At 43.4% G+C, this 144,179-nt stretch overlaps 2 protein-coding genes across 4 annotated transcripts; both read left to right on the top strand.

The window, feature by feature from the left end:
• Positions 1-46,156: 46,156 nt before the first annotated feature.
• On the top strand, positions 46,157-110,185 carry LOC147641547 (Thioredoxin superfamily protein). Of its 3 annotated transcripts, none has more exons than XM_086787996.1 (9): positions 46,157-46,396; positions 106,488-106,626; positions 106,711-106,756; positions 106,859-106,918; positions 107,472-107,508; positions 107,642-107,721; positions 108,012-108,103; positions 109,695-109,755; positions 109,882-110,185. In XM_086787996.1, the coding sequence occupies exons 1-9, from the start codon at positions 46,201-46,203 to the stop codon at positions 109,942-109,944; spliced, it is 774 nt and encodes a 257-aa protein (XP_086644122.1). In that variant the 5' UTR covers positions 46,157-46,200; the 3' UTR covers positions 109,945-110,185. The 3 variants fall into 3 exon arrangements, with proteins under 3 accessions (XP_086644122.1, XP_086644187.1, XP_086644275.1); XM_086788149.1 differs by having other exon boundaries at positions 46,263-46,396; positions 106,451-106,626; XM_086788061.1 differs by lacking the exon at positions 109,695-109,755 and having other exon boundaries at positions 109,882-110,172.
• Positions 73,040-74,983, top strand: LOC147641548 (uncharacterized). Its single transcript, XM_086782663.1, has one exon. It carries the CDS (start codon positions 73,040-73,042, stop codon positions 74,981-74,983), a length of 1,944 nt encoding a protein of 647 aa, XP_086638789.1.
• Positions 110,186-144,179: the final 33,994 nt, after the last annotated feature.

Consider the following 144,179-nt stretch of genomic DNA (forward strand, 5'->3'; position numbering starts at 1 on the left):
AAGAGCACAAACTATTTGCGAAGAAGAGTAATTGAAACAGAAATTCACTATCTTGGCCATATTATATCCGCCGATGGTACACAGATGGAGCTAGAAAAAGTAGAGGCTATTCTTAAATGGCCAGTACCGAAGAATCTCGAGGATCTGCAGTATCTATCATTGCGATATAATGAGTATTGATTAGCTTAATCATTTATTGATTTATTACTTAGTGTTGCTACAAGCTATCACTGCATCTATTAGTGATTAGCTTGCCAACTAAGTGAATACAACATGCTCCATGTTATAAGATCTATTATGTTTTTTCCATTCTATAACAACAAAAAGCTAACATATAAAAGAAAAATAAATTATTATACACATTATTACTTGCTCACAATATTATTGTAGTACAAATGTATCATGACTATTTGTCTATAGCTTTGTTAAGTTGATAGCAAAGAATCTACTTTTATCTCTTTTGACTATTTCATTATTTGAGCCATTATAGACCATTTTGAGCCATTGAACATTAAGAACGAATATGTCGAATTGCCTAAAATTTACATTTATGATATTTTATATAATTCCATAATAATCAAGATTGGAGGTGAGAAGATTTGTATCATTTTCTTGACTCTCTTAGAGAAAGTAAGCCAATACTCCAAAATCAAAGATTGTTCTTCTCTTATCGATATGCTCCATGTGAAAGTGGGACTACCATGGGAGCATGTTGCTCAAAATTTATGATACTACAATAAACATTAAAGAAAAATAACATCAATAATATGAGAAATATAATTAAGAGTATTTATGGGCTTCAACTTACTTACACGACGCCAATTACATCCTCTTACAAACCCCATCTCTCGCTTAGTGATCCTTTCATTGTTATATATGGGCTTCAACTTACTTGTCAATCACATCCTCTTACAAAACCCATCTCTTGCTTAGTGATGCTTTCATCATTATCCCTTGCTTGCATAAGAGTATTATGTAGCCATCTTAGCGATATTTCTACGGGGAGAACTGTAAGCTCAAGTGGGTATGTAAGAAATATATGTATTCTCCAAAAAATTCTTCTAGCATTTGGTCTTTCCACGTGTACCTCTTTATACGCGTCAATCCACTTTTACATTTTAGATAATTCAAGAAATAAAATTTATTAATTTTATGTCGTAAGTATTCATCCATGTTACAGGTGATCCCATTTCCTTGTGGTACCTCTCCAACTATACGGTCATCATCTTTGTTGTGCCAAAGTCGAGGCGGATGCTGATCTATTTAACTAAGAAACTATGAGATATATATAAGAGATTCTTGAACTAGCCAACCTTTTGACATAGTCCCTTTAGCCCATCTTGCCCTTTGTCTTACAAAACCCCTTAGGGTCTTCATAAATCTTCCCATAAAGAGCATCCAATGACTTTGGATAGTACCTACTATTACAACCTCATCTACTACATGTACCAACAAGTGCATTTGGTAGTGAGAATATATTATGGAAAATGTTTCTTAATTAAGCACATTGCTTTTATGGAGTTGATTTTTACTTGCTCAGTAGATTATGATTTGATCTCCTGTAATGTTGTCTTGATGTGTAAACATCAACTCTTGTCAGTTTAGTTTTCCCACGATATCCCTATGAAGTGGAAGGACCAGCCCGACGAAGCCAAACAAAGATGTGGAGTTTTGTAAAAAGTGGATTCTAAAGACACAGGATGATGGGGCCACTATGAGCCATCAAATGTGAGGGGTACGAGATGTTATTATAGAGGGAAAAAATAAGCCCATGTATCTCTATGGATATGCTTAGAGGAAAGTCATGGCTGAGATACTTGACACCCTTGACAAGTATAAGAAACAACAAGAGGCACGTAGAGCGTATCTCAAAGGTTTAAGGGGTTCTCATCTTAGCAATGGCATCAAACGCTTCTATGCATACTTCGTACAGGAATCCCCTCACATTTACTCCATGGATGTGTTAATCCATAGCATGCACCATATGTGTGCTCAATTCTCTTTGATGAATGTGTGTAGAAAAAGGCAATTGGTTATGCCTATATGCAAGACAAGTACGGCTATACATGGAGGCATGGAATATCTACATTTCTCGAGAAGCTAGATGAGAAGGGCATTAGGTAGCCTTTAGACATCTTTTGGGCCTTGTAAGGATTCTTAATTTTTAAGGATTAAGCTAATTTTGAGCATTCTTAAGAGGCCTACTTGGAGCCTATAGTTTGCTCTTTCTATAGAGCCTATAATTTTAGGGTCTAAAGTGGTCATTTTCTCTCTTGTAGCAAGCACTTTCCACATCATCAAGCTTGTAACTAAGGAGGGGCCCAAAATAGTGATGTTTTTTTTTTCATTTTGCTAGGTTTTTGGCTTTGAAACTTATCCCAAACCCTTTCAACCTCCATTTCCCCCCAAAACCTCCTCTATCCCCTTAAATGTGACATCTTTTTCTCCCTCATTTATTGCCTCCACTTCCCCCACCAAATCACCCTCATTAAATGCCTCCAAGTTATCCCATCACTTTCCACATCATCATTCTCGCAACTAGGTGGAGGCCAAAAATAGTGATTTTTTTCATCTTTTTTGAATTCTCATGCTTTGAAACCTAACCCAAACATGGATATATATAAAATTCATTTTTTAAACTCAATTTTCACCTAAAACCATCTCTACCCTACCTTTTTCCCTCCAAATTAGCCTTCCCTCTCTCCCTTCCCCCTTTCCCTCCCTCCCTCCTATTGAGATTCAAGCTCGATGTCAGCGTGTGCCAGCTGTGCTATGTGCTGGCATGTTAGGTAGCAGCATGTGTGAGACATAAATGACCGCGTCCAGCTGGTCATAGAGTGTGGACATTAGCTAGGGTTAGCTGTGTGTGGACACAACACATAGTGTGTGTTGTGTATTATGGATTATGGCTTTATGCATTGTATGAGAAGAGAGATGGCTTCCCTCTATGGTTAGGGTTTGCAATATACATTAGGGTTTGCTCTTGTGTGTGTGTCTCCTCTCCCTCTACCTGTTTTTCATCATGGTATCACAGCTTGGTGCTCTCTATTAGGGTTTATGAGTGAGTGTGAGAGAAGAGGGAGAAGAAGAGGGAAGGAGGGGTCAAATACAAGTTATTTGATTGGTTAACTTCAAAATTGGCTTAGCAAAATTGTGGTTCACACAAGTGACAAGGTTGCTATATGATTGGTTGGAGCAATTATGAATTATGGAGCTAGAAATGAGCTGATGAAACAGGCTGTCTATTGTGATTAGTAAAATAGAGTGCGATTAATCGACTAATTACTCTCTCATCTTAAACAAATGGCCTAATTCCTTTTACATGGACTTAGTGGACATCATTGCTAAGCTAATGAATGCCTGGTCTCCCAATTTGGATAAACATTGAAGAAATTAGAGCAATTCTACTACTGGTTTTTACTGGTTTTTCTGGTTTTTCTCAAAACAGAGAAGGGGGTTTGACAAAATTGGTATGTACGCACCTTGGTTGGTGTTGATATGCAACATTGAGCTTGTTTAAGTGTCAATGCAAGTTATCCACACTTGATTGAACCACTACATTGCAATTTGAAGCCTTAGAAAGTGTGCCAAAATAGGGTACCTTGGACTGCGTATGCCAGTTCATTTTGGATGCAATCAGTTTGATTTTCTACATCAAAAGTGAAGTTTGTTGACTACTTTGGAGTATCTGGAACACTTATTAGAGTGTGTTTGAGCTGAGGAAGGCTCGTTTACAGATTTGGACATGTGTAGAAGGTGCATTTGCATTGAGCAAATATGTCTGACAATCCAGTACAAATTGTGGGTGAAAAATTGGATAGGAAGAACTTCCAGGCATGGAAGTTCAGGATCAAAAGCTTTCTAAAGGGAAAAGGTTTTTGGAATCTTATTATAGGTGCGGAGCCAGAGTTGGAACTACCCCGACAACCTACACAGTATAGCAGGTTATAGCTCATAATAAGTAATGGTCAGAAAGAGCATACAAAGTTTTGCAGTATCTGTCTATATGTATCTCGGATGCTATACTCATACATATACATGATGCTGAGAATCCCAAGGATGCATGGGATACATTGGTATTGATACTACAGACACTAGTGCTTGCAAGTCTCAGTTGCGACAACAGATTCATAATGTGAAACGGAAAGGAAGGAGCATCCATGATTATGTACAAGAGATAAAGAAGTATGCAGATGCATTGGCAACAACAATCAATGCCCCCATGCCTGATGATGATTTGGTAGACATTACCTTGCGTGGTCTTGGCAAGGAGTATAAGTCTTTTGATACATCCATCTCGGTTTGGAGTACAGGTTTACCAGATTTTGATGAGTTGGTTTCACTCTTGCTTGTTGAGGAAATCAAACTCAGTGACTCTTTTCATGATGCATCTACTAGCCATGATGATAATGGCATAAATCAAGCTTTCTATTCACAAAGGGGATTTAGAGGCAGGGGGAGATTTGCATCACGTGGCCATGGTAATGGTCGTGGATGGCAGGATAGGTCACCACAATAGAATTTTCAGCCTACATATGATGCTAGAGGTGGTCATGGATATACACCTCAGAGAGGTAGAGGTAATCCTCCTGGTAGAGGACGTTGGCAAGGCCAACAAACATCTATGCAAAATGTGGAATGCCATTACTCTGGGAAATTTGGTCATATGGCACGTGATTGTTTCCGCAAACAAAATGATTTGAGAGGGGGTAAAGCACAACATGGTGGACATTATGCACAACATGGTAGAAATTATGCATCAAGCAGCAATGATGGCAGTGCAAATCACTTGTTTGTCATGAAACATGTTGTGGGATCTATGATGACAAATGCTGAAAGTGATGACACTTGGTATATGGACTCTGGAGCATCACACCATATGACTTGTCATGGCGAATGGTTTGAGCATATGAAGCCTATGGATGTGAAAGGCTATGTGGAGACAGGAGATGATACCCAACATGCTATCACACATGTTGGAAGTGTACCATTGGTTATGCACAATGGTGAAACAAAGTCTATGGGGCAGATGTCTTGTATGTGCCTTCTATTACAAAAAGTTTGGCCTCAGTTGGTCAAATGGTGGAACAGGGTTTACAGGTTTGTTTCAACGAGCATGGTTGCTTCATTGAGGATTTCAAAAATGGATGTAGAGTCATGCCAAAGGCAAGAAAGAAGGCAGGGTATTTAAGTTGGATGCTGGGATTCCTGAGTTGAAATCAGCAATGTTCTCTAAAAGCTGAAATGTGGTACAGGACATTGACATGTGGCATAAGAGGATTGGGCATGTGAATATACAAAGGTTAAAGAACATGCAGGCAAGAGGCATTGTTAGTGGGCTGCCTAGATTCAAGTATGATGGGAATATGCATGTTTGTGATGCCTGCCAATTTGGAAAGCAGGTGAGGTTGCCATTTCCTAGAGAAGGCAACATGAGTAGCAGACCACTTGAGATAGTTCATAGCAATGTATGGGGTCCTGCACAAAACCCATCCATTAAAGGTAGCTTGTATTATGTGACATTCATTGATGATTTCAGAGCAGAATGACTTGGATTTACTTTCTCAGAGAGAAAAGTGAAGTGTTGGGAAAGTTCATGGAATTCAAAGCTTTTACAGAGAAGCAATATGGCTCTTGGATAAAATGTTAAATGGAGGTGGTGAATACACTTCACATGCTTTTGAGCATTTCTTGAGAAAGCATGGCATAAGAAGGCAGTTAACTTGCAGGTATACACCTCAGCAAAATGGTGTTGCTGAGAGGAAGAATAGAGTCATTTGTGATGTGGCCAGGGCAATGCTTCAATGAAAAGAGCATGCCAGACTATTATTGGGCAGAAGCATGTGCCACCGCAGTAGTGTATATACTTAATAAGACACCCACAATAGCCATACATGGAAGTATGCCAGAGATGCGGCTTACAGGTTTTAGGCCAGACATTGGACACCTCAAAATGTTTGGTTGCATAGCTTATGTACATGTGCTGTTACCATATTATAGTAGTGATGTGTGTGAACACACTTAGGACCGCCGGGGCACTTTTTCCCTCACTAGGAGGTTTTTTCCCCCGTGCATTGTATATACGCCCATTATCTTCTAGGGCTTGTTATCTTTCATTTTTGGCACTCATAATACACTGCTGTGTTGTGCTCAAGCTTCCTCATCTTCTTGAAGTTGTGTGTGCATTCCTGCAACCCTAATTCCAACAATTGGTATCAGAGCAGGCTTCCTCCTCCCGGGCAGCATCACCGGCACCTGCCGCTTCATCTCCTCCGATTGTGACGAGGTTTCACGAGCGTCTGCAGGTTAGTATATGCCGTGGGCGAGCCCATAGGGCTCGTTCGTTTCAGAATTTTGATCTGAAGTCATTTCGCCCTCCGTTTTTGCATTCCAAGTACTGCGCAGGCAAAATCGTCCTACTGTGCAGATTTTCTGTCAAGATTAAAATCTGCAGGACAGGTGCCCATTCGTCTGTTTTGGGCTGTGCTATATAGCACAGGTCGATTTTATACAGGTTTACCTCTTACAGACAGCATTTACATCTAGTAGTACAGTCATTGGCCATGGCTGACAACAATGATGTATTCCGCATGTTGGCTGCTGAGGATAAGTTGGATGGCACCAACTATCCATTGTGGGCATATATGATGCGACATGTATTGGTAGCAAAGGGGTTATGGAACATTGTGCAGGGTATTGATGCACGTCCTATTGTGGCTGGGAATGCTGCAAACACATCAGAAACAGGTACTGTTGATGATGGTGCAGGCACAAGTGCTGTAGCAGCTGTTCGAGAACCACCACTTTCAGCAGAGCAGATTCGTTGGGATGGTAGAGATGCGCAGGCTCATGCCTTGATTGCGCTGTCTGTCAAACGTACCATTATCCCACATATTCGCTCCTGCAGGACTTCTAAGGATGCTTGGGATGTACTTGCCACATTGTATCAGGCAAGAAATGAGGCTCGTGTTGCTTACCTCCGAAAACAGTTGGAGAGTGAGCATATGAACGAAGGTGATTCTATGGATAGCTTTTTGACAAAGATCAAGGATTTCAAAGAGCAGCTCATTTCTGCAGATGAAATCCTGTCAGACAGTTCACTTGTGCAGACTGTTTTGAATGGTCTACCAGATTCTTATCAGGGTTTTGCTTCCACTCTTCGCTTGATGATGAAAGGCAATCCCAATGCCTTATCATTTGAGGAGTTAGTTTCTGTTTTGCTGCAAGAAGACCAGCCAAGGCAAAACAGGAATATTATGCGTGTCGCAGATCAAGCTTTCGTTGCTAGTCAGAGAAGCGGGAAAGGTAAAGCTGGCTTTTCTTCTAGTAAGCAGAAATCTGCAAATGCTGCGCAACCAAAGAAGGAAGACAAAGATGAGAAGAAGGGTGACAAACAGAAGACATTTTGCAAGTACTGTAAGGGAAATGATCATGTCATCAAAGCGTGTCCTAAGCTGGCTGCGAAAGAGGCTAAGAAGAAAGAGGCTGGTATGGCTGTTGCAGATGCCTCTCCTTCTAACAATGAATCTGCTAATGTTGTTCAAGATACAGAATGGGCATTCAATGCGCAGTGCAGTTATGACCCATCTTTGCATGACACATGTATGTCTGCAGTAGATTCAGATGTATGGTACTTTGACAGTGGTGCCACTAAGCATATCACCTCGCAGCGCAGTTTATTCACTTTCCTTGAGTCTGCTCCCACAGGGAATACTGTCACTTGTGCCAATAACTCCTCTTATCCCGTTAAAGGAGTTGGACAGATTGTGCTGAATGTTGCAAATTGCAACACCTTTACACTTTTTGATGCATTGTATGTGCCAGGGATCAAAAAGAATCTGCTGTCAGTCTCCGCATTTGCCAAAACAGGTTTGGTTGTAAAATTTGTGGATGACAGATGTACTGTTCATGATCTCTCTTGTGGTGACATCATTGTAGCATCTGGTTCACTATGTCGAGGGCTGTATAAGCTCAATATGGATGGCAAATGTGTAGAGGATTCAGCATGTGCTATTATGGATACGCAGGCTATTTCAAATGCAAAACTGTGGCATGCACGTTTTGGTCATCTGAATTTTGCAAGTTTGCTGCGCCTGCAGAAATCTGAAATGGTGTCTTCTTTGCCTAAGCTTGAGGCACCTGTCAAGCATGTTTGTGAGGGCTGCATATTGGGTAAAATGCAGCGTGCTTCCTTTCCCAAAGATGGATCAGTGAGAGCTGAACGCAGATTGCAGCTTGTTCACAGTGATGTTTGTGGTCCCATGCAAACTCCATCATTTGGAAACTACCTTTACTTCGTGACTTTCATTGATGATTTTACCAGGCATGCATGGGTATATCCTTTGAAGGCAAAGTCCGAAGTGTTTTTGTGCTTCAAACAGTTTTTGGTTATGGCTGAAAATGTGTCAGAAAGTAAGATGGGCACCCTCCGTTCAGATCGAGGGGGGGAGTATATGTCTTCAGAATTTAATGCATTTCTGGCTGAGCGTGGGATAAAACACCAATGTACAGTGCCGTATACACCACAGCAAAATGGTGTGGCTGAGAGAAAAAACAGGTCTCTCATGGAAATGGCAAGATGTATGGTTAAGAGTCAAAGTCTACCACATGGTTTTTGGCTTGAGGCTGTCATGTGTGCCACTTATGTACTAAACAGGTGTCCCACCAAAGCATTACAGGTTGTCACTCCATATGAGGCTTGGCATAGCCGCAAGCCATCTGTTGGCCATTTACGTGTTTTTGGTTGCCTGGCATATGCATTAGTGCCTGTGCAACATCGCAGAAAATTGGATGACAAAGCTGTCAAATGTATTTTTGTTGGATATAGTGCTGAGAGCAAAGGCTATCGTTTGTATCATCCACAGACAAAGCGCATTTTGGTTAGCCGTGATGTTGTATTTGTGGAAGATGCAGTTCAGCCCTTGGTTTCATGTACTAAGGAGACAGATATCAGCTCACGTGATGTCTATGATACATTGTTGCCTCTTTTCAGTGGTGCACAGTCAAGTGCAATACCTCATGAGGCAGTTTTTCAGCCTATGCAGGTTTTAAATGATGGCACAGATCAACCTATATCTGATGCAGATGTGCATGATGCACTTGAGGATGAGAGACAAGAGATTGAGGGCTCTAGGAACATGCCTAGATGGCTGGTGCAGACTTTGCGTGACAGCAAGTTGGATGCCCCTTTGTCTAGTCGCACTCGTTCTGGCTCTCATGGTGCCTCTTATGCGTCAGATTGTTATGCATTGGCTGTTTCTAGTATGTGCGATGAAAGTGAGCCTGTTTCATTTGATGAGGCACAAAGTTCAGAAAATTGGATGGCTGCTATGCAAGCAGAATACGATGCTATTATGAAGAATAGTACATGGTCTTTATGTGACTTGCCCCCTGGCAAGAAGGCCATTGGCACTAAATGGGTATACAAATTGAAGCGTAAGCCTGATGGCACAGTGGATCGCCATAAGGCTAGGCTTGTTGCAAAAGGTTATGCTCAAGAGAAGGGCATTGATTTTGATGAGACTTTTGCTCCCACATGTCGTATGACCACTGTTCGTAGCATCTGTGCATTAGCAGCTCATAATGGTTGGAATGTACATCAGCTGGACATAAAGACTGCGTTCTTAAATGGAGATTTGCATGAGGAGGTGTATGTATCGCAGCCTCGTGGTTTTGTTCAAAGAGGGCAGGAAAACAAAGTGTGCAGGTTAAAAAAGGCTTTATATGGTTTAAAGCAAGCTCCACGAGCTTGGTATGAAAAAATACATGCATATTTAACTGCACATGGGTTTCAGAATAGTCCAACAGAAAGCACTTTGTATGTTAAACGTGTGGATGGTGTACATCTAATCATTGCTCTCTATGTCGATGACATGCTGCTCACAGGACCAAATGAGAGTCATATTGCTGATTTTAAGGCTGATTTGAATGCCTCTTTTGAGATGTCAGATTTGGGGCATTTGCATCATTATTTGGGGATACAATTTAAGCAGTGTGATGGAGGTATTGCTTTGTGTCAGACAAAGTATATTGAAACATTGTTGCGGAGATTTGGCCTTGAAGACTGCAAGCCTATTGCTACTCCAATGGAGACAGGTTTAAAGTTGAGTCTTCATGATGCTGGAGATCACTTTGATGTCACACTCTATCAAACAGCTGTTGGTTGCCTCATTTATGTATGCATTACGAGGCCAGACATTCAGTTTGCAGTCTCACAGGTGAGCAGATTTATGCATAGCCCAGGCATTAAGCATTGGCAGGCAGTGAAGCGTATCTTTCGCTATTTGAGTGGTACTCGGCATCTTGGGTTGTTTTATCCCAAGGGGGGATCATTGCCGCCAGATTTACATGTTTTTTCAGATTCTGACTGGGCTGGTTGTTATGACACACGCGTGTCCACGAGTGGTTTTTGCTTCATGCTTGGAAGCTCATGCATATCATGGTTGAGCAAGAAGCAGCCTACTGTGGCCACTTCTAGTTGTGAAGCTGAGTACAGGGCAGCTTTCACAGCTACGGTTGAGTGTGTGTGGCTCAGACGCCTTATGGCTGATTTGGGTGTTGGGCAGCCATCTGCCACCACCATCTTCACTGACAGTCAGAGCGCATTGGCAGTTGCGCGGAACCCAGTGTTCCATGCTCGTACGAAGCACATTGAGGTGCACTACCATTATGTCAGGGAGAGACTCTCTGCAGGAGAGATCAGTTTGGCTTATGTGCCAACACAGGATAACCTTGCAGACCTTTTCACAAAGACTCTGCCTCGTGAGAAGTTCGAAGCTTTTCGCAAAGCTTTGGGCTTACTCCCTTTTGTGGATTCGTCCACATAGCTAGACACTTCCCTATACATGAGTGCTAGCTCTTGTTCACCGCATCACTCCAGGGGGGATTTGTTACCATATTATAGTAGTGATGTGTGTGAACACACTTAGGACCACCGGGGCACTTTTTCCCTCACTAGGAGGTTTTTTCCCCCGTGCATTGTATATACGCCCATTATCTTCTAGGGCTTGTTATCTTTCATTTTTGGCACTCATAATACACTGCTGTGTTGTGCTCAAGCTTCCTCATCTTCTTGAAGTTGTGTGTGCATTCCTGCAACCCTAATTCCAACATGTGCCTGACGAGAGAAGGAGGAATTTGGATCCTAAGGCAGAAAAGTGTGTGTTTGTTGGATATGCACAGGATCGCAAGGCATATAAATGTTACATCCACAAACTAGGCAAGTGGTTATCTCACGAGATGTGGTGTTTTTGATGAGCTTGCTAGATGGTACAAAGCAAAGGATGAGGGTGTCATTGATTCTCTTGATACTGATGTTCATGTGAACTTGCCACAAGCAAGTTTTATCTCTATGTCTGGGCCAGCAGAGTCTGAGAGAGTAGCACTATACGTCAATGGTCAGGACGCTTGAGGCATGAGAGTGTGAGCACTGGGAGTAGTGCTGTGGATAAAGGAAAAAGGAAAGTTGAAGGAATTGGCATTACAGGTTATGAGTTGTCAAGTCCAGAGAGTTTGGATGAGGAACTTGGCATACCAGTTTTACGCACACTTGGTGCAAGGCAAGATAGATATGTGCCTCCACATGCTAGAGTGACAGGTGTTCAGAGTGATCCGCATGCATTGAGGAGATCCCAAAGGGTCAGGTGTCCAGTTGACAGGTTGACATATCGTGATTTTGCTATGCATTACACATATATGATCTCTTTGGTGAAGCATGTGGAACCTACATGCTATACAAAAGCTATTGGAAAGCATGTATGGGAGAAGGGAAGAAAACAGATCATGGGATTGTCTTACTTGTCATCTATGTGGATGACTTGATTGTCACAAGAGATCATGCTACAGATGTTATGCATGTGAAGAAGGCATTGAGTGGGCAGTTTGACATGAAAGACGGGTGAATTAAGATATTTTCTTGGAATTGAAGTGATCAAAGACCATGCAGGTACATGGTTAGTGCAATGCCAATATGCATTGGATATGTTGGCAAAATATGGGATGACAAGGTGTAAGCCAATGAGTACACCTTTGGAGCAGAATGTAAAGCTGCGGGTTTGATTTTGGTGAAGAGTTGGATGATCCATCTATGTATAGGAAGATGGTTGGCAGTCTTATATACATGACTATCACATGCTCGGATCTCAGTTATGCTGTGGGGCTTGTAAGCCAATTTATGCAGGGCCCCAAAAAACCTCATTTGGATGCAGTGAGACGCATTATGCGATATGTAAAGACCACTCCACATTATGGTCTTCTTTATGAGCATGGTAAAGGCTTGGATATACATGGCTACACAGATGCAGATTGGGCAGGTAGCTCGTATGACACGAGGTCTACTAGTGGTTATGCCTTTACATTTGGAAGTGCAGTGGTGAGTTAGAGTAGCAGAAGTAACCTACTGTTGCTTTATCTAGTATAGAGGCTGAATACAGGGGTGTAGCCATTGCTACATGTGAAGGAGTATGGTTAAAGAGTCTCTTGGCTGATTTGGGTAAGCCTATTGTGTTGAGATATCGAGCTCGTCTAGTGAGGCGGTGGACACTGATGATGACCCGCCTGGGAGATAGGCCCCACACTTACACCACTGGCATGGTTGGTGAGATCTTGGGTGATATGCGGCCAGTGGGATGACAGGCTGTGTGACAACCATTCTAGACACTGGCATAGTTATAGCGCCAGCTCATTTAGTTAGGTTCACACTATAGAGAACCCTTGTATGTATTTGGTTGAGTACCTTTCATATTGTGTGTACTCTGATCTTTGTATATGGTGTGTTGAGTGTTGAGTGAAGAAGAAGAAGATTTTCAGCCTCTCACCTTGTGTGTTCTCTATTAGGGTTTTGTGAGTGTGTGTGTGCTTGCAAGAGCTCAAGCTCTCTTCCCCCCTGCATCTTTTCATGGTATCAGAGCTTGGTTTGTGCTAAGGGCTGAGTTGCAAGCAAGAGAACCACAGGAAGCAGTACGAGGGTAAGAGCTTCAACTACTCTTCCTTATTTGTGTTGGTGACTACACCCTTGTCGGGAGCTCTACGGGAGGCATCGGCAAACAATCTCTGATTGAGGAGCTTTCTTCGTGGGAGTAAAGATATAGGGCAACTATTGTCCTATATCGGACAAAATTGTTTGGGCCGAAAACGCGTTTCGAGCGCGTCTGGACCTCCGTTTTTCAGAAAGCAGGCGATTTCGGGCACTATGGGTAAGTCATCGATTCTCTATAGAATTCTGTTTTAAGAACTGCAGGAAGACAGATTGGCTGTGCAGACACTGTGGGTGCTACAAAGAGGTCAACAGTTGCCATTGGGTGTATGTATGCATATTGAAGTCACTGGTTATGACATTTGAGAGTACTACAGTACCGCTGCTGCAAGAAATACAGCAGTTTGTGCAAGACAAACCAGAGTGCTGTTTCTGGTAAATTTGTGTGTCTGGCAAGATGTCAAATGATGGCATAACCCAGATTGTGGCAGAGAAGCTTGATAAGAACAACTTCCATGCTTGGAGGTTCAGGTTGACAAATTTCCTGATGGGAAAGTGCTATTGGGACTACATAGAAGGTGAGCATGAAGAGGCACCGGAGATACTGGACATAAATCCGACTGCTGCAGATGTGAAAGAGTTTAAAGACTGGAACCAAGGAGCCAGGAAAGTTATGTATTGGCTCTCTATTAGTATACACAGGACACCATGATTGGGCACATTCAAGATGCCAAGTCCCCCAAGGAGGCATGGGACACCTTGGTAAAACTCTATGAAACAAATACCAAGGCACGTAAGATACAGTTGAAGAATGAACTTCATACTGTTGGAGAAAAAGAGCATGTCTGTGAATGACTATGCATTGTATGAAGATAAAGGGTATTGTGGAATCCCTTGCATTTATTGGTGTGTCAGTAGATGATGATGATAAGGTGGAAGTCTGTCTACGTGGTCTCGGGCCACAATACAAGGCGTTCAAGACGTCTATTCTTCAGACTCGGGAAAACATTCCCAACTTTACAGATTTGGTGTTTATGCTAATTGTAGAAGAGAAGAGCTTGGGTGAAGAGAAGAGAAGAGCTTGGGTGAAGACCAACAGTCTTCACAAAACAAAAACAGTTCAGAGCAACAGGCCTTCTACACAAGTTCAGGTAGAGGACGAGGTAGAGGAGGCCGTGGACGCGATCAAGGAGGTGGCCGAACAGGTAATCAGAATTATGGCCAGTAGCAACAACAACAACAGTCCCAGAATACACAACAACAACAGTCCCAGAATACACAACAACAACATCAACACACAGGTGAAAGAGGCAAATTCAGAGGCAGGGGGAGTCAAAGAGGACGTGGAAATTGGCAAAGGCAATATAATGATGCACGTGAATGCTTTTATTGTGGTAAGCCTGGACATGTGCAGGCAAAATGTTATAAGAAGCAGGCTGACATGCAAAATGGGAAAGTGCAGCAGAACAACTATGCATCCTCAAGCAGAAACAATGAGGATAATGAAAGGTTGTTTATTATGCAGCATGTCATGAATGCCATGTTTGAAAATGTTGAAGTAGCACATAAAGATGATGTATGGTATGTGGATTCAGGAGCTTCAAACCACATGACAATTCATGGGAAAGTGGTTAAGGAGATGAAAAACCTTGAAAGACTAGGTTTTGTGGAAACAAGGGATGACACTGCTCATTCAATTGCCCATGTTGGAGATGTGCCATTGTCTATGCAGGATGGCAAAGTGAAGTACCTTGTAGATGTACTTCACGTTCCGAACATAACAAAGAATCTGGTTTTAGTTGGCCAGATGATTGAGCAAGGTTTGCAGGTTCGGTTTAACCTTGATGGTTGTTATGTTGAAGACTTTAAAGACTTTAAAGACAAGTGCAGGTTGGTTGCAAAAGGAAACATAGTGGGCAGAATGTTTACGTTGAATGTAGACATGCCTCAATGTAGACTTTAAAGACAAGTGCAGGTTGGTTGCAAAAGGAAACAGAGTGGGCAGAATGTTTACGTTGAATGTAGACATGCCTGAAATGAGTGCTGCGATGTTTGCAAATGGTTCAGGAATTGTTGCAGACACAGACATTTGGCATAAAAGAATTAGACATGTGAATGTGCAGAGAATGAAGTCTATGCAGACTAAAAGAATTGTGACAGGGCTGCCAAAGTTTAACGAGGAAGGTATGCAAAGAATATATGAAGCATGCCAATTTGGAAAGCAAACAAAGCATGTATTTCCACGTAACAAATATGTGAGCAGAAATGCACTAGATGTTGTGCATTCAGATGTATGGGGTCCTACAAAGACCATGTCTATGGGAGGCTGCAGGTATTATGTGACATTCATTGATGACCACACAAGGAAAGTGTGGGTATACTTCATGAAGGAGAAGAGTGAGGTGTTCACTCACTTTCAGAATTTCAGAGTTTTGGTTGAAAAGCAAACAGGGAAATATGTAAAGTGCCTAAGGTCAGATGGAGGGGGAGAGTACTTCTCCAATGAGTTCTCTGAATTTTTGAAGAAGAATGGTATTCGGAGACAGTTTACATGCAGATACACTCCGCAGCAAAATGGAGTTGCTGAGCGAAAAAACAGGCATATTGCTAAGATTGCGCGAGCATTGATGAAGAGAAGAATATGCCGTATAGCTATTGGGCTGAGGCTGTTTCTACAGCAGTATACATCATGAACAGGACTCCAACTGCAGCCATACATGATGTAACTCCAGAGGAGAGGTTTACTGGTAGAAAACTTGATTTGTCTCATCTGAAAGTCTTTGGATGCATTGCATATGTGCATGTGCCAGATGAGCTGAGAACTAAGCTGGATTCGAAAGCTGAAAAATGTGTGTTTATTGGATATTCCCTTGAGCAAAAGGGATACATGTGTTATAACCCTGCTACACGTGAGTTGAGGGTAAGCAGGGATGTTGTCTTTGATGAGATGAGCAGCTGGTATGCTGTTGAAAAAGAAGCTATAGGGACTGATGTGAGTGGAAGTGTGGTTGCACAGAATACAGGTCAGCAATCACAATCTTTGAATGGACCAGGAGAGTCCTCATCTAGTGGGTCTGTTGATAGACCATGGAGTGGCAGGCTGCGCCATAATACCAGTCCTGCAAATGTGATTAGTACATCACGTAAAGGAAAAGAGAAAGTGGTTGAGCCCCTTGGTATGCCTGACATCTCTGTAGGGCATTCTCATGTTGATGGAGAGTCTAGTGGCTCAGATATGAGCCTTGATGAGGAGCTTGGGATCCCAGCTATGAGAACACCTGGTGTAAAGAAGGCTATGGAAGCCATGAATGAAAAGCTGCGAAGATCAGGAAGAGTGAAAAGCCTTGTGCAGAGGTTTACGTATGATGGTTATGTGGCACATCACTATGAATATATGGCAAAGGTTGTGCAGGTTGTAGAGCCCACATGCATTGATGAGGCTGTTGGAAATGTGTGTTGGGAGGAGAAAGCTATGGATGAGGAGATGGATGCACTATATGGAAATGAAACTTGGGATTTAGTGCAATTTCCTGAAGGTAAGAAAGTCATTGGATGCAAGTGGGTGTACAAAGTAAAACATAACAGTGATGGAAGCATAAACAGGTACAAGGCTAGATTGGTAGCCAAAGGGTATGCGCAGACATATGGCATTGATTATGAGGAAACTTTTAGCCCAGTTGCCAAGATGGCAATAGTGAGAGTTGTGATAGCAGTGGCTGCGTCAAAGCAATGGTCTTTACATTAGATGGATGTAAAGAATGCATTCTTGCATGGGGATTTGCAAGAAGAGGTGTATATGTTGCAGCCACCTAGTTATGAGGATGTGAGTCACCCCGAGCATGTTTACAGGTTGAAGAAAGCCTTGTATGGCTTAAAACAAGCACCAAGAGCATGATCTAACAAGATTTTTGAATATCTTGTCACTATTGGCTTTCATGTAGCCAATGCAAATTTCTCGCTGTATGTGAGACATGGTGATAGAGGGGTTGTGCTTGTTGTCATCTATGTAGATGACTTGATCATTACGGGGGACCATGATGCAGAGATCTTTGATGTAAAGATCTTGCTTAGACAGAAGTTCAAGATGAAGGATCTGGGGGAGCGCAGATATTTCTTGGGCATTGAGGTGATTAGGTCACCACATGGTATTGGATTACTGCAGAGACAGTATGGCTTGGACATGTTGTGTGTCCAAGTATGGTATGACAGGCTCTAAGCCTATTTCCGTGCCATTGGAACAGAATGGCAAGTTGAGTGCAGATTCAGGAGAGATCTTGGAGGATCCTACTATGTATAGGTGCATAGTAGGAAATTTGATCTACATGACGATCACCATACCAGATTTGAGCTATGCTGTTGGGTTGGTGAGTCAGTTTATGCAGGTTCCACGAAAACCGCATTTGGATGCATTGAGACGCATACTGAGGTATGTGAGGTCTACTTTGCATTGTGGACTATTTTATGAGACTGGGACAGAGATATGTGTACATGGGTACACAGATGCTGATTGGGCTGGTAGTATCTCAGATAGAAGATCCACTAGTGGCTTCATGTTTTCCTTGGGGAGTGCTGCTATGACTTGGAGCAGCAAGAAGTAGCCTACGGTTGCTCTATCCAGTACAGAGGCCGAGTACAGATGAGCTGCTATGGCAGCATGTGAGGTAGCTTGGTTGAGAAAGCTACTTTGCAGATTTGGGTCTATCAGTGTGGATAGACAAGTTATCATTTTTTGTGACAACATTAGCAGTACACAGTTGGCCAGGAACCCAGTTTTTCATGCTCGCACGAAGCATATAGAGGTCCACTACCATTTTGTCAGAGAGAAGGTCTTGGCAGGAGACCTTGACCTTGTTTATGTCAGCACACAGGATCAGGTAGCTCACATCTTTACCAAAGCATTGGATACAGAGAAGCTCCGCAGATTCAAAGCTTCACTTGTTGGTGTACATGAGATGGAGTTGAGCTCGGGGGGGAGTGTTGAGATATCGAGCTCGTCTAGTGAGGCGGTGGACACTGATGACCTGCCTCGGAGATAGGCCCCACACTTACACCACTGGCATGATTGGTGAGATCTTGGGTGATATGCGGCCAGTGGGATGACAGGCTGTGTGACAACCATTCTAGAGACTGGCATAGTTATAGCACCAGCTCATTTACTTGGGTTCACACTATAGAGAACCCTTGTATGTATTTGGTTGAGTACCTTTCATATTGTGTGTACTCTGATCTTTGTATATGGTGTGAAGAAGAAGAAGATTTTCAGCCTCTCACCTTGTGTGTTCTCTATTAGGGTTTTGTGAGTGTGTGTGTTTGCAAGAGCTCAAGCTCTCTTTCCCCCTGCATCTTTTCATGGACTCAACAATCAATTCTATTCACTTGCATATCACAATGAACTATACAATGATATAGGCTTTCTAGCCTTATCCCACTTTACACATCATCATCCATGTGGCAACTCCTTTTCCACTCTTTTGGTCAACTCTCACACACCATGCAATATTACATGTGGCATTCTTATCTTGCCGCAATATCTTGCACCTCTAGGGTGCTTTCACAACACCACGATTACATCTCTCAACACCCCCTCTTAATCGAGGTGTTCCACAACTCACCCATCATCCATCACCCATATCAATGTAGCATTGCACAACCGCAATCGCTACCTTATGGCAAGGTTGTCATTCATTGTGACAACATGAGCAGCATACAGTTGGCCAAGAATCCAGTTTTTCATGCGCGGGCCAAACACATAGAGGTCCACTATCATTTTGTCCGAGAGAAAGTGTTGGATGGTACAGTGGATCTGCAATATGTGAAGACTAAAGAGCAGGTGGTTGACATCTTTACAAAGCCACTTAGCAGGGAGAAGTTTGAGTACTTCCGTACTATGTCGGGAGTATGTGGGATGAGCTTGAGGGGGAGTGTTGAGAGCTTTGATAGCCCAAGCTCATCTACATCTTCATCTATGGTAGTACATCATGAGCTTGAGAGGGGCTGTTGAGATTCAAGCTCGATGTCAGCGTGTGCCAGCTGTGCTATGTGCTGGCATGTGCTCATCTACATCTTCATCTATGGCAATACATCATGAGTTTGAGAGGGGCTATTGAGATTCAAGCTCGATGTCAGGTGCCAGAGCTGTGCTATGTGTTGGCATGTTAGGTAGCAGCATGTGTGAGACATAAATGACCACATCCACCTAGTCATAGAGTGTAGACATTAGCCACTCGATCTGTGGTCTCAGTTGGGTATGCCTAATCCATCTTTTTTCTAAGATGTTCAGTTAATTTACTTTCTCACAAACACTGCAAGAAAGTACTAGGTGATGACATGGTTGCCTTGCTTGGAGAGCACTGGAACATTGTAGAGGGGTAGCATAAGGATGATACATTCAAGTGAAAAATAATAGAGTCCAGTGTTACATCTCGGTATCTTAAAGCTTGTGCTACCTTATGCATTCGCTTTTATTACAAACAGTGGATGAAGAAAAACAATAGTTGGGTCCCATTGCAAGCGGATGAACAAGTTGTTTTGTCTCTTGACATATGCGTTAGGCTACCCAATGGTGTGGTGGAATTTGTAAGTGTTGCAAGCAAGCATTGGAGCCTCCTAAATATTACGAAGCACCTCAATACCATGGGAAGTGAGGATATAAGTGGGGCACAATTCAAGGTGAAGAATGGAAAGATTCGAATGCGAATGGAGTCGAAGGCCTTGGTAGATGCTGATTGGGAATATGATTGTATAAGCATGACTTAATAAGAAAGCTTTGGAGTTTTTTATGAAGTCTGTTTAGAATTATAATATTTGCCTTCGACTCTTGGACTCCACTCATACCAAATTTATAAATTTACATATGTAATTCATCAATGAAAAGTTTTGTCTTGTGATTGTTGTGCCTTTGTAAATTTTTACGTTGTTCTTTTAGAATTATAATATTTGGAGCTCTTTTTATGAAGCCCTTTAAGAGTTCTAGTATTTGGAGCTCTTTTTATGAAGCCCTTTAAGAGTTCTAGTATTTTCCTTTTAGAGATGTACTCGAGTCTCACGAGATGACATTTGAAGGTAATTATGGCACAATATCTCTAAACCCTAGCCAGCCCATTACAAACTCATGTTCCTACCTTGAAAAATTTAAGTACAAATGTGTTTTGAGTAAAAAAACGTCATAAAATGAGAAGAGAATTTCTCAATCTTTACAAAAAAGATTATAAAATTTACAAATATTTACAATGATAAATAGGGAGGAGAATGAAGCTTTCTATTTTATCTCCATCTCCTCTAGTTTTGTCTCCATGTCACCCTTTGTCTCCTCTGGTTTTGTGGCCTCCTTTGTCTCCATGTCCATTTCCTTTGACTGTTTCTGGTTATTCTTACTAGCAAGCTTGAGTTCCTTATTAGCTTTCTTGCCAACACCCTTCTTGGCACCCACTTGAGGACCACTTTTCTTTGAGGTACTTCCTGGTTTAGTACCATTGGTTTCTTTATGTGCGCCTTGTTGAGGAGCACCCTTGGTTTGTTGCTTCAATGGTGAATGTGTAGGCATTTTCTTCTTCTTCTTAGATGGAGAGGCTTGCCTTGGGGGTGGTGGAGAATCTGGATCATTAGGAGTAATTGAATTATTCAAAATAATATTGATTGCTCTTGCTACATGAACACTCTACATCCAAGACTCGTGAGATCCAAGAGTCTGTTAAATTAAGAAAATTTCTCAGATTTAAGAACCTGGAACTATAGAAAATAACTTAAAAAATTAGGTAAAGATTTAATGCAAAAATAGTGGGTTTTTAACTTTACCTACACTGCTATCAATCTCGGTATATTTAGATAAAAGATATTTCCACACATTGGCAATAACATGCCATCCACATGAGGTAGAATATTTTTGTAAAGCCACTGTGGCTAATTCTAAAACTTATACTCTGCCTCCTTTTTCAAATTTGAATATTCGTCTTCAATAGCTGCAATAGCTCTCTTACATGCCCTATTAAAATTTAAATTTAAATATAAGAAAAAATAAAGTATGAATCTTAGAAGAAGGAAGATCAATATTCAACTTATTATGGAGTACTTCTTACAATTTAATCTTCCCATGCATGCTAGTCAGGCTATTCATGAAAATAACACTTCTTCTCAGAAGATTGATAACACAAGCCCTCCAGTGTCTACTGGAAAAAAGAAAAAGAAATATTTAAGAAAGTGAATATCCTTAAAAGAATTCTACACATATGTCATATGGTAAACACATAGGAATCATCAGTCAGAGAGACGAACCTCTCTACATATGGCAAAACAACAAAACAAATGTTCTTATTTTTCATTGGCTTGAAATAGAATGCCAGCTCGGAAGTCTTCTTCTTCATATCAATCAATGTAGGTGACACTAAGGGATCACAAATGAATACTTCATTGACTTGATTTTTGGAAGAAATTCCTTCATAAGTGCCCTGAAAGAGTTTATAAAGGAAAAATAAACAAAATAGAAAATATTCTTACATTATTAACATATGAGAAAAATAAACATATGTGAAAAATGTAGTCTTACCTTAAACACATGAGAACAACACTGTCAATGATCTCCCTATCCTTCTCTACAAGCATGTAAATGCCCCCAAGTGCAATATAGAGGTAGTCTTCCTCCACTGTGCCAACATTGCAGATTAGTTTCCCTAGTACTTGGGCAAGGCTCTGAGAATTGGCCTTCTCCAACTGCACAAGGGTCTCTAAGCTATCATGCACATGTGAGACCTTTTCCTTCACCTCCTCCTCCTCCCCAGAACTCTTATCGTCTAGCTTAGATTTCCTAACCAACTTTCTTTTCTTCTTGGGAGGGGAAGTGACTTCTTCAACTTTTATATTATCTGCCTTTGATTTCCTTTTCAATGTTGGGGGAATTGCAAATGATTTCAAAGGCTTTCTTATCCCTCATTGGCAAGTGATGAAGAAATTTTTCAAACCTGTATCTCACCCTGCTTACAAGTGTCATGTCTCTGTCCATCAACGTGACTCTTCCTGCATGGGCAGCACATATGAACCTATCATTCATAAAGTCTATAAGAAAGTCTTCATCACAAGCTTCTTGTAGACATGCCACTGCACTTCTTTGCCATCTATAATGTCCTTTCCCTTTGATACTGTCACTTACTCTTCTTACAATTCTCAGGAATGGTGCCCTAGGGATGAGAAGATGCGTGGACTCTTGTGCTTGCCTTATCTCAGCAAATAATTTCTTTTGTCTCTGAAGGAAAGTTCTTGCCTTAGATATATTGGTTCTAACCTTTACTAGTTTCTTCTCTAAAATGGTTGCTTAGATGTTGTTGCCTCAACTTCAGTTTGAGGCTCTGGCTCTGAATCTTGCTATTTTGGAAGGGAGGGATCTGGGTAAACCATCCTCACAGTTTGCTTCGTACGAGCCATACTTCCACAAAGCGATAGTGACAAATAAATCAAGGATGATGACATCAATCGCACCGTCCCTCGACGGCCGAAAAGAATCAGTCCACAGAGCGATGAAGCAAATCCAACCCTTCAAGAAGAGCGCCATTCGCGCCATTCGAAGGAATCAGGCGACGAGCCGAAGCACTGTCCATGGAGCGATAAGGTAAATTTACGAATAATGGAAGAGTAAATTCGCGCCGTCGAAGGAATCGGGCGACAAGGCGGGCGATGAGACGGAGCGTTGTCCACAGAGCAATAAGGAAAATCCAAGCCTGCCGGAAGAGTATACTCGCACCATTGACAGAATTGGGAGAGGAAGAAAAAGAATTCACCCTACATAACAACGTCGCGTTCCGCTCACACGAAGTGGTGGAGATCATCTGGTGATCGACAATCCTTAGAATCATGCCGTAGAGGTGTTGAGATGTCAAGATCAACATAATTTATATCACTGGCGAGTTTGGTAGCTAGCACCAACATATCTTTTCTAGAGATTCTACAGCTAGACTACACCGACTAGTCCACATCTACCCACTCCTCTTAGCATGCTCACAGTATGGACCACTTGTATATACTCTATTATGTGTATTAGTCACTTTATCTTCTTTGTAGACCTCTTTTGTTGTGTGAAGAAGAAGAAGAATTTTCAGCCTCTCACCTTGTGTGTTCTCTTCTAGGGTTTGTGTAAGTGTGTGTGTGCTTGCAAGAGCTCAAGCTCTCTTCTCCCCTGCATCTTTTCATGGTATCAGAGCATGGTTCATGCTAAGGGCTGAGCAGCAAGAGAAGCATAGGAAGCAGTACGAGGGTAAGAGCTTCATCTACTCTTCCCCCTTTGTGTTGTTGGCTACTACACCCTTGTCGGGAGCTCTTTACCGACGACAAACAAACTTCGATAATTGAGGAGCTTTCTTCACAGGAGGAAAGCTATAGGGAAACTACATAGTTTTCGGACCAAAAACGCGTTTCGGGTGCGTCTGGATGTTAACCCATGGCGGACATTGCGACATACTATATTTTACGTCATTAATTTAAATATTCTGAGTCATGGGCCGGGCTTGTCGGCACCATATGTTAAGGATGAAGGGATTGGGTGATCGCCGATGAGAGGCGCACCTTGGATATCAGTAGGATAAGGGTTAGGGTCGGCCGGCCATGTATGGGCGCCCAAGTGTGAACGGCCAAGTCACCTATATGAGTCAAATGTAACCCTAAAATCCTCATTCTCATGTGTTGTGAATAGAAGAGTGCTCTTGCCTTATCTCCTTGTTTTCCTTCTCCTGCGTGTGTGTGAGAGAGAGAGAGAGAGTGAGAGAGCGATCGAGCGCACTGTGTAGCGGCACGGCGAGGCGGCGGAGAGGCGGTAGAGCGGCGACGGCGGCTCCTCCTTCACGGCTGCGACACGGGAATCCTTCAAGGCAGCAGTTAAGCGGTGAGTGACACACCCTTTGGCATTCTGTTTGAGCTTCCTTCCCTGGTTGTATGCTTGTAGCCATTCGTGGCTCGCATACGGTGTCTGGCAAGTCCCCAGCTACGACCTGTGCGGCAAAAGCGCACATTTTTGGCGCCGCTGCCGGGGAGTTGCCCTGCACCAAGCTCCAGTTTGCAGCTCGGCTGCTGCTGCGTGAAGTTTAATTTACACTACTGTAGGAAAGGCGTTTGTGTTGCTGTTGTGGTGTTTCTGTGGTTTTCAATCTCTGTTTCTGCAAGTTTTCTTCTGCATTCCTGTTTCTTTTGTTATATTTTCGCTCCGCGTGTGGGCGTACGTTCTGTTAGCGTGTGAGAGGGATTTCTGAATCCCCAGATCTGTGCTGTGTGTGCGAACTGCACCGCGGCCAAGGCTGAACCTTGAGGAAACCCTAGGAAACTTATCTCACAAAAAAAAAACAGAAAATAAAAAATAAAAAAATTATAAAAAATAAAAAAAATTAAATTTTATTTTCAAAGAAAGAACCAAACATGTGGAGAGGAAAGATTTTCTAATTGGAGAAAAAAATTTTGAAAAGAAAGAACCCCAATTGACCCACGACCCACGACCCACGACCCACGACCCCGGCCCCGGCCTCGGTCTCGGTCTTTTGATATATATATATAGGAGAGTGAGCCTCCATAGCTTTCTCTCAAGTGAGAGCTTATGGGAAGTCGTGCCCTATATGTAGCCCACTCCCCAAGGAGTAAAGTGAGCATGTGGGATAAAGCCCTCACCCTTTCCTCCACAAACAAATAAGCTTTTGCCCTTTCCCCCCAAAGGAAACGGACTATTTTGAGGATTACAGGAGCTCTAGATAGGCGAACACGGTGCTGTAAAGCACACTAGGACCCTTTAAACGATACGCTCGTTTCGAGCTATCACACGCCCTAGTCCAAGTTCGACCGTAAGTAAGGGGGTCAAAAACGGGTTAAAAACAACACAAAAACAAGTAAAAACGGGGTGCGAAACACCTAAGAAACCACTTGTGTGAGTTTCAAGGGTAGTTACCAACGCACGTAGGGTACCCACGTCACATGCATCTACGTTCTGGTCGGGTACTAGAGCCGGAACCACTAGAAAGCGTATCAGTCTACGCAGGCTCACACCATCCCTCCACGTTGGCATCTTGGCCTTCGGCTGGAACCCAAGGGAGTGCAACCCAAGATCCACGAATAGTGGATAGTGACTCGTCCTCTGACTCAGAAGCCATGGAAGGGCACCCTACCAAGAACCCTGAGGAGACAAGCCAAAACATGCCAGTGTGGGCCCCACAGCCCGGATCTAGCATGTTTAGTCGTTTAATAGAGACCTTGAGTAGAGCTACACGCTCTGAGCATGCGACAAGCGAAGTAAATGAGGAAGGAGGGGTAGTAGATTCGCCATTCACATCTTATGTGGACCCTACCCTCCCAAAGAGTGTCCATGTGGATATTCTACCCACTTCGTTTAATGAGGGCCCTACTGAGCTACCACATTCCGATGCTCTTCCTAAAGTAGAGGTCCCTAGAAGCCAATCCATAAGAAGTGACATTGCGTCCACTTCAAGAGAACCGTTTGGCACACCAAGTCTAGATGGGATATTTCTCAATGAAAATTGGGAATATGATCTACACACAGAGACTCTAACGGACCTATACACGGGTTACACATACCATGTAGGCTGGTTAGAAGTCCTACGATCTACATCTAGCGCCACTAATCTAGAGGAGCAACAACACATGATATGTGAGGTGATTCATAGAATTATCCAAATTGAGAGGCAAAATAGGGGAGTGGACCTAGTTTCCACTGGCCCTATGAGGTTTTTGGATACGGGCAAGGCCAAACAACCAACCCTATCACAATTGGAGACTCCCTCGGTGAGTCCCATAGACCCTTCATATGTTGTTTCGCCTGGAGTCTCAATGCAGGTTGAGCCCACGAGTAGTAACTTTAGTTTTCCAACCTTGGCTCAACTTTCCATTAAGGAATCCGCAATGCCTACCCCAATGATGAGCATAGCTGAAAGTGCACCTGTTACTGCTGTAGTTAGTACGACACCGCTACCTAGTGGAACAGTACCTACAACAGTGCGCGCCAGTGCCTATCGACCTTATGTACCTATCGCTACTCATGCTCAGGTAGCTCCTACGCCTCTTAGTATGCCAATGGCGTATGCTCCACGACCGCCTTATCATAACCATTATCCAAGGGGAGCTAGGCCTAGTCACATATCATATCCTACGTCATTTGCCAACTTACTCAGACCAACGCCAACTCCTATCAGCCAGGCTATCCCAGAAGTGCCTCCACCAACTATGCCTGCTCACTTAGGTGATCTCGCAGCATTTGCTCAGACGATCGGACGATCCATTGCAGAAAACATGCGGGGTATGCCTGAGAGAGAACCTAGAAGCAAGGCAGTACAAGTGGCTAAGCTCACTCAAAACTTCAGTGGTAACGAGGATGTTAGGAAGCACATTGAAGTCTTTGAACACGTGTGTGATTCCTTGGAAGAGCATAATGAGCTGCACAAGTGTAAAGCCTTAGGCTTAACCTTGAGTGGGAAGGCCGGAGATTGGTATCGAACCTTAAGGATTGAAGAGCGCACTCACTACCCCACTCTCAAGAGATTGTTCTTGAAAGAATACATACGCGAGGGTGTGCTTTGGGGGGTAGCATCTCAACTCCAAAAAGCTGAACGCGAGGAAGGGGAGTCAGTGAGAGACTTTATAAGTCGATTGAAACATCTAAATTCTCGCTGCACTCCCGATGAACGCTTCAATAACAACCAACTCCTCGATAGATTCATCCGAGGGTTGCGCCACGAGGACATTTACAATGGCCTAGTCATTAGAGGTCTTACAACGTGGGAAGCAGTCACTGCCAATGCAATCCAGTTAGAAGACAACTTGATGATTGCAGGTAAAAAGGTGTCTTCAGAAACAAAATCCGTTAGTTCGCAAGTATCTGGGCACGAGCCAATGACGGTAAAACCAATTGCCAAGGAGCCCAAGATATCTGAAATGTCTGTGACCGACCTTACTAAGGCTCTCCAAGAATACTTTAGGGGTAATCGAGCTCCTCAGAATAGCCATATGTACCCAAGAAGAGAGCAACAATGGTGTTCGGTGTGCTTAGGACCACATAGCACGAGTGAATGTCCCACATTTAGAGTCAAATTCAATGGGAATTGCAATGCATGTGGTAAGTATGGCCATCAATCTAAAGATTGCCTAACACTTAAGCGAATGTTGGCAAACCAGGCACCACTAGCTTGGTCAAACACACCTCAAGTACCCGCGCTAATGCCTGCACAACCTATCGAGCAACCGTCACAGCACATAGTTCCAAGGAATCCGAATGTAGTCCAGTCTGTGCCGTTACCACCGCCAGTGCTAGGACCACAACCTCCACATCCAAGGATTACCCCTGTAAACCAGATGGGTTGTGAGTCACATAGTGCATGTGGGGATTATGAAGAGGAGATAGACCCCACTGCTCCATACGGGATTGATACGTTTGAAATGATTCCCCAGTACTACATGGAGGATCATTTCGGGCAAGTCAAGCCTGTATATCAAGCGGCTGCTCTTGCCACAAGAGGGCAAAACCTTAATACCATGGCGAGGAGACCACCTCTTCAATGTTATGAGTGTGGTGGACCGCATCGTGTAGCGGAGTGCCCTAATAGGTTACAAAAGATCGCTACTCAGATGCAACCAAATCAAGGGAGCACATCGGGAATGCCGGTACTTACATGTAATCGTTGTGGCATAGATCATTTGATCGCTCAATGTCCACATAATCCTAATGCACCCAAGATTACGCCATTGAATTTGGTTGAGGTCACCAACCAAGCACGAAGAACCACACCCGTTGTACCCGCGAATGTAGTTACACGGTCAATGCTTCAAAATCAAAACTACATTCTTGAAGAGAGGGATACTGCATCAATCGCTCAGGCAAAGAAAAAGAAAACACGGCGAAAGAGATCGCTTAATGCCACAAGCTCCAAGCCCAGTTCAAAGACTAACATAGGGACAGGAGACGACCCCGTGTATATGAATGATCCTGAAGACGATTCTGATTCAATAGAAACCATGGGGACCAAAGCCACTACCTTAAGGGAGGAACCCACACGGGAGCTCAATGAAGGAGAATCAAGCGAGTACATAAATAAGGGAAAACAGAAGGAAACTTCCTCGGCCCCACAACCAAGTCAGTTAATGCCCTCTCGACCACCCAAACTGACTGAGACTCCCCAAGACAAGCCACGTGGGCCAAAAACCCTCAAGAAAAAGATTGGAACTTACCCAAACCCAGTTGAGGAGATTGAACAAGTACAACACTTAAGGGGTTTGGTGGAAGAAACACAAAGAGAACTGGAGCCAAACCCGAGAAAAATCAAAATTCCAGACACAGTGTTTCCTACGCAAGTTCAGCCTCACCGGAACCATAAACCGTTAGCTATACCTAGTATCATTCGGGAAGAAAGTGAGGATAGGACATCTGGAAGTGGGCAAACACCCTTTTTGCTTGAACGAATGTTTAGTGAGGGAATGCCTGACCCCATCGAGGAGGAAGTGATTCCATCTTCACCAGTCCCTAGTCAAGGGGCGATGTCTCGAAAAGTACCGCTGAATGTGTCCAAGCTAATGGATTTCATGTCCTCCGAGATCAGAACCACGATCATATCCAAATTATACGGAGATCCTGAGCTATTCTTAGCTCTTCGGGCATTTCTCAATGGAGAACTAAAGGCGGGGCTACCACAATTTGCAAATATGGATAGACCCGACACGCTTCAAGATGAAGGGGAGCATTGGGATCTACAACCCAACTTTGATGAAGATTCGGTCGTGGAAATACCTGTGAACAAGTTGGGACAGTACTTTGAAGGTGACGAATCTAATGCCACCCTCCCCATTACTACCAAGGGATTAACTCTAAAGGGAATCCTTGATGGTGGTGCTGGAGTGAGCATTGTGACTAAAAACTGTTGGGAATCTATGGGAAGGCCTCACCTCGAAGTCACAAACATAGTGGTTAAGATGGCAAACGGAACCATAGCTAAACCTATTGGAATGTTAAGGGACCTCAAGATCAAGGTCCTGGGATACAAGGTAAAACATACCTTCATTGTAATGGATTTCTCCAAGCATCCTATGTCATATCAAATGATCTTAGGACGTCCTTTCATGAGGGAAGCACAAATGGTGCATGACTGGTCGAAAAACCATGTCTACCTACAATTCCAGGACTCTGTCATTCGAGTTGATCTTGAGAATGGTCGTGCACATCCTTTAGGAAGCAAGGTTATCATTGATAATCGATCGGATACCACTATTCACTCCGCCCCATTAAGGTATTGCTATACATGCAAAAAAGAGACTGATGATGGGAAAGATTCTCCTTATATGGATGTCCTACCGGGTATGACTGAGTCGGATAACGTGGATTGGGTACACCTAGCGGCCACCATAGACACATGGGGAAATAGAGGCACAAGTTGGGTAACACCTGAGGGGCAAGATATGTCACCGTTAGTGCCAATAAACATGATAGGTGTTATGCACATGACTCCTGATGGCGAGAACGTGGCAAACTCCACCGACACTGAAAGTAGCGAAGACTCTGACCAATGCAACTCTGAGTATGAATCTCAAGAAGAAACTGACCCTGAGCCTGATGGAGAAAATGAATCAAATATTCACCCAAATGTGGAAGCAAGGTGCTCAAGGCCTAGGACAGTGGCCTCCTGCAGTTCATCCGAAAGTGAAGATCGACCAAGTGAGTCCGAATCGGATAGAAACAAAAATCAAAAACTTGGTAAGAAGAAAACGAGACAGAAGCGCCAACGCTATCGAGCTAATGTACGAACTGCAATAAACAAGGAAAGATCCACTGCAGAATGGCTTAGTTATGTAGGAGCCATTGATGCTCATCGGAAGATAGCGGATAATTGGGGACAATACCTCCAAAGTGTCATGTGGTGTATTCCGCAACCTCATGACGTCGCCCAATTAGAAATCAAAGAGAAGCCGAAACTAAGTCGTACTGCAAGAAGGCGGCAAAACCAAGAGTTGGCTCAACAACAAAAGGAAGCGGAATTGAAAGAAAAAAGTCTGACACAACAAGAACCAGTAGACTTACACCCCGCACCCGAGCATTTCAAATCATTCACCACAGGGGAACGTAAAGTAGTCTACACAAAAGCCCAACGAACGCCTACCAATGGGAGTAGCGGTGTCTACGATGGCCCTGCGGTAGTTAAGGAGATAGACTTAGCAGATCCAGGTGAGGAGTCTAAACCAGTTTATATTGCTCAAGACCTCACCAAGGCGGAAGAAGCTGCACTTACGAAGCTTCTTAAAGAATTCAAGGACATATTTGCTTGGACATATCATGATATGAAGGGTGTTCCACCCTCGGTGGTGCAACACACGATTCCAATGATTAGCACTGCTAAACCAGTCCAGCAACGTCCCTACCCAATGAATCCTAAGTACGCAAAGATTGTACAAGAGGAAATTGAAAAGCTGGTAAAATGTGGATTCATATACCCAATTGAGCACTCAGAATGGGTTTCTCCGATAGTCATCGTGCCAAAGAAGAATGGGAAACTCAGAGTGTGCGTTGATCTCAAAAAGGTTAATGCAGCCACCAGAAGGGATCATTACCCCTTGCCATATTCTGAACATGTGCTTGAAAGAGTGGCAGGCAAGGAGGCATATAGCTTTTTAGATGGGTACTCGGGTTACAATCAGATCACAATTGCAGTCGAGGACCAAGCTAAAACAGCATTTATCACGGAGTTTGGAGTGTTTGCCTTTCGCGTCATGGCTTTTGGCTTGACCAATGCACCTGCAACATTCCAACGATTGATAAACACGGCCTTTAAGGAATATCTAAGGGACTTCTGTGAAGCTTTCTTAGATGATCTTTGTGTTCATTCCTCTTGGGACGAGCACTTGATGTGTTTACGAAAAATATTTGAAAGGTGTAGATTATATCGCATCTCCTTGAATCCTTTCAAATGCCAATTTTGGGTTAAACACGGAGTTATCTTAGGGCATATAGTGTCCAAAAATGGGATTTCCACTGATGAGAGTAAAATCAAGGTCATTCTGGAATTACCCCCACCCACCAACTACAAGGGAGTCCAACGCTTTATGGGCCACGTTGGTTATTATCGAAGGTTTATTCTCTTCTTCGCCGAGATAGCTCGACCATTGTATAAGCTTCTCATCGAGTTTATTTGGACCGAAGAATGTGACCGTGCCTATGAGCTATTAAAGAAGGCCTTGGCGAGTGCTCCAATCTTGAGAATGCCTAACTGGGATTTACTCTTCCATGTGCATATTGATGCATCAAACTTTGCTATTGGGTGTGTGTTAACTCAACCTGGAGAACACAAGCTAGACTACCCCATTAGCTTTGCCAGTCGCCAGTTGAACGATGCTGAGATGAACTACACCACTACGGAGCGAGAAGGGTTGGCAATGATATATGCAGTAAGGAAATTTCGTTATTACCTCCTTGCCACCAAGTTTGTTTTCTATGTGGATCATCAAGCATTGTTGTATCTGGTAAACAAACCATGCTCCACAGGAAGAATCACACGATGGCTATTGATTCTTCTTGAGTTTGATTTCACGGTTGTTGTGAGACCTGGCAAGAAACATGTTATGGCTGATCATTTGTCTCGCATACCCAATGGTGAGGCTCCTACAGGGGTTGATGATGACTTACCTGACACTTCCCTGTTCATGGTGGAGACAATGCCTGAATGGAGTGAGAAAATTGTTAACTTTTTGGTTAATGGCTTTCCACCCAAGGAGCTTCGTAAAGATCTAGCTCGGAAGCTGATCAAAGAATGCGAACCCTATTGCCTGATAGCCGGGACTCTTTATAAAAGAGGAAAGGATGACGTTCTTAGGCGTTGTGCCCGAGAGGATGAGTATCTATACATTTTACAAGAGGCACATATGGGCGTAGCCGGTGGTCACTTCTCAGGAGACTTAACTGCGCGAAAGATCTTACAATCAGGGTATTGGTGGCCCACTATGTTCCAAGATGCATCACTCTTTGTGAAGGGTTGCGATGAATGCCAACGATACAAGAAACCGCAGAGGAAAGATCAGATGCCCCTACATCCGATCAAAGTAAACCAACCATTTGAAAAGTGGGGTTTAGACTTTGTAGGTCCAATTAGTCCAGCGGCCCGAAACACACAATCTCGCTATATTATTGTGGCCACTGACTATATGACCAAATGGGCTGAAGCGAAAGCGACACGTAAGGCAGATGCAAGGACAACAGCCAAGTTCCTCTTTGAAAATATAATCACACGATTCGGTTGTCCTTTTGAACTTGTGAGCGACAATGGTACGCATTTTATAAATGAAGTGATTAAGGAGCTCACAACAAATTTCATGATATCCCATCATAAATCTACTCCTTACTATCCGCAAGCGAATGGCCAAGCCGAGAGTACCAACAAGACTTTAATCTCTGTTTTGACAAAGACAGTTGAAGCTCATCGCACGGATTGGGATCTAAAGCTTACGACAGCTTTATGGGCCTATCGTACTGCGTACAAAGTGGCTATTAATTGTACACCATTCAAAATGGTATATGGCCAAGAAGCAGTCATGCCGTGGGAATTTGTCATTCCAAGTCTTCGTGTTGCTACTCAAGAGGGTTGGGATGGTAATCCCTTAGCAGAACGTCTGTATATCCTTGAGCGGCTAAATGAAGAAAGACAATTGGCTGTATACAATGCCCTTGTGGAGAAGGATAGGAGGAAAAAATGGTTTGATCGCCATCTAAAGGACAAGGACATCAAGGTTGGGGATAAAGTCCTGATGTATGGAGTGCGAAACGAAAAGAAGAAGCTCAAATATGCTGGTAAGGGACCATATAGAGTATGTGAAATTACCCCGCAAGGTACCATCAGAGTGGAGACTCTCGACGGAGTTGAAACCATTGGATTCCTTAATGGGAGTAAATTCAAAAGATACTATGACCCCCTAAGCCAGGAGGAGTTACATGCAATCCATCAAAAGAAGGCAGCTAAAGAACAAGCTGAGCTTAAAAAGATACAAGCGAGAGTCGAAGCCAAAGAACGTCAACAGCGTGCTAGGCGACAACGAGAAGCCAACTTGGGAATTACGCAAGTATTTTTCGAGGAAGCAGAGGAGGATGCACTGGAATCTGACCCACCTCTAAGATACCCAATTGAGTTACAGAGTCCTTACGGGGAGGTGCTGTATAATGCATTATTGGATACAGGAGCTCAACATAATTTGCTATCATATGGCGTGTGGTGTCAACTGGGAAAACCACCTTTAACCAAGAGTTCTATCCAAGTTCAAGGAATCAACAAGAAGAAAACCCCTGTATCAGGAATTCTGCACACTCCGGTTGCCTATGACAAGGGAACCATAATTCAAAGCTTTTTGGTTATGCCTACTGGTACCATGGGAGGGACTGTAATCTTAGGGCGCAAATGGATGATGGCCACCAAGTGCAATATCGATTGGGCAACCAGACAAGTCACAACGCAAGAACCAACACTAGGTCTGACCGCTCAAAATCCCGCACCTAAGTCATCCACTCAAATATTAGATAACGAAAAATCACAAAGTCCAGTGGCAAAACCATCTTTGATTGTTGGCCACCCCTCTAACGCTTCAATGCCAAGAGTGGAAACAGGCAAGGTGGTCCCTAAAGCTTCACTTACTATGCCAAAGAGTACATACAAATGGGTCCCCAAAGCTTCATTAACAGCTACTTCCCCTGCTCAATCTCGTTCAGCCACCAAGAAGCCTCGTAAAAGGAAAGCAGCTACCCACCCGAGAAAGGGCAATGTAACATCGCGATGGATCCCTAAAAAATTATTAGTAGCCCAAGGGTACTACGAGGGGAATGACCGGATTTGGGTCCCTAAACATAAGGTGAATCCCTCTACATCACCTGTAAAACCTTGCAAACCAATTGTTGCCACCCCAATGACAATTCAAGACCGTGGTAAGGGAAAGGTAACAGAGTGCTCCGCACCACTTCCAGAGTTAGTTTGGATTCCCAAACGATATCGATCATTACCACCTAGCTCAGGAAGGGGGGAGCCACATGAAGCTTCTAGCTCCTCATGCCAGGCACACACTCATATAGAAGTTTCTACATGCTCTACACCTACTCTTGCCAACACCCAACAAAAAACCGATGAGCCTACATCTCCCCTTGTAATAGTATCGATGGAAACCATTTCCTCCATTCGTCAATGGGAGCGTACACTACCATCTTTGCAATTGGATGTGGCCACAAGGGTCATAAAAAGCTATCTGCCCACATCACAACCTATGACCCGCTGGACAAATTGGTTCCAAGAGGCTGCAACATCATTGCAAATAATATGATCTACCCAAGGAAAGGGGGAGCATGTACTCACGTCGACATTCTAATGCTTCCTCCTTAACCTTCTCCCCTGACCATGTAATTGCCAAATTCAAGGGGATGTATATATATAGCTTCATACATTATAAAAAACAAAAAAAAAACAAAACAAAGAAAAGAAAAACAAAAAATAGTAAAAAGAGCAAGAGCACAAAAAGAGGATAAATATCCGTATACAATCAAGAACTAGATTGACCTGTCTCACAAACCTACTGATGCTATATCTGTGTTTGCAGATATGGCAGATGCACGATCATCATACACTTCATCCACTCCCGCCTTTGATGAGAGGTATCATCTGTACCTTTCTCAGATATTTCACATGTGCTATCCTGTAATTGAAACTGAATGGGATCATATAGATGTATTAGCCAGAGAGGAAAATGTTGAGGAATTAGAATGGCTAATTCGCCTATTAACCATGACTGACCCCTACTCCGTAGAGGACATATCCCCGATAGCCCAATGCTTTCCTTTTCCACAAGATGACTATCCTCGCATGGTTACATTCTTGATGAGTCTATGTGGATGGGAAAATGAAAAGGGAATATCTGACAATGATGAATGGACGGATGAAACTCATGGCACTACTGAGGTTGATTTTATTTATTTGGATGATGCGGATAGAGGCTTAGCCTTAGGGCTAGAGCCAGGACTCTACAACATCCTCTTACCGTATCCTCAGTAGTAGTGTGGTGACTGGTAGGTAGGTTAGTGTTTTCAAGTTTTTTCTAGTTTAGATTCTTTAAACGAGTCTTGAAATTTTCACACTCATGTGCCTCTCGAGGTATAGTGCTTGTTAGTTGATTGTACAGGTTAAAAAGTTTGAGGTGGGTTCGCTTCCAAGTCCAGAGACTGCCGCAACGTTCATCAAAATATATCTACATCAAATTGCAAGCTGTCTCGTCAAATCAAGGAGATCTCCAATTACAGGTGTAATTCTTCCATACCCACTCTCTTTCGTTTTTACTGTTCAATCAATTGCATAAACTATAATGCATGACCACATGGAAATTATCAATGTACTACTTAGTTTTTGAAGTTGCTTGCATGCTAGTGTAAATCATTAATGAGCTTAACTTTATTGGAAATATTCCTAGGCAGCATGACGTCTTTAGTTAACCTTGGAATACGATTGTCTTAGGTCTAGGGTCAAACCATCTTAATGTTTGAACACCTGGCTGTGTGTGTGTTGACCTCTAGGACATAGATTTTACCCCTTGTCGAAAAGATGTAAGAACACATTTTAGTTCAGGAGCGAAGATCAAAACAAACTTTAAAAAAAAAAAAAAAAGCCTACAATAAATGGCAATACAAGTCTATGATGTGCTTTAATGTTGGCCTATCGCCTTATTGATACTTGGTAGGCGAGGAGTATTCTACTCCAGACCGATGCCTTGGTTGGTAGGGGGTAGCCTTGCCTAAAGTGAGCTAATAGATTCCTGGATAATGCCTTGTGTTAAACATGGTACCAGGATCGATGTTAGTTTTGCCTTAGGAAGGTCGCCATTGTGTATAAAAATTGTCATGTGCAAAAAAACAAAAAAAAAAGGCAAAAGGCTCCTGTAACTCTGATGTTTCTTGTGTCCCTAGGCTCGTGGTAACTACTTGTTCTTAGAGTAGACATAGTATGGTCATTTGTTTATTTATTAAGCTTGGTTATTTTCCTTGACTTAGGCCAGTTTTATAAACCTTGATTAACCTTTGACACCTTGCTAACTCTTGAATTCCTTTCAATAATTTTAAACTCCTATTAATTTGCTACACTAGCTCACTCATGTACCCTTAAACTAAGTTCTAATAGCTAATCCATTGTGGTCTCACACGCTTGAATTTATACACTTTATATCTTTTGAATTCCAGCATACCTTCACTCTACTTCCCTGTTTTGCAGACGGTCTACCACAACAACCCTCTCGAGCTTACCATACCATAGCTTCCGAGGACGGAATCTACATCAGGAAGGGGGGCATGTTAACCCATGGCGGACATTGCGACATACTATATTTTACGTCATTAATTTAAATATTCTGAGTCATGGGCCGGGCTTGTCGGCACCATATGTTAAGGATGAAGGGATTGGGTGATCGCCGATGAGAGGCGCACCTTGGATATCAGTAGGATAAGGGTTAGGGTCGGCCGGCCATGTATGGGCGCCCAAGTGTGAACGGCCAAGTCACCTATATGAGTCAAATGTAACCCTAAAATCCTCATTCTCATGTGTTGTGAATAGAAGAGTGCTCTTGCCTTATCTCCTTGTTTTCCTTCTCCTGCGTGTGTGTGAGAGAGAGAGAGAGAGTGAGAGAGCGATCGAGCGCACTGTGTAGCGGCACGGCGAGGCGGCGGAGAGGCGGTAGAGCGGCGACGGCGGCTCCTCCTTCACGGCTGCGACACGGGAATCCTTCAAGGCAGCAGTTAAGCGGTGAGTGACACACCCTTTGGCATTCTGTTTGAGCTTCCTTCCCTGGTTGTATGCTTGTAGCCATTCGTGGCTCGCATACGGTGTCTGGCAAGTCCCCAGCTACGACCTGTGCGGCAAAAGCGCACACTGGATCTCCGTTTTTTAGTTTTCATGGCAATGCGGGCAAGTTTCGATTCTCTACTACAGAACTCTATTTTTGGAGCTACAGGAAGGGCGATTGGTTGTGCAAACACTGTGTGTGCTACAAAAAGGTCTCAAAGTTACCATTGGGTGTATGTATGCAAAGTAAGGTCACTGGTTGTGACAATTTGGGTGCCGTATTGTATCGCTACAGAGAATACGGTAGTGTGTGCAGGTCAAGCAAGAGTGCTGTTGCTAGTAAATTTATGTTGCTAAAAAATATGTCAAATGATGGAATAAACCAAATTGTTGCAGAGAAGCTTGACAAGAACAACCTCCATGCTTGGAGGTCTAGATTGACAAATTTCCTGATGGGAAAAAGTTACTGGGACTACATTGAAGGTGAACATGAGGAGGCAATGGAGATACCGGGGATTAATCCAATGACTGTGCAGATATAAAAGAGTTCAAGGATTGGAATCAAGGCGTAAGGAAAGTCATGTATTGGCTTTCTATTAGAATACAGGACACTATGATTGGACATGTATAGGATGCTGTAAGATTCCTCCTCAGCCTGAATAATGAATAAGCCTTTACTTCAATCCCCTGTAATCATACCCTATTTCTAAATACAAGAAAATATTATGGCTGTGCAGATATAAAAGAGTTCAAGGATTGGAATCAAGGCGTAAGGAAAGTCATGTATTGGCTTTCTATTAGAATACAGGACACTATGATTGGGCATATATAGGATGCTGTAAGATTCCTCCTCAGCCTGAATAATGAATAAGCCTTTACTTCAATCCCATGTAATCATATCCTATTTCTAAATACAAGAAAATATTATTTTTCCTTGTTTTTGCCTAGAGAGATAAAAAATTCTAGAGACTGGCAATTCAATATTGAGATATTTTTGGATAAAAAATTCTCCTAATATCAAAAATATGTTTCCCTGAAACAGAAAATCAAAATAAATTTTCCAAGGTGCATTAGGAATCAATTAAAAATGATTTAAAAGACCTTAGCCTAAGGGTCAAGATTTTCTGAAATTTTTGGATTATGGTCTAATTAAGGTTCCTATGGGCCAATAAGATTAATCCAAGTGCTGGGATGAGATAAATCCAATGAATAAAAGAAAATACCCAAAAATGAGTAAATGCCCACATAAGATGAAGAGTTGATTGAGTACAAGATTTATTAGTTAAAACTATGAGATATTACTAAAAAAATGTGATATTTTGGAGTAATCATACAATTTTAACACCTTAGTAAGGAGGGGGGAGACTTCAAGGAGGTGCCTATTTCACACATGTGAATGAGTTTTAAATTAAAAAATATTAAGATATTTTTATCTCTCCTGGATTAAACTGGATCAAGAAGGGAGCTAAACTGGTTCAAATCTTGTCCAAATTTAGCCAAACTGAAGTTAAAAAATTCTAGAACTTAGTTGGCCAGTAGCAACAACAACAACAGTCCCAGAATTCACAACAACAACAACACGTAGGTGGAAGAGGCCAATTCAGAGGCAAGGGGGAGTCAAAGAGGTCGTGGAAATTGGCAAAGGCAGTATAATGATACATGTGGATGCTTTTATTGTTGTAAGCCTGGACATGTGTAGGTAGATTGTTATAAGAAGCAAGCTGACATGCAAAATGGAAAATTGCAGAAAAACAACTACGCATCCTCGAGCAAAAACAATGAGGATAATAAAAGGGTTGTTTGTTATGCAGCATGTTGTTAATGCCATGTCTGAAAATGTTGAAGCAGCACATAAAGATGATATATGGTACGTTGATTCAAGTGCTTCAAACCACATGACAAGTCATGGGGAGTGGTTCAAGGAGATGAAAAACATTGAAAGACCAGGTTTTGTGAAAACAGGGAATGACACTGCTCATCCAATTGCCCATGTTGGAGATGTGCCATTGTCTATGCAGGATGGCAAAGTGAAGTACCTTGCAGATGTACTTCATGTTCCAAACATAACAAAGAATCTAGTTTTAGTTGGCCAGATGATTGAGTAGGGTTTGCAGGTTCGGTTTAGCCCTGATGGTTGTTATGTTAAAGATTTTAAAGACAAGTGCAGGTTGGTTACAAAAGGCAACAGAGTGGGTAGAATCTTTACATTGAATGTAAACATGCCTGAAGTGAGTGCTGCGATGTTTGCAAATGGTTCAGGAATTATTGCAGACACAGACATTTGGCATAAAAGAATTGGACATGTGAATGTGTAGAGAATGAAGTCTATGCAGACTAAAAGAATTGTGACAGGGCTGCCAAAGTTTAAAGTTGAAGGTATGCAAAAAATATGTGAAGCATGCCAATTTGGAAAGCAAACAAAGCATGTATTTTCACGTGACAAAAATGTGAACAGAAATGCACTAGATGTTGTGCATTCAGATGTATGGGGTCCTACGAAGACCATGTCTATGGGAGACTGCAGGTATTATGTGACATTTATTGATGAGACCACACAAGGAAAGTGTGGGTATACTTCATGAAGGAGAAGGGTGAGGTGTTCACTCATTTTCAGAATTTCAGAGTTATGGTGGTTGAAAAGCAAACAAGGAAATATGTAAAGTGCCTAAGGTCAGATGGAGGGGGAGAGTACTTCTCCAATGAGTTCTCTGAATTTTTGAAGAAGAATGGTATTTAGAGACAGTTTACATGCAGATACACTCCGCAGCAAAATGGAGTTGCTGAGCAGAAAAACAGGCACATTGCTGAGATTGAGTGAGCATTGATGGGAGAGAAGAATATGCCGCATAGCTATTGGGATGAGGCTGTTTCTACAAACAGCAGTTTACATCATGAACAGGACTCCAATTGTAGCCATACATGATGTAACTCCAGAGGAGAGGTTTACTGGCAGAAAACCTGATTTGTCTCATCTGAAAGTCTTTGGATGCATTGCATATGTGCATGTGCCAGATGAGCTGAGAACTAAGCTGGATCCAAAAGCTGAAAAATGTGCGTTTATTGGGTATTCCCTTGAGCAAAAGGGATACATGTGTTATAACCCTGCTACATGTGAGTTGAGAGTAAGCAGGGATGTTGTTTTTGATAAGATGAGCAGCTGGTATGCTGCTGAAAAAGAAGCTGTTGGGGCTGATGTGAGTGGAAATGTGGTTGCACAGAATGCAAGTCAGCAATCACAATCTTTGAGTGGACCAGGAGAGTCCTTATCTAGTGGTTCAGTTGTTGATAGACTATGGAGTGGCAGGCTGCGTCATAATACCAGTCCTGCAAATGTGATTAGTACATCACATAAAAGCAAAGAGAAAGTGGTTGAGCCCCTTAGTATGCCTGACATTTCTGCAGGATGTTGATGGAGAGTCTAGTGGCTCAGAGATGAGTCTTGATGAGGATCTTGGGATATCAGCTATAAGAAGACCTGGTGTAAAGAAGGCTATGGAAGCCATGAATGCAAAGCTGCGAAGATCTAGGAGAGTGAAGAATCCTATGCAGAGGTTTACCTATGATGGTTATGTGGCACATCACTATGCATACATGGCAAAAGTTGTGCAGGTTGTAGAGCCCACATGCATTGGTGAGGCTATTTGGAAATGTGTGTTGGGAGAAAGCTATGGATGAGGAGATGGATGCACTATATGGAAATGAGACTTGGGATTTAGTGCAATTGCCTGAAGGCAAGAAAGCCATTGGATGCAAGTGGGTGTACAAAGTAAAACATAACAGTGATGGAAGCATAAGCAGGTACAAGGCTAGATTGGTAGCCAAAGGATATGCGCAGACATATGGCATTGATTATGAGGAAACTTTCAGCCCAGTTGCTAAGATGGCAACAATGAGAGTTGTGATAGTAGTGGTGGCTACGTCAAAGTAATGGTCTTTACATCAAGAATGCATTCTTGCATGGGGATTTGCAGGAAGAGGTGTATATGTTGCAGCCACCTGGTTATGAGGATGTGAGTCACCCCGAGCATGTTTGCAGATTGAAGAAAGCCTTGTATGGCTTAAAACAAGCACCAAGAGCATGGTCTGATAAGAATTCTGAATATCTTCACTATTGGCTTTCATGTAGCCAATGCAAATTTCTCGCTGTATGTGAGACACAGTGATAGAGGGGTTATGCTTGTTCTCATATATGTAGATAACCTGATCATTACGGGGGACCATGATGCAGAGATCTTTGATGTAAAGATCTTGCTTAGACAGAAGTTTGAGATGAAGGATCTGGGGGAGTCAGATATTTCTTGGGCATTGAGGTGATTACGTCACCACATGGTATTGGATTACTGCAGAGACAGTATGGCTTGGACATGTTGTCCAAGTATGGTATGACAGGCTGTAAGCCTATCTCAGTGCCATTGGATCAAAATAGCAAGTTGAGTGCATATTCAGGAGAGATTTTGGAGGATCCTACTATGTATAGGCACATAGTAGGAAGCTTGATCTACATGACGATCACCAAGCCAGATTTGAGCTATGTTGTTGGGTTGGTGAGTCAGTTTATGCAGGTTCCTCGGAAGCCGCATTTGGATGCATTGAGACGCATACTGAGGTATGTGAGGTCTACTTTGCATTATGGACTATTTTATGAAACTAGGACAGAGATATGTGTACATGGGTACACAGATGCTGATTGGGCTGGTAGTATCTCAGATAGAAGATCTACTAGTGGCTTCATGTTTTCTTTGGGGAGTGCTGCTGCTGTGACTTGGAGCAGTAAGAAGCAGCCTACAGTTGCTCTATCCAATATAGAGGCCGAGTACAAAGGTGCTGCTATGGCAGCATGTGAGGTAGCTTGGTTGAGAAAGCTACTTGCAGATTTGGGTCAATCAAAGGAAAGACAAGTTGTCATTTTCTGTGACAACATCAGCAGTATACAGTTGGCCAGGAACCCAATTTTTCATGCTCGCACAAAGCATATAGAGATCCACTACCATTTTGACAGAGAGAAGGTTTTGGCAGGAGACGTTGACCTTGTTTATGTCAGCACACAGGATCAGGTCGCTGACATCTTCACCAAAGCATTGGGTCTAGAGAAGCTCCGCAGATTCAGGGCTTCGCTTGGTGTACATGAGATGGAGTTGAGCTCGAAGGGGAGTGTTAAGATATCGAGCTCATCTAGTGAGGCGGTGGACACTGATGACCCGCCTGGGGGATAGGCCCCACACTTACACCACTGGCATGGTTGGTGAGATCATGGGTGATATGCGGCCAGTGGGATGACAGGCTGTGTGACAGCTATTCTAGAGACTGGCATAGTTATAGCGCCAGCTCATTTAGTTGGGTTCACACTATAGAGAACCCTAGTATGTATTTGGTTGAGTACCTTTTCATATAGTTTGTACTCTTATCTTTGTATATGGCATGTTGAGTGTTGTGTGAAGAAGAAGAAGATTTTCAGCCTCTCACCTTGTGTGTTCTCTTTTAGGGTTTTGTGAGTGTGTGTGTGCTTGCAAGAGAGCTCAAGCTCTCTTCTCCCCTGCATCTTTTCCAGGGGCTATAATGGGCATCACAGGACACTGGGCACATCACTAGCTAGTGGAAGGAGTTTTTCCAAGATCGAGGCCATGCACGTAAGCTGCTAATCTTTAATGGGATGTCCCATTGGTCATGCCCTCACTTGCTTCCCCCACTTGCTTCCCCCAGAGGGGAAGCTCTACACTGTGGACTACTTGATGGGTCTCCTACTTTTATGCAATATATTCAATACTTCACCATCCCACTCCTACTCATTAGGATGGATCACACTTGCCTAACCTTTACCGTATCTTGCCCCCCTCCCCTTTCCTCAGTCTTCCCACATCCAACTTTGCCTAGATTCACTTTCATTTATGACTTAACTCGGTCTACTAGAATCACTTACGCCACCACCACACAGCCAACCTCCATATTGAGAAAGCACACTTTATTCATGTGTTGAGGAGAAGTGGTGCTAGTTTGAGTCGTGTATGACAAAGACAAGGTATTCCTTGAGGAGTGGGAACTATGGGTGCGAGAAGAAACATAGTTGGATTTAAGAGATAATTATGCTTGAATGTTTTCATGGACAAAGGTTGAATTCACTTTGTTGGTGGACATTAGTAATGACAAAATTAGACTTGAGAAAAGTCACCTCTACACAAAAAGCAAGGAAGTGAGTGAAAATCCAAGCCAAGTAGTTGGGACAAAATCAGATGGTGTAGAATGCATGGTATGGGATACATAGATACTTAAATGAAGCAAACAGTGTTTCATATTATCAAGCTTATGCAGTGCCTTGTGATGAAGCAAAGATGCAGCATCATATAGTGTTTCGTGGATTATTATGCTTAAATGAAGCAAAGATGCAACATGTTATCAAACTTATGCAGTAATGATAATTTAGTTGTTGATGGATTTAGTGTGGGTGTGACATCGCTTCTGAGTTGGGCGCCCGTGGCATTTTAATTGGTATAAAAGTTTGGGAGGCTAGCAAAACTTCATGGTGACTGCACTTCTTCTTTTGAGGCCTCATCCTATTTGGAGTTAGGGTTAGGGCTCCAAGAGAGAGCTTAGTCCTCTTACATCTCTTCCCTTCTCTATATATATCTAGATATTCCATCTATTAACTGAAGGTTCCAAGTGGTTGAGAAGCTAACACATGGTCAGAGAAGGAGCTAGAATTTTGAAATTTCCAGAAGCTAACACGCTTGGGTTCACTCACACTCGCGCCCTTGAACACACATACCATTGCAATTACTTTATGTGTGTAAAAACATATAAATTGAACGTGATATATATGCCAGTCCAAACAATGCCGCATCATCGCGCAGGTCCCATAGTGGTATTATATAAAGGAAGAGTTTCACGAAGTTGCCATGTGGCAAGAATTTGGAGGTATTTGGAAGTTCGAGGAGAGGTAGGCTCCTATTACTCTAGGAATCCAAGAGAGAGCTTAGTGCTCTTACATCTCTTCCCTTCTCTATATATATCTAGATATTCCATCTATTAACTGAAGGTTCCAAGTGGTTGAGAAGCTAACACATGGTCAGAGAAGGAGCTAGAATTTTGAAATTTCCAGAAGCTAACACGCTTGGGTTCACTCACACTCGTGCCCTTGAACACACATACCATTGCAATTACTTTATATGTGTAAAAACATATAAATTGAACGTGATATATATGCCATTCCAAACAATGCCGCATCATCGTGCAGGTCCCGTAGTGGTATTATATAAAGGAAGAGTTTCACGAAGTTGCCATGTGGCAAGAATTTGGAGGTATTTGGAAGTTCGAGGAGAGGTAGGCTCCTATTACTCTAGGAATCAAGTTGGGAATTATATACATACAGAGCACGAGTCAGCTCACTAGTCTATTGAGAAGTAACACATTCCAACAACCTTACCAAGTACAGAGTTAAAAGGAAAAAATAGCCAAGGTTGCTCTCATCAATTGTTCTACGTCTCTTGTTTCTCTTAAGTGTGACACTTGCATCAAGTCCTTTGTAACGAGATAGCCAAAATAAATAATGATGAGCATAATTATTTATTGACTTTTGAATATAGGCATTAGTAAGGGCACATCATAAGTTGTCTAGGTAAATGTTAGGACCATCATAAGTCGTCCACTTAAAGAAAGAACATCTTTCATAAAGAGGGACCTTATTGATTCATTTGTGCACGTCATGGATACCGATTGCATATACGTAGTACCTATAGGTATTACTACCCACATCATGGATCGTACAATGTATAAAACCTTTCTTCAATAAAGTTGCTTATGAGCAACATTAAGGGACCCATGAGCTTCTTAAGTGTCAGATACACATGGAATAAAATGATGTATTTAGGCCTAATGTTGGTTTTGAAAAAGCTAAGTTGAATTGTTAATTATTCACTTCACTCACTCCAAAATCATTGGAAACTAAAAGGCTTGCAAAAACCACTAAAAGCTACCAAAGGTACACCAAGCTTGTGAAAGAACGCACCATGCATTTGTGGCTTGATCCCATGCCGTTGGATTCTTTTCTTTCATAACAAGTCATTTCAAAATACAAAGGTTTGACCATGACTTCTTAAAGTGGGCCAAAATTTTTATAAGTTCATTTCTTTCTTCACCATCTTGCATAGTGTGGAGACCATGGATGGTATAAATCCATTCAAAACCATGAATTGTATTATTTTATTTTATAGAAAAAAACAATACATTTGCCAATTGTATCTTTTGGGCAACCTCACAACCTATCCATATAATTTTTCATCATATGTATAATTTGAGATGGTACTCAATAATCCATGAGACATACTAATGTTAATAATATTTTGAGTGAGCATTAGTGGGGTTTAAACAAACTAGTACATGGGTGATGATTAATGCACCAAGAGAAGAGAATAATGCATTCAGATCATGTTTAAAATTTAACAAAGAAACTTTGGACTCGTTCAATAACAATGAAGTGCAATCCCATTTATTGTAACTTATTAGTAATTTTTGAGCCCTTTGTCATCCCAAGTTACAATGTTGATGGTTGGGGGTAGTATAAGATTGATCCAATGGCAAGCTAGGAAGCTTATACATCTACTAGCAATAGAGGTGGACTTCCGATGCTAAATTTATGTCCACCAAATGTTCTTTCATGCAACACAATTTTGTATGGACCCGCAATTCTACTCATTCGTAGCCAAGTTACATTATCTTTTTAAGTAACCTTGTAATGCATGCTATTCATCCCAATCATGGTCAATTGCAATCAATAATAAACATAGTTGAGAAATATGTTGATTATCATGGTTTGAATCCGTGTGTCAATTAGTTATAATTTGATTTAGATTCCATTATTTTTGCAACTCACATTATCAAATCCACCTTTTTATCTCTATTTTGGATTATAATGTACATTTCAAAGCTTGAATATTAAATTGTTTTCATTGAGATACATGATAGTCTTTAAAATTTTAGGAGTTCCATGGGTGTACACTATAGGCCATCGGTATTCCAATCGAGCAAATCCAATCTCTCTGTCTCATACACGCACACGTCTTCCCAATTGTGTGCCCTCCACACGTGAAATTATTTTAAAAGGCAAGATCTTCTCTCTCTCTCTCTCTCTCTCTCTCTCACACACACACACACACACACACACACACACACTCACTCTCTCTCACACACACTCACTCTCTCTCTCTCTCTCTCACGCACACACGATTGTGTGACTTGGACCGTGTGAAAAATCTGCAAAGGATTACTGCTACTTTTATATTTATAATTCATTTGAACATTAGTTAAATAAATTATTTTAAATCTGGAAAGGATTACTGCTACTTTTATTATTTATAATTATTAAGAGTTGATGGTGTATACACGTCATGAAATAGAAGACACTTGTATCGTGGAAAGGTCCGGAGTCCGGATATGGAGGTAGGTGCAGCAACAAGCTGTGGTTATGGGCCAATCCCAACACGCTTTTGCAACCCCACTCGCATAGCACCGCTAACTTGGAAGACTTCTACTGCGCTATCGAGGACGCGTCCTCGCGTGCCTCAAACTGTGCAGCACCGCCTACCTCAACTCTGGGTCCAAGCTAGTCGGTCGCTTCCTGTAACTGAAGGTGAGATTCTTAATGCTTGTTTTACAGGTCTATGTATATAAAATTAACATTTTCAGCTCTCACATGTTTTGGAACACCTCGTGCAGTAAGAGCGTCAAACATTATCTGTATACTCGCCCCTACGGATCTTGGGCCTAAGGCCAGTCGGGGAAAAAAAAAAAAAACTGGCCTGTGAATGTACAACGTGTATACAATCTGTAACAGAATATTGCGTAGAGCATCTCCAAGAGCTACAATAACAAAGAAATAGGAGGTGAACTGGCTAGGTCAATGTAATACAGCATATACTAGACAAGTCCCAGTTGGGCTCCAGCCATGTGTACCTCTGGTATGGCTGCAAGCTTGCTCTCCATCAATGCAATGGGTTACGAAGGTGGCTGAGAACTTTATCTTTCAAGGGATGAGATTGCGAGCCCTCCATGCGCCCATGCAAGCCCCTTCGACATGTTACCCCTCTACATTGCATGGTTTGTTTTTGTTGATTGAGCCGTGGTCTTATACGGCTAGTTCCTCGAATCCTTTGTCTATGGGATGCTAAGATGTCCTAAGACACATCCATGGGCGTCTACATGCATTTAATTGTTTCAAGGTCGTGATGAGGACTGCATGGGGTGGAGGTCCCTTGAGGCATGCTCTAGTTGGGTGTGCTTCTCATTATTTGACTCTTTAGCTCGGGGTTGCCTTTCATTATGGAAAAAAGGTGTGGGAAGTATTTGGCATGCTTCCAGTGTCTTCTTTACCACCTCATGCGTTTGTTCATTTCATGCAAGAAAAGTGCCACATCTTTGATTCACAAATTACATGATGTATCACACGGAAGCTTTGGGAGTCTTCTCTCTCTTGGAAAACCATCTGATGCAAAAACGCTGATATAGAGAGAGAGTGGAGAGAGAGAGAAGTGCTGGAAATTCAGTATATTCAAAAGGTACTTGTCTGCAGCCCTAGGCTGCCTTCTTGAAAAGGTGGAATACACCAAAAACAGTCCTACCTAGATGACCCCTAATGACTCAAACCCCTAGAGGGAGTGAATGCCTAGAACAATGAGCAAGTGGGCTTATTTATAGCCCTTGGAATCCACGGGAAACTGGCCGACTGCTGGTCGGCCAGCAGTCGTGGAGAAAAAGCCATACAACCTTGTGTTATACTGATCTGGACCAGCCGCCTCTGATCTGGTCCAGCCACCTTGAACTGGTCCGGTCGCCCTTGATAATGCGCTTCAGTCCCTTCTCCCACTGGAGTCAGCCCGACAGCCTTCTGGAACCAGCCGACTGCATCACCCCTCCATGATCCCAATTGTCCTGCTCCAAGTCCACCACAGATGCTACACCTGAGGTTCGTAAATTCTGGTTCTTCCTATCTTTTACTGGCTGCCTTTTCTGGACTAGCTGAGGAACTTGTCCATGGGCATCTGTGCACATGACATCCCCCTCTGCGAAACTTGATGACGGGCTTCCAACCTGCTCTTGGATGACTGTCATCATCCTAGTCTTGTCGCGAAGTCCCTCTGTCATCATCCATCGCTGGCAACCCTTTTTCTCTGAATATCCGGCCTGTTCTCCAAACCACTCTGTCTCAGACGAAGATCTATGCATCTGGTTTCCTCTAGTCCACAATCCATTCCTGCCCTGACTCTGAACACTGTCTTGGTCTTCATTCTTGAGAGATGAGTCTGGCACTCTCACATCACCCTTGGAGGATAACCCTCCCTTGGGACCGTTGCCCGAGAACCTATCTGGCTCACAGGACTGCCATCTCCTTTGGCACTGTGGAACACCACCAACAAACCTCCTGGGAGTTCTTCCCGCTTCTGTGCTCCTTGCCTTGGGCTTTGAATCCGTGTACTTTCCTGTACCTTGGACCTGTACACCATCATCTGGGACTGAATCAGTGTTTGGCTTTGCTGAGCCTAATGCTCTGATACCAATGTCACACGCGGCTCTGATACCAATGTAACACGCGGAAGCTCTGGGAGTCTTCTTTCAGCCCTAAACACTCTTGGAAAACCATCTGATGCAAAAATGCCGATATAGAGAGAGAGTGGAGAGAGGGAGAAGTGCTGGAAATTCAATATATTCATATGGTACAAAAAGGTACTTGTCTGCAGCCCTAGGCTGCCTTCTTGAAAAGGTGGAATACACCAAAAACAATCCTACCTAGATGACCCCTAATGACTCAAGAGGGAGTGAATGCCTAGAACAATGAGCAAGTGGGCTTATTTATAGCCCTTGGAATCCATGGGGAACTGGCCGACTGCTGGCCAACCAGCAGTCGTGGATAAAAAGCCATACAACCTTGCGTTATACTGATCTGGACCAGCCGCCTCTGATCTGGTCCAGCCGCCTTGAACTGGTCCAGTCGCCCTTGATAATGCGCTTCAGTCCCTTCTCCCACTGGAGTCAGCCGACAGCCTTCTGGAACCAGCCGACTGCATCACCCCTCCATGATCCCAATTGTCCTGCTCCAAGTCCACCACAGATGCTACACCTGAGGTTCCTAAATTCTGGTTCTTCCTATCTTTTACTGGCTGCCTTTTCTGGACTAGCTGAGGAACTTGTCCATGGGCATCTGTGCACATGACATCCCCCTCTGCTAAACTTGATGACGGGCTTCCAACCTGCTCTTGGATGACTGTCATCGTCCTAGTCCTGTGCCGAAGTCCCTCTGTCATCATCCATCGCTGGCAACCCTTTTTCTCTGAATATCCGGCCTGTTCTCCAAACCACTCTGTCTCAGACGAAGATCTATGCATCTGGTTTCCTCTAGTCCACAATCCATTCCTGCCCCGACTCTGAACACTGTCTTGGTCTTCATTCTTGAGAGATGAGTCTGGCACTCTCACATCACCCTTGGAGGATAACCCTCCCTTGGGACCGTTGCCCGAGAACCTATCTGGCTCACAGGACTGCCATCTCCTTTGGCACTGTGGAACACCACCAACAAACCTCCTGGGAGTTCTTCCCGCTTTTGTGCTCCTTGCCTTGGGCTTTGAATCCGTGTACTTTCCTGTACCTTGGACCTGTACACCATCATCTGGGACTGAATCAGTGTTTGGCTTTGCTGAGCCTAATGCTCTGATACCAATGTAACACGCGGCTCTGATACCAATGTAACACGCGGAAGCTCTGGGAGTCTTCTTTCAGCCCTAAACACTCTTGGAAAACCATCTGATGCAAAAATGCCGATATAGAGAGAGAGTGGAGAGAGGGAGAAGTGCTGGAAATTCAATATATTCATATGGTACAAAAAGGTACTTGTCTGCAGCCCTAGGCTGCCTTCTTGAAAAGGTGGAATACACCAAAAACAGTCCTACCTAGATGACCCCTAATGACTCAAGAGGGAGTGAATGCCTAGAACAATGAGCAAGTGGGCTTATTTATAGCCCTTGGAATCCATGGGGAACTGGCCGACTGCTGGCCAACCAGCAGTCGTGGATAAAAAGCCATACAACCTTGCGTTATACTGATCTGGACCAGTCGCCTCTGATTTGGTCCAGCCGCCTTGAACTGGTCCAGTCGCCCTTGATAATGCGCTTCAGTCCCTTCTCCCACTGGAGTCAGCCGACAGCCTTCTGGAACCAACCGACTGCATCACCCCTCCATGATCCCAATTGTCCTGCTCCAAGTCCACCACAGATGCTACACCTGAGGTTCCTAAATTCTGGTTCTTCCTATCTTTTACTGGCTGCCTTTTCTGGACTAGCTGAGGAACTTGTCCATGGGCATCTGTGCACATGACACATGACTTCGCAAAGAGGAACAAACCTTTCTCTGAAATAACAATGGAAGCGGCTTTATGCTAGACATCAAAGGATAGTATGCTCCTCAGTCATAGTCTCATACATATGCTCTCGCATGGGCATTGCCTCTCTCCCAGCCTCAATCTGAAGTCTTTGGGATGACACTTGGCCCATGGCAATTCAGAATGCATGTGACATATAAATCTTACAAGTGATTATATCTGTCAAGTGCACACTTGCTGTATTTGGATGCCTTGTGCACATTTTGGCTAATTAGTACACTTAGGACTCATTTTGGGATGGGTAACATGTATAGTGTGAGCAAGGCCTTGTCTAGGGACATGTCGCCAGGCACTATCTAGGTCTAGGGTCTAGTTAGTGTCTCTGAATCTATGTGTAAGCCCCGCACAAGTTAGATGTAACTCACTTGCAAGCCGTAATGATGTACGTATCCCATACACTTCTTCTCGTTAGCACACCTTTCTAATGAGGAAGGCGATGATTGTTGGAAAGTGCGCGCGTATACAATACCATGCCAAAGTATAAAAAACGATCAAGATAACTGTTAGGCATTCCGTACTAGCATCAAGATCAAGATTTGTGTAATCACTTCGGATTAATGTCAAATCTAGTATGGCTTGTCTCCAATCTCTCCAGATTAGCTTCAAACCTACTCTTCTTTTGCAGGGCATAGCACCCACTACATGGGTCCAATTCAAACAGGTTTTCTCTTCCGTATGGCTCACATCTACATTTGAGGTGGATGTTATGACCGCATGGCACAAATTGGATGCTTCAAAGTGTGATAGTTTGGAGGATTATAACAAAAAGTTTTGGGAAGCTTTACTCCCAGTGACTTCTTACCGTGCAGTGCCTTTATCAGAGCAGGTAGAGAAGTATTGTTGTGGGCTGCCCAAAGAGGTACGAGATTATTGTATCAAGACGAGTAACGAACATGTCACAGATGATTGAAAATCCTATGACAGCTAATGCGTTACTCACAAGTGGTTCATCTGGGTTTAAAGGCAGTAAGAAATTGAGCAAGAAAGCTGAAAAATTTGGGCATGCTTCTCGTGATGCTAAAGGGTCTTCAGAGACGAAGGATAAGAAGTTGCCAATGCCCAAGAGGACTTCTGAGAAAAGACAGGTTTTGAGAGATGCTCATAAGTGTTTTTACTGTACTGAAGAGGGGCATATGTCATTCAATTGTCCCAAGAGGAAGTCCCAAAAGGACTCTGACAATAAAGGAGAGCCCAAGCCAAAGAAACAAAAGCATTCTACAGGCTTAGTTCCTGATCTTGTGGGGGAACAGCCAGGTGGTGAAGCTACAGAGTTGTGCAGGGCATGGGGCAAAGTGAGAGATCAGAATGCTTTGATCTTCTTTGACACAGGTGCTAGAGTCAACTTCATTTCACCAGATTTAGCTGGCCGATTGGGGATTCGCGCAGAGGAGATGGGGCCGTTACATGAGGCTAATATGGCTTGTCCAGGGTATGCAGAACCCGTTACTCCTATCATTGGGAAGCTTTGGCTTCATTTGCAGGGTTATGTGGACAGCGAAGAGTTCTTCATCATGCCTTTGGATGGCTGTGATGTTTTGTTGGGGATGCCATGGTGCCACAGGGTACATGCGGTGGTGGATACTTACAATAGGAAAATCACTCAGACTCATAGAGGGAAAGAACATGTATTGGATGTAAAACTCAAAGGGGAATCTGTTCCTATTGTATCCGCTTCGGCAATTTCATCAGTAATGAAAAAGCATCTTTCCGCGTACTTGATTTATGTAAAGGATGCACAAGATGATGAGTCTAAGTCTAATTTGTCTATGTTAGATAAGGACATGACTGATTTCTTATGTGGGTTTCAAGACTGTTTTTCCGAGTCATTGCCAGGAGAACTTCCTCCTGAGAGGCCAGAAGATTGGTCAGTCAGAAGAGGCTAACTCTACAGTGTTGGATCTTCTCAAGTGTTATGTGTCAGAAGCAACAATGGGAAAAGTATCTTCCTTTGGTGGAGTTTACATATAACAACACTGTACATACCTCGACAGGCAAGGCGCCTTTTGAGATTGTGGAAGGAGGGAAGAAGGTACCACCCATTTTGCATACAAAGGATAAGATCTTTGAGGCTGATCAGTATGTGGAAAGTTTGGATGAAGCTTATCGGAGAGTTAAGTTGGCACTCCAGAAAACTCAGCAGAAGCAAAAGAAAGCCGCAGACCGTCTCACAGACGTGATTTATAGTTTGCATTGGGTGATTGGGTTCTTTTGTGCTTTGAAAAGGCTAGACTCAAGAAGATAAAGGGTAAAGAGCGCTTATTCCCTAAATTGAGCATGCGTTATTATGGGCCTTTTCAGGTTTTGGAAAAGATTGGTGAGGTAACCTATCGTTTGAAGTTACCAGATCACTGGAGGATTCACAATGCTTTTCACGTGAGTCTTCTTATTTCCGTGGGGATGTGCCTGAGGATGTATCAGATGAGGCTCAGCCGGAAGTTGAGGAACTTGATGAGGTTTTGATTCCAGAGCAGATACTGGCACATAAAGAAAGGAAGGTACGAGGTAAAGTTTCCCATCGCTATCTTGTGAAGTTCAAGAACTATTCACCGATGGATGCGAAGTGGATGGAGGAAGGTGACTTAACAGATTCACCTCAGGTTTTGCAGCTTTATCTCGATGCCTTTGAGTTAGAGCCGACTCTTATTGTGGCTCATTCAGGTTCAGTAGAGCATGGGTCTGGAGCATTACCTGATGCTCAAGAGGGGGGTAGCACCTCCACTCCCTTGATACAGACAGGCTCAGATGACATCTAGAGGTCGCTTGGTGCAGTTTTTATCTCACCCGAAGGTACTGAGGCTGACAGTACATCTGTTTATGGGACTTCTATGATATATGTGTACTAGTCACATGAGATTTTGTGGATATGTATGATTCACAGTGGTATACAACTTGGACTATTACTATGCCATTGGTTTGCAGTGAATGTTGATACATGTGTATGGCTTAGAGAGATTGGGACGCTGATCTTGCCATATTGTATATTTCACTTTGGATATTTTGATGCATCACCAGAATGCAATCGAGGACGCTTGCCATTTTTCAAGAGGGGGGTATGTCATGGCCCTGTGAAAATGGAACAGCACAAGTGTGGGCATGGTGGTTGCAGAGTTAGAATATTGAATGATTCACATGGGGGGTGCCTGGACAGAGTTAAAGATGTGTGGACATCCCTAGGTGTGAAGGGGGAAACTAGAACATTAAACTTTTAATGTTTATTAAAGTTGCCCCTAGGCCTTAGTGGCCCCTAGGGACTTTTAAAGTTTGGGGCCCTAGGATTTTTATGGGGAGGAGGCCACTCAAATTTTGGAGTGTGTGCTTCTCTCTCCTCCCCCTCTCTCTAGCTTTTGGGAAAAAGAGTCGTGGAGGCTTGTGGGCTCTCATGCGTGGAAAAGCTGAAGAGAAGGAGTCGACTGCAGATTTTGTGTGTGCTGCTGCTGCTGTTTTTCTGAGTGCAAACCAGCCGTACAGCACTGTACGGCCAGATCTGCTGCAAGTACTCTCTCTCTCTCTGGGACTGGCGGCGCACAGGAACTGCTGCGTGTACATCTGCTGTTGCAGGCGACTGTACAGACAGGCTGCTGGTTCAGGTACAGTCGTACAGTACTGTACGACTGCCGTACAGTGTACGGACAGGGCTGACATAGGCTGCGCTGGACTGAACTGCAGTAGGCGGCGCTGGACAGGTCTGGCTGCGCAGGTTCAGGCGAGTACAAGTGTGGACAGCAGGCGGGGTTTGCAAGTACAACTCCTGGCACGTATCCCGAGGTAGTACAGACGGGTACGGGACTGTTTTTCAGATCTGTACATTCAAAGACAGCATAGAAGTGAACACAAGGAGAAGGGTACAGACAAGTACGTGCATGCGTGTGAAGCAGGGTTGTGGAAACAAGTGCCTGCAAGTACAGATTGGTACCGTTGCTTCCTCCAGTGCTGATTCACGAGCTGAATTTGGTAAGCTCCGCTTCTGTTCATCTATCTCTCTTTCTACTGCTTGATGTCTGTTGCAGATATGAGCTATCTGGCCCCTTGTGAGAGGAGGGGTATGGCAGATTGACAAGGGTTGAGACAGAGTTTGGACAGTACATGTATGTATGAGCTGAGATGTTGAATCATGTACTTGAGTTATGCCAGATGTATGCTCATGGCTGCCCTGCTTAGTGGTCTTGGCTGATCAGAGGGAGGCACAGTGTGTTATTTTGAGACACAGATCTGTGTGCATAGATCCTCTGTGCTAAGAGGTATTGTGGGCCGTCAGATTGGACATACAGGTGTAATCTCTTGGCTGATTTTTGTTGTACTCAGTCATTCATATTTTTGGAATTGAATAAAGAAATACCGCAAGGGGCGCCAAGCTTTGGAGCCAACAGGTGTCGCCTTGTTTTCAGATTTGGGCACTCTAGCTCCAATCTGTTTTGTTTTCACATCTAGACTACAAGTGTACGGGTGACTGCTAGTCTACCGCACTTTGGTTTCTATCAGAGGCCGGTTTCATAAAATGTCTTGGTATGGTAAAGGAGTTGGAAATTGAAGCTTTTAATGTCAAAGCTACTGTAGATTTTCATGTGATGCCTGCGGGTCTTGGTGCTTTTCCAATTATTCTTAGACGACCCTGGTTGCGAGTGGTGGGTGCAGTACAAGACTGGAGGTATGGGACCATTTCTTTGCATAATAAGCTGGGTAATAAAGAATCTTTTGAGATGCATAGTAGGAGATCTTTGAATGATGTGTGGGAGAGGCCACAGGATTCGAGTGAAGAGGAAACTACCACCAGTACTTCTGAATCGGAGATAGATTCATCGACTATTGCTTTTAGTAAAGAAGAGGCAGATGTGGCTTTCCTAATATCGGAGCAACAAGGTTATGAAGATAAAGAAGTGCATGAAGTGGGTGCTGAGGGAGAAGATACTTTGGGGTCATATGAAGTGATCGAGGAGCTACTGCAGCCAAAGATAGAAGTGAAGAAGAAGCAGGAGCTGATTGAAGGAATGCTAAGTCCGGATCTCTCGAGTGGAGAAAAGGTTAGATATGTTAATATGTTGTCTCATTTTCCAGAATTGTTCATCACCTCTTATAAGGAGATTCGAGGATTTAAAGGGCCAGATTTGAGGATTGAATTGAAAAAAGATGTAAAAACAGTTAGGCAGAAGCTTCGCAGGATGGGACGAGAACAAATGCAGGCCCTGAGAGAGAAGTTGATAAGCGGTTGAGTGCAGGTTTCATTACACAAGTGGACACAGCTGAGTGGGTAAGTCCTACTTTGGTGAGTCCAAAGAAGGATGGCAGGTGGCGTATATGTGTGGATTTCAAGCCCTTGAATGCTGCTACGAAAAAGGATCCTTACCCCCTACCTTTTTTGGATGAATTCTTGGATACTGTAGCTGGATATGAAAGGTACAGTGTTTGTGATGGGTTTTCAGGTTATTTCCAGTTAAAGATTGCAGAAGAAGATCAGCGCAAGACGACTTTCATTACACCTTGGGGGTGTTTCTGCTACAAAGTCCTTCCTTTTGGATTGATGAATGGGCCAGCCTACTATCAGAAAAGGGCAAATTGGGTATTTTATTGATGATTTTTGTATATACAGCTCCAGGCAAGAGCATTGTGATAGGTTGGCTACAGTTTTGCAGCGTTATGATGAGTGTGGTGGTCAATTAAATCCAAAAAAGTGTTTTTTAGCTCAACCGAGGGTGAAGCTCTTGGGCCATGTTGTTTCAGAGAATGGTATTGATCCAGATCCTGATAAAGTCAAGTCTCTTCTTCTTCTTCCTACACCAAAGAATACAAGGCAACTGACTACTTTTGTGCAAAAGGTGAAGTATATGGCTCGATTTATCTCTCTATCTTCACAGTTGTTATATCCTTTGCAGCAAGCAGCAAGGCATGATCCTTTACATTGGTCGGAGGAGTGTGAGGTAGTTTTCCAAAAAGTGAAAGAGGTGTTGGGTGCTATTCCTACAATGCAGGCGCCTAACTGGGAACATGTATTTTATGTCAACCCTTCAGTAGGTGAAGATGCTATTGGAGCTATGTTGTTACAGAAAGGGAAAGAATCACATTATATGCAACCAGTCTACTGTGCTAGCAGAGTAAAACTTGCTAGAGAAAGGTTGTTATCAGAGGTGGAACTTGTTATGGTTAGTGTGATGTATGCATGTAGGCGGTTCCGCCATTACTTGCTGCCTCGCCCCTTTGTGTTTTTGATGAGCTACACTTTTTTGCCTCAGTTGATAAATGACACAAATTTATCTAAAGCTATGATGAAGTGGGTGATTGAGTTGCAGGAATTTACTTTCTCATTCTTGGTGGAAGAGAGTACCAAGTCTACCTTAGCTGATCTATTGACATATAAGGAGAGTCCTCTTCTTATAAAGGAGGAGACCATCAAGAAGCCAGTTGAGGATGCGGCTGAGTTGGTGAATGCACACTTATTATATTTTGATGGTTCCTACAAGAAAAGCCATGATGCAGCCTCAGGAGGTTTGGTGCTTTATGATCCACAGGGTTGCCTTGTTTTTAAGAAGGGTGTTAAGGTGGATGCACATAGCAACAATGAAGCGGAGTATCTGACTTTGGAAGCTGGATTGCAAATATGTTTGAAGCATGGTATACACAGGATTCACATTGGAGGAGATGCATTGCTTGTGGTAAAACAGGTGTTGGGAGTTTGGAAGTCAAAGAATATGTCACTCAAAGAGATGTGTTTCAAGATTAAAGGTTTGTTGAAGGAATTTGAAGCTTGGAGTCTTAAGCATGTGGATCGAGGCCATAATGAGGAGGCTCATGAAGCAGCCCAGGGAATGTTTTTGTTCTTAAAGCTCATGCATTATTTTATTGTGGTAGGGAGAATTTACAGGATGTTGAGGAGTTTTTGTTAATAGGGATGATTCCTAATGGTATTGAAAAATCAAAAAAATATGGTTTCATCAGGAAAGCTGCAAGGTATGTGATGATTGGTGATGCTTTGTATTTGAAGGGAATTGACTTGATAATGCGACGGGTACCTTGGAAGGAAGAAATCTACAAAATTCTTAAGGAAAACCATGAAGGAGCATGCGGTGGATATTTTGCCTCAAAGATTACTTTGCATAAAGTATTGCAAGAAGGTTATGTATGGCCAAGTGTACATAAGGATGTTAATCATTGGTGCAGGTCATGCAAACAATGCCAAGCTCATAGTAGACGGATATTAAGGCCTGAAATGAGGAAGACAATTCTTGCTTATGATGTTTTTGAAAAATGGGGAATTGATGCTGTGGGACCTTTGCCTATTTCAGCCGAGGGAAGTGCTACATCTTGACTGCAGTTGACTACCTTTCTAGATGGGCAGAAGCAAAGGTAGTGAAACAAATTACTGCTAAGGAGGTGGCAAAGTTTGTATATCAGGATATTTGTTGCAAGTTTGGTGTGCCATTGGAATTGCTTTCTGATCAGGGTCCAGGTTTCAGAGCAGAGCTTATGGACTATTTGTGTACAAAGATGAAGATCAGTCGCAGTTTTACCACACCTTACTATCCATAGTGTAATGGCTTGAATGAGCGTTTCAATGGTGAATTGATCAAGATTTTATCTAAGGTGACAGAGCGATAAGGCAAGAATTGGGATCTGGAGTTGCCTGCTGCCTTGTGGGCATACAGGACATCAATTAAAACTGGTACTGGTTTCACTTCATTTCATCTTGTTTATGGGAAAGAAGCTTTATTGCCTATTGAGGTGGAGATACCAGCTGTTAAAATGTTGGAAAAGCTTTTGGAAGAGCCTAAAGATGCCCTTAAAGAGCGGCTGCTATATTTACAAGAAGCACAGCTGAACAGGGATAATGCTTTGAAGCATTATGAAGATATGCAGACAAGGACGTTGGAGAAGATCAACCAGAAGATTAAAAGCAAAGGAATTATGAAGCATGACTTGGTATTACGTTATAATAGCAGGCTGGATAATTCCTTTCATAAGAAGTTCCAAATTAAGTGGGAGGGACTTTTTTTTTTTCCGAAAAAACGATCCTTCTATTAGTTAATGAGAAAACGCCATAAGGCTACAAAGCTCACCTCACAAGGAGGGATAAAAAACACACAGTGAACACCTGAGCTCCACCCTCGTGGCTGGCCGCTCTCTGGGGGGGGCTACCTAGTAGTACATGTGGAAGGTGAGAAGAGCCAAACTGGAGGCCTATAGTGCCAAGTGACATCCTCGCCCCTCGCAATGAGAAAAGGGCCAGGCTGCCAAGTGCGGAGGAAAGCCTTGCGGCGACCTCTCATGCGATCCGAGTCGCCCTGAAGTTTCTCCCAGTGTCCTCTCAAGGTGTGGATGATGTCCACCCAGAGGGCCTGTATGACCTCCGCCGGTGGAGTCGCCTGGCGGTCAATGGCCTCCCTGCATCGGGCTCTCCATATGTGCCAAGCCGTCATGCTGCTGATCATCTCCCATCTGTGCCCGTCCCCCTCCTGGGAGACTGCCGAAGAGAAGTCTGGCGTCGGAACCAGCGCCATCGCCCTGTCAGAGACTTGGATGGTCGCACTGCCAGGGACGTCCTCATATCCAAGGGCCGGGCCGCTGTCCGTGGCCCAAGCCACCGCACCCCACGTCACCATCATCTCACCTGGCGAGCCTGCAAAAACCATCCTGAGAGCGCGCTGCCAGACCCGTTGTGCCTGTGGGCAATCCCATAAGCAATGCCGCTGCGACTCCTGTGCATGGCCGCACCGAGGGCAGGACGCTGGGTGTCTGCCAAAAGCTAGCCAGGCCCCCACAGCCAGTCCTCTATGCGCTGTAAGCCATAGAAAAAGCGTCACCTTCCGGGGCCGGAAGCTGGCCCAAAGGCGTTGCCAGAAGTCCCTAAGAAAGGCAGGGGAGAGCCCCTGTCGCCGCCAATGCTCGGCCGCCGCCGGGGTGCCCGCTATCCTGTGCCTCTGAATCCGCCGCCCCAGCCTCGCTGTGTACTGAAAAAAGGGGATGCCTGGGCTGGTAGGGGCCGAGTAGGGATCTCGCCAAAACCACTCACCTGGATCCCACTGAAGGCGAATAAGAGGCTTGCTGTCCCAAGCCCATAATCTCCAAGAACAGTCCTCCCCTATCGAGGCCGGTGAGGGGTCTACATGCCACTGTCTCTGATGAAAGCCGACCACCCGCACCCTCTGAAAAATACAACCCTGGAGCTCATCCAAATCTAGTCGTGTCCTCTGAAGCTGGCCACTCTCTCCCACCTCGAAAGTGAGTGGGGCGACTCTCTCTGCTGTGCCGCAGACCGCTAGAAGGATCTCATGCCGAGTAAAGACGCCCATCCACTGTGGAGGTGGAGGGTCCTGTACTGGGGTCCGCCACACCCGGGGGATGGCCGCCTCAATGTCCTGTCTCATCAACTCTCTGCCCCTCATCCCGCTGAGTCTCCTCTCCTGAGCCTCTAGAGGCAGCTGCTGAAAACATATCCAGTCGTCTAGGGACTGGGTTGGGCCGGAGCTCAACGGGCCCCACGACACGTGAGACCGCGCTCCAACCATATGACCACTGGGAAGTCAGATCAAGGGGTTCCAGATCAATGGCTGCCTCAGGCGCTCCTCATCGGTGCCTGGGGGAGTCTGGAAGAGTGACGGCCTCAGATGCGCCCAGGCCCTCAGAAGGCTAGCTGCAAAATGCTCCTCGAAGCCGAGGCCCACTCCTCTGGATCGCTGCTCTGTAAAGATCCACCTGATGCTGGGGGTCCAGGGGCCGCTAAGAGAAGGAGTGCGGCTGAGAATCCTGGAAACAAGAAACTCCTTCCACGGCTCAGCGCCTGGTAGGAGGCCACGAACCACCAACTTGCCAAGCAAAGCTCGGCTTTGGCAAATAGGATCAACAATGCCCAGGCCGCCTCTCTCCCTCGGCTGAGTGATCACAGCCCATGCCACCTTGGCCCTGGCGGGCCGCCCGTCGCCACTCGACCAAAGAAAGTTCCTGATGAGCCTCTGCACCTGGCCAATGCACGCCCGAGAGAAGGCCCAGCAAGAAGTGATGTACCACATGGTAGCAAGCAGAACCTGGTTGGCCACAACCACTCGGCCAGCCAGAGATAAACGAGCAGTACTCCAATACAGAAGCTTCTTCCGAATGCTCAGAAGAAGGGGGGCTATCTGCTGCTCCGGAGATATGTCAATGCCCACATAGCATCCCAAATAGCGCACTGTAGTGCCGGGGGTCAGCCACTGAAATCCATCAACTGGCCTCCAAGTCGGGGGGGGGGGCATAGAACTGACCCACAACCCACACGACTTGTGCCAGTTGATCAAAGCGCCCGAAGCTCTGCAAAACCTGTCCATGGCTGAGGTGAAGCGGCGGAGGTTCTCCTCTCCTTCCTGAAGATAGACAGCAGTGTCATCCGCAAACTCCGAGTCTAGGAGCTCCTCCGAGGTGCGGATGGGGAGCTGGAGGCCCCGCAAACCTGTATCCTGTGCCGTCAAAAAAGTGCTCATGGCCTCCGCCACAAAAAGAAAAAGAAAGGGCGCCAAGGGGCACCCCTGCCGCACTGAGCGCGAGAGCTGGAACCTCTCTCCGCGCACGCCCTGTATCAGCACCTGGCTATGAGCCGATGTGTAGAGTGCAGAGACCCCACAGATCCACTGAGGGGGAAAGCCCATCCTCTCCATAGTGCCTTCCAAGAAGGCCCAGTCCACCCGATCATATGCCTTCTCGAAGTCGAGAAGGAGCACTGCCAGATCCTCCTGCCGAAATCTAGCCAAAGCCGTAGCCTCCCAGAAAGAGAAGATGTTATCCAGGATGCTCCTATCCTGGATGAAGCCTGTCTGCGTGGAGTGGATGATGTCCGGAAGGTGAGGCTGAAGTCGCCTGCTGATCGCCTTAGCTAGGACCTTGTAGGCCGTGCCTAGCAAGGTGATCGGTCTCCACTGTCTAATCTCCAGTCTGTCTCCTCCCTCTTTGGGGATCAAGTGAATCAACCCCTCTGCCATGCTGTCCGGCATGTCTCCCGACTCCATAATCTCCTGGAATGCCAATCTGAAACCCCTATGTAAGAGACCCCAGTACCTCTGGAAGAAAACCACTGAGAGACCGTCCTCTCCTGGGCATTTGCCCCGAGGAAGTGCCTGAAGAGCCTCCTCCAGTTCCGTATCCGAGAAGGGGGAGAGAAGGGAGTGCTGCAAATGGGCCGGCACAACCGGTCTCGTGAAGCTCCAGACTGCCTCCCGAGCCCCTCTCACCCTGTCATCTGCTGGCTCAGCAGAGAGCAGATCCCTGTAAAAATCTGTGGCTATCGCCCGAACCCTGGGGGGATCCACCACAACCTGGCCATCAGCCTGCCGAAGACGCTTGAGACCCTCTCGTCTGAAGGGAGGCCCTGTCGCCTCAAAGAAATCTCGAGTCACTCTGTCTCCAGCCTGTGTCCAAAAAGAAGCCCGAGCATGGAATCGAAACTCCACCCTCCTCCCCTCGATGGATCTGATCTCTGTGCGAGCTGACTCCATCTGCTCTGAGATCCAAGGGCTCGTAGGATCCCTCTCCTAGAGTCTCTGAAGGGACGCTAGACTCCTCCGCAGGCTCCTCTCCTGCTCTCTAAAGGCCTCCAGACGGTCCAGGGCAGCCTGTCTGAGCATCCTACTGATCTCTTGCAAGCCCCTGGCAAGATCGCTGGCTGCCGATCCTCTCCTGAACTGCAGCTCCTGCCAGACCTGCTCAACTCTGGTCGCAATCTCGGGCTCCTCTATGAGACAATCTGGAATCCGGACGCTCTGGCCTCGCTCTCCTCTCGTAGGGTCCTCGATCTGGAGAAGCACTGGAAAGTGGTCTGAAAACGAGGAGCCTGCAAGTATGCCCACAGTGCCACCTCTATCACAAGCCCACTCATCAATGTAAAACCTGTCGATGCGGGAAAGGTTAACTCCTGTGGCCCGTCTATCCGAGCGCGAGAAAGATAAACTCCCCTGCAACCTGCCAAACTCCGAGAGAGTCCACGGATCCTGGCCTCTCACCTGCAGCACTAGTTCCTCCCAGGCAGCGAGCTCCGGCCCATGAATGGTCTCCTGGCTGCCCCCCATCCTGTCCTCTGCATCCTCCAGCATGTTGCAATCCCCCCCTAGGCACCAATGGTCTGCCATGGGGAGGGACTGCCTAATGGTGCTCCAGAACTCGGCTCTCCCGGTCGCCCCATTAGGGGCGTAGAAGTTGAGGAAGCCAATATGCGGTCTTCCCCAACCCGAAGGATGATCCACTGCGCTCGACCCTGGACCAGAGTGCCAGAATCCACAACCTCGGATAGAAGCTGCTCGCTGACTGAGATGCATACTCCACCCTGGTTCCCCTGGGAGCCATATGCCGGTGACCAAAAAGTGTGACTCCTGCCTGGCAAGATCTTCCCGCAGGTGCGGGTACGCCTGGCAGAAAGGTGGTGTTCCTGGATGAAAAGGATATCTATGGGTCCTCCAACGAGAGCCCTTTGGATCTCCTGGCGAAGTCTGCCCCGACCAATGTAGCAGCGATGTCCACCGAGACCCTGGATGTTCCATGAGAGGATCCTCATGGATGAGCTATGGCAAGTGAAGCAGCCGCCACTGGCTCACCCCTCTCAGCCGGCCCGGATGATCTGCCCTCCACTCTGTGAGTCTTGGGCACCGGCTTGGAGGGAGAATAGTCACTGTCTGTCCGGGTGCGGAGTCTCTCCAAAAAAGGGTGACCTGTCTCTGTGTCCAGCCCCACTCCGCCTTCGCCCTGTCCAGGGCATAGGCGTGAGACCAATCCTCTGCATATATGTATCTAAAGGTAGGCTGCACCCTCGGGGCGGCATGGAGGAGAATCAGTAGCACCGCCTCAACTGAGGTGTGGACCGGATCCGCCCGCCAATCTCCTATACCAAACAAGCTCATGCGGGCTGAGTGTAATCGGGTCTGCAATAGGTCCGTGAGCCCCAAGTCACTGAAGTGGTGAGAAAACTCCAGTATCTGATCACGCAAAACTTCCTCTACAGAGTTGCAATCCCATGCTGTGTCTGGGGCAACACTGAGAGGAAAGGAGAAGGCCACCATGCTGCTCACCACTGAAGGAGAACGAGAGGGATGGCACACCACGCAAACTCGCAAGGGCGCGACCAGTGTCTCGAACGGGCCAGCATCCAGCTGGAGGCACCTGAAAAAACCGTAATCCACTGGGAGCCCCATCACTCGCGGGGCCCCCCAGGGGAGGCTGGAGAGAACTCTGTGGCGGGCGAAGCTAGGATTGCCATCTCCACCGGCCCGGAGTGGCGGTGGAACAGCCGCTGGACTGAACTCTGGCCTACCCAGCTGCGCTGCCCGAGGGCAGTGGGTGGTCTGGCGAAGTATCCTGGAGAGGCCGAGGGAGGGGTGGGGGCTCGCGGAGAGGAGGGGGGAGAGCGAGGAGAGGATGGAGAGGCATCTGCCAGAGGATAGGTGTCAGGGGGGGCCGCCGGGGGAGGCGGGAGGGGGGGGGCTGGGGGGGGAGAGGGGGGGGGGTGGAAGGAGTGCTCTCCGGGTGAGGGGAAGAGGAGCCGGGGGTCGCAGAGTGCGGCCCGGGATCCTCAGGAATCTGCTCCATGGAGGGAGCGGGGCCCCCCGCGGGGGGAGGCGGGAGCGGGGTCTCCACGTGGGGGGCTCCACCAGCGGCCTCAATGGGCACTGAGTCTGAATCCTCGTCCATCGGGGCCGCCTATCCCTGACTGGAGCATAAGTGTGGGTAGGTGCCTGGACGCCAGTCGGAGTCGCCTGTCCGCCAGCCTGTGCTGCTTGCTGGCGTCTGCGACGGTGGAGGGACCTTTCTTGGTGATGCAAGGATTTGCAAATGGTACCTATCAATTGGCAGATTTAGATGGGACTTTACATGCTTCCAGGGTAAATGGATATAGGCTGAAGAAGTATTATGCACGTTTGATGGTGATTGTACAGGATGTAGTATTTGAAGATGTGATTTCAAATGAAGGGCAGTTTTTGGATATGGATTTAGGTCTTGAAATGCTTTTTACTATTGATCATGAATGATTCAGCAGGCTGGGGGTTGGGCAAAGTATGTTAGGCAAAATTCTGTAAAGGTGTTTTGAGTCCGTGTACATATGGGATGCATGGTATGCAATAAAACTTTGCCCTGAATGCCTTGGCAAATGTACAAACTGAATGGCTTTGCAGTGAGTTAGTACATGCATTTTTCTTTGAAGCATCTGCTTGAGACTTGAAGCTTTTATTGTATGAGCTTTCTATTTGTCAAGAGGATGTCAATGATAGGGTTGTGATGAGCCCATGATAGAAATGGATGTACTGTGCAGATTTGGAATGGCCGTATGTCTCCACATCGCAGGGGGTCTGGGCATGATAGCCATGGTGATGAGACGTAGTATGCGTGTGGATTCCGGTGTTCAAAAGATCTTGATGAAGGCTTTGATAGGCATTGCAGTGTGGCATGGGAACCACCTTTTATATATACATATATATATATAATAAAAATACCACCAAGTGGCAAGCGAAAGAGCAGACAGCTGGCCGCTTGCTTTGCTGCCAGTGCAACCTTCAAGAAGGCTGGCGAGGAGAACGCATGAGGTCGCCTGGAGACTTCGGGGGAGCTGGCAGAAAAAACAGTGAAGGCGGGTTTTTCTTGGGAGAGCGACTAGAGCGAAGGAGAAGAGGTTCCCTTTGTGTGCGTGAAAGGCTGACAACGGTGGGTAGCAGCTGGTAGCAGTGACGGGGGGTGCGACTGAGGAAGGAGCCGCCTCTGGAGGGCCGGGTAGATGAAGTGATCGTGCTGCAGCGGCTAAAGAGAGCTTGTGGAGAGCAACCTGGCGGAGAGCGCCGAAGAGTTGCACACCAAGCTGAAGGAGAACGCCGTGGTGGTCATCGTGGGGACAGAGGAGCAGCAGAGAGAGCTCGTGGAGAGCACAGAGGCGTTGGAAAGTTCGTGAGTAGAGCTTCCGTGTGAGGAGCCACCGCCATAGCTCGCGGAGAGTGTGGGTTGGGCGTCCAAGAGACACTAGCTCCTACAGAGCGAGCGGACCAAGCTCATGCAAACACAGCTCGCGAAGAGCCCAGAGGAGGAGCAAACCAGGCTTGTGGAGAGCGCGTGGGGGACCTGAAGCGAAGGGTGGCGAAGACGCCAGGCGTAAGGGGTTACAGTGACCGCCTTGCTGGGGATTCTGCGGAGATGGAGCCGAAGACAGTCGAAGGTGTGGCCGCCGTGTGATGAAGGTAGAAACAAGGTCTCGGGTGATTGTGCAGTGCTAACGAAGAGGGTGAAGCCGTCTTGGCAACGCACAGTGGCTGCTGGGGCGCAGACCAGAGAAGGTGGCCTTGTTTGTTTGTGTGTGGCGAAGGCTGTAGCTGAGGTGCTGTAGAGAGGAAGGCTTACTGCTGGTGGCGACTGGGAAACACCGACACACAAGGGGGCTGAAGGTGTTTGTGGCTGTTGCTGAAGATAGGCTGACAACGGCCGGTAGCATGCATACAGAGAAGAAGCTAGTGTGAGGGTGGTCACCTTTAGGATGCAAAAGGAGGCCACTAGCTGAAGGGAGTGAAGGAAGCCGAGTGGAGCCAGCTGATTTGTGAAAGAGGGATCTTCTTTTTTGCATTATTTGTGGATAAGTGTGCGGGTTTTCATTATCTTGTGGAATACAGGGTTTTTGAGGTATCTCTGTGTGGTGTTTTGAGAGATTTCTGTTTCCAGCATCGTGTTGGTGGTGTCCCTTGTGTTTGTTGTGTCTTCCAAGGCTGCTGGGTAGGTAGCTATAGAGGCATTTCTCCTTTTCCCAGCCTCCCGACAACGCCAAGGCTCATGTGAAAGAGCCTCGTCTACAGAAGGGGGATCAGAAGGACCATTAATGATAGTAGATGAAACCGATCCCGTCAAGTGGGAATAGACTCCGTTGGACACCCACACGCGTAATAGCACAACTTTAAAACCACAATTTGAAATGGACAACTTAATACAACTTGAAATTGAAATGAAATAAAATGAGATAAATGGACACCGGGGCCGGAACGGGCCGACCCCCCCCCCTCTCAATATATGATATATTTATTGGGAGTATTTAACAAATACAATGCTCCATGGGTTCCAAGAACCAGATGATGTCCATGTACATATGAATACAGTACCAAACAAATAGGCTCGAAGTCGACGTTCGAAGTAGATGTTCGAAACAGAGCGACCACTTGAGTGGTCCAATATCTACGGTCCTGTGCTTTCTCTGGACTCCGCGGAGAGCACCCACTGGTGTTCCAAGACCACGCACAAATCGGCACTCTCATACTAACGCCTGGCTCTCCCGATCTCAGCACCTTTGGACCGTGGTTCTCCAAGAGCTTTGACAACCCGGCACCGAACGGGTGTTGCCGTGGAGAGAGTCCCTTTATCAGATTTATCACAAAATACTTTACTTAAATTTGAAATTCACTTACTTGTGGATTGTAGTTGGTAGACCAAAATTCATGGTGTCAATACGCAGTTACTTGAGAAAAACACCATGATGCAGTAGCATGTCGAGAGGAGTAGCTGCTCTATACACAAGATCCCGCAGAAAACTGAATGAGGAAGTGGTGGGGGCATGGGGCCTATTTATATGCCCCTATGAGAGCAGTCGACCAGCACTGAAGGGCCTCCACGACTGCATGAGTAGTCGGCCAGCAATGAAAAGGTCCACGACTGCATACATCCAGTCGGCCAGCAGTCCAGAAGCCCACGAATGATGTGTGGGCAGTCGGCCAGCCACCACAGGACTGCAGATGGGACAGTCGGCCAACCCTAAAGTGCTCCTGCCAACCTCTGGCATCCCTCCCTACCACTGGAAAAATGGAAAAAAATAGGAAAAAATACGGGGAGTGAGGAAAAATGATAAAACACCTTATACAGGGCGGGCATACCCACAACAGAGGCCCTGATGTATAAATATAGACAGGAGATGACTTCTAACACCCCCTCTCAGCTCCTGGCTGTGAAACCAACCCAAGGGAGCTGGAGTGCCGCCTGAGCGTAGCCTGAGGTAGAGACTTCGTGAAGTAGCAAGATGTCACAGCCAAGATCTTCTCACATACAAAGTGATACTGTATCTCTATATGCTTGGTCCGGGCATGGAAGACCGGGTTCCGAGCAATAGCTATACAACTCTGGTTATCGCACTGGATGACTGTGGGCTCCTTCTGTGGAAACCCAATCTCGCCTAGCAGCCTCTGCAACCACACAACCTCACAAGCAGCACCACAAGCAGCCCGGTACTCTGCCTCTGTCGAAGAAAGGGCAATAGTTGGCTGCCTCTTGCTGCTCCAAGAAACTGCTCGTGAGCCGAGGGTAAAATTGTATCCTGAAGTAGATCTCCTCGTGTCCGGATCTCCTCCCCAATCTGAGTCACTCCAACCTTGGAGCCTGATTCCATTCCCACCTGTGTAAAAGAGTCCCAGATCCTTCGTACTTTGTAGATACCGCAAGATCCGCAATCCTGCGTCCCAATGAGTCTTCAATGGCGTCTGCATAAAAGAGCTCAACAGCCCCACGGAGAAGCTCAAGTCCAATCTGGTGTTCAGCAACCAGATCAATGAACCAATCAACTTCCGATATTGCGAGGCATCAATTGGCTCACAAGGATCAGTAACGGTATTCGGGTCCATCGGCGAAGTAATAGGCTTGGAGTTCTCCATCCCAAAGGCCTCAGGCAACTCATGAACATACCACTGCTGAGAGACGAAAAACCCCCTCTGGGTCTGCCAGATCTCCAATCCCAAAAAGAAGTGGAGTAAGCCTAAGTTGGTCATCTCAAACTCCTTTGACAAGGTAGCCTTCGTCACCCTAATGTGCTCCACATGACCGCCAGTGTGTCACCATTTGGCCACCCGAATGGTTCACTCTTGCTTTCACACTATGTACATATTGGATTGGTGTCCATGGCTTATGGAAGGTGCCTATGCATGTGATTGACACGTGTCATGCTGTATAGTTGGATATGATATTCTGTTGGGACTTGACGTTATCATGCCCGGAATATCTGGAGGACTTGGCTTTCCGTTGGGACTTGTGCCTTTGTGTACATGTCCAGAAACGCCTGGAGGATTGGCTTTCCACTGGGTCTGGTATCACATATACTTGCTTGGAAACGCCTGGTCTTATATGGTTTCATGAACGGAAATTGCTCATGCCAATGCTGCATTGCATAGCATCTTTATGTGCTTGCCTGCAAATGAAGTTGCATGCTGTTTTCATGCCTGCATGACCTATGTGTAGTTCCGGGCTAGGGGACGCCCGCCCGTGAACCGTGCATGTGAAACTGTTTGCTGACATGGTTGTGTGGCATGTGAATAGGTGGTAAGTATTACCCAATCTAGGCTCGAATAGCCCTTAGGACTTAGCCAATATTTATAAGTGAGTGCGTTCCCACTTCATTAAAGTTTGGGCGCCCAAAAGTCACTTATAAATTATGACCGCTTCCAAGTTCACACTCAGTGAAGTCCCGAGACGGACAAGACTCAATGTCCATGGCCTGATCCTCCCGTTTTACTCATAAATGGGCATCTCCCCATGTCCCTTCACCTGATTGGACCCCAATTCACTCACTTATTAAGAGAAAATTCGTGTTTTCTCTTCATGAGGATTTTTGGAGGCTGAAAACTCTGTTTTTCCACCATTTCTCTCCATTTCCAAGCTCTCCATAGCCATACGCAACTTGCTAGGGTGTTTTCCAAGCTTCCAAGAGTGTTTCCAATTGCTAATAACTCTCCTACTCATTCCCAATGACTGAAATTCAGCAAAACAGCTCTCATTTTTGCTGTAATTTCTGGTCTTTTTACTGAAAACCCTAATTTCAGCCTTCCTTTCTCAAGTTGAACCATAGGGGAAGCTTTCCCAAGGTTCCCTTCATCCTCTTGAAGACTTTTGTCGCGAAGGATTGCGGCAAATCGAAGATATCAACACTTCTAAAGCTTCCAACGCGAAGGCTTCCGCTTGCAACAACTTCTATGAAGACTGGTAAGCTAATTGGACAATGTGTTGTCATTACTTATTCAATAGAAGGGCAGGACTCCTTGTTTAGCCGCCCTGTGTAGTATTTCTCTTGTCCTATGTGCTCTTGAAGATGTTGCTACCTTGCTTGGTAGAACATAGAGCCAATGGTAGAGAATATGGGCACTGAAGTCGGGCCGGGCATCAAGGCAGCTCCTTGGTGATCTACATCGATATACCATTGTTTTCTAAATGCTGAATTTCATATGCATTGGCATGGAGGATTTGGCAATGAATGCCCGTGAAGCTATGTATTGAATTTCTCCAATAGTAATATAATTTACTCAAGGGAGGGGTCGGCCGTTCCGGCTCATTGTGTGTCTCTTGTCAATTCAGCAATTTACTTCTTGTATTTAAGCAAGTGTCCTTCAAATCTTAGTGTATTTAAGTGTATTGATTAGCATTGTGTTCAACCAAGTCACATTAGTATCAGAGCATACGGTTCTCTTTCACTTCTATCGTGAGAGACGATCACCGTGAACACTAGCTATCTCTACACTTAGAACATTATGGACAGCCATACAATGAATATTGGAGATGCTAACACAAGAGGCAGGGACAATGAAATGCATGCTTCCAATGCTTTACAGGATGAGCAAACTCATGTGGTGCACAATAGGGAACATGAATATGTGAGACAGCCCGTTGTCTAAATGCTGAATTTCATATGCATTGGCATGGAGGATTTGGCAATGAATGCCCGTGAAGCTATGTATTGAATTTCTCCAATAATAATATAATTTACTCAAGGGAGGGGTCGGCCGTTCCGGCTCATTGTGTGTCTCTTGTCAATTCAGCAATTTACTTCTTGTATTTAAGCAAGTGTCCTTAAAATCTTAGTGTATTTAAGTGTATTGATTAGCATTGTGTTCAACCAAGTCACATTAGTATCAGAGCATACGGTTCTCTTTCACTTCTATCGTGAGAGACGATCACCGTGAACACTAGCTATCTCTACACTTAGAACATTATGGACAGCCATACAATGAATATTGGAGATGCTAACACAAGAGGCAGGGACAATGAAATGTATGCTTCCAATGCTTTACAGGATGAGCAAACTCATGTGGTGCACAATAGGGAACATGAATATGTGAGACAGCCGTCCCGTGGCAAAGAGAAGGTGCAAGAAGAAGAGTCCATAGTCTTGAGGGCTGAACTTACTCGTATGCAGGCTTTTCTCCATGCACAACAAGAAGAATTGAATCTCTATCGCCGCAAGGATCCATTGGTACATGATCGTTTGAAGGCCAAGAAAGCTGAATCTTATATGGATCATGCAATGGCAATGATTGCTCAAGAGTTGCACATGCAACCGAGGGATGCAACACGTGCATACTTGGCTCGTACCGAGGATGCCTATGCAGAAAAGGCAACCATCCCACATGTCTTGGAATCCCCATCGGTGCCCGAACAAGAACTTATGTCTAAGAGGATAAATCTCCATGCTATGGGAGAGGAACAATCAGTGACTTCACGCCATGCAGGAATACCTTATGTAGGCCGTGAAGGATACAATGTTTATGGCAGTGGTCAAAATGTATGTCAAATGCCATTGCCGGCTGAAAATGTACATGCACAACACATGCAACATGGGCTGCAATTTTCTGTTGGTGCAGGTATTCTGCGTATCTCTCATGCCACGCATGCCTTCGAGTGTGCTCGTGAGGGAGAAGTTATGTCTGAAAATGTATCAATGCATGTTGAGGGGCCAGCCATGCCTCATGCTTACAGGGCATATGTATCTATGCCTTATGCATCACCTTTTGGTCCAAAAATGATGCCAGTCTCACAGGGGCTGTCCCAATGGACAAACATGGGGAAAAACATGTTGAGATGCACACACATGCATCAAAGTCTCGTGACTTCAAAGCCGGAGACAAATCTGTGAAGTTTGACACATATCATGGGAAATATGATGCATCAAAGGCACTTGCTTTTATTGCCCAGTTTAATATTGCTTTCAGTGATGAGGATTTCACTCAGAAATCCATGATCCGGCATGTAAGCATGTTCATGAAAGGCACTGCTGCCCATTGGTGGCTCACGGAGAAGCTCTCACCGAATCCTGTTAGATCATGGAAAGAGTTCAAGGAGAGGTTCTATGCTCAATTCTTGCCTCCCAATGCATTGAATGAGATAACAATGAAGTGGGATTGGGTAAAGCAAAATGAGGGGGAATCGGTAAATGCATATGTACAAAAGTTTTGGAAAGTGCTCTTGGAGGTATCTCCATTTATGCATGTCACCGAGGCGGAAAGGAAGAGAAGGTTTCAATCGGGATTGCAACCCGTGTACAAAGCGGGATTACAAATGTATCCTGGCCATACCTTACACCAATTAATTGCAGCTGCCACCGCCACCAAGCAATTGGAACTCAAATTGAGTCGATCCAATAAGGCTAAACCCTCATTTCAAGGCAAAGAGAGGGCTGTCCAAAACCTGCAAAATGATGGACAGCCACCTAAAAGGGACCAAAACCAAGCCAAATCAGGTCCAAAAGCTGAAAATAAGTTTGCTAAAATCGCCCTTATAAGCCGGCAAACTTTGGTCTTAGTGCTGAGAAGGAGGAGCAATATATGCGTGAAGGCAAATGCTTTACTTGTGGCAGCACTGAGCACATGGCAAGAGCATGCCCAAATAAGAAGAACAAAGCTGAAAATGCTAATGTACCGAAGCCTAATGTGCATATGGTTCCAGATGTGCAGGGCAACACTTCACATGATAGCAAGGATAGGGTTGTATGCAAAGCTTGGGGACAACTCAAGAATCAGCCCGCTTTGTTTATGTTTGATGATTGTGCATCTGAAAATTTCATATCCACTCAGATGGCAGCTGCTTTGGGTATTGAAGTGAAGGACATGGGTTCTCAAATTGAAGCAAGGGTTGCCTTTGTTGGTAGAGAAGTGCAGGTCATGCCTATTTTTGGCAAGTTGCGCATACACATTCAAGGCTATGTGGATCATGAGGATTTTCTTGTGGCGCCTTTGAATGGCTGTGATGTATTGCTTGGAAAGCCTTGGCATAAGGCCGAGAACATGTAATTGATGCTGGTGAAGAGGGTGATACCATTTCCCTTGTATCTCATGCTGGGTTGCAGGAAACGTGGGACGAAGGATAGGAAACGTCGTTTCCACGTTTCCCAACCAGCCAGCCGTTTCCTATAGCGGGAAACGGCTGGGAAACGGTTGATTTTAGTAGTCTATTTAAAAGACACGTGGCAGGCCAAAAAGCGAAAAGAACAGCGGCGAATAAAAAAAAAAACGAACCGGGCCCAATATTAATAAAAAACGATTCGCCTCCCTGCACACACTTTGTGCAGAGTTAATGAACCCACAAGCCCACAGTGAGCCAGAGCATTCCACGCGACACATTCTGTAGATTTATCGTGAACCTTGAAAACGAGAGCCTGTTCTTTTAAAAAGCCCGTTTGTGGATTTTTTTTAAAAGCACCGTTTTAATAAAATTAAAATAAAAAAAAAGTTAGCTGAGCCTGCAACGTTGTTAGCTCTCTGTGAGAAACTTAGGCGCACACAACTCTCTCTCCTTCCCCCCTCTCTCTCTCTCTTTCCCCCCTTCCCACCCCTTTCCATGCAAGCACAGGAGGAGCCCCCTTGCCTTTGCTTAAACTGTGCACCCCAACCTCCTTGCATTTGCTTTAACTGTGCGCCAAGAAGGATCATTTTCGAGCCTTGCAAATGTCCCCTTGATCCTAAATACCACCTTACTCTCGCAGATGCTATTCGCCATAGAGCCTTAAAATGCAAATGCATCAATTTAGTTTCTGTCCGTGAGTGGCTTTGTTCGAAACAGCTTCAATTGGAGCAAACTCGCAGGCTTAGAAGGAGAAGAGCCCCTCTTTTTTGCTAACTTCCAATTTCAACCATGTTCTCTTCTTCTTCTTCTGTGGTCCCCCTTATCACGCCCTTCAAGCCTAAAGCACCTCATGCTCCCGAGCCATTGTGGAAGTATGTGACTGAGAATGCAGCATTCGGAAAGGGGGGCAGCAAGAAATGGGAATGTTCTTTTTGCAAAACAAATTTTGCAGGCTCCTATCCACGAGTACGGGCCCATTTACTCGGCATCAAGAACCAAGGCATCCAAGTGTGCTGCAAGGTGTCGACTGAAAATCGAGCAAACATGACTCGAGAAGACCATGAGAGCGCTATGAAGAAGCAAAAGACTGGCAACAATCTAGTCAACAAGAAGCCTACAATGCAACCGTCCGTGGAAGGTATGTTCAAGAATGCATCTCGAGAGGAAGTAGATGAGGCCGTTGCTCGATGCTTTTATGCATGTGGTATGCCGTTTTTTAATGCACGGTCTCCTTATTTTCATGACATGGTGGGTGCAATAGCGTCTTTTGGTAAGGGTTACAAAGCCCCAAACTATGACAAGATTCGCACCACACTCTTGGACAAGGAAAAAGACAGGGTTTGCAGTCGTCTCTCAGGGGTAGAGGCTTCATGGCCACACTTTGGGTGCTCCATTGTGTCTGATGGATGGACAGACACCGCAAAGAGGCCCTTGATTAATTTTATTGTCTCCAGTGCTCGAGGTGTGGTATTCAAGAGATCCATCGATACATCCGGGAGCCAAAAAACAGGGGAGTTTATTGCAGAAGCTCTTTTGGACATCATTAGGGAGGTCGGTGTGGACAATGTGGTGCAAGTAATTACGGATAGTGCTGCCAATTGCAAGCTTGCAGGTCACTTGGTGGAGCAAGCATATCCCCATATTTTTTGGACACCATGTGCAACTCATTGCTTGAATCTTCTACTGAAGGACTTGGTCCTAATCGAGTGGATGGATCGAGCTATCACCCAAGGCAAAGAAGTCCAGCAGTTCATTTCGAATCATGATGCAACAAGGGCCATGTTCAGCAAACACTCCAAGCTCAAGCTCATTAGGCCAGGTGATACTCGATTTGCTTCAAACTTCATGATGTTGCAGAGATTGGTGAAGGTGAAGAGTCCCATGAAGCAGCTAGTCACAAGCGAGGAGTGGGATGCATGGAAGAGAAACAACGAGTATGCTTTGCACATAGAGATGCAACTCTTGTCTACTCCTTTTTGGGAGGACATAGAGAAGTATGTCAAGGTCTTGTGGCCGGTCATGGCAATGCTTCGTATGGTGGATAGAGATGAACCGGTCATGGGTACGGTTTATGAGGGCATTGATCAGATGCTAGAGAAAATCAAGGAGATATTGAAAGAATACATAGATGGCAACGACAAGTACGAGGAGATTCGGGTACTTGCACAAGAGCGTTGGGAAATGCTTCATTCTCCTCTTCATGCAACAGCTTATGTCCTCAACCCAATGTGGTTTATGAAGCGACCATACAAGGACAAGGATGTGATGAAAGGGTGGAGAAAGACGTTGGATAGGGTGGGCAAAGATGAAGATGAGAAGACAGAGTACAAAGCACAATTGTCACAGTACATTGGACTACAGGGGGATTTTGCAGAGTCTTCAGCTTTAGCGGACATGCAAAAGCTTTCTCCTATTGCATGGTGGGAGAACTATGGTACAGGTACTCCTATGTTACAGAGATTGGCTATTCGTGTCTTATCTCAAGTATCTAGTGCTTCAGCATGTGAGAGAAATTGGTCCACCTATGGCTTCATACATTCCATGAAGCGGAACCGGCTGGGTCATACGAAGGCAGATGACTTGGTCTTTGTGCACAGTAATCTTAGGCTCATATCACGGAAAGATCCCTCTTATTCTTCAGGTCCATGCCAGGCATGGGATGTATTAGAGAAGGATTCTATATATGAGTGTTTTGAGGATCAGTTTGAAGATGAAGGTGTACTTCCCATGTAAACAATTTCTATCTTGTAGAATGATTGATTAATGAAATTCAGCCATGATGGTCTTCCATTGTTCTGCTTTGTTTTTCATCTTTTAATAGTGCTTACCGGTCAATGTGTGGAATGTGATGCATCTGGAAATTGCATAGGGGCTGTCCTTAATCAAGAGGGACATGCCGTGGCTTATGAGAGTCGTAGATTGCATGATGTAGAGCTATCTCTTGGCATTTATGAGAAAGAGCTCTTGGCTGTAATTCATGCACTTACTATATGGAAACATTACCTTCTTGGGGCTGATTTCACTGTGAAGACAGATCACCAGAGTTTGAGGTATTTTCTTACTCAAACTAAGTTATCAGAGAAGCATATGAGGATGGCCAATTTCCTCTCTATGTTTCATTTTCAGATCTTGCACACCTTGGGGAAGAAGAATGTAGTGGCCGATGCATTGTCACGAAAGCCGTATGTAGCAGCTATCTCGGTTGCCTCTCATGGGGACTTGTCTACCATGCATGATTTGTATCATACGGATGCTGATTTTGCCACTATTTAGGCTGATTTGATGGCTGGTCATGCACATGCCTCATATGATCAAAGAGGGTTATCTCATGAAAGATAATTGCCTATGTGTGGTGTTTGACATGAGGCAAAAGGTTTTGGATGAGTGCCATGCTCCTCCATATGCTGGTCATAGAGGCATAATGCCTACTACGCACATGATTGAGCGTTATTTCTTTTGGCCAGGTATGCGGAAGGACATAGAGGCACATGTACGTGCATGTATCACCTGTCAAAAGGTCAAATTTGATAGGCAAAAGGCACCAGGTTTGCTTCAGCCATTGCCTATTCCCACGCAGCCATGGGAAAGTATTACAATGGATTTCATTATGGACTTGCCACGTACCCAACAGGGTAATGATGCAATTTGGACAATTGTGGACAGGTTTAGCAAGCAAGCTCATTTCTTGCCGGTCAAAAAGACCATCAAAGCTGAGCATATGGTTAAAATATATCTTGCACAAGTGTTCAAACATCATGGAATGCCGAAGTCCATTGTGGGGGATAGAGATCCGAGGACTACAAGTCTCTTTTGGCGGGCCTTATTTGATAATATGGGCACCAAATTAGACTTCTCATCAGCTTATCACCCTCAAACGGATGGGCAAAGTGAGGCTGCAAATTCAGCTGTGTTGGATCTCTTGAAATGTTATGTGGCGGATCAGAAGTCTTCTTGGGAGAAGTACTTACTGCTTGTGGAATTTGCATACAATAACACAGTACATGCATCTACGGGAAAGGCCCCGTTTGAGATTGTTTATGGTAAGGTGGTTTTGCCACCCATCCTTCGCACAAAGGATGAGATATTTGTAGCTGATGAGTATGTAAGAGACTTGGATATTGCTTTTGCTCAGGTGCGGACAGCCATTGCAAGGTCACAAGACAAGCATAAAAAGGCTGCCGACAAGCATAGAAGGCAATTGGATGTTAAAGAGAATGATTGGGTATTGCTGAAATTTGAGAAAGCAAGACTTGCAAAGAGGCTTGGCAAAGAGGGTGCATATCCTAAGCTTGCAACCAGGTACTATGGGCCTTTTTGAGTGATCGAGAAGATCAATGATGTGGCTTTCAGATTGGCATTACCTAGTCATTGGCACATACACAATGCTTTTCATGTGAGTCTCTTTTGCAAGTATGTAGGGCCGGAGACCAGTGAAATGGTCATTGAGGACCCACCAAAAGTGGATGAGCTTGAGGAGATCTTGCAGCCAGAGCAGATTGTGTATCACAAGGAACGCAAGCTTGCTGCAGGCAAAGTTGTGAGGCGTTACCTTGTGAAGTTTAAGAACTATCTTCCCATTCATGCTAAATGGGTAGATGAAGAGTTCTTCAAAGATTGCCCACATGTGCTTCAGACATATTTGGATGCATTTCAGTTGCGGACAACTGTTTAGAAGCGGGGGGGAATGTCACCATTTGGCCTCCCGAATAATTCCCTCTTGCTTTCACACTATGTACATATTGGATTGGTGTCCATGGCTTATGGAAGGTGCCTATGCATGTGATTGACACGTGTCATGCTGTATAGTTGGATATGATATTCCGCTGGGACTTGACGTTATCATGCCCGGAATATCTGGAGGACTTGGCTTTCCGTTGGGACTTGTGCCTTTGTGTACATGCCCGGAAACGCCTGGAGGATTGGCTTTCCACTGGGTCTGGTATCGCATATACTTGCTGGAAATGTCTGGTCTTATATGGTTTCATGAACGGAAATCGCTCATGCCAATGCTGCATTGCATAGCATCTTTATGTGCTTGCTTGCAAATGAAATTGCATGCTGTTTTCATGCCTGCATGACCTATGTGTAGTTCCGGCTAGGGGACGCCCGCCCGTGAACCGTGCATGTGAAACTGTCTGCTGACATGGTTGTGTGGCATGTGAACAGGTGGTAAGTATTACCCAATCTAGGCTCGAATAGCCCTTAGGACTTAGCCAATATTTATAAGTGAGTGCGTTCCCACTTCATTAAAGTTTGGGTGCCCAAAAGTCACTTATAAATTATGACCGCTTCCAAGTTCACACTCACTGAAGTCTCGAGGCGGACTAGACTCAATGTCCAGGATCTGATCCTCCCCTTTTACTCATTAATGGGCATCTCCCCATGTCCCTTCACGTGATTGGACCCCAATTCACTTACTTATTAAGAGAAAATTCGTGTTTTCTCTTCATGAGGATTTTTGGAGGCTGAAAACTCTGTTTTTCCACCATTTCTCTCCATTTCCAAGCTCTCCATAGCCATACCCAACTTGCTAGGGTGTTTTCCAAGCTTCCAAGAGTGTTTCCAAGTGCTAATCACTCTCCTACTCATTCCCAATGACTGAAATTCAGCAAAACAGCTCTCATTTTTGCTGTAATTTCTGGTCTTTTTGCTGAAACCCGGGGAAAAAATTTTCCAAATTCCTAAATGGATCCTATCACTACAGTGGTTGGGCGGTTAGCTAACCCATGGGATTGAATGGGGTTAGGCTGGACTGATGGATCCCTAAAATGAATCTCAATTCTGTTAAGTTACGATAGTTGAAGTAAATCCTAGATAATCCTTGTTCTATGGAAAAGAATCAACGGCTGCGCCTCTTGATGAGGAAAAAAGCGTTGGACTCTATGATCCAGGGCAGGACTCCTTGTTTAGCCGCCCTGTGTAGTATTTCTCTTGTCCTATGTGCTCTTGAAGATGTTGCTACCTTGCTTGGTAGAACATAGAGCCAATGGTAGAGAATATGGGCACTGAAGTCGGGCCGGGCATCAAGGCAGCTCCTTGGTGATCTACATCGACATACCATTGTTTTCATTTCATATGCATTGGCATGGAGGATTTGGCAATGGATGCCCGTGAAGCTATGTATTGAATTTCTCCAATAGTAATACAATTTACTCAAGGGAGGGGTCGGCCGTTCCGGCTCATTGTGTGTCTCTTGTCAATTCAGCAATTTACTTCTTGTATTTGAGCAAGTGTCCTTCAAATCTTAGTGTATTTAAGTGTATTGATTAGCATTGTGTTCAACCAAGTCACACAGTGAGAATGAGATCATCCACATAAAGGATGATAAGCGTGACCATGCCGCGTTCCCGAAAGAGATATAGGTTCGGATCTGCAACCGATCTCTGAAATCCAGTCCGAATAAAGAAGGAATCAATCTTCTGATTCCAAGCCCTGGGAGCCTGCTTAAGACCATACAAGGCCTTACGTAACCTGTAAACCATCCCTTCAGATCCTGGAACAATAAAGCCTGGAGGTTGCTCAACGTACATCTCCTCCTGCAGGTCACCATTAAGGAACGCAGATTTTACATCCATTTGATACACGGGCCACCTCTGAGAAGAAGCAAGGGCAAGAACGGTCCGAATCGTGGACATCTGCACTGTCGGTGCAAAGGTATCCTCATAGTCGATGCCTGGCCGCTGAGCATAACCTTTAGCCACAAGTCTGGCTTTGTGTTTGTCCACCGACCCATCAGACGCATATTTGGTCTTAAAGACCCATTTGACACCAATGACTGACCGCTTCGATGGCCTCGGTACCAACTCCCAAGTGTTATTCTTCTCGATGGCATCAAGTTCCACCTGCATGGTTTTCCTCCAAGTATCCTGTGAAAGGGCTTCCTTTACGGAAGTGGGCTCTTTGTCCCACATGATACGAGACATCAAAGCATAGTTCACATGAAGAAGCTCCGCTGTATTGCTTTTATCTCGGACTCTATGTGATCTTCGAGGGCCGTACTCTGTGGTCCACTCGGAGGGTAGCTCCGTGACACCCGACTCCCGAAGGGTGTCTAGCAACCACCTAGGTACTCGAACAGATCGTGGAGCCTCCTGTGGTCGCGGGGGCTCTACTCCAGCTGCGGGCTCAACCTCCTATGCTGATTGAGGTTGATCAACTGGAATGATGGTCTGGGAATCATCATCAGACTCCTTTGGATCTCCAAGAAGTGGCGGCTCCTCGACAATGGATATACTGGAACATGCTCCGTCAAAGACCACATCCCGGCTGACAACAATCTCGTTCCTGTCTGGATCATACAATCTGTATCCCTTGGAAAGAAAGTTATACCCCACAAATACAAGCTTGCGGGACTTGAAGTCAAGCTTCCCCCTCTGCTTCTTCGGAATATGTACATACGCGTCACTCCCAAAAACACGGAAGTGCGGGACATCAGGTTTCCTGCCAAAGTATGCCTCAAATGGAGTCATATGGGGTACTGAAGTCGTTGGAGATCGGTTGAGGGTATGGACAGCCGTTGCCATAGCCTCTCTCCAAAGTGGACGAGGAAGATCACGATGCTCCAGCATTGTCCTCGCCATCTCCACCACAGTCTTGTTCTTGCGTTCAACAACTCCATTCTCCGAAGGCGATCCTGTATTGGCCAGTTCCCTTTTGATGCCATGATCTGCACAAAATCTGAGAAATACAGTCGAGGAGAATTCACCTCCTTTATTAGCCCTGAGAGTCTTGACCTGAAATCCAGACTTTTTCTCCACCATCACGTGCCAATCCTTGAACCGAGCAAAAGCTTGGTCCTTCTGGGAAAGAAAGTAGACCCACGTGAATTTGGTACAATCATCAACAAGCAGCATAAAGTAGAGAGATCCTCCCAAAGATGGTGTCTGCTGAGGTCCACACAAGTCAGTGTGAATCAACTCCAATGGTTTCGAAGCCCGCCTGGAAGCCTGCTTCGGAAAGGATTCCCTGTGCTGCTTACCACGTATGCAAGAACTGCAACGCCCTTGCCTACTACCAACATCTGGCAAGCCAACCACCATTTGGTCTTGGAAAGCTCGCCTCAATGCATCCACATTTAAGTGGCCAAAATGAAAGTGCCACAAATCGCCGATGTGAGAACCTGTCAATGAGAGCTTGTAGATACCATTCTCCACACCGCCTTCCCAAAAAACCTGGCCAGTCTCTCGGTCCCATAAAGCAACTGAATGCTCCTCAAATTCCACCCGAAAGCCAGTCTTGCCCTTCATGCACTGACAGAAGATGAAAACCTAGAGCAGGGACATAAAGAACACGGGACGCATGCTTGCCCCCCTTGCCGTCGGGAATAATCTCCATCCGGCCCTCACTATGTATCGGAATAGTGGAATTATCGCCAATAAACTCCATCCGGCCCTCACTATGTATCGGAATAGTGGAATTATCGCCAATAAAGATGCGACCTGATTGCCGTTTCAGATCCAGAAAGAAGTCACGGGATGGAGTCATCTGCCTGGAAGCACCACTGTCAAGAATCCATTCCCGCGTATCCTTCGCGGTGAAGCCAACTGCCTCCTCGCTCGAAGATGATGAGGCATCGGAGTCCACCATCTCTAAGTGCACAAATGCCGGAGTCTTTGCAGCTGAGGCTGAGGAATCAGCACTCTTCCCTGTCCGCTTAGGGCACTTTCTCCAATAGTGGCCTTTCTCGCCACAATCACTACAGGATCTTTCGGCCTTCAGCTTCTCTCGTTCTGAATCAGGCTTCTTCTCAGAAGACTTCTCTGGTGAAGCCTTCCCTTCGCCCTTGTTGTTATTCCGGCCTTTCGACCGTTGGCCAGTTAAGGCCTTTGAACCTCCGCTGTGAGGAGGGCGTAATCAACGAGGAATAGAAAGCAGAATACTGAGCAGGCAAGTGGGACAGCAAAGTGATGGCCATGTCTTCAGATGATATCTCTTTCCCAGCTTGTAGGACTTCCTGCTGAAGGGCCTGCAGCTTGTTAATGTGTTCCCGCATCGTCGAAGACTTTGTAGGGTTCATAACCCGCATCTGCACTTCCAAGGAGATCCGTTTCATGGGTGATACCATGTTATACAAAGAAGCCAAGTGCTCCCATATGCCTCTTGCCAGCGTCATGTGCTTCACATGATTGATCACTTGTGGTGTGCAGTTGAGGAAAATAAATGACCGGACCCTGGCGTTGACACGATCCTACATGTGTGCCTGTGCCTCGCGGTCCTTCCTCGTTGACAGTAACTCCCCTTCCTCTGCTTCCGGCCGTGGAACCCCGATGATGATAAAATCAGCAAGGTCATATGACTCCAACACCGACTCCATCATGACCTTCCAGATGCCGTAATTGGACCCGTCCAACTGAGGATCCACTGGGAACGTGGGGAGAGTCGGAATCTTCACGTGCTTCTCAGCCATCTCTAGGAAATCTGCCATCGTGGGGAGTAACCTGAAAGGGTGGTTGGGTGGGAAAAAAAATCTGTAAAGCCTGCAAGTGGCTGTCGAGCCCCTTTGGCCCGCCTTTCTCTTGCACCTTCTCTTCCCGTAGAGTCCAAAACAGTCCACCAATCAGCAACCTAACAATCCCCCTCTTGCTCAGAAAAACTCCCAAGATCTATCACGAGCCTAGGGCTCTGATACCATGTCAGAATATGCAGCGGAAATGATAACCAAACTTGGGTAGACAAGAGCAAGTAGAATGCAGAAAATAGACAGCACAAGAAACACAGAGAGATAGGTGTGTAAACTCTTCTCTATACACAAGATCCCGCAGAAAACTGAATGAGGAAGTGGTGGGGGCATGGGGCCTATTTATATGCCCCTATGAGAGTAGTCGGTCAGCACTGAAGGGCCTCCACGACTGCATGAGCAATCGGCCAGCAATGAAAAGGTCCACGGCTGCATACATCCAGTCGGCCAGCAGTCCAGAAGCCCACGAATGATGTGTGGGCAGTCGGCCAGCCACAGGACTGCAGATGGGACAGTCGGCCAGCCCTGAAGTGCTCCTGCCAACCTCTGGCATCCCTCCCCACCACTGGAAAAATGGGAAAAAATAGGAAAAAATACGGGGAGTGAGGAAAAATGATAAAACACCTTATACAGGGCGGGCACACCCACAACAGAGGCCCTGGTGTATAAATATAGACAGGAGATGACTTCTCAAAGAGTACCTGATGGCTGTGTTGGTGAAGCCAAACTGTAGGCGAAAAGACCAGCAGGTGCTGTCCAGAAAACGCAGCAGCAAAGGGCTGCAGATCTGAGAGAAAACGCAGAGGAGAGGGTGCTGAAAACAGGGCTGAATCTGGGACAGCAAAGAGGTTGCTAAACGGGAGCGATGATACCATGAAAGAGTGCATAGAGCGGAAGCAGAGTGGCACTAGAATGTGCTGAACAGAGAGTGCAAGAGAGAGAGAGATATGGAGAGAACTATGCTGAATATACTGAAGCAAAACAGTCCCAAGCAAGAGACAGTACAAGTCTCATAAGTGAGGGAGCAAAATATGTACAAGACTGAATGAGAAATGAGAGTCCAGCACCCACTATTTATAGTAGGGGGAAGCTGGCCGACTGGAGCTGCAAAAGAGGCCGACTGGAGCTACTGGACAAGGCCGACTGGAAAATGCCAGGAAGGTTGGGAAAAATCCTAGAAAAATACTAGAAAAAGGGGTGGCCAGCCCACAAGCAAGGGCCATGCAAAAGGGACCAAATGGGCACCATAAAAGAGCAGAATCTGGGGATGAATGTGCTAACACCAAGAACCATCTTTCTTTTGTACCAAAAGCACTGGTGAACAATAAGGCGAAGAGCTTGGCTGAATCAACCCTTTGTCCAATAGATCACGCACTTGGCTCATTATCTCTTCTTGTTGGGCTGCACTCACCCTATAGGGTGGCTTATTCGGTGGTGAACTTCCAGGAATCAAATCAATCACATGATCCTCAAGCCTAGCAGGCGGCAACTCCCCTGGCAAAGTCTCTGAAAAACAATCTTGAAAACTTTTGAGAAAATCCAATCTTTCCTTGTCCAACTCAGACAGGTTGGAATCTGTAGTATCCTGATTCTCTTTAACATACACTAAGTAAACAGAAAGATGTTTCTTGATTAAACGAGAAATGGCCGAGGCCGATACAACAGGAATAGATTCTCCTTTAAGCTTTATATCAAGATTGTGTTCCTTATTCTTGTGAGTGAGAGTAATTTTCCTATTGAAAGTATCTACCACCGCTTTAACTTTATGGCACCAAGGCATACCCAACAAAACATCACAACCCTCCAACGGCATAATGTAGAAATCTTCCTCTCTGTCCGTGTAAGTCTGCACACTGAGACGCAATTTCCCAATGAACGGTGTAACCTCAACTGTATGTCCAGGACAAGCCAAAGTAGCCTCATGCAACACACCCATCTCTTCTGGTTTGATGCCCAACTTTGCCGCAAGCTCGGGGGTGATGAAGTTTGCACGAGCCCCAGGATCGAAAAAGATCAAAATCTCCTGATCTCGAAGTCTTCCCCATGCTCTACACAACTCTGAAGATGCGTCCCCTTGCTTCAACCCTATCAAGTCAGGTACCAATCCAGCAGACGGTTTCTATTTCTTTGCTTTAGGCTCTTCCTGTGAGTCATCTGCGTTTTTATGTGCTCTCTTCGGACACCTATAGTATTGATGTCCCTCTTCTCCACAAGAGAAACATTTGTTGGCAGCTATAAGTTCTTTCTTTTCTTCATTTGTTCTTTGAGGTAAGGGTTGAAATTTCCTCTTCTTGGATTGCCCCTTCCCTCGTGGTTCAGTGTCTTTGTTGTCCTTTGACTGCTTTGACTCTTTAAATGCTTTCTTTGAGAAGAGACGTTGATCCTTAAATCCTGACATCTGACCAGTAAGCATGGCATATCCAGTCTGAGCATTTTCTATCATCTGAGTCAATGTTTGTCTACACACAACTTGTAAAAACTACATTTAACTTTAATTTTATCTGAATCTTAAAAAGAATGTAGTAGCAAGTTTTTGGCAAAGATTTCAATTCAGATCTCAGGAGAGAAGATCATCCCCTTTTAATGTACTCCTAATTGGTGCAAGCAACATGTACAAATAGGTACAGCCGGGGTACAGGAAGTACAGTAGGTACAGCAAGTACAATAGGTACTGTTGGTACAGATGCAGATATAGCAGGTACAACATGCATTGTTGGGACAGATGCAGGTACAATAGGTACAGTAAGCATAGCAGGTACGATTGGTACATATGCAAGTACATCAGGTATTGTTGGTACAGGTGCAGGTACAACAGGTATAGTAGGTATTGCAGGTACATCAGGTACAGATGTAGGTACAACATGGCAGCAGGTACAGCTGTCAGCAGGCAAGTATAGTACATGCGACCGCTCCCTATAGGAGGCCTACAAATCAAAAGACAATATACACATATTTAGAACACTTAATTTAACTGATATTAACAATGGAAACAACATCAGTAACATAAATATTGGAAATACTGAAAATACACATGACACCAGCACTGGGGCCGGAAAGGGCCGCCCCCCTCCTCAATACATTTTGTATTTCTTGGAGTATTTATATGTACAAGTGTCACGGGCCTGATAGGCCAGATTTCTCCACCAGGGAGTGAAAACAACCAAACAAACTGGTTCAAGTCGATGAAGATGTGTTGTGCGGAGTAGCCTCAAATCTCAGGCTCATTCCCACCTTCACTAGGTGTATGCATGTGCACATATAATGGACGAAATCTCCCTTTCATGAAACTTGTACAAGAAGTTCCTGTTGGGCACAAAACTGCGCGACAGAAATATAAAAATATGTCCTGGTCTTCCTATGGAGTGGCAGTCCCATAGGTAAGACGCCATCCTGCTGGCCATACACGGGTGGCACCAACAGGCTCCCGTCCATACAGTACGAAACAAGTCACACACGGGTGGCACGAAACTGGTTCCCCTCCATGTGACGCAGCACTTGTCACACACGGGTGGCACTAATCTGGCTCCCGTCCATGTGACACCAAAAGATTGGCCCTTTCACATGGGACACTGGCTTGGCTCCATGTGAACATGGCACAAATCTGGCCGCTCTATGGAGTGACAGTCCCATAGAAGTGGCTCCAGAAATGGAGATGGACCAAATGGTGACAGTACAGCAATAGCCGGGTGCAAGGATAGGCGGGTACAGTTTCTGCATTTTCTGCTACTCATGACCACTAACTCACACTACCCTCTGAAGTGCCCATGTTCCCTTCCATCTGCTCTCTATTGTTCCACCCATACAAGGTAGAAACAATCTTCAAGAGAGCACGTAGGACAAGAGAACACTACACAGGGTATGTTGTGCTTGACACTACCCTCTGAAGTGCCCATGTTCCCTTCCATATGCTCTCTATTGTTCCACCCTGACATGGTAGAAACAATCTTTAGGAGAGCACGTAGGACAAGAGAACACTACACAGGGTATATGAACCATGAGTTTCATAAGTCCAATGCATCCCCAATAAAGGGAGCCAAAAAGAATAATCCATAAACCTGAGGATAGATCCAAATCCCTAGAAAAGAAGTCCAGAAATCCATAGACTTGTATACCATAATCCTTGTATACCATAACTCTTACCACCTACTCCGTGCTAACCACACACCTTGGACTAAAGGTGGGCTTTATTCATAAAAGCATCATATCCATGAGATATCCAAAGATTTCTTCTCTATAAACTCGGACATATTCGTCCATAGAAATTGCTTGTGAAGCCCAATATCTATATAAATCTCGTGCAAGAAAGAAATCTCCATAGATATAATCCATCCCAATAAAGGGAACTATGAAAAGAATTCATCCCATTAAAGGGAGCCATAAACAATGTTTCCCTGAAACCATCTCAAGGCAAACAACACCACCTTTCTCCTTGCATAGCTATACAAGGGTTAGTGAACATCAAAAACACTTCATAGTAAATAGCCAAAGCACTAACTTTGCAAACTTAAAGTATGCTTAGCTTTTCTTTGCCAGGTTGGTCATGAAGTCAAAAGAAATATCTCGTCACCATATCCTTAAGATATCCTGAGATATATCTCCGTATAGCTTGCCTATAAGCTTGATAATATAATCCACAATATCCATATGGAAAGAGTGCTAAATGTGTGTACATAAAGTCAACTCCATACTTCCAAGATAAATTTTGTGAATTCATAAATCCTTAGACCAAGCTGTCTATTGCTCATGCTCTTGCTTCATAGGCTCGGAAGTGGCTGGCCATGCTTAATAGCAATGATGGTAAGTGTGGTCCCCACTTGAGATCTTTTCTCTTCCTTATTGATAGAAGGAAGCCTCCGCTTCCAAGAAAGCCTATGCTCTGATACCAATGTACCTCGTGGCGGTGCCCGGGGGACTAGGGCCTTTGACACACTTGTTGATACCATCAATGCATATTAAAACACTTAAACATGGCCACAACCTTAACATATATCCATCATCACTTTGCATGAAACATAAAAGCTGGACAAAACATCCACAAATGCTGAAAATGGAGATTGCACATGTGACACCGCATAGAGGCCGGAATGGGCCGACCCCCCCCCTTGGAGTATTTTATTACCCAAGGAGAATAATATCATGTACAAGCTTTGAGGGCCTTACTCTCCCCACGGGAGATGCCGGATTATCCATATACAAATGCCATAACACAGCCCAACACGAGGCTACCAAGCCGGAACATAGGCTATAGAAATGCCTAGCCAACAATATAATCCATATACCTCCGTGTGGATACTAATTCTTTCCCAAAAACCACGGGTCTTCATGCAATAGAACTGGCACAACAAGTACAACTCTCCATTCAGCCGGTACAGTAGGTACAATGGCTGGTATAGTCGGTACAGTGGCTGGTACAGCCGGTACGGTGGTTGGTACAGCAAGTACAAAAGTTGGTACAACTGGTACAATGGGTGGTACAGTAAGTACAACAAGTACAAGGATTGGTACAGCCAGTACAATGGCTGGTACAGCAGGTACAAAGGTTGGTACAACAAGTACAATGGCTAGAAATCATAATAAATGATTAAATACCCTTGCCTTCAGTATTTCTTCGCGATGGAAGCCTCCAAAACAGTCCCCAACAGCCGGTATTCTTCATGGGTAGCCTTCAAGAGAGAGAGAAAGAGAGTAGCCATCATTAGGGAAGCCTTCAACGGTGGTAGAGGCTAGTGTGCAGCAAGAGAGCCTCTATTAATGAAGAGAGAGGGCTCCAATTTATAGGTTTGGGCCTCCCATGAGCTAAAATGGCAAGAGAAGGCTACAATGACAAGTGGAAAGCCACACAATAGTTGGAGTGACAAGTGTGAGGCCACTTGTCTCACTTTGATCCACTCTCTTGCCACATGTCCCAATCTTAGAGATGGGTCCTTCCATAAACTTTATCTCTAAAAATATCCCAATTGGTAAACATTCTGTCATAGGCACTTTGCCAACTCTTGGTATCTACTCAATTCCAGATGTAATGACGTGAACAGAATTTCCATCGGAGTCGGGCCAAAAATAGCAACTCTCCTAAATTTTAGGAGTGTGGTCCTTTGTATTCTAGGATAATCCCCCATTCCCAAAGCTTGTACTTGAGCCATCAGTTCAGACCAGATCTGCCCCATAAATCAGTCCATGAAGCTCCAAGATGGCTCCAAACGTAGTGCCAAATCAGTCCCAGAAACAGCCCCAAATCTGCCCAGCAACAGTCCACTGTTGTACAGCCAGTTCTGAGGGCAAGAGAGAGACACAGAAGCTGCAGGTTCACAATCCTGTATATGAGGGACCAGAAGAGACAGAAAAGAGTGCTTCTGTACGGCCTCTACATGGGCGACCAGTAGTAGAGAGAGAAACTTGCTGCTGCCGGGTACTGTGTATGAGAAAGCAAGAGAGCACCTCGCCTTTTAGCCCTCCCCTCCTCTTCAACGCCTCAGCTCAGCCCCCCTTTTTCTGGAGTTGGCCAGCTCTAAAAGGGTGGCCCATGCTTTTTGCCTTCCAAAAGTGGCTGTCGATGCTAATAATGTCCAAACTTATGCTTTCTTTAGCCAAGGATGCTATAAGTGGTAAAAGTCGGCCATCTTTAGTATCCATGCTATAAAATTATCTCCAGAAGTGGGCGCCCAGATTTTGTTTCTCTTGCTAAACCCAAAAAGCTTGCCCACATGTCCACGTATGATGTCCATAAAATCCCTTGTAAAGTGCACAAACCTAAAATATCAGTGTGAACACCTAACACCTTCAGAGAAACGTTTTTTTATTCTTTGGCATCTCCCATCTTTTGTGGAAAATCTCTGTTCTCACCTTGGTTTCGTTATGTGTGGGCTTCCCCCAAAACACTGGTCAAAGGTGGGTAAAAAGCCAAATGGTGACATCCCTGTTAGCATTTCATCCCTGTATGCTACCCATATTTAGCCCGTATTTGTTTCCTTTTATGGCCCTTGCTTGTGGGCTGGCCTCTCCCATTTATATGTTCGTTCTTGTTGGTTGATTTTGATCCCACCGGTCGGTGTGGAATGCTTGGATGAACACAATGCTAATCAATTACTTCGGTAGACAAGAAGGTTGAGGGATTTAGCACAGGAATGACGACGAGCGTCAAGTTTGAAGCTTAGGGTGCTAAATTAGTGATTCAGGGCATCGAGTTTCTGCGAGATTTTATGGTTGCCTCTCTTAAAGGAGTAGACATAATTCTGGGAATTCAGTGGTTTCACAAGTTCTAGCCAGACATTGAATTAGACATGCACACGTTTCGGATTATCCGGAATGTGTCCAAAGCCCAGTGACCATTAAGTGTGAGCCAGGAATCCTGAACTTTCCTCTTATAAGCCACTTGTAGGCTAAAAGAGAAATCAAGAAAGGCACACAATGTGCGATGATTTATATCCAGACTACCCAATGGTGGTCAATGCTTCTGGGCGCTCCATGAAAAGTTTCAGAAGATTTTTCTTAAGAACAATCTCCCTCTCCAATCCCATCTGTCTAGACCAGAGGACCACAAGATAGACCTCCTCCTAGGCTTGGATCCCCCGAGCAAGTTTCCATACTGCCTATCCAAGGCAATGGAATCAGAGTTAGATGAGTTGGATTGCCAACTCGAAGAACTATTGCAATCTGGCTTCATACGTCCTAGTGTGTCGCCATTTGCAGCTCCGATTCTGCTCGTCAAGAAGAAAGATGGATCTTCCTGATTGTGTGTCGATTATCGTGCACTCAATAAGCTGACTATCAAGAGTAAGTTCCCGATGTCTCGAATAGATTATATTCTTGAGATGTGAATATATGCTCTTATATGTGTGTGTGTGTGTGTGTGTGTGTGTGGAGTGTGTGTGTGAGAGCATATCTTGATACAGAGTTCTACACTCACTATTGGGCACTGATGACGTTAGTGGGGATGTCATAGTATCTAGTCCATACTATGCATAATGGAGTTGATAGTTATATAGTCTTGTGGGTTGACTACCATGAGTATATAACATGCACGTTCCTAAAAGGTGAAATTGGGCATGTTCCTGGATTCATCTAGGTATATATATATATTATTGAGAGGCTAAATGGCACCAAGGTGTTCTCAAAACTGGACTTGAAGAGTGGGTATCACCAGGTTAGGATTGTTGAGGGGGACATCCCCAAGACAGCCTTCCGTATGGAACAGGCTCACTATGAATTTGTGGTCATGCCTTTTGGCTTGACGAACAACCTAGCCACATTTAATCGCATGATGGTGCGGGGTTTCAAGAACTTAGTTCGATAGTGTGTGTTCATTTTTTTGGACGACATATTGATATTTTCAGCTACGGTTGAGCAACACGACATTGATGTGGAGAAAGTTTTGAAGTTGCTAGAAAGCAACGAGCTCTAAGTCAATGAGAAGAAGTCGGAATTTTATTTGTTTGAGGTTCACTACCTTGGATACATAATCAGTGTTGAGGGCATCCGACTTGATCCGACCAACGTGGCTGAGATTGTCAATTGGGAGATACCACAGACCGCATACGACATCAGATCCTTTCTAGGTATATGCCATGCATACTCCATCCACATAGATAGATTCTCTAACCTCTCGGTGGATCTCGCCGATCTGTTAAAGGGTGTCAAGACTAGAAGGCAGCGGATCCGAATGACTTCACGAGTGTTGGAGTCGTTCAAGAACCTCAAGGTGGCTTTGTCAAAAGTGCCTTGTCTAGCACTTGCCTCTTGGGACGAGCCGTTCCAAGTAATTACCAATTTGAGTAATATCGTGTTTGGAGTTGCATTACAATAGAATGGCCATCCGGTAGCTTACATGCTCCGTAAGTTATTGCCCGCCGAAAAGAATTCCTCGGTCTACGATCGAGAACTCCTAGCACTTATTTAGGCCTTGAAACATTGGAAGCGTTTCCTTTATGGCCGTGAATTTGAGGTTCATACTGACCTATCAGACATTACACTGGATTCAGACAATGTCAAGTGCGGAGTGACCGTCAGCACCGCTGGAGCCAAATCTTCCAGCAATTTGGTGGTATTATCGGATACCTTCCAAGAAAGGCCAACCCAATGGCCGATGCTTTGAGGAGGAAGGGAACATTGACATTGATTTAGACCACTAGACTCGACCTTGTTGATATAGGACTAGATGACATGAAGCAAACGTACGTGGAATTCGAGGAATTCGGTAGGAGCAGGTATCGGATGTCACAGGACCATGCCACTTTTTTGATACGAGATGGCTGGCTTTTCTACTAAGGCCAACTTTGGGCGGCTCTTCTCCATGACACCCATGACGCCATCATTGGTGGTCACCAGGGCATGAATTTGACTCTGGAGATGAAACTGGCCTTTGGTAGAGACCAAAGTGCGGTAGACTAGTAGTCACCCACACACAGTGTAATCCAGCAAATAACACAGACAAAAGGGAGCTAGAGTGCTCCTACACAAAAAGAACGACGACTCTTGTTGGCCCCAAAGCTTGGCGCCCCTTTCGGTATTTCTTTATTCACATTCAATGGAAGAGTGCAACTGAATACATCATGGCCATACATGGCTTATACATATGCATGTCCAAACTGCCAGTCCAGTCCTCTGGACCTCTTAGCATAGAGGTTTCACAAAACCCTGTGCCCCAAAACACCACACTGTTATTCACCTCTAATCAGCTAAGATAGTACATCCACGAGGCCTTGAATACGCATCTAACTGGCCCATGCACATAGCCAAAAACACAGCCATACATTAGTTCGTAATCTCTTCCAAAAACATGCTAAGTTTGCTCCTATTTCTGCCCACTTAGGCTGCAAATCCCTCCTCTCACAAGGGAACATGAGAGACACTCCCGAACATAGCATAGCCAATGCTGCATATCCCGGTGTCAGTCTAGCTCTGGCTGCTGAACCCATGGTGAAGCGTGTGGCTGCTGCGGAGAAGGTAACCCCTAGGTACATGTATGATGTCACCACCTCCACCTGGCGTCCTGCGAGAGTGAATGTCAGCTGACTCCTGCCTTGTCTCGATGTATGAAAGACCATAACCTTGGTTTTCCCAAGGTTCACAGTAAGACCCCTCTGTGTGCAGAAATCATGGAGTGCATGTAGATGCTGCTGTAGACCACCTGGAGACTCAGACACTAATACAATATCATCAGCATAAAGCATAATATGTACTGAGGTACCTGCTAAATCAACTCCATCTCCGCCTCCCCGTGTAATGAAGTCAGCCACCTCATCAATGTATAACCCAAAAAGCGTGGGGGAAAGTGGGCATCCTTGCTTCACACCAATGGTGCTAGCAATAGTCTCGGACATACCTCCTGGACATCTGACTCGCCCAAAAACCTGCTCATATAATGCATAGATGCCCCATGTCATATCTGCTGGTATGCCAAGAGACTGCAGGCGCTGAAAGAGCCTCTCTCTGTGAGATCCCTGTTCCCACCGAGCAACGGATTCAGGATACTGGCAGCGGAAGTAGCACTTCTCGCGTGGGACAGGGGTCCCACACTCGAGGCCTCACCCACGGATATCCGGATAAGAGACTAATCCGTCGGTTGTTCCAAAATCGAACCCGGAAAAAACTTCCTTTACCCGGAAAGCACGGGCGATTCCATCAGGATAACTTTTTACTCTAACGTAGTCAAGATCATTTCTGATCAAACTCATCCAATTGCATCTATAAGATATTTGGTCAGATCAAGGAAGAAACTTGCACTTGGATCATTGGGATCAACGCTTTTTTCCCCATTCAAGAGGCACAGCCGTTGATTCCTATCCATAGAACAATTACTGTCCGGGATTTACTTTATCTATCGTAATAACAAAAGTTGAGTCTCGATTTATGGATCCATCAGTCCAGCCTAACCCCATCCGATCCCATGGGTTAGCCAACCGCCCAACCACTGTAGTGATGGGATCCAATTTTGGAATTTGGTTAGGTTTTGTCCCGGGTACCAAGGAAAAGAGTTCCAAGGCTCCCTAGCCGGAAGTTCATGCAAACATAGAACTAGCCACACCACTTACACACCCAATATGAAATTGCCTTTTTCTTAGCATCAACTAACTTTAAAACAATCCTTTAATGAAACCATAGTACCACTGATCATAATCTTCCAATTTATCCGGTTGATTCATAATTTCCCATCATTCCTTCATCAGAGTATCTATGGCATCATTGGCAACTAGAACGCTCACCACCTGTCCACACAGGGGGCCTTTTCAATAGTTCCTAGCCCATAATACTCGGCAATATAATCACTTATAAAAATCAAGATGGACTCTCGTTGAAGATCAGCAAGATCAACCAACAGATCCATATAAAGAGCCATGGACTCATCCATTGAAGACCGGCAAGGTCAATCAACCAGATCCATGCCCGGTTTCACAAAACAACTCTTACTCCTTGTTCCAATATCTTCCTCGACGCACGCGTGGGTATCCTGGGCGACCCAGAGCCCGAGCACCGTATGGTCATCACCCTCTAGGATCCTTCGCAGGTGACCTAGCGCTTCACTCATAGGTTGCTTCCTTGGTCCCTCATCCACCGTACCGGAAGCTCACCATTTAAATCGAACCGAGGCTGGTCAAGACCTCGGTCGACCTTGCTACGCGAGACGTCCTCCATTGACTCTCCGTCAGCAGTTGCAACTTTAACAGTTAGGTCTTCATGACCTTAATCCACAAGATGGTCAAAATGCTTCCCCAGCATTCTTGACATAAACAGTCATTTACAAACAGTCACAAAATACAGTTTCTAAATCAAACTCTCGTCTTTCCACATTATCCCTCCTTAGTCCACATTACTTATTCCACATTCCATTCAATGTGTACTCATTCTCATCCATTTCCTCATATCGACGACACATTAATTCACATTCACATTCATACATCCACATTTACATGGATACATCCATTTTCACATCCTCATTTATACATCCACATCCCATATCCACATTCATACATACACATCCATATCCACATCCATACATCCACATTCACATTCACATCCACATTCACATCCTCATTTATATATCCACATCCACATCCATATTCACATCCATACCTCCACATCTACATGCATACCTCCATTTTCACATCCTCATTTATACATCCACATCCCTTATCTACATTCATACATACACATCCATATCCACATCCATACATCCACATTCACATCCACATTCACATCCACATCCACATTCACATCCTCATTTATACATCCACATCCACATCCATATTCACATCCATACCTCCACATCTACATGCATACCTCCATTTTCACATCCTCATTTATACATCCACATCCCTTATCTACATTCATACATACACATCCATATCCACATCCATACATCCACATCCACATCCACATTCATATTCACATCCATATATCCACATCTACATGCATACATCCATTATCACGTCCTCATTCATACATCCACATCCACATACATACATACATCCACATCCACATTCCCATTCACATCTATACATCCACATCTACATTCACATCCACATTCCCATTCACATCTATACATCCACATCTACATCCACATTCATATACATCCACATCCACATTCCCATTCACATCTATACATTCACATCTACATCCACATACATACATACATCCACATCCACATTCCCATTCACATCTATACATCCACATTCACATCTATGCATATACATCTTCATGCATACATCCATTTTCACATTCATACTTCCACTTTCACATTCATACATCCATACTCCCATCTCCACATCCACACATCCACATACATACATCCATTTCCACATTCCCATTCATGTAACCCCATATGTCTTCACATCTAATCTTTTACATCACATCCATTCTCGCCCTATCACAACCCATATACATCCTATTCTATCACATACACTTCTTACCTCATCCCATACACATCTTATCACATCCTATCACTTTCCATACGCATCTTATCAATTCTTATCACATCTCATACACCTCTTATCACATCTTATCACATTTCATATCTTTTAAAAAAAAAAAAGAGAATTCTTATATTTAATATAAGATTTCTCTACACATTTATTTATACATAAATTCCATTTAAGGAGACTAACACTTTCGAAATTAAAATCAATCTTTTATGCATCTTCTTATGCATAAATTCAGTTTGGTAGGAAATTACACTTTTAGAATAAAAGAATTTCTCTTATGCATCTAAGTTAAGCATAAAATCCATTTATGAGGAAAATCACACTTTTAGTATAAAAAGAATATCTTTTATGCATACCTATATGCATGAAATCCAATATGATAAAAGTAACACTTTTGATATAAAATTTTTTCCTTTATGCATACTTCTATGCATGAAAATTAAAAATGATAAAAGTAACACTTTTGATATAAAAATTTTTCCTTTATGCATACTTTTATGCATGAAAATTAAAAATGATAAAAGTAACACTTTTGATATAAAAATTTTTCCTTTATGCATACTTTTATGCATGAAAATTAAAAATGATAAAAGTAACACTTTTGATATAAAAATTTTTCCTTTATGCATACTTCTATGCATGAAAATTAAAAATGATAAAAGTAACACTTTTGATATATAAAAAAATTTCTTTTATGCATACTTCTATGCATGAAAATTAAAAATGATAAAAGTAACACTTTTGATGTAAAAAATTTCTTTTATGCATACTTCTATGCATGAAAATTAAAAATGATAAAAATAACACTTTTGATATAGAAATTTATCCATTATGCATACTTCTATGCATGAAATAAAAACGGTAAAAATAACACTTTTGATATAAAAACTTATCCTTTATGCATGATATTAAAATTCAATTTCTCCATGATTGTAATGAAATTCTTTCAATTAATCTAGGATGATAATTCCTAGAATATGGTAAGAAGTCCTCTTTTTATGCTTTGAATGAGATTATTTTATGCATAATTTTTATAAAAATTTTGCCATAGCTCCGCTGCTATGACTGATAAATCTCAATTTTTCTAAGGGATAATGCTTATCATTAAGGAATAATTAAAATAATCTCTAATTGGATTATTAATCCATAATGGATTGAATCATTAATATACATAAACTAAAAGCATAGAAAAAAAAGCCATTAATTTGACCTCAAGCATAGCTTAATCTTGGGTTAAGGAAAAGCTTTATGAAAAGCTAAATTTGGATTGAGAATGGGTCATGAGTATGACCATTTCTTGAGTGAGAGAGAGAATTTACATAAAAATCATTAGAATTTAAACATAAATGAAAATTAACTTCAATAGCATTATGTAACTCTTCACTACTATTCAAACTTCAATAGCATTTAAAAAAAAAAACCATACCAATTAAACTTCTCAAGCTTGAGAGGGGTTGAGAAGAGAGAAACATTGAGAAATTATAGAAAGATCAATATTCACTAATTACCTTACAACTTGCTTGATTCTTTGTTCACGGTAGAGGCCCCCAACCAATCAATTGGTTAAGTATGTTGATGGAGTCACTAATGGAGATTGAAGAAAGAGGGAAGCTCCAAAAACTAGTGAATTATTAAATGAATTCACAGTTCTTGGCTTAGGTGGAGTAGAGTAACGATGCATAAACACTCTCTATTTTTCAACAAGGGGGAGGCTTCTATTTATAGGAAAAATTGAGCTCCTAACCAAACAAACTGATTCTAGAATTTTCTAAATCAGTTTGGTCAATATTTGACCATTTTTAGGTTAGTTAAGCTAACTTTTTGGAACTAGACTTGAATGAGGAGAGAGGAGAGATGAAATATCTCAATTTTTATGAGTTTAAAACTCATTCAAGCATGTGAAATATGCACCTCCTTTAAAGAACTCCCCTTTCTTACATATGTGTCATAATGGAATCATTTTAATATTGCTCATAGTTTTTTTACTAATAAACCTTGTACATTTTCAACTCTTCATCTTATGTGAAATATGCACCTCCTTTAAAGAATTCCCCTCCCTTACATATGTGTCATAATGGAATCATTTTAATATTTCTCATAGTTTTTTACTAATAAACCTTGTACATTTTCAACTCTTCATCTTATGTGAAATATGCACCTCCTTTAAAGAATTCCCCTTCCTTACATATGTGTCATAATGGCATCATTTTAATATTGCTCATAGTTTTTTACTAATAAACCTTGTACATTTTCAACTCTTCATCTTATGTGAGCATTTACTCATTTTTGGATACCCAAAATATCTCATATTTTTAATATTGCTCATAGTTTTTTACTAATAAACCTTGTACATTTTCAACTCTTCACCTTATGTGAGCATTTACTCATTTTTGGGTATCTTCTTTTTACAAATTTGGATTTATCTACTCCCTACACATGGATTGATGCTATTGGCCCATAGGAACCTTAATTGGACCATAGTCTAAAGATTTCTGAAAATCTAGACCCTTAGACTAAGGTTCTTTATACCTATTTCCAATTAATTCCAATTGCACATTGGAAAATTCTTTTTGAATTCTTGTTTCAGGGGAACTCATCTGAATTATAAGAGATACTTTTCTATCCAAAAATATTCAAAATCTGAATATTCTCTCTCTAGAATATTTTCTCTCTCTAGGCTAAAATAGTTAGAAACAAGGTCTTTATATTTCTGAAGAGGGGTTGATTACAGGGGAAGATACTAGACATCAAAAACGGGTTGGGGGAGGAATCTTACACTCTCGTGGTACTGTGTCATATCTGTTGGTATGCCAAGAGACTGCAGGCGCTGAAAGAGCCTCTCTCGTAGTACTGTGTCAAATGCCTTGCGGAAATCCACAAAGCAGCAATAGAGCTTTCTTTTCCTCACTCTGGCTTGATCAATCATACATCTCAAAGTGAATACATGGTCAGTGGTAGAGAAAGCTGTCCTGAAGCCTGCTTGCCCTGATGAGCGTAAACCTGCTCGCTCAGCATATAGTGTGCATTGTCCACTCCGCAGGCAAACCCTCTACTAGTGCCCTGTTAAACAGGTATGCAAGAAAAGGAGCCAAAGAATGTACTGCATATATGAGATGCTCACCCTGTAGGCCCATATGGTTGGCGTCCTGCCATGGTGTAGGCGGCGGATAGCTTCCTTTACCATCGAGTGGGTAAAGAAGCTAGCTGTGGTAGGTCGAGGCTCTTGTGGCTGAGGTAAAGGTGGCTGCTGTGGGGCATGGTATAGGCCCTCTGCATATGTGTGCCATGTCTGTGGGTGTGCAATGGGTGTCGGTGTCCGGGGCTCTCTGAAGTGCCGCCATGAGATAGGGCTATCTCTACTCATGAAGAAATGGAAGATCTCTAGCTCCTGTATCTCTGCGAAGGCTCGCCTTTTACGGCGAGTAAGTCTCCTCATCTCTCTCCTCGACTCCTGCTCTGTGATGGCTCCCAAGGCTCTCTGTATGCGGAGCCGTGAGTATAGGGCTGTGCACTCGTCATCATACCATCTGTTCTGGGGCATAGTCCCAGATCTCGCAGGCTCTCCTAAGTGGACACGATGTGGGAAGCTCTGTAATGCAGCCGTGTGTAGGAGTGATGTGTAGGAGTGATGCCACTGTAATGGTATCCATAGGTGGCAAGGGATCCATGAGTAGGAGCCCATCCTCTACTCTGCCAGTGTATATGTCTGCCATGTCATGTGTGAAGTAGATGGTAGTGTGTGGCATCGGTATGTGGGGGGCTGGTGATACTGGTGATCCGGCTAGTGAAAATGCGAAGTATGTATGATCTGCCCCGATAGGACGAGGTGGAATGGAGAATGAGGTGACAAGCTGTGATGCCTCCAAAGACCCCATAATGTAGTCTACCAGCGTGCCTCCGGTCCGTGTATGACCCCCATGTGGGAAGCATGTCAGCACTCTTGATCCCGGCCACTGTAGCATCCCGTTATAAATAACGTGACGGTGCCTGACTCCCAACTCTAGTAAGTGGTCTCCATAATGTCCTCTGTCTGGTCCAGTGTCCTTTGATGCCCGACTAGCCCCTATCTCCTCTGGATCCACAGGGTGGAGGATCTCCATGTCATCATAGTCATACACCTCACACTGTGTGCTCTGTGTAGATGCGCTAAACCATCATATATGTATAAATCCTCCAGCAAAGATATGCCAAAAACTTAGTCCATAGTCCTTGGTCATGTCCGTATGAAAAACCATGTAAACCAAGCTTTTCAATCATAATGTTTACTTGAAATAGTTCAAGGCAAACGACACAAAATTCTCCTTGCACGGGCATACAAGGGTTAAGTGTCCAAAAACACTTGCAATAAATTTCAAAAAGCAGCAACTTTGCAAAATTCAAAGTATACTTACCTTTTCCTGCGAGCTTTGTCATGAAGCCAAAAGAAATATCTCCTCGGTATACACATAAGATATCTTGAGATATGGCTTCATATAGCTTGTTGTAAGCTTGATTTATAATCCACAGTAATCCATATTGAAAGAGTGTTGAACATGGGCACATAAAGCCAACTCCATACTTCGAGGATAATATCTGTGAATCCATAAATCCTTAGACCAAGCTGTCTATTGCTCATGACTGCTTCCACAAGCTCAATAGCAAAATTGTTGGTCAGTGTAGTCCCCACTTTTGATCTTTTCTCTTTCTCATTGTTGGAAGGAAGCCTTTTCTTCCGAGAAAGCCTATGCTGCTCATGTTGCATAGCCATCTTTCAGGCCAAACTTGCCAGTAAATGCTTCAGCTTTCTTCTGCGGAAAATCCCTATTCACACCTTGTCTCTCACACTAAGTAGAACCAAAGGTGTGAAGAGGATTTTCCACAGAAGAAAGCTGAAGCATCTATCAGCAAAGTTTGGCTTGAAAGATGGCCACACAGCATGAGTAGCATGGGATTTTATTCATTGTAGTGACTCATAATGTTTATAAGTCGGTGTGTTCACATATGATTAGAGATGGGCTGGACATATTATTATTTTGGGCATGTATGTAGGGACAGAAGGAGGTGCTTAGAGGAAACTTAGGCTACAAGCTTGGGAAAAGCACAAAAGTTGATATTTTGGGCTGAAACTTGGGCATCAAGCCAAGAAAAAGCATAAAGTTGATATTTTGGGATGAAACTTGAGCATCAAGCCAAGAATAAGCATAAAGTTGATATTTTGGGCTGAAACCTGAGCATCAAGCCAAGAAAAGCATAAAGTTATATTTTTAGACAAGTTCAACTATTTTGGGCGCACAACTATTATTGAGCTAGTCGACAGATCTGGGGGGCTGTTTTTAATCATGCGCATCCATCCTCAGACTTCTCTGCTGGCCGACTGCAGCTTTCTCTCTCTTCTCTCTTGCGCTAGCCGTACAGCAGCTTTTGGTGTTGTTTTCTTGTGCTGGCCGTACAACAGGCATTAGCTTTCTTCTCGCTTGCGCTGGTCGTATAGGTGATGTTTGCTGGTTGTACAAGATCTGGCCGTACAACGGCAATTCTCTCTCTGTCTCATCTGGCCATACAGCAGCAGATCTCTCTCTCTCTTTCTCTTCTGGCTTTGTTATGGGCAGATTCTGGGGCTGTTTTGGAGGAATCTGGGACAGTTTTGAGAGCTCTTCTGGGGCTGATTTGAGGCTCTGTTTTGGCACGGAGTTCAGGGTTGTTTTTGGCTCCGTACCGGCTGTTTTATGGACTATTCATGAGTTGATTCATGGGACTGTTTTGAGACAGTTTTCGGATGGCTTTTGGTGCTGTGTTTTTATCTTGGCACTTGATGGATATCTGATGATGCTTTGTGGAAAATCCGGTGCTATATGCATCCGCACCTTGGTTTATTGTAAAAGCTTCTATCTCAATAAAGAAGTTCCTAGGGGGGCCGGCCGTTCTGGCTCAGTGCGGTGTATTCATATTGTATATTACTCTTCCGCTGTGTTTTCATGCTCTGTGGCTGGTATTTGAAGTGTTGGTCTATCGTTTCGGGTTCTCCCCTTTCTTGTTACAACATGAGCATGAATCAACACATCTGTCTCACAGGCATCATAAACATATACATCTTGATACCACATAAGATAATCTTGCACATGACACAGCACCAGGGGCTGAAGTTGGGCCAGCCCCCTCCTAGGTATTTTAATTACCAACAGAGTGTTCCTCTTGTACAAGATGTGGGTGCCCTGGAGTTGCACTCCTCTTCCAGCACCAGATTTATCCAAATTTGTGGAAAACAAAGTAATACAAGCTCTCGGTCACGAACGAGAGCAAAGCAATCACCAACTTCTCAATAAAGAAAGTAAACCCTCGGTCACCAACTAGTGCCAAAGCAGTCACCCACTGCTCTTCCAGAAAAGCCAACCCTCGGTCACCAACCAGGGCCAAAGCAGTCACCAACTGCCTTCCCATGAAACCAAGCCCTCGGTCACCAACCTGGGCCAAACTGTCATCAACAGTTCCCTTGGTTTCACGGTTGTCCACACAATTGTGCAAATCAACAGCTCCAAACAGGCCCAAAACAGCACTCAGACCAAATCGTTTTGCATCCAATGAGTAGGGTTGAAGCCAGGCACAAACTGTATTGGTTCTATCCCAAGAAAATCCTTGGTAGCGTGCTGAATCAGCATAGCTAGCTTGTAGAGAAATAGGAGAAGCTGTCGACCAGCCCTAGAGAGCCTGTATGCAACTCGACTGGCTCTCTATAGCTTGTAAGCAACTCGGCCAGCACTAGAGAAGAGAGAAAACACTGTCAGCCAGCCGTGTAGCACCAGTTTTGATAGTCGACCAGCCTTGCAGCACATGCACAGAGTCGATGAGTTGTCTGGCAACAGTAGAAGTAGTCGGCCAACCACAAATCTCTCCTCATTGCTGTCCAACAGCCCAATGCTCTCTACATAAGAAGTCGACCAGCTCTTTTTGGCTGCCCTGACTTGTTCATCACACCAAACTCCCAGAAAAGTAACTCATTGGTCATAAAAATAAGGCCTTAGTCTCTTTTAACAACTCATGGGCTTTTGGTCCAGTGCTCGGATGCCTAGGCTCATAATAGGTCCCGGTTCATTAATAAAGTCCAACCCGATGTGAACTCCCTTATAAATTATAAGTTTGTCTGCCTAAACTTTAATGAATATGAATCTCCAACCATAGAATTTAGTAGACAAAGGAAATAATAATTAGTATGCACACTTGCCACTTGCAAAACACATAAAAATCACCGCCTTAGTTCCAAACAGGTGTGCACATACACGTCCAACGGGGTGTCTAGGCATCCCCGGGGTGTCCAAGCGTCCCCGATGCCGGTTGACATTCACAGGTAAAATACTATGCAATATCCAGGAAAACAAAACAAGTCACACGTGCAAGTGCATTTCATAGGCAAATGCTTGTGCATGATGATTTGGATTAAATCTCCTAGTTTGCCATCTTGTACACCAAAACAGTCGCGACCATGGACACTATCCATGCTGGATCCAAATACTGTACTCACTAGAGCAATTGCCCTTGCATGAGTCCAACTAACTCACCAGTTTCACCAACCCTTCCATGAGTTCACATCATAGTCACGAGAAACGGGAACGGAAATGTTGTAGGAATGGAAATGGGGAAACGAGTTTTTAGGGGTGGAAATGGCCGTTTCCTGTGAAAATATCACTTGGAAAACAAGAAACGTCCATGGAAACGGATGGGGTCTTGAAACGGAGAAACGCGTTTCTAGGGACTGAAACAGCCGTTTCCTGTGACTATGGTTCACATACTCACCGAACAGAGTCACCAACTCTTTCATGATTCAACACACTCACTAGGGTCACCAATCCTTGCATGAATGCATAAATTTAGTAGTTGGAGTCACCAACACTTCTTACTGACTTAAAGTCACCAACTCTATTCACTCATTAAGTCACCAACTCTTATTGCGCACCACTCTTAATGATCCATATGCATGCCCAAGCCAAACACGCTTCACATGTCCATATGGTTTACATGCTCGCCAGGGTTTCCCTCTCCATGAGGCTTCACTCACTAGGGTCACCAACCCTTACATGAGTCTAGATATTAACTTACTAGAGTTACCAACTCTTGCATGAGTTCACAGGGTCACCAACCCGAAGTCACTCACCAAGGTCACCAACCCTTCCATGAGCTCATGAAATACTCACTGGACAAAGTCACCAACTCTTTCATGATCCCATGAGTTCAGATAGTGAGTAATTCAGATAGTGAGTAACCAGAGTCACCAAATCCTCTCGCTAAACATAGTCACTCACCAGGGTTAGCACCCTTCCATGTGCATCCGTAGTTGGCATAGACACGGTCCCCTTCCAATGAGATGTTAGATCACATGACCCTTGGCGTAGACATAAGTCCCCTACCAACAAAGCGTCATGTCCACTCTACCACATGCACTTCGTGTCAGTACTCAGAGCATACACTTTGGAGGAGAGGTGGGCTCAAGTTCACTCTACCAAGAGACCGCGACTACCGAGACACAGACCACCACTACACCATCAGGCCCAGTCTGCCCAGATCCAGGCACGATACCTTAGAGCTATGGAGGAGAGAGTCCAGAGGCTACACTTGCGCACAACAGATGTGAGAGTCATCCTCGCCCCATGCCCCATGTATGATGTACTACACCCCACCATCTCCACTGGGTGGAATTAGTATTATACCATTTATCATGATTGTACATCTATAGCATGCTAGACAGTGACTACATAGTGTGCTGCATATGACCAGGATTAGCTTTTCATTTCAGTTTTTCTTTCCATGATACTCGGGACATGGACCTGTTGCATACAGATTTGTCTCATAGGCCAATCTGGCCTTCCGTAGACGTTAATATATCTTTTCTTTCTTTCTTTCTCTTCTACCACGTGCACTCCGTGGTGGTATTCTGTTGATAGGCCTGGAAGGAGAGGTGGGCTCAAGTGTAGAACATAAGATGAGAATGAATCACCGACATAATTATCTTGGTGCTCCATAAAGATTTCTACTACATATAGTTTTACAGGCATTTTGGCTGCCAATAGAAATCCATAGAAAAATCCTTGATCCATGAGATATCCATGAGTTCTATAAATCCACTGCATCCCGAATAAAAGGGAGCCAATAACATAGTCCATCCCGAGAAACAAGGAACGAGAAACTTGATTGACGCGCATAGTCATAGTGACAAAAGCATCATCAAAATCTAGTAAATCTTCATTGGTGATAGATAAATGACTCCGTAGCACATAGAATACCAGTAGTTTAGTGGCTTTGTAGCCAAAAGAGAGATATCTGAACTACTCAAAGTATCTATCTTGCAAGACATAGCAATAGACAGAGGATTCTTCTTGCACTGACATGCAAGAGTGGAAGTATATATATTCAACCAAAAACTGAACATATAGATACTTCTTGCATGTACAAAGCCAAAAATACTTTGCTGATAAAAAGGATATTGACAAAAATACATTGCTGAAGTGTATGTAAAAATTAGCATCCTTGCACAAAAATTTACACCTTGATGTGAGACTGAGATCTGCCAAACTAAAATTCAAATGAAGCTTCAGCATCGTCATAATGCGTGATCTTTGGTTGAGGGTAGAAGACTATCATGTGACCTTCGGCTCTGCAATCTGTACATGTGGTTGCCACGCATGCAATTTCATAGTAGGCTATAGCTTGGGATTTCGTTCGACGTGCTTCTCATCCCTCAAACTCAAGAGGTGCTGGGTGAGAATCTTCAAGCTTCTCCTGTTCTTCAGGAGACGTTACAGCAAGCAAGCGAGGCCTATTCTTCTCATAGCATGTTTGCTCATCCAAATCCTCAGGTGTGCGTTTTGTGTATTGCTTAGGAGGTTTTAGGATGAGGAAAACATCGTTTGGCTACACCTCAAAGTCATCGTCCTCCCAGAGATATTTGAAAGACAAGTCTGCGGGATCTTCAGCGTACATTTGGGCTAGATCTTCAAAAATATCCATAACCGACAGACAGGTATAGTGAATGTGAGTAAATTGCCTATAACTTTTACATTATTACTCATATGATGTTTCCACTTTGCATATCACAAATAAAAATAACATAGAGCTTACCTGATTTATCGAGTAATTTTTGATGTGTTCTACTATTTTCTATATTATTTAAAAGGTATTAGAATTGTTAAAAAACATACTATTTTATCCTCCCACCACATCTACCATTTAAAATGCTCAAATTGTATGGATCTAGTGATGATTAGATTGGGAAAGATTAGTATAATGGGGGTATAAGGTAAAATTACAAATGTAATGGTTGGATTTTTGTAAATTTACTTTGGAAAATTTGTTATAACTGTTAGAGGCCCATTAAATCAATTGTAATTTAATTCTAGAAAATTAAATATTGAATCTTTCAATCTAAAAACTCTAGGGATCAATACTCTTGTTGCCGGACTCTAGTGTGGCCAACTGCCTGAGGACCTTGTCCACCTTCTCTGAATAGAACTCCTTCTTTGAATAGAACTCCTTCTGGGCATCTAGAGTCTTCTGGAACTCTGCAAACATGTTCTCGAACAATGTCTTGATGTCGCATCCCAGCAGTGCTGTCCTGTCCATAGTATCAAGGCGAAGAGAAAAACCTTCCGAGTCTCCCAAAATCTTTGCTCTTTTCCAAAGAGTCTGGAAAAGCTGCGCTCTGATACAACTGTCACAAATAGCGGAGACTCGGAACAAAAGACAAAACTCTTCAAGTATTCAAACAGAGAGTACACAGCAGGAAGCCACAAGAAATATGAATAAACAGCACCATATGCTCATATAACAAGCCATCGTTTTGCATCATTCATCTCATCTCAGCATTCAGCAATCGGATCATCATCGAGTCAGCATCAAGCACCATGGTTTTGCAGCATACAAGCATCCAGCCTTCCGCAAAACGCAGCATCATCAGCATAGGGACGAAGTGATTCAGTCCATAACCGTTTCTCAGCCCTACTGCAGATTTCAGCATTCATACACTTGATCGTTTTCTTCATCCTCCCAGGTGAAGGTAAACACAGCATATTCAGTCATTCCCCATGCATATTCACAGCCTAGAACAGTCCCAATTCAGCCCTTTCAGCCACAGTTTGCAGCCTTCCTACAGCCCCTTGCAAAACCCACTCCACCAGCTACTCCCGACTTCATGTCCCTCTTCTTTCAGGTGGAACAACAAAGATGAGAGGATGAGGCCAGATGGCGGGAAGAAAAAGCAGACAAACGGGACTATGAGGAAGCTCAAGGTAGGCTTGAAGAACGGCATCAGGCTGACCTCGCAGCTCGGGAGCACCAACGAGAGCTCGATCGAGAGCGAATGATACTCAAACACAAGCGGAAAAGGGAGGCCATGCATCTATAATTTCAACACACCCTCTCTTCAGTTTCTCCACCCATAGGTGCCACCATCCGCCCTTTCTTTATTTGCTTTATTTATAAGCTTTTAGCCATTATTAGCCCTAAAGTATTGATTATAAGCTTTTAGCCAATCTAGACCTCTTTCTTCTGTTAGCGCCCTTAGCTCACGTGTGACCCCTCGAGGTCCCCACATGCCCTAGCTAAGCCGTTAACCCTAATATTGGGTTAACCCTAACCCTAATCCTTGTTTAGCACACGTCCCTAGCCCTAATTCACACTTAATGCCACGATTTGGTAAGAGTCAATCATTGATTAGTGGAGTAGGGCTTCTCGCCACATGTCATACATTGATGCTTTTTGCCTTAATATTAAAATGTGTCGATATTGGTTGTTTTGATTGGTTCTCTATTTTGATTGATTAGGCAATAGGCTCACACAAACCCTTCTAACATATGAAGATGACAGTTGTGTTTTCTTCCTTCTTCCTTCTATTTCATGGCAGAACAACTGATCCAAAGCTTTGTGAAGGTTGCTAAATCCTTAGCATCAGTTGAGGTCCTCAATTTAGAGGGGAAAAGTATTCCTGTGGCTGATTTATGGAAAGATCGCAGAGTAGTGGTGGGCTTTACCCGCCACTTTGGGTAGGTGATCTTCTAACAAGAGTTCCTTATTTACAAGTTTTGCAGCTTAACAACCATGTGAAACTCCTTGATCTTTTGATGCAGATGCGTTCTTTGTATGAAGCGAGCTGACCTCCTTGCCTCTCGCAAGGTAGAAAGTGGTGCCGGCTTGCATTTTTGAGATGGCTGCTGATCATACACACAATTTGTACAGTTGTGCATGATTGGTTTGGTTATTCATTGTATTTTGTAGGATGAAATTGATGCAGCCAATGTCTCCCTGGTTATAATAGGGCCTGGAAAGGTGGAGCAGGTATGGGGCATGGTTTGGAGTAATGCCTTTTTGTAGATATCTGGCATGTAAATTGTGGTCTCATTGTTTGGGCATCATGACTTGCATTGCTATATCTTTTAATGTTTGTATTCTTGTGCATGATGCAAGGAAATGGGTTCACATTAGCATGTTTCTTTTTCTTCTTCTTCTTCTTCTTCTTCTTCTTCTTTTTTTTTTTTTGGGGGGGGGGGGGGGGGGGTGTGCAGGAATGGGTATATATTAGCGTGGGGGTGTGAGGTGTGTGTGCATTAGCATGGGTGTTGTGGTATTCGAGGATGTAAATGCATTACCATGGCTGCTGTTGTGTGTGGGTACGAGAGTGCATTAGTATGTGTGTGGGGATGGTTGTGCATTAGCATGGGTTTTTGTAGTGTGTTGGTTTGTAAGTGAGAGTTTGTGTGGTGCCTAGAGATGGTATGTGTCAGCATGTTCATGCATGGTGTGTGGGATGTGTGTGGTGCTTGGTGATGGGTATGCATTAGCTTGTAATGTGTAAGCTAGTTGACAAGGCTATCCATTTTGTGCTCTGCAGGCAAAGGATTTTGTAAAAAGCACAAATTTTCCAGGAGGTAAAGCATGTCTCTTGTCAAGAAATTGGGGCCTGTGCGTTACTTGTGATATAAAGATTTAGAAGGTAAAAAATGATTTTGCAAAGTGGTGTTTGACTAATTGCGTTGATCACGTGTCCTACATTTTTTCCAGAGGTCTATGCAGATCCGAATTTTGCAACCCATGAGGCCTTTGAGTTTGTATCTGGAATTGGATCAACTATTTCTTTAACGGTATTTCTCTCTCCTCTTTAGGATTCTGCTCTGGAGTGAAAGTTTTCTCCAAATGTCAATTAAGTAATGACAATGTTGGCCCCTACCAGGGCCAGGGCATTGTGAGGGAGGGGAAACCCTTTAGCTTAAACACTGGTCAGTGATAGTAATGGACGTTTTTTTCCCCTTGTGGTTTGGGAGCTTTATTTCATGAGATGTGGTGGTAATGTCTAGGAATGATGATCAAATGTAGCCAGCGTTAGCTTAATTTAAATAGGCAGGGGAGCTCATGTGATAACTTTCTTTAACAGACAGGGTTGAGAGTCATATCTGCCTATTTAGAAGGTTATCGACAGGATTGGAAGCTCTCCTCTGACAAGGATACTGTTTCGAAAGGCGGCTGGTAAGGGCTTTTCTTGCTATACTTCAGAAAGTAGGCTGCTATGTACACAAGGTGAAGTGGGTTCAAACTATTTTTTTTACATGAATATAGAAAGCAGGCCATTTGTGGCAGCGGGCATTTACCTGAGTGGCGCCTATCACTCGGCGGAGTCGTCATCTTGTTTGGTGATGCTCACAACCCATGATCCAAGCAATTAAGTCCGCAATGCCACAGGGCTATCATGTGGCGGCGCCATCATTTTGTTTGGCGATGCTCACAACCCATGACCCAATCATTCAAGTCTGCAATGTCACCTATCTGTGACCGGAGATGACATCTGGCTCATCATGCCCTGGTTTGTTCTCGCAGGTCCTGAGAACTTGATGTCCTAGTTGTCCTTAGTTTGCATGATCTTAGTCTTCAACTACATGATGCAAGACCTTTGCAGCCCTCCTGTTTGGCTATTCTATCTGTCACCGTAGCGACTATATTTTATTATTCACTTAGTTGTGCTCAAACTTCAAAATCAGTTGCCAAAAGATATTTTGTCAAATCTCTCTCTCTCTTCTTGCTTGCTCGATTCTGGTATCTTGAAAGAATTTATTTATTTTTTGCTTCAGGCTTGGCATTACAAAAAGGTGTGCCACCTTTATGTAAGACCTTACATACAAAAGTTTCCCTCATGCTTTTTAAAACGCATGCTCTATATCAAGCAACCCTAAGAGACCATCCTTGGGATTAACTTGGAGCAAAGCCTGCAAAGAGTATATCTAATTTTAATTTACCATGTAAGATAGATTCTAACTTAGGGATGATTGATCACGTAGATTTCTAACACACTTGATCGAGCATCCATACCATGTGTGATGTGATTTGATGAAAGTTCACGGAGTCGTTGCATTGGCTATATAAGAGTGTACAAATGGCCACAAATAATAACAAAGACAATGAATACGCTTAGTTGATGACCCCTACAAACACCATGAAGCATTGTTGATAAAGGACACTATTTACAAGCCATTGGCCTACGTATGACACTGGCTGATTCCTAAGGGCAGAATAATGTGCCAATGAAGTGGAAAAAGCATGGACCAATCCCCTAAGGCTCGTTGCTGATGAAGAATTCAAGGCATATAGGCTTAAGGCTTTTTCTTCAGTTAGAAGGCAAAGCTTCAAGGCATACGTGCACATACACAAGGGCTTTTGGGGGCTAGTTTACACTAGGCCTTAGCTTGTGTCTGTAGGGCGACACACTTGGTATTGAGGTTTTCACAATGAAGAAAATGGATGGCAACCTGCAGGGGCACTGGCACCATACCCTGTGCAAGATAAATGCCTCCCTGAAGTAGGGTCCCCTTAGAAGGTCACTACCTGAGATGAATAAGGCTACATGCAAACCACCACCCTCACTTTGGCAGCTAAATCAGTTATTCTTGACAGGCAAAAAGTTTCCCTGCTGAAGGGTTTCCCTTCGTTCTTGTTAGAACTTGTCGTTGAGAGATTTATGAAATTACTGTAACGTGCTTTACTCGCAACTTTCCCTGTTAGCAGTTTTATAGTTGGTTACTTGCAACCATAGCAGTTATAGTAAATTTTCCTTGCAAGAATTCAGGCAGCAAGGAGGGGTGCTTGTTGCTGGTCCAGGAAAAGAGAACATTGTTTATCTTTTCAGGGTAATCATTCTATATCTCACCCACGTCTGTACAATTTTTTATTTTATGTGCTTTGGTTATTTCATGCTCTGTGTTATGATAGATGTTACGATTCTCTCATGATGAAAGGTGGACTTGTTTGTGAAGGATGTGCAAGCTGGGGATGAACCAAACATGGATGACATAGTTGCAGCCTGTTGCAGATTTTAACATGAAGCTGTGCATTCTGAGCCCTTTATACATGTTGCATGTAAAATTTTAATCTTGTAAATTGTCAACCTTTTACATGAGTTTCTCGCTTTTAGCTCGAGACTATACATGCAAGGAGATAGCCATCACATTGTATATCAAATTTAAACCAAAATACTGAGTGATCAATCCGAATGCTGGATGGAGGGGAAAGCACTTATCGGGCCTAGCCATGATTTTGCATGATGATGGTGGTGTTCAACAAGGGGCTGTGTGTTTGATTAACTTAATCATCAAAGATTTTCTGGGTCTTTGAGTCACTAGTAAAAGATTACATAGGATGATATGGATACTTTAATGCAAGCACTATCATTTGAATCCGGGTCACTCCATAAAAATCAACTTCAATCAATGACCACTTGTATTGTGGAGAGGATGACATTGAGCTCCTAAGAGGCAACCACACGCACACGCGTAGACAAGCACATGAGAGATGGATGGCTCAATTTTTTTCTATTATCTTCTCTTCTCTACAACCATCAACTAAAGAGATGAGAGTACATACTAATGGAAAAGTACTCTCCTACTATTACATACAAAGGTCAAACCTATACAAAGGTCACACCTGATTACATGAGTTGGCGCTATAACTATTCCATAACTCTAGTACACCAAACACAACCTAGAGGCATACCACTCATAATCACACCAACCATGCCAGTGGCGTAAACAAGAAAGCTATCACCAAGGTGGGACATCAATGTGTTTGCAACACTAGTTGAACTCGATATCTCAACACTCCTCGAGTTCAAGTTCACACACTGCAATCCAGGTAAGCTCCTAAACTTGTGAAGCTTCTCTGAACCTAATGCCTTCATGAAGATGTCAACCACATGATTCACTGTGTTGACATACATTAAATCCACATCACGTGCTAGAACTTTTGCTCTCATAAAATAATGTACTTCAATGTGCTTCGTCCTAGCATGATACATTGGGTTACTGACTAGCTGTATGCTACTCATGTTGGCACACAATAAGTGATAATGGCCTTATGCTACAGGCTCACCCATATCACCAAGTAGTTTATGAAACCAAGATACTTCAGAAGTTTCCATAGTGGCATTGAAATAAGCTTACAGCTTGCCATACTATACTTAAAACAACATATCTAAGCCATATTGTCTCTGTAATATGTCATACCATACTTAAATAACATATCTAAGCCATATTGTCTCTATAACATGTAAGAAAATACCATAGCTCACCCAAATCTTTCATTGCGAACTTTTGTCTCAAAAGCATCTTGACATTATATGTGCCAGTATCACTATCACAAGTGATAATCAAGTCATTCACATAAATGACTAACAACATGATCCCTCTATCTGTGTTTTTCACATAAAGTGAAAAATATGCATTGGATATATGAAATCCAGTGGTAACAAGATACTCGACCTTGTTTGACCATGCCATACAAGGCTTTGTGTAATTTGTACATTAAATCTACATGTGCATCGCTCTCATAATCTGGTGGTTGTATCATGTAAAGTTCTTGTAAATCACCATATAAGAACACATTCTTTACATCCATATGATGTACAGACCAATCCTTCGCTGTGACCATAGCAAAGTCAGCTCTCACAGTAATCGAGTTGAATGACTTCTCATAGTCAATGCCATATGTCTTCGGGTAACCAATCTTGTGTTATACTTATTTATAGATCCACCAAAGTTACAGCTAACCTTGTACACGCACTTACAATCGATTTCCTTCTTATCCCTAGGCAAAGGCAACATTAATTTTCATGTCACTTTTGTATCCAGTGCTACCATCTCCTCATCTATGGCATCTTTCTATTTTTGATTTGTTCTCAAAACAATCTTAGTTCTTTGTGCCTCCAGGAGTAACAACTACTAATGGAATGCCAAGCTCCTCATCAAGGCTCTGTTAGAAGCCATTAGAGTCAACATCCACATAAGAGTGACTTGTTGATAAATTAGGCACAAAAGGTTAATCTATCTTTGTGTGTGTATAGAAACACATGTAGTACCATGAGACGATGCATCTACATTTCTTGCATCTCTCCTCAACTTGCCTAACCATGGACTCACATTAGGGATCCACTGCTAGAGGACTCTCCAGGTCCACTAAGCACTTGGGATTGTTTTTTACATGTGGGACATCATCATTACTTCTTACATATGCATCTTCAATTATCTTCATTGGTGCATACCAACTACTCATCTCATCAAAGACTTCTTCTCTACTTACTTGCATCTCACGAGTGGTAGGGTTATAGCATCTATAATCTTTTTGCTCCAAAGCATAACCAATGAAGATGCATTTGTTTGCCTTTGGATCCAACTTGGTTCTCACTTCATCAACATGAATATATGAAATACATCCAAATACTTTCAAGTGAGACACATCTAGTTTTATTACTGTAAACTTCTGTTCAGGCGTGACATATCATAAACAGCTATAGTGGGGGTTCTATTCATAATGTAAACAACATTTGCTACTGCTTCAGTCCAAAAATAATCTAGCATATTCTTTTCAGATAGATGAATGCATGAGAAACTTCTCCAAGGTGCATGTTTTTCCTTTCTGCAATACCTTTTGTTGCGGAGTGTACCTGCATGTGAATTGTCTCTTCATTCCCCTACTTTCTCAAGAAATCACTAAACTCATTGAAGAAACATTCTTTCCCACCATCCGATCTTGGGCATTTGATTTGCATACATTTTTCCTTCTTAACCAAGACTTTAAATCTTTAAAAATGAAGTAAACTCATACTTTCCTAGTGTGATCATCATAAATGAATGTAACATAGTACTTACAATCTAAAATTGTTACAATATTGGTCCGTTTTTATACATTGAAATATATAACATCCAATGGCCTTGAACTGACGTACTTTTTCTGTGGGAAAGCATCATTGGTATGCTTACCAAGCTAGCATGCTTCATATACTTTGTGCATACCATCAACCTTAAACTTCAGTAAACTTGTTATAATATTTTGGGTTTGCCTAAACATTATCCGAAGTATATTCACATAACCAATGCGCTTGTGACATATGTCAATATCTACAATGACACCTATCCCACGCGCAAACATTACTGTCTTCACCTTAGGCATGCCAACATCGAGAGTAAATATCTTATCTTTTTTATTACCCTTTGTAACCAAGTCGCACTGATTTTTGAAGTCTTCCACAAAGCATTCTTGAGGAGTGAACGTCGCTTACAGGCCCTTCTCCACCATCCGTCTAATAGAAACTTGGTTTTTTATAATATATTAGGAACATGAAGTATATATGTCAGGTACTTCATTTTGCTATCATGCATAGACTAGCGCTTTACCAACATGTAAAATGGGGTATACAATATTATCACATGTTTTTACATGACTTGGTTTTTCTATTTTCTACATATCTGTAAACCACTCACCATGACTAGTCATGTAGTTAGAGATACCAAAATCCATATACCAAGTATCTCCCCATTCTAACACATCTTGTGTCGTGAAATTGAGCATGTGTTACATCACAACTATTTGCACACTTTTGTCGTCACCCTGCTTATTTGATACATAGGATGACCTTGAGCTCCTTGATACATCGGCGCTTTGATATCATGAGAAGAATGCGGGGAGAGGATGACCTTGAGCTCCTTGTTGCAAGCAACAATACAAAAACACAATAGTAGACAAGCACATAAGAGTGATGTATGATTGAATTTTCTTCTATTCTCTTCTCTTCTCTACAACCATAAACTAAATATTATAAAGGAAAGTACTCTACTATTATAACATACAAAGTTAGTCCAGAGTGTGAACCCAACTATATGAGCTGGCGCTGTAACTATGCCATGACTCTAGTACACCAAAGTGGCTGTCACAACCTATAAAACCATTGGTAACATCACCCATAATCTCATCAACCATGCTAGTGGCGTAAATGCAGAAGTTTCCACCCATGAGGCAGGTCATTAATTCCCGTAGCACTAGTTGAGCTTGATATCTCAATATAACCATATATGCAAACTTGGTCATTGAGGGCTTCATCACCAACTCTAGATCACTATGGACATGATACATGGTGAGGAACTTTGTCCTCTTTGTAATAAACTTGATCATGCTTTAAGATGCATCAAAGATCTCGGAGATCCACTCAATATTTGTAAGATTTTCTATTAAAGGTTAAATGCTATGAGTGACACCACATGTAGAGTCCACACAATTTGTGGGAACTCATCCTCTAGCATGCTGCTCATAAATGCATAATTTGATCCATTTTTAGTGATCACCTATGTCACATTTGGATTTCCAATCGTTAGTATTGTATGGTGCAAATGTTGCCATAGAAAGGTCTCTATTACCATTGTCCCTACAATAGAAGCATCAATTTTGCATACAAACATTTTTCCCTTACAAGAGGACATTAAAATGTTGGTAAACATTTCTCTTTCTAATGTTAGTATAGCCATTACATAAGATTGTGCAACCATATTTTTGCTAGGTTATCTTTAAAGGCATCTCAAGCTCCATATGCTCTTTCTTCCTCTTTAATTGTGTTTTGTGCAATGACTCATAAGATGTAGCTTCCCACTTACACCCAATGTGGTGAATAGCTTTCATAGCCTTCCTCAAATGATGGGGACACACATGTTCAATGCAAATATGCATTGAACAAACATCTTTGTCAATTCATGGTGCGTGGAATCTTGCATAATATATTTTTGAAACCTTTCTTTTACGCTTGTTCTCTTAAAAGTAAGTCTTGGTAGGCAAGGAATACCTATGGACTCAGTGAAACTGTTAAGATTTTCATAATATTTTTGTTTCTATTTCTATGTGCTTGAACCACCATATTTTTTCATGGAGCTTGTGTGGCTCTACATGGCATCCCGAGAGAGGCATTTTGCAAAGTAAGGGAGATTTGGGACAGCATGTTGAAAACCCTAAAATTTTAAAATCTGGATGTGTGGATGAAGTTACAATGGGTGCCCATGCAATTGCATTACATAGAGTTGAGGGTTAAAGATGATCTTTTCTATAGGAAGATGATCTTATTTAGAGGTGAGGATTAATGACTTTATATAACTGTGCTTTTGTTCAATAGAAAGTGTTCCAAGCTAGTTTGTTGTCACGGTCCCTCCTCTCCCTCTTTGCCTCTACCCCCTTTCAATGAAGTGAACTTGTAGCCTTCGTGCAAGAGCACTCATATGTCCAAAATTCACTTATAATTCATAGTGCCTTTTTTGGTGGAAATTGCTAGTTGTGATCAACTATAACATTTGTGCCTACAATAGCATCTCACGGCTTCTCTCTCTCTCTCTCTCTCTCTCTCTCTCTCTCTCTCTCTCTCTCTCTCTCTCTCATCGCCTACTATCTGCCACATTCCTGCTCTCCCACATGATGATGCACACTCATAGTTTCGACTTTTCTTCATGTTATCATAGCGTACTAGTACCTAGCCCGCACCACTGATGTAGACTGTGCACTTCTCTTTGGGTACTAAACTGCTACCATGTAGCACATGTCTAGAGAGGAGCTCTTAGACCTGCCTTCTCGCAGCTATGCCACCTACAGTGCTTCCATGTGGTAGCTCTCCGCCTCTTTTGCCAACATGCACCCCTAGGTCGTGCTCTCCTTGTACCATGTGGAAGAAGAGAGAGCATGCAAGTCATCAATCATCTCGAAATAATATTTCAATTGCACTATGTACCAACTTGTGAGCTTATATTTGAATGTGAGTGATTGTGTGAATACACTCATAGTGTGAGATATGCTTATGTTTTGTTAGGATGAACACTACCATAAATATGTATGTGTACATGTGTATGCACATTTATGTGTGTAGGTTCACCTCTCTCGCTCTCTCTCTCTCTCTCTCTCTCTCTCTCTCTCACTCACTCACTCTCTCTCTCTCTCTTTCTCTCTCTTCATGTGTTGTAGGTTCACACCTCTCTCTCTCTCTCTCTCTCTCTCTCACACACACACACACATACACACAAAACACACATGTATGCACCTGCACGTACACCCTCACACACACACACACACAAACTCTCTCTCTCTCTCTCTCTCTCTCTCTCTCTCTCTCTCTCTCTCGCACGCTACTGTGCATGTATAGACCCTTGCGCTCAGATAACGTGTGTGTGTGTGTGTGTGTGTGTGCACGTGGACATGTTTGTGTGTATACATGTGCATGTATGTGAATTGCGTGTGTATGCCAACTTTGTGTGTGTGCCTTTATGTGTCGATTGATTGTGCGTATGTGTCTGTCTAAGTGCACCAGCATGTAGTAAAGCCTTAATGAAGGCAGCTAATGCTACTCTCATGCTTAGACTGTATGATTGTGTTGACTGTGTGTGATTGGGTGTGGTGTCAACTCTATGTACACACGCATGTAATTATGTGTCACCCCGTGTGTGCGTATAAGTTGGTGTGTATGCACGTGTATGTGTCTGTGTCCGTGTATGCAAGTGCATCTATGTGCTTGTGTGTGTATACATGTGTGTATGTGCAGGTACATGTTTACATGTGTGCATATACACGAACACGTGTGTTCATGTATACGTACATGTACCTGTTTACATGTGTGTGTGTGTGTGCATATACACGAACATGTGTTCATATGTGTGCGTTCATGTGTGTACGTGTGTGTTTTTGCACGCTCAAGTGGATACATGCACATGCACATGCATGTGCATGTGTATGTCTGTGTGTTGTGTGTGTGTATGTCTGTGTGTGTGTATGTGTATTTGTGTGCAAGTGTGTGCGTGTAAGCATGCAAGTGTGTGTGTACACATGCATGTGTGTGTGTGTGCACGCTCGCGAGCGTGTACATGCACATGCTCTGTGTGTGTGTATGTGTATTTGTGTGCAAGTGTGTGCGTGTAAGCATGCAAGTGTGTGTGTACACATGCATGTGTGTGTGTGCACGCTCGCGAGCGTGTACATGCACATGCATGTGCATGTGTATGTCTGTGTGTTGTGTGGTGTGTGTGTGTGTGTGTGTGTGTGTGAGCGCGTGTGCATGTGCGTGTAAGCATGCAAGTGTGTGTGTATACGTGTTCATCCACATCATGTGCATGAACATGTGTGTGCACATGTGGGTGTATGTGCACGTGCGTGCCAACTTGAGTGTGCATGCCTTTATGTATCGATAGTGTGCGTGTGCACATGTGTGTGTGAGTGCACCTTTATGTATTAAAGCCTTAATGAAGGCAGCTCTCACATTACCCTCATGCTAAGATTGTGTGTATCGCATTTATGTGTGCACACGTATGATTGTGTGTGCTATGCTGGCAACACTATATGTGCACTTGTGTGTGTGTGTGCGCGCTTATGTGTATGCACATGTATCTCTCTATGTGCGTGTACGTAAGAGAGAGTGTGTGTGTATGCATATGTGTACCTGTGTGTGGATGCATGTGTATGTGCATGTGTGTGTACGTTTATGCATGCACGTGGGCTTGAGAGTGTGTGTGTGTGTGTGTGTGTGTGTACATGTATTTGCATGTGTATGTTTGTGCATATGTGTGTGTGTATGTGTGTACATATGTATGTGTGTATATATATATATATGTATATATATATATATATGTATATATGTATATATATGTATGTATGTATGTACGTATATATATGTATGTACGTATATATATGTATGTATGTATGTATGTATGTATGTATGTGTATGTACGTACTGATCCAATTTTTTATTTCCATCTCTATGCACTCCTAGAGGGGAGAGAAGTAACTCAACTGGAGTGTTTTTGGAATCTATGCAAACTCTAGTTTTTTGTTTAGATTCATGTTCTTTTAAAGTTTGTGTGTTGGATACTTAGTGAAAGCCATGTGGGAATAACCTGTTAGATAGGTTGCTGGACACAAGTTATCTACTAATGATTTGGGATGATGGACACATAAGAGTGGTTTACCTTGGCTACTGCTGGAAGGTGGAGGTTGTGGGTTCAAGGCTTGGTGGACCCAAAATTGCTTCATATTTTGATTAATAACTTGGGATCATAGACCCTTTCCTGCCTAGACATCCAATGGGTAGCAGCGCCTTTTCCCACATTTTCGATCCCATCAGCTATGTTTTTGGAGGAGATTTTCACGTGGAGGAATAGCGAGAAAAACACTCGTTTTGAGCATAGAAACACAAAGTAAATAGAGAAAAAAAATCATGTAAAAAATGTTATTTGAGTTTTGTAAAAAGAAAGCTAGCTTTTGTGTATATATAAGGATAGGTATGGGTAGGAATAGAATGAGGAGAGAAATCCAAGGGAGATAAAAGACAACAAGAAGATAAGTGTCTATTGATTGACAAGCGGTGCCTAGTGGTGTGGTGGAAATATCTCAAAGTGGATTCTTTTCTCTCTTGTGGTTGGTGGTGTGCAAAAAGCACTATTGATCTTGTTGTGAGTCCCCACTCCAAGTGTGTGTGCATAAGGTTGTCCCCTTAGGTGTGTGAGTGGATAGTAAAAGAGGGAGTAACTTTGGAGCATTGTGTGGACGTGTACAAGAGAAGTATGGTGTTTGTGGTGCACATATCTTTGAACAAGTGGTGAGATTGTCTGCATGAGTATTGTTAGTGTGTGCCCCCCTTGTCTTAGTGTGAGACTTATGGTCAAGGGAGAAAATCTTGATATCTCTAGAGGCCAGTTCATCCCAAGCCCTTTCATTTTTTGGGTGCCCCCACTGAGGATATTTTTTGTCGATGACCTTCAGTTTACAAGGCTGATAGTATGACCCAACAAGTTCATCCCATGCCCATGTTTCATGGGTACCCTCTCTTCTATGGAGATCCTAATGAAGATGCATAAGAATTTTTGGAGAACATGGCTATGTGCTTCACTATTTTTACCGGGGAGACGAATGCATATAAGCTCAATGCTTTTGCCATGGTGTTGCAAAAGAATGCTTGGTTTCAACCATTGAGGTGAGAGGAGCGGGATACATACAACCACTTGGAGTTTTGCTTTAGGACCAAATATATGGAGAGACTTGGAATTTGGTATCATTGCCTAAAGGTAAGAAAGCTATTGGTTGTAAGTGGGTATATAAGGTGAAACATAACAGTGATGGTAGCATAAGCAAGTACAAGGCTAGATTGGTAGCCAAAGGATATGCGCAGACACATGGGATTGATTATGAGGAGACATTTTTGTCCTGGTTGCAAAGATGGCAACTGTGAGAGCTGTGATTGTAGTGGGTGCAGCTTAAGGCTGGTTTTTGAGGATACAGGTCACCCGGAGTACGTATGTAAGCCTCGTAATGCTTTATATGGGACTGAAGTAAGCTCCACGAGCATGGAATGACAAGATTGCTGAGTATCTTGCCACTATTGGCAACAAATTCAGATACTTCACCAAGAGACGCTTAAAGAGTATGAGGAGAAATTTAATACGACTTGGATGAATTGGCTAAATTCCATCTAGAATCTAGGTGAGGTAGTAAAGTTTTTAAAGAGAGAAGTTTATGGTTGGTTTACATCATATTCTTAGGGCTAAGGTGGAGCCGGTGAGCCTTAGGACCTATGTCGAGGTAGAATCTTTGGCGACCTACAAGGAAAAAAAAACTTAATTACAAGAAGTAGAGACTTGAACAGAAGGATGAAGATCTGGTAGAGCTTACATGCATCTTTCCAATATTAACGAAGTTTGCACTAGAGTGAAGAGACTTAGCAAAAGCCCCTCTGCAACAACGATAACATTTTGCTGCTTTGGAAAAGCTTACCCAACAAATTCAAGAGTTGACTATTCACTTGGCTCAAGGAGCTAGAGAGAAGGTGGTGGTGCTAGAGCCAAGAAGACAACCTCAAGAGCTTGTGTGTTAGAATTGTAATGATAGAGCTCATGGCCTGTACAACTACCCTCACCCTAGAAGAATCCCAAGAGAACCCTACCTTAATTATCTAGTTCTAGATAGGATAATTTTCCAGGACATCAACAAGCCGTGCAAGGAGTAAATCAAGGGAAAAATAGGGTGAATAACTAACAACAAAGGGAGTAAGCAGAACCTGGAGCCATCCCTCATTAGAGGAAAGGTAAAAGGTTCGCAAAGTAGCGCGGGCAAAAAAAGAAGAAATTTTTGGAAAAGCGTGTATACAAGTTAATACATTGTGATCGTTTTGGTTTAACTTGTATAAGGCCCCATAAAATTACGTTGTTCCATGAGCTTAACTATAGGAGCCAATGCCACTTGATTGACTTGAAAAAAGTACAGTATTTTTTGTCCCAAACAGGTTAAGAAACACAAAAAATGCATTTTGAAAAAACTTTGGACAATCCGAAAACTTTTGAAAAAAATTAATTAAAAAAACAATATTCAAAACTCTCAAACTTTTCCGGGGCATCCGTAGGCTCTTTAAGCACCCTATACATGCACCTACGATCTGGTGGCTTTTTGAGGCCAATTTAGAGAAAAAAGGTTCCATATAGCCAGGGAATTACCAGCCTACCCTCGGCTCAGGACCATGAAGGAGATAATGCAGGTGGAAGCATAAATAGTAAACATATGAGAGAGTGCAAAGGAGATTGAGAGAGTTGGACAAGATCACCTTTTATAACAATAGTAAAGCTTTATAATGGCAATGGCCAACAACTGAGTGTTGAACTATATGCAAGGGAAGTGGATGAAAGAGTGAATAATGGGGAACTCCTTATATAGTGCAGGAGGAAACTGGCCGACTGTCTCTAGGGCGGCTGGCTGATTGGCCCTGGATAAATAAATAGGAGAAAAATCCAGTAAAATCCTAGATAAATAGTAAAGCCCCAAAGCACAATTCTAACACCCCCTCTGCAGCTCATAGTGTGCAAGATTCGGAAGAAGATAAGTCGATGAAGGTGCAACCATGGACCCTCCAGCACCGCGAATACTAAAATCACCTCGGAGAGAGAACTCACCATATACATTTTTATACCTTGGGATCCAACTTACTTCACCTAGTCTGCTAAGTGCCTATAATAACTCCTCAATATTTAAAGCATCCATCAACTTACTTCACCTGGTCCACTAAGTGGGTTATATTATCTATAGCCTTTTTGCTTAAGAGAATAACCAATGAATATACATTTTTATACGTTGGGATCTAACTTACTTCACAATATAATTGTTGCTCAGTATTTAAGACACCCATCAAACTATTTGCTTTAGCCTTTATAGAATCCTTCACTGGCATATACCAGCTACTAAATTCATTAAACATAACAACACTACTCACTTGCATCTCATGCATAGTTGGATTATAGCATATATATAACCTTTTTGCTTTAGGAAGGAACAATGTATATACATTGTTATGCTGTGGGATCCAACTTACTTCACCTCATATGGTACATGTATATAAGTAATGCACCCAAACACTTTCAAATGTGCCAAATTTAGTTTTTAGCTAGCTAACTTTGTTTCAGGTGTCATGCCATGAACTTTTGCAATGGTCTTGTTCATGATAAAAATTATATTTTGCTATTTCTTCAACCCAAAAGTAATGAGGTGTCCCTTTCTCATTCATCAATGCACATGCAACTTCTGCAATATGCACGATTTTTCTTTCTATAATCCCATTTTATTGTGGGGTGTATCTGTAAACTACCTCTTTATCCCATTCTCTCTCAAATAGTCTCAATGAATTCATAGAGAAATATTCTTCCCCACCATTTGACCTTAGGCATTTTATGTGCATGCCTTTGTCTTTCTTTAACATATCTTTGAAGCTTTGAAAGTGAGTAAACACTTGTTAGAAATTGTGGACCACTTCCCCAGAGATCACCCATCCTAGTAGTGTTCACGCCATTACATGCTTAACCTCCACCACTCTAATCCCTTCCAAGTCATGAAAATTGGTGGAGGAGGACTGATAATGGCCCTAGTCTTCTATTATTTATGTATGATCTTATTATTCCTGGCACTATGCATGTGGTATGTAGACGGCCAAGCCATGACCTTCCAACAACACTTTCCTTTTCTCTTTCATATGAAATACATCCACACTTTCTTAGTGTGATCAATCATCATTAAAAGATACATAATAATGACATCTTCTAATTAATGCCATGTTTATTGGTCCCAAAATGTTAGAATGCACCACATTCAAAGATCTTTAACTTGCATACTTATCATGTAGGATGCATGCTTAGCCTACTTGCCCAATTGGCACACTTCACATACTTTGTGCATTCCATCCATTTTGAACCTTGGCAAACGTGTAACAATAATTTGGGATTGTATGTTCTTCAGCCATTGAATATTGACATGCTCAATGCATATACCATTGTCTACAATCACACATGTACCATATGCAAACATTGTGGCCTTTAATTCATGCATGTTTACTGAAAAGATGCAGGAGAGGAGAAGAGAGCTTGAGCTCTTGCAAGCACACACACACTCACAAAACCCTAAAAGAGAACACACAAGGTGAGAGGCTGAAAATCTTCTTCTTCTTCACACAACACTTAACACACCATATACAAAGATAAGAGTACACACAATATAAAAAGGTACTCAACCAAATACATACTAGGGTTCTCTATAGTGTGAACCCAACTAAATGAGCTGGCGCTATAACTATACCAGTCTCTAGAATGGCTATCACACAGCCTGTCATCCCACTGGCCGCATATCACCCATGATCTCACCAACCATGCCAGTGGTGTAAGTGGGGCCTATCCCCCAGGCGGGTCATCAGTGTCCACCGCCTGTCCATCGCCTCACTAGATGAGCTCGATATCTCAACACTCCCCCTCCTTGAGCTCAACTACATCTCATGTACACTAAGCGAAGCCCTGAATCTGGGAGCTTCTCTGTACCCAATGCTTTGGTGAAGATGTCAACGACCTGATCCTATGTGTTGACATAAACAAGGTCAACATCTCCTGCCAAAACCTTCTCTCTAACAAAATGGTAGTGGACCTCTATATGCTTCGTGCGAGCATGAAAAACTAGGTTCCTGGCCAACCGTATATTGCTAATGTTATCACAAAAAATGACAACTTGTCTACTGATAGACCCAAATCTGCAAAGTAGCTTTCTCAACCAAGCTACCTCACATGCTGCCATAGCAGCACCTTTGTACTCGGCCTTTGTACTGGATAGAGCAACCGTAGGCTGCTTCTTGCTGCTCCAAGTCACACAACAGCACTCCCCAAAGAAAACATGAAGCCACTAGTAGATCTCCTATCTGAGATACCACCAACCCAATCAGCATCTATGTACCCATATACACATATCTCTGTCCTAGTTTCATAAAATAGTCCACAATGCAAAGTAGGCCTCACATACCTCAGTATGCATCTCAATGCATCCAAATGTGGCTTCCGAACCTGCATAAACTAACTCACCAACCCAATAGCATAGCTCAAATCTGGCCTGGTGATCGTCATGTAGATCAAGCTTTCCTACTATGTGCCTATACATAGTAGGATCCTCCAAAATCTCTCCTGAATCTGCACTCAACTTGCCATTCTGATCCAATGGTACTGAGATAGGCTTGCAGCCTGTTATACCATACTTGGACAACATGTCCAAGCCATACTGCCTCTGCAGTAATCCAATACCATGTGGTGACCTAATCACCTCAATGCCCAAGAAATATCTAAGCTCCCCCAGATCCTTCATCTCAAACTTCTGCCTAAGCAAGATCTTTACATCAAAGATCTCTGCATTATGGTCCCACGTAATAACCAGGTCATCTACATAGATGACAACAAGCATAACCCCTCTATCACTGTGTCTCACATACAGCGAGAAATCTGCATTGACTACATGAAAGCCACCAATAGTGACAAGATATTCACAAATCTTGTTAGACCATGCTCTTGGTGCTTGTTTTAAGCCATACAAGGCTTTCTTCAACTTGCAAACATGCTCGGGGTGACTCACATCCTCATAACCAGGTGGCTGCAACATATACACCTCTTCCTACAAATCCCCATGCAAGAATGCATTCTTTACATCCATCTGATGTAAAGACCATTGCTTTGATGCAACCACTGCTATCACAACTCTCACTGTTGTGCCATCTTGGCAACTGGGCTGAAAGTTTCCTCATAATCAATGCCATATGTCTGCGCATATCCTTTGGCTACCAATCTAGCCTTGTACCTGCTTATGCTTCCATCACTGTTATGTTTTACTTTGTACACCCACTTACATCCAATGGCTTTCTTGCCTTCAAGCAATTGCACTAAATCCCAAGTCTCATTTCCATATAGTGTATCCATCTCCTCATCCATAGCTTTCTCCCAACACACATTTCCAATAGCATCATCAATGCATGTGGGCTCTACAACCCGTACAACTTTTGCCATGTATGCATAGTGATGTGCCACATAACCATCATAGGTAAACCTCTGCACAGGATTCTTCACTCTCCTAGATCTTCGCAGCTTTGCATTCCTTCTATAGCCTTCTTTACACCAGGTGTTCTCATAGTTGGTATCCCAATATCCTCTCATCAAGGCTCATCTCTGAGCCACTAGACTCTCCATCAACATGAGAATGCTCCCCTGCAGAAATGTCAGGCATACTAAGGGGCTCAATCACTTTCTCTTTGCCTTTATGTGATGTACTAATCACATTTGCAGGACTGGTATTATGACGTAGTCTGCCGCTCCATGGTTTATCAATTGGACCACTAGATGAGGACTCTCCTGCTCCACTCATAGACTGTGATTTTGCTGACTTACATTCTGTGCAACCACATTTCTACTCACATCAGCCCCAAGAGCTTCTTTTTCAGCAGCATACCAGCTACTCATCTCATCAAAAAACAACATCCCTTCTTACCCTCGTGAAAATAGCATAAATTTTATTATTGTGTGGAGATCCAAGGGTATATAGAAAAACACTGCTATAAAAAAAATGATATAAGAAGTAGGAAGTTGCAACAAGGGGATTATACAAGCAAGCTAAAGATAGAAGTGAACAACTTTTTATGATGTAACGTATTCTTAGTTCCACAATTGCAGATATATCAAATTTAAGAGATATATGCTATGTCGATTTGGGTGCCTCTAACCACATGACCAGCCATGGTGAGTGATTCAAAGAATTAAGGGATTGGAAAAAACTAGGTTATGTAGAAACATGTGATGACACATCTTTACACCCTATTCTGTATGCTAAAAAGTCCTTTTATCTATATAGGATGGCAAAATGAAGTATCTTGTTTGATGTGCCTCATGAACCGAACATAACAAAGAACGTGGTTTCTATCACAATGATTAAACGAGGTCTACAAGTGAGGTTTAACCCTCATGGATGTTATGTGGAAGTCTTCAATAACCAATGTCGCTTGGTTGTAAAGGGGATAGATTTGGCCCAATTTTTTACATTAGATGTAAGCATGATGTAAATGTTGAGATATCAAGCTCATCTAGTGAGGCGGTGGACACTGATGACCTGTGCCTAGGAGGGATAAGCCCCACACTTACACCACTGGCATGGTTGGTGAGATCATGGGTGATATGCGGCCAGTGGGATGACAGGCTGTGTGATAGCCATTCTAGAGACTGGCATAGTTATAGCGCCAGCTCATTTAGTTGGGTTCACACTATAGAGAACCCTAGTATGTATTTGGTTGAGTACCTTTTCATATTGTGCGTACTCTTATCTTTGTATATGGTGTGTTGAGTGTTGTATGAAGAAGAAGAAGATTTTCAGCCTCTCACCTCTTGTGTGTTCTCTTTTAGGGTTTTGTGAGTGTGTGTGTGTGTGCTTGCAAGAGCTCAAGCTCTCTTTCCCTGCATCTTTTCATGGTATCAGAGCCTGGTTCATGATAAGGGCTGAGCTGCAAGCAAGAGAAGCACAGGAAGCGATACGAGGGTAAAAGCTTCAACTACTCTTCCCTATTTGTGTTGGCAACTACACCCTAGTCTCGGGAGCTCTACGGGAGGCACTGGGCAAACGATCTCTGATTGAGGAGCTTTCTTCGCAGGAGTAAAGCTATAGGGCAACTATAAAGTCCTATCGAACAAAGTTTTTTGGGCCGAAAACGTGTTTCGGGCGCGTTTGGACCTCTGTTTTTCAAAAATCAGGCGATTTCGAGCACTGCGGCGGGTAAGTCATCGTTTCTATGCAGAACTCTGTTTTAAGAACCGCAGGAAGACAAATTGGTTGTGCAGACATTGTATGTGCTGCAAGGAGGTCAACAATTGCCATTGGGTGTGTATGTATGCACATTGAGGTCACTAGTTGTGACATTTGAGTGTAGTACAGTACCACTGCAGAAAATACAGCAGTTTGTGCAGGACAAACCAGAGTGCTGTTTTTGGTAAATTTGTGTGTCTGGCAAGATGTCAAATGATGGCATAAACTAGATTGTTATTGCTAAGAAGCAACTTCCATGCTTGGAGGTTCAGGCTGAGAAATTTCCTGATGGGAAAGGGTTACTGGGACTACATAGAAGGTGAGCATGATGAGGCACCGGAGATACCGGAGATCAATCCGACTGCTGCAGATGTGAAAGACTTCAAGGATTGGAACCAAGGAGCCAGAAAAGTTATGTATTGGCTCTCTATCAGTATACAGACACCATGATTGGGCACATACAGGATGCCAAGTCCCCCAAGGAGGCATGGGACACCTTGGTAAAACTCTATGAAACGAATACCAAGGCACGAAAGATACAGTTGAAGATTGAACTTCATACTGTGGAGAAAAAGAGTATGTTTGTGAATGACTATGCATTTAAGATCAAGGGTATTGTGGAATCCCTTGCATCTATTGGCGTTTCAGTAGATGATGATGATAAGGTGGAAGTCTGTCTACGTGGTCTCGGACCACAATACAAGGCGTTCAAGACGTCTATTCAGACTCAGGAAAACATTCCCAATTTCACAGATTTGGTGTTTATATTGATTATAGACGAGAAGAGCTTGAGTGAAGACTAATAGTCTTCACATAAAACAAAAACAGTTCAGAGCAACAGGCCTTCTACACAAGTTCAGGAAGAGGACGCGGTAGAGGAGGCCGTGGACGCGGCCAAGGAGGTGGCCGAACAGGTAATGAGAATTATGGCCAACACACGGCAGCAACAACAACAGTCCTATAATTCACAAGAACAATAACACGCAGGTGAAAGAGGCCAATTCAGAGGCAGGGGGAGTCAAAGAGGTCGTGGAAATTGGCAAAGGCAGTATAATGATACATGTGGATGCTTTTATTGTGGTAAGCCTAGACATGTGTAGGCAGATTGTTATAAGAAGCAGGCTGACATGCAAAATGGAAAATGACAGCAAAATAACTATGCATCCTTGAGCAAAAACAATGAGGATAATGAAAGGTTGTTTGTTATGCAGCATGTTGTTAATGCCATGTCTAAAAATGTTGAAGCAGCACATAAAGATAATGTATGGTACGTTGATTCAGGTGCTTCGAACCACATGACAAGTCATGGAGAGTGGTGCAAGGAGATGAAAAACCTTGAAAGACCAGGTTTTGTGGAAATAGGGGATGACACTGCTCATCCAATTGCCCATGTTGGAGATGTGCCATTGTCTATGGAGGATGGCAAAGTGAAGTACCTTCTTCTAAATGTACTTCATGTTTAGAACATAACAAAGAATATTGTTTCAGTTGGTCAGATGATTGAGTAGGGTTTACAGGTTTGGTTTAATCCTGATGGTTGTTATGTTGAAGACTTTAAGGACAAGTGCAGGTTGGTTGCAAAAGGCAACAGAGTGGGCAAAATGTTTACATTGAATTGTTGCAGAGACAGACATTTGGCATAAAAGAATTGGACATGTGAATGTGCAGAGAATGAAGTCTATGCAAACTAAAGGAATTGTGATAGGGTTGCCAAAGTTTAAAGTTGAAGGTATGCAGAGAATATGTGAAGCATGCCAATTTGGAAAGCAAACAAAGCATGTATTTCCACGTAACAGATATGTGAGCAGAAATGCACTAGATGTTGTTGTGCATTCAGATGTATGGGGTCCTACGAAGACCATGTCTATGGGAGGCTGCAGGTATTATGTGACATTTATTGATGACCACACAAGGAAAGTGTGGGTATATTCATGAAGAAGAAGGGTGAGGTGTTCACTCACTTTCAGAATTTCAGAGTTATGGTGGTTGAAAAGCAAACAGGGAAATATGTAAAGTGCCTAAGGTCAGATGGAGGGGGACAGTCTCTCCAATGAGTTCTCTGAATTCTTGAAGAAGAATGGTATTCAGAGACAGTTTACATGCAGATACACTCCGCAGCAAAATGGAGTTGCTGAGCAAAAAAAGAGGCACATTGCTGAGATTGCAGGAGCATTGATGGAAGAGAAGAATATGCCGTATAGCTATTAGGCTGAGGGTGTTTCTACAGCAGTTTACATCATGAACAGGACTCCAACCCCGCAGCCATACATGATGTAACTCCAGAGGAGAGGTTTACTGGCAGAAAACCTGATTTGTCTCATCTGAAAGTCTTTGGATGCATTGCATATGTGCATGTGCCAGATGAGCTGAGAAATAAGCTGGATCCAAAAGCTGAAAAATGTGTGTTTATTGGGTATTCTCTTGAGCAAAAGGGATACAAGTGTTATAACCCTGCTAAGATTTCCACCCTCCATCTCTCTCTCTCTCTCTCTCTCTCTCTCTCTCTCTCTCTCTCTCTCTCTCTCTCATACTTTCTCAATTGCCTACCATAAAGGTAACACAAAACAAGATATTGCATAGTAAAACCCTCTACAATGAGGTTGCTTCCAAGAAGGAAACTAAATAATGGGGGGTTAAAAAATAATAATACATTAATGACGACTATTTACAGAAGTCCCAAAATACTATAGGATATGAAATGAGAAAATTTGGCATGTGAAATTTCATACATTTAATGGTCTAAATTAGGGGAGGTGAGATCCAAGTCAGAAAGGATAGATTTGTGGATAAACATATTCTCGTTCTAGCTCAAGCCAAGAACACACAAATATATAAAGTGCAAGTGCTTACATGAAAGATAAGGCTTCTTCTTGGATTCTCTATCTGAAAAATCTGGACACGTATAACGCAGTTTGTCTTTCACATGCACATCATACTTTCCAACGTATGCATCATCCCCATGTGATTTGATCTTGAAAACTTCATGCTTGTGCTCTAGCCTCTGCACTTCTTCTTACAACCTTGTTAACCACATATTGGTACACATTCCTACGACAACTATGTCCGCACACTTATGTAATGGGCGTCGATACTATATATTGTAAATCTCGTCATTTGATGAGGGAAACACCCTAAAGATGCTTCCAAGTATTGAGATTTGATGGAAAGACAAGAGGATCTTGGTCAGTTGGCCAAACCATAGAGAAAAGCCTTGTAATTATGTTTTGGGCACCCCGGGTCACATACTCCTAGAAGGCGACCTAGTGGGAAAAGGCTTGAAACTATAAAAGCAAATTTCTCTTATTTGTAATAATAGATTCTCCCATTTGCGCAATAAAAGTGGAGTGTTCTCTCTCTCTATCCCTCTCTCTTGCAATTCTAATCTAGCATATGTGGTGTGCTTAGGGTTAGAGTTTGGGAGTGATTAGTGCTAATCACTTGTTCTCTCATGCTTCCCTCTTGCTTCCTCTCTCTCCCTCTCGCTAGGCTACCAACATGATCATTTCCCATGGAGATTCCACATGATCTTCGCGCGAGAGAGAGAGAGGTTACATCACCCGTTGGATTAGGGCAATCACCTCGGGGTGACAACAAGTGCGAGAGGACGATGGTGAGACGAGTGAGCAGCTATGGTGGAGCTCTTGAACTTAGCTCGAGCTCGGCAGATAGGTAACTTCCCACGACACGTTAACATGTCAGGGAGCCACTGCCATATTTCCTTAACATATTTAGCGCCACTGCCAGGGAGCGCCAATCTGCTACTTGTCAAAGCCATCTTTGATTCGAATTATGACAAAGTATCCATAGCCCGCCAGGTAAGCTCTTCGGCATGTGGATTTTTTATTTTTTGATGTATTTTGATATTTTCATGGTTGTTTGTGATGTTTTTATTGTGATTCTTGTATAGCTTTATGTTTAGAGTAGGATTACTACTTGTTTGAGTGAAAAAACTTGAGATTTGGGTAATTAGAGAGCCTAATGAAGAGGGTTTTACTTAAATCGAGAATATTTTTCTTAATTTTTAGCTTAATCTTGTTTCTTTTGCGCATAGGTAGATTAGCATTGTTAAATAGAACCCTAATCCATCAAAAAACCTTTAAAAAAGCATAAACTCTCTTAATTTTTACTAATCTATTGGTTAGTGTGATTAGTAGACTTAAAGAGAGCAAAAAACCAAAAAAATTGAGCCTAATTTCTTGTAATTAGACTATTTGGAGTGGCATTAGTGTTCTGAACACTTGCCTTGACCTAAATCCATGTTTAGTCCACTCCCATTAGGCCTTAATTAGCAAGAATTAGCACTAATTAGGTCTCATTTGCCTAATTTTTTCTCTTTTGAGTGGGTAATTAGAGACCTAATTAATGGGATTAATTAGGGGTGATCACATCTTTGGATTAGCCTAAACATTACTAATCCACCTATCAAATCTCCATCCCTAGCTCCTCACCAATTAGGAGTAAGAGGGTTAAAAGGTGATTAACATTGGGATTAAGAAGATTAATTATTAGTTAAGTTAGAGTGTCTCTAAATTAGTTAAGTTAGAGTGTCTCTAAATTATTAGTTAAGTTAGAGTGTCTCTAAATTAGTCAAAATCCACTAATTTAGAGGTAGTCTCTAACTTTAGCCTTTTTCCACCTACCTTACATTAATGAGGAGGTCTTAGTTGTCTCCAATTCACTTTCCTCCAAATTTTAAATTCAAATTCAAAATTCAAATTTCAAACTTGCATGGCCGTTCAGACCTAAAGTCACAGGCGTACGCTTCGAAGCGTATGGCCGTACGAACCTAGGGAAAAAATTACCCCACAGTCGTACCTTCCTAATCGTACGCCCATACCAACTTTAGCCACAGTATACCAACCTAAGCATACGCCCATACTACCAACCTAAGCGTATGGATGTACCATTCTCAAAAAAAAAAAAAGGAAAGAAAGAAATTTACCACGGCCATGCCTTCCTAAAGCGTATGCCCGTAGTACCAACCTTAGCCACAGCGTAACAACCTAAGCATATGCCTGTACCAACCTAAGTGTACAAACGTACCATCCTGATTTTTTTTGGCCACGGTCGTACCTTCCTAAGCGTATGCCCGTACCAACCTTAGCCACACGGTGTACCAACCTAATCGTACACTCGCACCAACCTCAGCATACGGACGTACCATTATTAAAAAAATTTAAAAAAATTACCATTGTCGTACCTTGCTAAGCGTATGCCCGTACCAACCTTAGCCATGGCGTACCAACCTTAGCATACGCACGTACCAACCGAAGTGTACGAACGTACCATTCTCGAGAAAAATTTAAAAATTTTACTTTTTTTTGCCACGGTCATACCTTCCTAAGCGTATGCCCGTGCCAACCTTAGCCATGGCATACCAATCTAAGCATACGCTCGTACGAACCTAAATGTATGGACGTACCATTCCCAATTCTTTTTATAAAAAAAATCTAAATCTTTAGAGGTGCTTATAGCCTACCTCCCCGACTCACTAGGGTCATTTTTACACACATAAAATGCCTCAAAAGAGCCTCTCCATACTTGCACCCCAACGTGGATAGATGCCCCGAGCACACTCACGTATCTTCTCCTCTATCCACCATGGATCTATTCCCACTCCCACCCTTGCCCTGAGCACACTCACGTACCTTCTTCTCTATCCAACACGGATCTATTCCCACTCCCACCCTTGTGCACAACTTGAAATTTCGAGTTAGCACAAGGTCTAGGAAGGGGAGTGTCACAACACTTGCACCCACAAACATCACATACAAAACCTATGTGGGTGAAAATTTTCAAACTTCTGTCAAAATTCCACGGAATTGGATTGCACATCGAGGTTTTTAACCAAATCTGTCAAGAATTTGAAATTTTTGATGATGCAACCAAAGTCCATCTCTTTGGACTCAGCCTTGAAGGTAAGGCCGTGTAATGGTTCCAATCCTTGGACCCTCGGTAAAAGGCGCTTTCAAAGTAGCGAGAGAGGCCTTCATTCTTGGCTTTGCACCCTATGGACCCAAATGGAGCCCCATCATCCAATTGTTCCAATTGGAACAAAAATCCGAGAGAATATTACGCGACTACATCGCACACATTAATAAGTACCTTGATTCGCATTGCGAAGAGAGGGAAAAATTGAGTGACAAGCACTTAATGGACCATTTCCTCTTCGGCTTGCACAATCCAAGGCTACACAACCACATGTTGGTCAAGGACCCCTCCACCTTTGATCAGGCCTACAACAAATGGGCGATCTGCCCCCAACCAATCAATTGGTCCACCAAGAGGAGAAGAGCAACTCCAAGAGTTGTTGTAGAGAGAGAGAGAGCTCCAAGCTCCCAAGAGAGGAAAATTTAAGAGATAATAGAAAATATGATTATTTTAATATAATACTGGCACAGTATAGCTTCAATATATTTATTACAAATGATTGAGGGTCTATTTATAGGTGAGGGAGGCCACTAACCAAGTCCAATTGGGTTCTAGAATTTTCCAGGTTCAGTTTGACTCAATTCGGACAAGATTTGGACTAGTTTGGCTCCCTTTTTGATCTGGTTTGATCTAAGAGAGAGGAGAGATAAAAATCACATTTTTTTTGAATTAAAAACCCTTGCATACATGTGAAAGAGGTGCCTACCTCAAGAGTCCCCCTTTCCTTACCAAGGTGTCAAAAATGCATCATTATTCTAAAATATCTCATTTTTTTAGTAATATCTCATAATTTTTAACTAATAAACCTTTGCGGATGCTAACCCGATTGTTAAAAATTCCACTGCCACTCCCCCATTGATCGCCCCGAACTGCCACTCCCCCATGCAGCCCCCAAAAAACTCACTAAACAGCAAAAACAGATGGCCACATATCCTAATGCCATCCTTGAGAAGCAATGTCTTTAGGAGGCCCAAGCACTATTAGAGCAATACCAAGCTCCACCAACTAAAGCCGCCACCCATTTTTGTAACCTTTGACACTTCCCCCATCGAACATGAACTTCCACGCACCAGGTAAGGCTAGAGCCCCTGCCTACACTCAAGGCCGAGGAAGATCTATTCACCAACAGGATGTTGACAAACAAAGATTTTTCCCCACATGCGTCTCCTAATCCTCCAGCGCCTATTCCACAAATGGCCAAACCCAAATCCCACTTTCACATCAAACAACGTGAAGACAACAGTGACACAGAGTCTGGCAGAGACTCACATGGTGCCCATACATGATTTACTAAGGTCTTTTACTCTCCTACGATACCTAAATCTCGACCTCCACACCTGTCAAATAAGAACCAAATTGAACTTCATATACTATTGTTGGTCCACCTTATGATCAAGGCCCCGCACCTCAGGAAGCTCCTACTCATCAATGCAACTTGGCTGGCCTCTTAGCCTTCGTTTCCTCCCAAATCCAAATGCCCATTGGAGCCTTGTTAAAAGGTTGTCCAAATCTATGGAATTACCTTTGGGATTGGATGGAATGCAAACTACATGCTTCTGTGGGAGGAGGGAGCTTAATCAAATTCCTTAGATGAATCTGAGCCCCATCATCCAGACTTACTCCATCACCACAACCTACAACCCAAAGGCACACCAACAATTTGCAGAAATGCGCTAGGCCACTACTTCGAAGGTGATGACACAAACGTAGCCTTGCCTATTGCTTATAATGGACATGTGGTCAAAAGGCAAGACGCATGGGTGCCATGCACGGTCGCTTCTATCAATAGTGATGAAGTCAACCATGATTGGCTGAAAATCTTTGCTACAGTAGACACCCTCCCTGATCACAAACTCGACACGCAATTCATTCTCCCAAATGGCCATACCCTCCATGAACCCTACAAATCCATTGCCTCGCTTAACACCCTGAGTGTAAGTGTAGCTCCACGTGCTGAAAACGACCACCCTTAGGGTCTGGATAGATTTTATCTTTGGCAAAAACATACAACGAAAACATGCCTTGCTGTCTCCCACACCTAGTCACAATCTTTTGCCATGGGAAACATGGGTCTCTCTAGGCAAACCATCTTAACCATGCCAAAATTCAGTTGCCTAGTTTGAGGCAGTCATCCTTGGAGGAAGCTGGGTCCAGAACGCTACAAGTACAGTCAACCCAATTGACAACACAGCTATCCTCAAGCTTCCCCAAGGGAAGGTAACACAATGATCCTCTAGGAGGAGGACAGGGAGTGCATCAAATTTGATCCTTTGCCCCTAGCAACTGCTTCCATAAAGGGTATTCTCACACGCCCACAATAATTGGTAAGTCTTCCACTGGCCCTAAACCACCACCAAAACTCAACCCACTAAGAATATGGATTGGACTCCCAACCGCAAATGATCTATAATGGTGGCAAGCCCACATATATCCTATGGTCCACACCAATCTCATATTCTTGGAGGCATGGAAAACTCTTGGAGAACCCACACTAAAAAAGAAAACACTTACATTAAAATCTCACATGGAATGCGTCTAATGAGTGTTGGGTATTGCATTCCTAAAATTTCTATTGGAAATAACCAGTTGGATTGCAGATTTCATGTCATAGATGCAGGAGCACTCCAAGGCTGGATTATCATTGGAAAAGAGTGGATTGATGCCACTCACTGCCAAATCGATTGGCGCGAAGAAACGGCCACCATGGAAATCAACGACCAAAAGGCCACTGTCCCTCACGGCTTGTTACAAGCACAAGGCTACTATGAAGGCAACAGTTCCCTCTGGCTACCCAAGCATGCCATTTGTGCTCATCCCCCGAAACAACTCCCTGTAAAGCTACAACAATGGGCCCCACGGTCGCCGGTTAGGCAACCCCAAGCCTAACAAAGCCAAGAACATTGGGTGCCTACCAATGTGCTTAAAGCTCAAGGCTTCCTTCCATGAAGGCAACGTACACCTGTGGCTCCCCATAAAGCTGTGACAATGGGCCCCACGCCATTGGGTTAGGCAACCCCAAGCCCAACAAAGCCTACAACACTGGGCTCCTACCAATGTGCTCAAAGCTCAAGGCTTCTATGAAGGTAACACGCACTTGAGGCTCCCAAAGCCACAATCAAAAGCATATCCTCCGCGTCGACAACCTAATCATAGCTCAAAGCCTCATGCAACAAAAAAGCCGAAAGCCTCAATAACCACAGACCTTCATCACTCAGCTGCCACATGATGGGTGCCCACGCATCTCTTAGAAGTCCAAGGCTTCCATGATGGCAACTCCATCATTTGGCTCTCACGGCAAAACCCTCAGCAGTTTGCCCAAACCACACCAACCACGCCAGCAATTGTCCACTCGCCCATGCACCACACTTGCAATTCTCATTGGGTTTTGTCCTATACGTACGCACTGCACAGAGCCTCATCATCAACAACCATCCAAGTACATCTCTGGATAGGGGTACCATGGGGGGCACAAGCTTGATCAATGGTATAACTCATCGCCTAGATCTTCGCCCCAATAACTGTGCTTCATGCCTAGTCCATCCGACCCATAACTTCTTCTTCTTCGGATCAACACCTATGGATCCTCGCCCCCATCAACTACCACTCCTATCAACACAGGATCCCAGAGCTCCAACGATAGAAGAAGATGCACCAAAAGCAAAAGAGAGAACACCGCAAAACCGATACCTCCATAAGAGCCAAGATACCCTTTATGGTGTCTTGACAAAGATGCTAGAGCTTCATGTACATCACCATCAATATACAGTATCTCGGAGTGCAAGCAGTCTCCATGCATGTTGCCTCCTTGTCCCTCCAGAATCCCCACCTCGCCATTTGCTTACTAACACCAATGTTTTACTTACCCCTCCTTCATCATACCACCAACCACTTGGATACTAGTCATTAAGTTTTCTGTGCTAGTCTCCTCATTCAAGTACTCTGACATCCTCTACTGAGGATGTCCTATCATAAAGAAGACAAAAAATAAAAAATAAAGAAAACAACAAAAATAGAATCAAGAGTACTATTGGGCACCACAAGAGTACTATTGGGCACCACAAGAAAGCAAAAACATACGACTAGCTGGATACTTAATCGCTAGTACTCCACTAACTTCTTTCCATCTTACTAACTCCCCCAACCCCTCTCATTTCAGAGAGATAGGAGAATCAACCAAGTGCGACACTTCCCTATGCAATCATGAGGACGTGATCGACTTTAGGAAGGGGACTATGTTTACCACATATTGGTTAACACATTCCTACGACAGCTATGTCCGCACACTTAAGTAATGGGCTTCGGCACTATATATTGTAAATCATGTCATTTAATGAGGAAAACACCTTAAAGATGATCCCAAGTATTGAACGTCAATGGATAGACAAGAGGATCTTGGTCAGTTGGCCAAACCATAGAGAAAAGCCTTGTAACTATGTTTTGGGCACCCCAAGTCACTTACTCCCGGGCGGCCTAGTGGGAAAAGGCTTGGAACTATAAAATTCAATTTCGCTTATTTGTAACAAATTCTCCCATTTGTGCAATAGAAGTGGAGTGTCCCCTCTCTCTTTGCAACTCTAATCTAGCATATGTGGTGTGCTTAGGGTTAGGGTTTGGGAGTGATTAGTACTAATCACTTGTTCTCTCATGCTTCCCTCTTGTTTCCTCTCTCTACCTCTTTCTTGAGTGATTAGGCTACCAACACAATCGTCTCCCATGGAGATCCCACACAATCTTTGTGAGAAAGGTTGCATCACTCGTTGGATTAGAGCAATTGCCTCAGGGTGACAACGAGTACAGGAGGATGGTGGTGACGAGCAGCTACAGTGGAGCTCTTGAGCTTAGCTTGAGATCGGAGGATAGGCCACTTCCCACGAAACATTAGGGTAGGGTTTCCTTAACATACCCTAGCTTTCAATTTCAAAGCTACCTTTATTTTTTTTGTTGCTTCCTTTGATATCAACATGCAGCACCTAACTCTAATGCCATTTCGCATGACTGAGCCACCCGCCTCTATGCTAGTGGTGGTTCTTTATTACTTGCCATTTTGCAAAGAGCCTTGTAGCCCGACCACTAGTAGGAGGGGTGGGCATGACACCTTCTACATTCTTGCTCTCCACCTGGTATCCACCTTCCCATAATGAATACGCCTCCTTGTTTGTGAGGTTAATTCCCACATCAACGAGCCATATCTTGGGTGGTGGATTGGGCTTTGGGTTTATGTTGGCGTCCACAATATAGCAATGACGTACGTAATTTGGGAAAAACCACATCCACTGTTGTCTGATGAGGCCATTAGGGTGCTTACGATACCCTTCGAATGATGGTGGAGGCACCCTTTGTACATTTGTCTATATGTTGCCCACACCTCTTACCACCACGAGGAGTTCCACTACATGTGATCTTGCTGCCAATGTATGCCCTTTGGATTGCCCACATTACTTCATTCACCTTGTGCTCAATCACACTAAACTCTGTGGCTTCTGTTGTTCTTTGAGGAGTAGTGGTTGTTTCATGCTCCTTAAAATTGATCTTTCGTGGCCTCCCCACATATTTGTGGTCTTGTACATGTGCATTATACTTTGGACGATGCATTGCCTTATCATCAATATCAATGACCACAGTGGCTGGTCTCTTGTGACGTGCTTTGTCACCAGCGGTTAGGGGGATAGGCGCCTTATACATGGGTGTTCCTTTAGTTACCTGTTTGACTGTTTAGACCACTTGGGCTGGGCATGTAGACATCCCTTTTGTTAGTTTATCCAAGCTTGGTCTTCTCCCTATGTGCTTGCCTTGAGAATAAGAGACAGCCCTAGTGCTTTGCAAAATTTCATTTGCCATATCTGTAGTGCGCATGCACCATAAAGAGAAATCTTGTGTCTATACCCTTCCCCTGCAAGCCAACTCTCATGCTTGCTCTCTGCTAAGTTTGTTCTTGGGGTATTTAGACCATCATTACTTCTATCTACTATTGTCATGACACTACCCCAATGTGCTATGTGCACCTCCCACAACTAGCTCAACAAGAGTCCATTGTTGAAACATTCCTATCTTTGACATGACCATTATGCCACCATTGACATATTAATCAAGCCTCTATTAATGCAACTTCACTAGTAGGAGCCATGTACCACTTCTTGCACATTTCTTTGTGCTCACCTTGAGATATGGAACACACATACTTTGTTGTGTGGGAAACCATGCTCTTCTCCCAATGAAATAGGCAGGACCTCTCCCTATCTGTTAGGACATTATTTTTGCCACCATTGAATACATGTCGAACTGCATTCCAGCTAGCCTGTGCCTCATCTGCCATGAAACCAAAGAAATCCACCCTTTCACAACCATGGTTATCCATTGCCTCATTGATGCACTCCCAAAACAAACATTGGACCTCCATATCCTTCTTTTTCATTTCACATGTCACAATTGTTTATAAGATCCTGCATGCTGCATGAAAACTCAAGTCATTTACGATCTAACACAGCTAAAATCCTTTACCCACATTTATTATGACATTTGTAATATGCTACCTTGGGTCATACAAATGACAAGCCATGGTCACTGAATCTAATGCTCGTCAGGTGTCGTCAAATTGTATCCATCCATGTCTAAGGTCCCCAAAGCCGGTCTGTCACATTCAATTCACCAAATCCAATCTAGAAGAGGGTCCAATTGTGGACATCTTGAAAACAAAGAACTTCTCACCTTCGGACCCTTGTTCTGGGAACCTGCTTCCATGGAAGAAGTTGTAAGTGCACTCTCGTTTCAGCTTCAAACCCAAAGCTCTCCTTAGATGTCCCGTATTGGGCTATAGTTGCTGACCTCCAAAACCTAATTATAAAATTGTTTAGGTTCCACAATTTACCTATCTAGATATTTAAAACTCATTTACAAAAACATAACTATCCAACCAAATTAATTTACCAACTATCTTCCACCAATTTTTCCATCTCCTCTACAATGTTGATAAATTCTTGTTCCCTAATGAAATGTTGAGGAACCACCTTCTTGCACAAGCGTTGCCATCATGATTTCTTTTGCCACACACATTTGTACCTTTCTTACCCCAGCATTGCAATCTACTCCTAGCACCCTGGAAACCATTTTCTTTGTCCTATCAGTTAGTCCCTTGGATGAGCCTGCCCGTACATTATGTTCATGGATACCAATGTGTATCATTAATTGGATCATCATCTTGTGTTGAATGGCATCACATAATAGATGTAGCAATTGCATGACGCGATGCACACTACAGGCATTAAGTAGTAATGATGCACTGTTGCACTCCTCTCCCCACCACTAGTCAGTCGCTTTAGCATGCTCCCACTAAAATGTGATATTTGAGACCCTATGGTTCTTTAGTCGTGGGAAAAGCTCATTTATGCACTTCAAACTACCTAGGCAATGGCTTCTCCTACACACTCCAGGAAAGGCAATGTTGGAGATTTGTGGCTTTGACCACCAGTGGGAATCATACTTATGCTCCATTTGCACGTGATCCCATGGTTGGTGGGGGAACTCAAATGCAATATCATCATTATATTGCCTAGGAATATCCATGACCTTGATAATTTCTTTGACATTTAACAAAATCTTTATTAATGTGTTTCCCTTCTTCATGCTCTAAAGGTATTCCAAGATGCTCTTCCTCTTGTAGTTCTCTGGATGAGGTTGATGCACTAGTTTTGTTGTTACCTTGTAGGGGGCTACATAAATCTATCACGTTTGATTGAGTTGGAAGTCCTTTGGGTGAGCTATCTAAGGTGGCTATTGGTTATGGGCTTGAGAATAACAAAGCATCAACTATTACGGAGTAATTGCTTTTAAAAGAGAGTCTTCAAGTATATAGAACTCCTCTCCCTGATGATTAGAGGTAGGCTCTAGTGGCACTTTGCAACTCTTGGGACCCAATATTTACTATTGCTTACAATCCAGAGAATGACATGGGGCTACTTGTTATTGTAAAAACTTCGCACTCACGAGAACTCAACCATTAGTGAAATAAAGATTCTTCTTAGAAGATGGGAAGGAGATTGTGTAACTCATTGTAAACTAGAGTAAAAAGAAATACACAACAACAAAAAAGAATGTCACAACGGGTATAAAGTACACACCAAATGAATAGTGAGTAAAAAAGAACACAACAACAAAAAAGAATGTCACAACGGGTACAAAGTACACACCAAATGAATGGTGAGTAAAAAAGAACACAACAATAAAAAAGAATGTCACAACAGGTACACAGTACAAACCAAATGAATGGTGATTAACACCTTTAAATAATGTGGCCATTTTTTAATTGATCATTTTAATATAATTTATTTTTTCTCATAATATTAATTTTTAAAAAATAAAATTTATTATATATATATATATTACGCACACACACATATTTACACACACACACACACACACTTACATACATATGTGTACCTAGACTATATATATATATACATGTATATATATATATATATATATATATATATATATATATATATATATTAATATGCACACACAAACATGGTCTAAATACATATACACACATACATTAATATATATATATATGTATGTATATATATATATATATATAAACATATATATATTAATGTGTATATATCTACATATATTAATATATGTATCTATATAATTTAATATGTACATATATATATATATATGTATGTATGTATGTATGTATGTATGTATATATGTGTGTGTGTGTGTGTATACATTAACATATATAGTACACATGATAAATTATATAGATACATATATTAATATATCTACATATATTAATATATGTATCTATATAATTTAATATGTACATATATATATATATATATATATATATATATATATATATATATATATGTATGTATGTATGTATGTATGTATGTGTGTGTGTGTATACATTAACATATATAGTACACATGACAAATGCCACATGTAATACCTGAGCGCGAGCGTCACATGTGGCATGCCCAAGCCTGGGCATTACACATATGGCACCACGTGACTTGCGCCATGTGTATTGGATATACTCTCTCTCTCTCTCTCTCTCTCTCTCTCTCTCTCTCTCTCTTTGATCTCACCCTCTCAAACCCTCTCCCGTACTTTCAACACATAACCAAGGCATCTGTGGCTTGGACCACACTGAGAAATTAGTATGAGACTAGGAATCAGACCAAAAGCCTAGAGAATCAACTGCTGAAAAGTTTGCTGAAGAAGAGGTTGTAGAAGTATTTATTTCTCAGGTCAAAAACTTGAGACCAAATGGTTGATGTGGGAATCATGAACACCAGCAAAGAGTTGGCTCGGAGATGCATCCGAATTCTACTCTACAGAAGTATGATGACTTAGTTATACGGTACTAAACACCCAGGTTAGAGTACCACCTCTTTCTTTTTAAGGATTTAGTGCGATGCTATTTGAGGAGGAGATGCAGCTGAAGACCTGTGATGGTGGTGACACTCCATTTATGGGCCAATACAAAAGGCAAAGGTGGGGCTACTTCTAGTACATGCTACTATTGTAACAAGAAAGGTCATGCCATCAAAGACTGCAGCAGAAAGAAGTAGGCTGATGAGAGAAGAACGACACCATGAAGACTAGGGAAAGAAGTTAGCCCCAACAATGCCCAAGTTGAGTTGGAACTCTAGGTTGCCATAGAAGAGGTATGCTCATCTTCTCAAGCTCTAGTTGTTAATTGTTCATGGATTTTGGATAGTGGGGCATCCCGACATATGACTAGCAAAAAGGATTGGTATAGCTCCTGGCAGCCTTTACAGGAATCCATCAATGTTATTGTTGGTAATAATGCTAAATGTCTAGCCAAAGGGTCTAGAACCATCTCATTTGTGGTGGCTACAGGTGAAGAAAAGAAGTTGTCCGATCTACTCTATGTGCCACAAATATAGAGAAACCTATTCTCAGTTGCTACCAATAATAGATCGTGGCCTTGAATTACGTTTCAAGAAAACAAGACCAGAGATTCTAGATGATGCTGACAAGAAGAATGTTGGCAAAGCTATGTGGAATAACAATTTGTATAAGCTGAGTGCTCTTATAGCTATTCAAACAAGGGCATAAGAAAACTTTGGCATGAGTGATTTGGTCACATCGGATTTGATGTACTGAAGGAGATGCAGAAAATGGGGATGGTGGAAAATTTACTTGCGTTTGCAGAATTGTAGGAACCATGTGAAGCTTGTATGATGGGCAAGCAACAACAACAGAAGGCATTTCCACAAGAGAGCAGCACAATCGAGAAGAGTCTCCACTAGAGCTGGTACATGTTGATATTTTGGTAAGATGCCTACATTGGGGGATCTTCTTACTTTATGCTGTTAGTCGATGATTACAATAGGAAGATGTGGGTTTATTTCTTCCGTGATAAGGCTGAAGCTTTTGGCATGTTTAAACAGTGGCATAAATTTGTGGAGAATGAGACACGACAAAAGGTGAAAAGCTCTAAACGACAGGACAAAAGGTGAAAAAGCTCTAGACGGATCGAGGAGGAGAATTCACTTCGGGTGAATTTAATTAATACTTCAAGGAGCATGACATCAAGTGCCAGCTTATTGTTGCACATACGTCTCAACAAAATGGATTTGTGAAACATTGCACAATCATGGAAATGGCAAGGTGTATGATGAAAGGGAAAGGGTTACCAAACTCTTTCTGGGCTGAAGAAGTCATCACTATAATTTACATTCTCAATAGATCCTACACAAAGGTGCTCAAAGGAAGAAGCCTTCATGGTCTCATTTTCAAACATTAGGTTGTGAATGTTACATGCATATACTAGATGCAAATAGAACTACGCTTGCTGCCAAAAGCAAGAAATGTATCTTCCTTGGATATAGTATAGAGTCAAAGGCATATCAATCAGTTGATCCAGAGGCTAAGAAGATAATGGTTAGGTGAGATGTGGTGTTTGTGGAGCATCCACAAATAGTGGAGAACAGGGATCCGTCCCCTTTATCATCAAACGGAGAAGTAGTCCACCATGTGCATAGCCCAAGCACTAGAAAACTAAAGAAGGAGGAGTTTTTGAATGATGAAGACTCTCAGAAATCACACCAACCTGCCCATTGGACAAATACAAAGCTAGGCTAGTTGCACAAGGTTTTCCATAGATGGACAAATACAAAGCTAGGCTAGTTGCACAAGGTTTTCCATAGATGGAAGGTTTTGATGTCAGTGAAACTTTTGCTCCAATAGCTTGAATGACCACTATTCGCATAGTACTTGCCTTGGCTGCTACATAAGAAGTGGCTAGTTTTTCAAATGGATGTAAAATCAACTTTTTTTTAATGGACATCTCAAAGAGGAGTTGTATGTTGCTCAGCGCCAAGGTTTGAGCTTCCCGGATTAGAAAAAAAGGTTTTCAGGTTGAAGAAGGCTTTATACCAAGTGAAACAAGTCCCAAGGGCATGGTACCAATGAATAGATACTTTTTTCAAAAATATTGGTCTTTCTATAGGAGTGCATCTGATGCTAACTTGTATGTACTCAAAAAAGGATGGAAAATATGTGATAATTGTTCTCTATGTGGATGACCTGATTATCACAAGCAACCATGAAGACTTGATTCATCAAACACAAGAAATGCTTGGTCTGAGTTTGAGATGTTAGACTTGGGGCTCTTGCATTATTGTTTGGGGATCAAGGTTTGGCAGGAGTCTGACAAGATCTTCATTTCTTAGTAGAAGTATGCAACAAAGATCTTGAAGGCATTTGGTATAGCAGACTATAAGCCAATAAGTACATCGATGGAGGTAAACTCTAGGCTTTCTTCTGATGACACTTCACCTTTGGTTGACATTAAGATGTACATGAAGCTCGTTTAGGAGTTTGATTTTCTTCTGTAAGACTAGACCAAACATTTGCTATGAAATTGGTGTGTTGAGCAGGTTCTCCAAACAACCCAAGGGAAAGTCATTGGAATGCAGCAATGCGTGTGCTCAAGTACATTAAAGGTACCATTGAGTATGGAATTATATACATGTTTGAGCTAGTACTAGGTGCAGTACCTGTTAGTATTCCTCTGTATTGGCTTAGCCAGACTGAGGAAGACAAGGTAGCCAAGCAAGTAGCGAAAAACTTGAGAATAGGTCAAATTAGACCAAGTAAGTCTCCTTGGGGTGCACCAGTTCTCCTAATTAAGAAAAAAGATCAAGGTACCTAGCGGATGTGTATTTATTACAAACATCTT

Source organism: Cibotium barometz, chromosome 1 (assembly GCF_041138505.1).
Source record: "Cibotium barometz isolate CiBa-2024 chromosome 1, ASM4113850v1, whole genome shotgun sequence".
Lineage (NCBI taxonomy): Eukaryota > Viridiplantae > Streptophyta > Polypodiopsida > Cyatheales > Cibotiaceae > Cibotium > Cibotium barometz.

Excerpts from the sequence above, each read along its gene's own strand:
- LOC147641547 (XM_086787996.1), top strand. The coding sequence starts at position 46,201 with ATGGAGGTAGGTGCAGCAACAAGCTGTGGTTATGGGCCAATCCCAACA. Across the intron at positions 46,397-106,487 it reads GTCGCTTCCTGTAACTGAAG|AACAACTGATCCAAAGCTTT; the intron begins GTGAGATTCTTA and ends ATTTCATGGCAG. Across the intron at positions 106,919-107,471 it reads GGCCTGGAAAGGTGGAGCAG|GCAAAGGATTTTGTAAAAAG; the intron begins GTATGGGGCATG and ends TGTGCTCTGCAG.
- LOC147641548 (XM_086782663.1), top strand. The coding sequence starts at position 73,040 with ATGTTCTCTTCTTCTTCTTCTGTGGTCCCCCTTATCACGCCCTTCAAG.